Source organism: Camelus ferus, chromosome 14 (assembly GCF_009834535.1).
Source record: "Camelus ferus isolate YT-003-E chromosome 14, BCGSAC_Cfer_1.0, whole genome shotgun sequence".
Taxonomy (NCBI): Eukaryota; Metazoa; Chordata; class Mammalia; order Artiodactyla; family Camelidae; genus Camelus; species Camelus ferus.
In genome coordinates this window covers 24,826,986-24,963,772 of record NC_045709.1, presented here as the reverse complement: position 1 = coordinate 24,963,772, position 136,787 = coordinate 24,826,986, and the positions used below count along the sequence as shown (strand labels likewise).

At 56.0% G+C, this 136,787-nt stretch overlaps 1 protein-coding gene and 4 long non-coding RNA genes across 9 annotated transcripts; 2 read left to right on the top strand and 3 right to left on the bottom strand.

Moving 5' to 3' along the window:
* Positions 1-22,680: 22,680 nt before the first annotated feature.
* On the bottom strand, positions 22,681-27,520 carry LOC116668617. The gene is made up of 2 exons (XR_004325838.1): positions 27,396-27,520; positions 22,681-22,864 (listed from the first exon to the last, which is right to left on the bottom strand). It is a non-coding gene; the product is annotated as an uncharacterized LOC116668617 (long non-coding RNA).
* Positions 27,521-27,916: 396 nt separating this feature from the next.
* Positions 27,917-31,968, top strand: LOC116668616. Its single transcript, XR_004325837.1, has 2 exons — positions 27,917-29,176; positions 30,800-31,968. It is a non-coding gene; the product is annotated as an uncharacterized LOC116668616 (long non-coding RNA).
* Positions 31,969-37,165: 5,197 nt separating this feature from the next.
* LOC116668494 lies at positions 37,166-53,314 on the top strand. The gene is made up of 5 exons (XR_004325597.1): positions 37,166-37,498; positions 37,711-37,781; positions 38,064-38,303; positions 48,174-48,230; positions 52,437-53,314. It is a non-coding gene; the product is annotated as an uncharacterized LOC116668494 (long non-coding RNA).
* A 1,477-nt stretch (positions 53,315-54,791) lies between these two features.
* On the bottom strand, positions 54,792-132,946 carry RASA3 (RAS p21 protein activator 3). Of its 5 annotated transcripts, none has more exons than XM_032496562.1 (24): positions 132,787-132,946; positions 105,952-106,069; positions 95,175-95,278; positions 87,764-87,858; positions 80,698-80,774; positions 77,012-77,092; positions 76,625-76,697; positions 75,648-75,724; positions 73,609-73,713; positions 71,861-72,017; positions 71,317-71,465; positions 70,603-70,717; positions 69,839-69,913; positions 69,017-69,140; positions 67,977-68,083; positions 67,114-67,191; positions 65,328-65,405; positions 64,339-64,412; positions 63,538-63,644; positions 63,073-63,155; positions 59,427-59,635; positions 58,413-58,516; positions 56,646-56,829; positions 54,792-56,132 (listed from the first exon to the last, which is right to left on the bottom strand). In XM_032496562.1, exons 1-24 carry the CDS (start codon positions 132,839-132,841, stop codon positions 55,934-55,936), a joined length of 2,628 nt encoding a protein of 875 aa, XP_032352453.1. In that variant the 5' UTR covers positions 132,842-132,946; the 3' UTR covers positions 54,792-55,933. The 5 variants fall into 5 exon arrangements, with proteins under 5 accessions (XP_032352453.1, XP_032352455.1, XP_032352457.1 ...); XM_032496564.1 differs by having other exon boundaries at positions 54,792-56,043; positions 132,787-132,942; XM_032496566.1 differs by lacking the exon at positions 132,787-132,946 and adding an exon at positions 129,384-129,406.
* Positions 65,412-67,106, bottom strand: LOC116668614. Its single transcript, XR_004325835.1, has 3 exons — positions 66,683-67,106; positions 66,629-66,646; positions 65,412-66,588 (listed from the first exon to the last, which is right to left on the bottom strand). It is a non-coding gene; the product is annotated as an uncharacterized LOC116668614 (long non-coding RNA).
* Positions 132,947-136,787: the final 3,841 nt, after the last annotated feature.

The following is a 136,787-nucleotide window of genomic DNA, read 5'->3' as shown; positions in this document are numbered from 1 at the left end:
TAGAAACGGATTCTTGTTGCTGAGAGTCATTCTCACCATAGGACAGCAGGGATTTAGATGCTCCGAACATCAGCATATGGAGGCTTTTGGCTCTCGGTTCTTACTTCAAACCTGAAAGGGCCTGGAGTCAGAATCCATCATCTCTAATTGGACCTCGGGCTCCAAAAAGGCAAAAATAAGCTTTATCATGACCACCCACAGGCTGGAGGAAGATGAAAGCGGTTCTTCTAAGTTCAGGGACCACAGGCAGAGCCGCCCGGAAGATCTCAGTGTCTCTCCAAGTGCAGGGTCGCCTCCCTCCCACCTCTTTCCTTCTGCTCTCTGCAACCTGGGGGGTCCTTTAGGAAACAAATATATGAACTGTCCTGGAAGCAATAAACAATGAAAATTAGAGCCAAGCTCCCAGGAAGGAGGGAGGACGCTGACACGCCTCCTGCAGAGAGCTGTTTTCATGCGCCATGGAACACGTGGGTTTCTTGATGGTTCCGCTGCACCAGAGTGAGCTTCCCCCACGCCGGGACCTCAGATTTACAGGTCCCCCCACCCCACCCCACGCGCCCAGGAGGCACCTCTTCCAGGATGGACGCCCCCGCCCCCGCGCTCACGCTCGCCGGCCACTCTTGAGTCTTTGCTGCGTGTTTTCCTGCGGCCAGTGTGCTGGCTGCAAACAGCAGGCACTCCACAGAGATGGCGAGTTGTGAGCCTCACAGTGGGCGCTTCTTGAGCATGAATTTCTGCTGATTTAACATTTTTTGCTTTTCAGAGTAGAACAAACTCTTTCCCCAAACTCTCCAACAAACGACCGATGTTTCAGTATTTGAATATGCTTTATGGAATTAAAAGCAGCAACCTGGTGTAAGGCCAGCCAGGTAAGAAACACCGAGAGTCGTGAAGACGCTCACACCCCTGGTTCCAATGCTGTGCCTCTGAGAACTTACCCAAAGGGAAGAATTCAAAACATGGAAAGGTCTCTATCTCTAAAATATTCATTATAGGACAGTGTTATTTGTAATCGTGCAAAATACAAACAGCTCACAAGTCCAAAAGGGAGGTTATTAGGTGGGACGAGAGTGGATTCTCTGATGGATGATGCTTATGAGGAGTTAACGACGTTTGTTCACGTGTCCCTGAGTTACAGTCCAGTGTTCTATGTGATAATGAGGTTATATGTGTGACTGAACTATAATGTAAAAGTTCTCAAAGAAAATGTGGCCAAAAGGGTCACCACGGTGTTCTCCGGGTGGTGGGACTCTAGGCAACTTCTTTTTTGTAAGTTTGTTTTTTCACTTTCTGAATTTCCTGTGATGAGCATTTCACAGTATCAAACCTCCCCCCAACCCAACACTTGGTGTGTATTTTCCGCCGGTGTCTGGGCTGATTTCTGTTGTTCTGGTGCTATTTCCTGCATGCCTTCCCCTCCACACTTGGTAATTCCTCAAGCAATGGCGGATGCCCTGGGGACCCGGAGCCCTAAGGACCCCGGGGCTGCGAGCAGGGGCACCCGGCCAGTGTCTTCAGAGCGGGACAGTGACCCACCTTTGTGCCCCACCCCGTGCAGACAGGGAAGCAGGCAGAGGAGGTGCTCAGCGCCGGAAGAGCTGGCTGTCACCACACCCCACCGAGACCTTGGTCTGCTAATGTCATTCCTGGAAACGCTGTGAATCACTTCCAAGCACCTCCATTGTTTCAGCACATACTTTCCTCATGAGGTTACCGCTGGTGGCCAGGCGATCTGCGCACTCCAGCAGGGTCCTCATACACCCCAACCTCTGCCCCGGGCAGGAGCACGGACATGACTTTGGCCTCACGTCCTTCCCAGAATGCGTCCTGTCAGAGACAAAGGACCTGTCAGTGATTTTGATTATCAGGGTCTTATTGGAGAGCAGGTCACTTTTGTAGCATTTAAGAAGGAAACAGACTTCCAGGAAGATGGCTAAAAGAACAGTTTTCTTGGGCTAAAGACTCGGAAAAGCCAGGATAATACTCAAAATAAAGGACAACCAAAAAGCGTTCAGCATGGAAATTTCCAAAAATAATGAGGAATTTAGAGAAAGAGACCACCCCTCGTTCAATTACCAGTAACCATTCTGGGGGTGGGGAGCGGAGGTGGACAGAGAAGAGAGATGGCAGAGAACACGTGCTGGGTGGGGGCGCCTATGAGCTGGACCTGTGCTCAGCACGTCTGACTTCACACTGTTTCACAGGGAGAGAAGCAAACATCTGTCGAGGCGAGAGGGGTATTCAAACACCACCCTCACTGTAGTGCATGTATTCTGAAAGCCCACATGAAGATGCGGTATGGATGGTGTTCCGAAAGCACTGTTGGCGTCTGTCAGGACGACGTACCAAAGGCACTGCAGAATCACAGTGTCACTTGCGAGCGTGAGGGCAGCCGCGGGGTGGGAGAGCAGGGACAGAAACGACTGTGCCAACCGGCTGTTCGTGGGTGCCCGCCGTCTCGTTTAAACGCACAGCAGCCCCACGGGGCAGGCGCCCTTGTATCGAGTGTACAAATAAGGACACTGAAGCACATGGAGACATCAGATAATTAATAAGCAGGCAGAGCCATGCTGCAACCCAGATACGACTTTCAAGCCCTCATCAGCAACGTGGAAATGAATTTGAAAGTTAATTCCAGAAACTTTCCTGGCTGCAAGTGAATTTGGCATTGACCTTTCAGCAAGCCTTGCCCCAGAGCAATCTGAAAAGGAAGATTCCACTCCCACCTCCAGCCCTAGGCACATACTTGTCAAGTTTTTAGATTTAGAAAAAGGAGAAAGGACCATATAAACATTCATGAAGAAATGAGAGGGGATAGCTGAGTATTTAAGAATTTATCTTCCTCAAAAGACTAGGAGTAGACTTACCATATGACCCAGGAATCCCGCTCCTGGGCTTATATCCAGAAGGAACCCTACTTCAAAAAGACACCTGCACCCCAATGTTCATAGCAGCACTATTTACAATAGCCAAGACATGGAAACAGCCTAAATGTCCATCAACAGATGACTGGATAAAGAAGATGTGGTATATTTATACAATGGAATACTATTCAGCCATAAAAACTGACAACATAACGCCATTTGCAGCAACATGGATGCTCCTGGAGAACGTCATTCTAAGTGAAGTGAGCCAGAAAGAGAAAGAAAAATACCATATGAGATCGCTCATATGTGGAATCTAAAGAAAACAAAAAACAAACAAACAAAAAAACCAAAGCATAAATACAGAACAGAAATAGACTCATAGACATAGAATACAGACTTGTGGTTGCCAAGGGGGTGTGGGGTGGGAAGAGATAGACTGGGAGTTCAAAATTGTAGAACAGATAAACGAGATTATACTGTATAGCACAGGGAAATATATACAAGATCTTGTGGTAGCTCACAGAGAAAGGAATGTGACAATGAATATATGTATGTTCATGTATAACTGAAAAATTGTGCTCTACACTGAAATTTGACACAACATTGTAAAATAATTATAAATCAATTAAAAATGTTAAAAAAAAAAAGAATTTAGCCCTTAGACTTCTGAAAGGAGGCTATGTTGTGGGGAAACACTGAATAAGCAGTTTCACCCTGGGCTGTACCTCCCGGTAGGAGCTTCAAGCACAGCATGTCTGACCTCTGTCCTGGCCCTCCCTGGACACCTGTCCCAGCCCCTTACCTTCTCCTCCTCTCTCCACGGAGCTCCTCTGGCCCCGGTGCCCAGTTCCTCCCAGTCCAATCTCTCCGGACCAGGTAACAGAACATGTACGATCTCGCCAGGAATCTCTGTCTGGAAGCCCCAGTGACCAGAGGAGCAGCCCCTTCGATAGGAAGCCAGCATGAAGCAGTGTCAGCAAGTGGCCCTGGTCACTCAGCCTCGTGGAAACCCCACAACCCGCCCATTTGGGTTCCGTGGGACCCACGCAGGTGGCTGAGGTGGGGTTTTATTCTACTTCAAAACCGTGACAATTAAGAGAAGGTGACTATACCTGGTTCTAGGAAGTAAAGATGCATTTAATAAATTCTATGGAACTTCAGGGTATCGGATTGCAATGACACTGATACCAACTGGGAAAAGAAGGACGAGAAGACCCCACAGCAGAGGGCAGTGAAGGCTGTGCTCCCAAATACAGCAGAAGCGGCGTGTACACAGACAGCACCACGGAAAGGCGCTTACCAGCACTGAAAATGATGCAACGCAGACACAACACACTGTGCTCGTGGCATGAGGGCCGAGTGTAACCTCACACGTCCTGAACTTCAGTCTCTGCCAGTTTCAAAGGTTTGCCACATCTATATCATCTGAAGTGTTATTACTCACTTAATGCATCTTTAATAAATTCAATTTTTAAATTTAAGTACATTTTGTGCCGCCTACGACGATGTCTGTAAAATCGAGGGTTTGTTGTAATTTCCTCCTACGACACCCTGCAATAAATTAGCAACTTTCAAAACAAAGGGTCTCCATCTACGTAGCACAGAAAGCTCTTTGTCCAATCCCTCCACACTCTGGGATGCAAGGCAATGGACGGTTACCCTCGCCTCGCCTCGTGAAGGCTCAGGTGACACTACACACCAAGGGCACAAACGGTGAGTGGTGCCAGCCCAGCAAACCAGAGAAAGCCCCCGCCCCCCCACCAGGAGGGCCCCGACGCACGGACGGACGCCCCGGGGTGACGTCGCTGCGTCGGTGTGACCGCACTCATTTCAGCAGGGAAATCCTCAATCAGACAAGTACAGGCCAGCCTCACTTCAAATACAAGTAATTTCTCGTCTCACGCAAGTTCTCACAATAATAGAGCTTCTGATGGAACAGATCTAATACATGGAAAGGGGGCACCGTAATGTGTGTTAACACTGAAGAATATAAAAACGGCATAAATATCTGAGTAGCTAGCAAGACGGCATTCTAAAATTCAAACAATATTTTTATCATTAAGTTTAATTATAAAAGTAATTCATGTGTATTGCAGACCATTTGAAAAACAACAAAAACACAAATAAGAAAATAAAAATTCATCCAGAGATAACCACTGTTAAGACATTTTCACACATTCTTGATATGTTAAGATATATGTAAATGCATAAATATATGTTACATCAATATAGATACAGTTTCACAAAAATGCATTCCTTTATATATTCTGTCTATAACACATCTTTTCTATTTAGCAATATTATTAGCACTTTACAAGTTTACTAAAAACTCTTCTAAAACATCACTTTGAAGGCTCCATGGTATTTCACGATTGGAAATTATAATCCATCTGGCTAGTGGCTGATCATGGGACTCTCAGCACTGCTCCCACGTTGGCTAGGCACAGGTGCCCCCGCACGGGAGCTAGAGCGGGCGTTCAGTTAAAATGAAACAGTTGAGGTATATTAGCTTTGCACTCCCTGCTTGAACCACGCTTTCCACTTACCTGGCTAAATATTTCAACAAATAAAAGGGCTCTGGTGAGTGTATTCTTCCACCTGCTCACAACCTTTTTAATGCTCCTTAGTGGAGCTTCTGTTTTTTTTGCTGCTTTACAAACGCGTGCATGATGGGGTTTTATGTTTTTTATACGCTTTACATTTTTCATGCACTCAGATCCACCAGCCCTCCCAGCTCTGGTTTCTGCCTTTGATATTATGCTTATATCTCTCCATTTGTGCAAGGGTTTTTTTTTTTTTTTTTTATAGTCCCTTACAAAATTTGTTGTTTCCTCCATACAAATTTTGGACAAATTTCTTGACCTGATTAATCCTACAGATTTAATGGATTGTGTGCTGTTCTGAATGGGCCCTCCATCCTCACCAATGTTGGCTAATTGGTTATTGTCAGCATCTGGAAATGCTCTCAGCTTTGTATATTAATTTTATTATCCATCACTGTAATCCCCCCTTTAGTTTTACTCATTTTGAGTCCATTCTTTGGAGTGTCTGAGGAAGTTCTGTGGCTCAAAACTCCAATTCTGCAATCAAACAGATCTGTGTTCATATTCTAGACACACCATTTGCTAGACCCAAGTCTTGGGCAGGTCATTATATTTTCATTTTTTCCCAGCTTTATTAAGATATAACCGACAAATAACACTGTAAGTTTCAGGTGAACAACTTGATGTGATACGTATTATATTCTGAAATGACCACCACATTTAGGTTAGTTAACACACATATCGCCTCACGTGATGATTGTATTTTTTTGAGTGTGGTGAGCACATCTAAGACCCACTCTCTCAGCAAATTTCAGGTATACTATACATTATTGTTATCTTAGGCCTTCAGAATTTACTCATCTTGTAACTGAAAGTTTGTAGCCTTTGGCCAACATCTACCCGGTTCCCCCACCCCCAGCCCCTGGCAACCTCCATCTACTCTCTATTTCTGTAAGTTGGACATTTTTGATTCCACATACAAGTGAAGCCACACAGTACTTTTCTTTCTCTGTCTGATATAATTCACTTGGGATAATGCCTTCAAGGTTCATCCATGTTCTGCAAAATGGCAGGATTTCCTTTTTTTTTTAATGGCTCAATAATTATCCATTTCATACATACATGCATAATTATTTAATATACGCATGTGTGTACATATGTCTGGTAATTATGGATGAATGGATAAATAAAATGTGATATATATACGGATGGATATATATACATGTGATTCACCTGCTGGCAGATACTTAGAAGTTGTTTCCACACCTCGACTCTTATGAATAACCCTGCAGTGGCCATGGAGAGGCAGATATCTCTTTAAGATAGTGATTTAATTTCCTTTGAATATATACCCAGTAGTGGGATTGCTGGTTCATATGGTAGTTCTATTTTTAATTTTTAAAGGAACCCCCATACTGTTTTCCACAGTGGCTGCACCAGTTTACATTCCCGCCCACAGTACACAAGGGTTCCCTTTTCTCCACACCCCTGCCAGCACTTGCTGTTTCTTGTCCTTTCCATAATAACCATCCTGACAGGTGTGAGGTGGTGTCTCACTGTGGTTTTGACCTGCATGTCCCTGGTGATTAGTGATGTTGAGCACCTTTTCATGTGTCTGTTGGCCGTCTGTATGTTGTCTTTAGAAAAATGTCTATTCAGGTCCTTTGCCCATTTTTAAATTGGATTATTTGTTCTGCTGTTGAGCTGTATGAGCTCCTTACATATTTGGGATATTAACCCTTTACCAGACACATGATTTGCAAGCATCTCCTGCCATGCCGTAGGTCGCCGTTTTGTTTTGTGGACGGCCTCTTCCTGTGCAGAAGCTTTCTTAGTCCGATGCAGTCTCACTTGTTTATTTTCGCTTTCATCACTTGTGCTTCAGGTATCAAACCCAAAGAAATCTTCTCCAGGACCAGCGCCAAGGAGCTCTCCCCGTGTGTTCTTCCAGGAGCCCCACATTTAAGGCTTTAGTCCAGTTTGAGTTAGCTTCTGTGTGTGGTGGACGACAGGAGTCCAGCTCCACTCTCTGCATGTGGATTTTGCTTTTCCAACACCATTCATTATCTTCTGAAAGCCTTGGCTCCTCGTCTGTAGCACGTATGTGACAAGACCTACCTCACAGGACTAGTGTGACAGTGAAGCAAGACTATGTGTACAAAAGGCGCATTATAGGTACCCTTGGGTGAAGACATTCTTAGCCTGCCACGTGTAAACAGCGGTCGTTTCTTTCCTCCCACCCCGCTCACTCCTCCTCCTCCTCCTCCTTCTGGATGCCGGGTCTCTTCTTTATTTCTTATTTTGGTTTCACTGCATTGGGTAGGCTGTCGAGACTGCTGAGCACAGTGGAGACGGGGGGTCCTCTAGCCACGGCACTGAAGAGGCTCTGAAAGCTGGGTGCTTCATCCCCAGGGGTGCTGCTGTCTGCCCCGACATCACACTCCTTGTCCGGAGTTCTTCCAAACACAAACTTCCCAGCCGCCTCCTCTCCTGGACTTGGGGACCCTGAGCTGCTCCCACAACTGACACCACTAGGGCTCAATGCTGCCTGGATCAGATGTTGAGCTGTGAGCACCTTACAGTGGCCTTGCTTGGCACAAGTTCAGTGTGGGCTCTAGGACCAGGTGGGCTCAGGGTCAGGCCCTCTGTGTGGCTCCATTGTTCGAGCCGCCCCTGCTGACACTCTGCCTGAGGGTCTCCACCCCGCCCCTTCTCCCGGCAGACAGATCTGCTCCGGGCAGTTGGCCCAGTAATGCAGTAAGAGTTCCCCCCCCCTCCCCACCTTTTTTCCCTTGCTTATCTCTAAGTCTAAAGAGATGTTGAAATGTGTTGGGCAGAAACCTCTGGGCAGCTTCCACGGTAGAGGCAGGCTTGTCTTCACAGGGAGGATTTACGACTTTGATGTGCCGCCAGGAGAAGAGAATAAAAGCTGGCAAGTAGAACACATTCAAGAGTTTCCCATTACATTAAAAAAGCAGAAACACGTTAAGGATGTTTCCTTCTATTTCTGGTTGTCAATATTTTTTCATCAGATAATGTTGCTAAATGACATCAATGCTTTTTCAGCAGAAGTGAAGAAACCCCAAAGAATATTTCCTTTTGATCTACTTCCTTTTTGTTTCCTTACTGGTGTCTTCCCCACAGCAAAAGTGCTACATTCTTATGAAGTCCAATTTATCGAGCTTCTTTTATGGCTCATGCCTTTTGAACCCTATCTAAGAAAACTTTGCCTACTCCAGAGTCGCATGTTTTTCTCCTGGAAGTCCTTCAGTTTCTTATCTAACACTTAGGGCTGTGATCCGTTTTAGGCTAGTTTTTACGTGTCGGGTGAGCTAAGGTTATCGGCTTTTTCCTCCGTGTGAATGTCCAGTTGTCTCCAGGCGTCACTGGCTGCAAAGACAGTCCTTTCTTGATTGACTTCTCTTTGCGCTTCTGTTGAAAATGAACTGACCGTATGTACGTAGGTGTATTTCTACTGATATTTAAAGACATAGCTGCTTTTGTAATGTTATGCTTGAATTGTGCAACACTGCCAAATTCGTGTATTACTTCTGGTATTTGTTTGATCATGCATAAACAGGTTGATTTTTGTCATTTTTCGGTGTGTGCTCAATTGATATGATCGTGTAATTTTTCTTCTTTGGTCCATTAATATGGCGAATTACACTAAATGATTTTAAAACACTGAAACAGTCTGAATTTCTGGAATAAACTTCACTTGTTCATGACATAATTTTATTTTTGCATCTATATTCATGAGAAATATTGGTCTGTTGTTTTCTTTTTTGTATTGTCTTTATCTAGTCTTACGTGTCTTAAATGAGATCCATAAAATGTTTCCTCCTCTCCTACCTTCTAGAAAAGATGTGTAAAACTGTTAATTCTTTAAAACTTGGTACAATTCTCCAGTGAAACCATCATAAATTACAAATTCAATATCCCTAGTAGTTACAAAGCTATTCAAATTGCGTACTTCCCATTGGGTGAGTTGTGTTTTTCTGGTGACCTGATCCATTTTGTTTTCGTGGCCGTGCTATGCAGGGTGACCTGCAGCGCTCCTTCAGCACCCTCCTGGTGTCCGCAGGGTCTGTGGTGATGGCCCATCACTTTGGACCTCGACAATCTGTCTTCCCTCTTCCCTCTTTCTCAGTCTTGCTAGAGGTTTGTCTATTTTATTGATCTTTCCAAAGAACTAGCTCCTTTTGCTACGTTGCTTTTCTCTTGTTTTTCTGTTTTCAGTCTTATTGATTTCTGTTCTTACCTTTATCGTTTCTTTCCTTCAGCTTGTTTTGGTCTTATTTTGCTCTCCTTTTTCTGGTTCCCTGAGGTGGGAGCTTAGACAACTGATTCAAGACATTTCTTCTCTGCTAACGTATGTGTTTAGGACTACAAGCTTCTTTGTCAGCACTGCTTTAGTTTGTATCTCTCAGATTTTGACATGTTGTATTTTCATTCAGTTTGGCATATTTAAAAAATTTCTCTTGAGGAGGGAGGGTATAGCTCAGTGGTAGAGCACATGCCTAGCATCCACAAGGTCCTGGGTTCATTCCCCAGTATCTCCATTAAATAAATAAATAAATAAAGCTAATTACTTCCCCCTCCATAAAATAAAAAAAAAAATTAAAAAAAAAATTAAAAAAAAAATTCTCTTGAGACTTCCTCTGTGCCCGAGGATTATTCAGAAGTTCTTGTTTAGTTTTCAAGTGTTTAGAGGTTTTCCTGTTGTCTTTCTGTTATTGAATTCCAGTTTGAGTCCATTGTGTCCAAGAACACATGCTGAGTGATTTCAATTCTTTTAAATTTGCTGAGGCTTGTTTTATGGCCCAGAATCCAGCCCACCTGGGTTTCTGTTCCATGGGCTCTTGGAAAGGCCGTGTGCTCTGGCGTCACTGGGTGGGATGTCTGACCAACGTGGAGCAGGTCCGCTGGTGTGGGTTCTTCCCCGTCCGTGCCGGCCTTCTGTCCCATGGCCTCATCAGTCACTGAGATGGGCGTGGCACAGTCTCCAACCGGAGCTGTGGGCCGGCTCTTCTCTCCTGCCAGTCCCATCAGGTTTTACTTCACATGTTTTGCAGCTCTGTTGTCTGACACACATGCACTTAGGGTTCCTACGTCTTTGGGAGACTGACTCACCACTATTCAGCATCCCTTTCCATCTCCCAGTTTTCTTTGTTCTGAAGTCTATTTCATCCAATGCCATGTAGTGTTGATACTGTTTGCAAAGTATCCCTCACTCTGCTCTTTAACTTTCAACCTGCCTGTACTGTTATCTTTGAAGTGAGGCTCTTGTCAGTTTTTAACCTATTTTGCCAGTCTTCGTGCACTCAGTGTGTGTGGGCGTCTATGCTCAGTGTGGTACCGATGTGTCAGGGCCAGCATCTGTGTCTGTCACCTTACTTTTGTTTTGTTTGTTCTTTCTGTTTTTCACTTCTGTCGTCTTTTTCCTGCCTGCCTGTGGATTACTTGGGCAATCTTTAGAATTTTTTTTTGATTTATCTATAAAGTTTTAAAAATCATACTTCTCTGTATGTTTTTTGTGTATTTCTTTTCAGTATTTCTCCAGATGCTACTTTATGTATGAGGAACTTACCACAGTCTACTGGTGTCACCACCCTACAGTTCAGTGAAGACCAGAGCCCTTACATCCTTTACGACTTTCATCTATGATGTAACTGTCTTGTTTCCTCCACATCAGTCTGTGGTAAAATTTTGCTTTGATTGCCAAAAACAACTTAGAAAACTCAGGAGGAGAAAAGCCTGCTGTGTTTACACATTTTTGTTCCCCATGTTCTTTCTTCCTTCCAGATGTCCAAGCCCCTCCCTTGGTCGTTTCCTTTAGGTCCAGGGAAATCCCATCAACCATCCTTTCAGGGTAGGTGCGCTGGAGACAAGTATTAGTTTCCCTTCAGATGAGAACGTCTTGATTTCCCCTTCAACTCTGAAAGCTATTTTTGCTGGAGACAGGCTTAGATGCTGACAGTTCTTTCAGCACCTGAAAGACGCTGGGCTACTTCATTCTGGCTTCCCTGCTTCCAACGAGGTATCTTCCATAATTTGAATTGCTTTTTAATTTCTTTGTGACTTGAAAGGGTAAAATATCGTTTCATTTTGTCTTTAGTTTTCCGAAGTTTAACTATGCTATTTTTTTGGTGCGGATTTCTTTGGATTTATCCTGTTTGGGAATTTTTTTCAGCTTCTAAATTTTGTAGGTTTATGTCTTCCCTGAAATTTTTCATTCTTGGCTTATTTGTTCATTTGTACTTTTCAGCCCCATATTCTCTCTCGTCTCCTCCCAGGACACTGATGACATGAATGTTATAACCCCACAGTCCCTAACATTCTGAGTCCTCCCCCCTCAACAGGTCTATTTTATCTTTATTGTTCAGATTAGGTGGTTTTTATTGTTTAAGCTTTCAGGTCACTGATTCTTTCCTCCATCCCCTCCATTTTTCTGTTGAGACAATCCATTAAGTTATTAAATTTCGGTTCCCCCTTCCAGGAGAGCCACCTGGTATGGCAGGCAGGTGTCGCCTGTCTGGGCACAACCTGGGGCCCCAGAGACTGTCTCTAGTAGCTGGAGCAGGTCACAGGGCCCAGGGTGCGTGGTCAGACACTGGGAGGGTGGGGCTAGAGCCCGGCATGGCTCAGGGCAGGTTGGAGTCTGGCCAGGCCACCTTCAGCTCCAGAATCAGGTGGGTACCCAGATGGAACTGGAGAAATGCAAACCTGAAGAAGACTCTGGTCACCTCTCCTTCTTTCTGGCTCTCAGTCACCAATCGTGGCTGTGGCTTCCCATGTAGTCCTCAGACATATTGTGATGCCCTGGGAGCCCGCCCAGCCCTTGCCCCATCCTCCTCCTGACTGGGCTGCCTCTCAAGATGGAGCCAGGCCACCAGGCCAGCGCTGGGTGTGACTGTCAGGCTCTCTGAGAGTCTGTTCTTGGGCTCACAGGAACACTTTCTCCCCACATTGTTTCATTTCTCAGACACAAGATTTTCCTGTAATGGTTGTAACATGCACAGTGGTGGTGACGCCGCCTGCACATTCTGCTGACACAGTTCCCAGTGTCTTGGATGAGCCAGCTCATATTCCGCCCAAGTGCCCATGGGGTTATTTCCCTCTTCTCTGGGTAAGGAGAGTCACTCACAGGTGTGGTGACGGGTGCCTCACCTGAGGTGAAGTCCTGGCAAGAGCCTGCACAGGAGCCACTTGCAGCCACTCTGACTCTGGGCCTGGAGCTGCGGCTGCTCTGCTCTGATTGGTAGGGGAAGGCCCCGAGGGCCCTGGGTGCAGAGCCCTGCCCGTGGCTCCCACCCCAGTAGGATGGCTAACCTGCCCATAAGGAAGGCCTTCCGGCTGCTGCACATCTACTGGCAGCTTGTAAGCTATGTGGCAGGTTCATCCTTCCTTTCCTGCCAGCATTTGGGCTCTTGGCACACAAAGGGTTAAAGGTACCCACTTTTGCATCGGCAAAGTAAATACAGCATATTTTCTTAATCCTTCTCCCCATGTCTGTACACGGTTTTGTCTGCTGTGTTTAATGGAAGGAGAGCTCATGCTTGGTTCAAATAAATCCTTAAGCTGGAAAAAATGCTCTCCTGTGGTACGATAAGAAGGTAGAGGGAGGCGCAGAGGGTGGGGCAGGGGGCTGGAGGGGCTGGCTGCCACAGGACCCACCAGTGGAGACCTTGGGCCGACCTTCTGTCCTGGTGCTCGGCAGTGCCAGCAGCATCTGGAGTGCGTTACCCAGATGCACTGAGGGCATTTACTTCTTTGCTGGTTGTAAGTCAGTCACTTATTATGGTTGCATTGAAAGAGCCACCTGAGTTCCTCCTTGGTCAGAGGCCCTGGTCCCTTGAAAGTGCAGTTCAGAACATCTCTGGCTCAAAGTGGATTCAGCATGTTCTGATTTCATCTTCAGTCAAGCTGTCCTCTCCTGGCATCAGAACACCCACGATGCTGGTGGCTCAAAGTGACAATTAATGAAGTCCCTTGCCAGTTTTGTCTTTCTCCAACTTTTGGATGGGTGCTGGTTTTTTTGCCCCATGACTTGGTTGTACAAAACTACAAGAGGATTTCAGAAGAGCAGCATGTCCTTGGCAAGCAACTTAGATAATCCTGCTTCATTTCTGTGACTTTCTTCTGTGATTGTGATTCCAAATCGTAGAGAGTTGTTTCCTAGGAAATAAAAACCAAGGAGGTGGAAGACCATGGGGACCTGTCAGCGGGTTGACGTGGGTGGACGGCCAACATCTGGAAGGGTCACAGTGTGTGTTCACACCAGAGTTGTGAAGCCACACTCTGATGCAGTCACTGGAGGGGCTGCGGTACAACACTGCCAACTCTTTCAACATCCTATTTACCATACAGAGAAAGTGCTTGTAAAGTTTGGACACTTCCCAGTAGAGCTTACAAAAGTCTTGGTAATACTCAAAAAAGTCTCTGGTGAGCAGAGCCCAGGCTTCCAGCAGGATTCAATTACCCGATGGAGGACCTGAGGACAGTTACGCCAGAGAGCCGAATGAGCTCAGGGACTACAGACGGAAGTTTCATGCTCAGGCCTCATTCTTCTCTTTCTCTGAACCCAGTAGTTGAAAGTCATCCCAACTACACTTAATGACATGATGGCCTGAGGAACCTGTCATTCCTGAGAGGGGACACACAGGAGGCTGCTGTTTCCCAACTTGAGGGCGGAGGAGAGGGCTCCTCAGTCTGCCACCTCCAGATGCCTTGTGGGTCAGGCTTGGTATTTATTCTGTCTCTCCTCCCCACTGTACAAAGAAATCAGATAGCCTAGTGGAAGCCTCATACTGCAGTAAAGACAACCAGACTGGGGCTGGGGGTGGGGAGAAAGAGAGAAAATGCGGGCACGGGGAGACTGGAGATAGGAAGGACAGCATCCGGGGCCCTAGTCATCCCGCCCCGTGGACGGAGGGTGCACAGCGTCTACAGTAGGGTGTGGTGGTCACACCTGGGAGGTCACAGGGGAGGTGGAAGATTCCTACAGAGGAAGCACCTCGAACCAAAGCAGCAGCTGCCAACCTCAGCAGGCAGACTCCACCTTGGAAGGCACCAAGAATTTAATGACCTGGACAGTTCTGAGGCCAGGACTGGGTTGGGGGAGGACCCTTCCGACGGAGTAAAGCTTGTGGACCATCGGGCAGCCCACACACCCCCTTCCTCCTGCCAGGGGTCTCCAGTTCCCTGGCAGTCAAGGGGCTCCTTCAGCCAGGGTCCCAGCATGCAGCAGCCGTGGAGCGGAGCCCCAGCCGACCCACCACACACACACACGGCGTGTGGTGAGAAAACGTCTGTATTGTTGGAGGCCGCTGGGGTGTTAGGGTTGCTTGTTACTCAGCACAGCACAACTCAGCTTGGGCCGGCTGACTCAGAAGCCAGGGGTCAGGTCCGGGTGTGCGCAGGCCCAGAGCGGCCCCTCGGACCCACAGCACTGCCGCTCTGGGCAGGAGGAACGGCGTGCGTCTGTGCTCGGGGAGCCCAGGCCGGTGGTTCCCAGAAGCTGGGACGGGACTCACCGTGTCTCCGCCTCCGCGCCCCAGGGCTGCATCCGGGAGGGACAGGGGCGCTGGGTTGAGCAGCCGGGGTGCCTCTCCTGCCGGCGCCGAGGGCCCTGCGGCCGGAACGCGCTCTCCTGCAGGCTTCACGTCAGCCAGCCTGCTTCCTCTTCTCTCTTCTGGTTCAGGGAGCCCCTCCAGCTGAGCGGCCCTCCGCTATGCTTCAGGCGGAGCAGAAACCTCTTTCCGGGTGTGCGCCGGAAGTGGGCACACGACCCAGGCCCGGCCAATCAGAGAGCCCCATGATATGTCTACAGTGATTGGCTGAGGGTTGGGCACGTGAGCAGGCTGGGCCAATCAGAGGTCCTCTGGGACCCGAGCGAGACAGCACTGCTAGACTGACGCCTGCCTCCCCTTGATGCAGAAGTCTTCTCGCCATCTGAGCCGCCTTCCTGAGAATGAAACCGGGGCAGAAAAAGGCAGAGGCCGGAGATGAGTGGAGGGGACACGAGATGGCTGCACGATCTCTGCGCTGGCCACGCCTGGAGCGTGGGACGGTCACACTCTGCAGGTGTGTGACACGCCCATCCTGCGCCCCCGCCACCTGTACCCACCCGCGAGTCCTCCTGACCACCACCTCGTGAAAGGTGCTACCGAAATGGTTGGGGCACGTGTGGTCCTGATGGATCCCTTCCCGTCATTCATTTTCATGACACGCAGAAGCTACCAGAGCCCGTGGGAGGCCTGTCTCCCTGCAGTACTGGGAAACAGTCGAGAGCTTCTCCACGCAGACTGTGGAAGCACAGCGTATTTCACTGGTACTGAGGATAGCCCTGCACGGTGCAGGCTTCATAGCACAATTCACGCATGTGCACAACACAATGCACACCATGCAGCTGCTGTACTATACTGTTGGGTCACCTTTGCCATCATCAGCCCCCAGCAGGAGAGCAAAAGGCATGGTGCCCTGGGACTGGCCACAGGATCCCAACTGTGGCTGCCGAACAGCCATTTCAGCCCACGCTTCTTCATGTACCGACACCAGTCCACTCCTAAGGCCAGGTTCCAGGGGAGGAGAACAGATTTAGGAACTGCAGTAATGAGAACTGGTGGTAATATGAGCTAGCTGACCAGAACAGCGGGATTAACAGACATGTCCTGCTTGAAAGCAGCTCTGCAGAGATCCATCCTGGAAAAAATGCGTGCACGTATGGCTCTTGGCACAGAGACTGAAAGAGTGTGGCTTCTACCCAGACTCTGAGGTACGGCTGCCTGCTGGGGCCTCAGCGTGGGGCTGGCAGCGGAGGTGGCATCTGACCTCATCACCAGTCACCTGGACAAGAACTTTCCCCAAAGTGTGAGCCTGGGCGCCAGGGTGCCCAAAGGCTCCTCACTGTGGTCACTGGTATAGGCTATGGTGCACCTTCACTTAAGCCTTGCGGGGACCTTTAAGGAGTGAGCACCTCGAGTGCCCCAGTGTCCATCCCCATACCTGCGCCCATCTCCTTCTCTCCTCCTGGTGGCCCCAAAGGCCACCTTGGTCAGCACCCCACTTCAGCCAGCTGTCACAGCACCTGTGGCCAATACTGCTCCTGCCCCGGCCCTGCTGCAGGCATGTGGCTTGGAGGGTGGGCCTGGGGAGAGGCTGTTGCGCTCCTCTCACCTTCTTCTGATCTGGGTGGCTGGGGGATGTGACTTAACTTCCTGAGCATTGCAGGGTCGCTGGGGGTCCAGCCAAGCAGCGTGTGGAATGTGCTTATTTAGTTGTTGGCACGTAGCAAGTGCTCAATAAATATCATCCCAAATATTTCTATCCCTGTTGAGGCTGAGTGTTTCAAAATGCATCTGGTTCATCTTACAGCGTCTCCAACAAATCCCACCCCTGCCTTGGTTTTAAAATCAGGCCTGAGAGCAGACCCCTGAGGATTCTCCTGTAGCACAAAGTGTGACTCCTTATGCTTCTCCAGTCATAGGTAGAAGCCTCAGGATCTTCTGGCGAAGCTGCGAGTGGCCCAGGAGCCCCCAGCAGACAGTGTCCTGGGGCAGTGGGCAACCAGACAAACCCCACAGCCAGTGAGCGCCCGCAACCCGGACTTGATTAAGGCAATCCCGTGCCAGAAAGCCAGCATGACTGTGTTCTCGGGCCAGGAAAGTCCATTTTAAATACACTGTGTTGCAATATACCCCAGTCCTCCTTTTCTGCCTCCCCTGCTCCCCACTAGCTTCAAGTACATAGTTGTCCGCTCCAGGTTGGAGGCTTGTGCTTTTGTTCATTGTGAAACTGCACCCTCCTGGCAGGGCTCTACCCCATGTATTCCCTCTGCTTCATCAGAATCCCCCTCCTCCAGGCCTTCCCCCATCGCCACTTGCCCCCGAGCTCCATAAGGGCAGAGTTGTGCAGGAAAAGACTATATCAATTCTATATCAATTAAACTTTAAAATAGGGACATGAGAGGTTTCTTTTTTTTTTTTAACATTTTTTATTGATTTATAATCATTTTACAATGTTGTGTCAAATTCCAGTGTTCAGCACAATTTTTCAGTTATTCATGGACATATACACACTCATTGTCACATTTTTTTCTCTGTGAGTTATCATACATTTTGTGTATATTTCCCTGTGCTATATACAGTGTAGTCTATTCTACAATTTTGAAATCCCAGTCTATCCCTTCCCACCCTCCACCCCCCTGGTAACCACAAGTCTGTATTCTCTGTCTATGACTCTATTTCTGTCCTTTATTTACGCTTTGTTTTTGTTTGTTTGTTTTTGTTTTTGTTTTTTAGATTCCACATATGAGCGATCTCATATGGTATTTTTCTTTCTCTTTCTGGCTTACTTCACTTAGAATGACATTCTCCAGGAGCATCCATGTTGCTGCAAATGGCATGAGAGGCTTCTTCTTTTAGTTTTTACTGCTTTTTAAAAAAGCACGCATCATTTTTCCAAATGCAGTGTGAATCTCCCCATTGCCATCCCCACCACCTCCTCCAGGAAGCCCCCTGTCCCTCCCGGAGGATCATCAGCCCTGCCTCCTCTATAGACCCTTGGGGACAGCCCACTATGTGGGCCACTTTGAGTTAAGGTCCCTGTGTGGCCACCTTCATGTGATGACAACCACTCGGGGCACAGCCTTTGGCCAGCCTGTAGAGGGACCTCACCACACAAGGACCAGCCTAGGGTAGAGAACCCACTTGAAATTCTGTGGCTGTCTTTATTCTTGGGTGGATGTGGAATTTAACCCAACAGATCCATATAACTGACTTCTGGGTGGTAGGAAGGCACTGTGTTTATCCCTACTGCAGGGGAGCTGTGAGGCAGTACAGGTGTGGGGCCTGGGGAGATGGGAAGGAGCAGTGTCTGCTGGCTGGAGGCAGCAGCCCTTGTCCACCCCTGTCCACCCCATCCATTCACCTGTCCACCCCCTCCACCCACCTGTCCACCCTGTCCACCCACCTGTGCACCCCTGTCCACCCCATCCACCTATCCGTCCACTCTGCCCATCCTTGTCCACCCTGTCCACCCTATCCATCCCTGTCCACCCACTTGTCCATCCCCTGTCCACACCTCTGTTCTTGGGGTGTGACCCCCCCAAAGGAGGGGCAGAGGAGGGAAGCAGGGCCCATGGTTAGAAGGGGCCCCACATGCAAGCCCCCTACGGAGTTTCTCATTCTCTCCCTCCTCCCCCAAAACCAGACGGTGACACTGTTAAAAGCTTAGTCTTTGCCGCAGGAGGTGACATTTTATGACAATTGTTAGCAGTGGGTGAGGCTTTTATGAGGGAGACAGAAAACTCCAGAGGCAGAAACTTGGTCTCAAACGAGGAGTCTGGAGATGATTGTATTTCCTGTGCTTGGTGAGTCGGGCAGGCGTTGAATTACAACTTGAGTTTTCAGTCTGGCTTATTCACTTGTGGTCTGAGCCACAAGATTCCTCTTCTAAAAAATGGGATTGTTAACTAGATGATGTGAACTGTCAGTTTTAACATTCTACAAGTCAATAAATAAGATAATTTTATTTTATTTTAAAATTTTCATGCCTTTTTTTGCTTACTTTTTTTTTTACCAGCCTTACATATTTTGAGTTCTTGTTTCTTTCACATTCAACCTTATGCATGTGTATATTTATGCAGTTTTAATATCGTTTATACACTATATAGTGTTCTGATTTTTTTCAGAATTAGGCACTTTGTAAGTATTTTTACAGATTTACGTATTACTATTTCAATGATAATAAACCATAGACTAGATATGCCTTGATTTACTAAGGTGCCTAATTGCTAGGCATTTTGGATGGTTTTCTGTTAGCATACAGACAGCTTTTATTTGTCCTATAAATTGGCTCCCTGTGGGTTTAGTGGGTCAGGAGACTTGAATTTTCCATATTCTTTCATCCGTCTTGTAACTCGTTTTCCCAGCAGGAAGAAGATGCACTTTTCCGTCATCTCTTGCTTTGCTTCCTTCATCCGTGAATGAAGTAGAGCTCTCAGTTATTTGTTTTCTTTCTTAGTCTGGCATTTTTGAAAAGTGCTAAGTGAAATTTGCCTGGATGGTCTTACTGGGAACTGCCATCCAGAGGTCTTGAAGCACTGGGTCCTGACCCTGGCGCTCCCTGTGAATTTAGCTTCATCTGATCCCCCTTGTGCTAGGAAGGGGCAGCAACCCCACAGATCCTGGCCCAGGGCCACAGGAGTGTCCCAGTCAGCTCTGGCTGCCCTGATGCGGCACCCCACCCTGAGAGGGGCTGGAAGCAAGCTGCCAACGGATTTGGGTCCCCAGTGAGGGCCGCCTTCCTGGGTCCTCACATGGTGGAGAGAGAACTCTGGTCTCCTCTTCTTAGAAGGACCCCAGTCCCGTCACCAGGGCTCCACCCTCGTGACCTCATCCAATCACCTCCAGGCTCCAGCACATGGTGGGCTAGGACGTCACTGTATGACTCGGTGGGGCACAGCTCGGTCCTTAGCAGCAAGCTTCCAGAAATACTCGTGTGTGTTCTCTGGCTCATTCCTGGAGAAGGTGCTGAGTCCCTTCTCACAGCTGATCTGAGAGGGACTCCCACCCCAGGCCCATTGCCTCTCCCCTACACGAGCGTCACTGCCCATCAACCGTGGGCTTGCACGACTCCCGGCCTGGGGGGAGGTCAGTGAGAACAGATGCAGATCCCTGCAGCCCGGAGGCTCGTGCCCCCAGGCCCTGAGGAGTGTCCTGCTGTGTGTTAGCTGTCAAGTGTCACCACCTGGCCTTTGTCCATGGGTGTTAGGTCCAGCAAATCTCCTTCTAAAGGTCTTAAAGGGGGTTAGAGGTCTTTCTTAAGATTCTTCACAATGTAAGTATGTAATTTCAGCCACTATTCTCCAGCAAGTTCAGAACACCTTATCGAACTTGCTCCGATGTTCTGTTACTGGGTTCTCCAGAGGCAAGTTATTAATCTTTTGGAAACAAATGAATTCTTTCACGGTCTCAGGATGCCCACTCCTGTGTGCAGTGAAAGGGCTAATTCCCCAGATGGATGCTGGTGGGATTAACTCACCTAATTCCTCCAGGGACACTGGGCTCTCTGTTAGGGGAGCTCTGCCTGCAGCCATTAGTCACACCCCCCGACTCCAAGTGGCTTTGTGGCTACAACCTGCTGTTTGCCTGACAGCACACGCTACCCACGTGACATCTATGCTCCCTAACTGTGAGTCCCATGTGGCCAGGACTCAGGGACCCAGCTCTGAAGCAAGGAGATTGGGGAGCCTGGGAAACAGAGAAGCAGTGTCCAAGCAACGGCAGGGAGGAACTCAGACTTGGTGGAGGACCCCCAGAGGACACGGCCAGAGAGAGGACGCCGTCCAAGTGGAACAGTCCTATGCCCACCGGCGGTGCCTGGGTGCCCTGAGTCCTGAGCAGAGAGCCCTGCTCCAGGAGATGCTGCCAGCACCAGGAAGCCTGCAGTCACCTTGAGATGCTTCTGGGGTTTTCTTTCTGTTGCCCTGGGAAAGACTCCAACTCTCTGGGGACCCTGGGAGAGGGCGACGGCTTCAGCAGAGCTTTCTGTGCCAGACCCGCCTCCCTTCAGCTGTGCTGCCTGCGCACCTCACACCTGCCTCCTCACCCAGCGCTGAAACCGCCCAGAAGTCACACAGACCCCTGATCCTCAACTGCGGGCGCTCCTTGGCCCGAATCTGTTGCCCTCAATGGGTGTGAAATGTTTCATCCCCAGGTTCACAGACAGCCCACTCCTGCCTGCCTCCCCCACCTCCCCAAAGTCTCCTTCCTCTCCTCTTCCCCCCGCACCCTGGTGCTGGCCTCCATCCAGTGTCTCCTCCTCCACCCCTCCCACAGGACCACCCATCCCCCCCTGGACAAACTCACTTGCCTCCTGGTGGACTTCGGCTGCCTCATCGGGCCTCCTCTGCAAAGTGCTTCCACGGGCCCTGCTCTAGGAAGAAACTACAGCCCAGCCACCAAAGCTCCTCTTTCCTGCTCCTGAAAGCTTGCCTTCTCTACTCTCCCAGCCCAGGTCCCAGGATCTTTGGTCCAACACTAGCCAACACATGGTCAGCTTTGGTTACATGTCATTTATTGGGCTTCTGGCCTTTGCTTTGTTCTCTCTGCCTAGAATTTGACGTCAACTTTCCCCAGGAAACCCAGAACGTCTCTTTCATCAGAGATTCTTGAAGTCTGCAGTGTTAGTTATCTGCATCTCTCTCATAGCTCTTGCTATACGGTTACTGGTGGACTGGCCGTCTCTGCCTACTGCCCTGAGCAATAGGTCGCCCACTTTTATATTTCCTGCACCATATATTTCAAGCAACAACAGACATTGTTACATAAATGAATCAAAAATTGGTCTCTAAATGTTTAGCATGACTGTATATGCAACTCACTGTGAATTCACTTTCTAGGTTGATAAATGTTTGATGAAATACCTATTGCACCTGTTTGTTAAGTAGATAAAAAAGAGTATTATTCCTTCAATAGACAGAACACTGAAAGAGGGCCCAGAAGGAAACAGAGGACTTGAAAAACACTATAAACCAATTAGACCAAACAGGCATATACAGAACACTCAAAAAACAGCCACAGCACACACTATCTTCTCAAGAGCACAGGAAGTGTTCTTTAGGATAGACCACATGTTAGGCCACAAGACAGTTCTCAATACATTTTAAAAAACTGAAATCATACACACTATCTTCTCTGATCACAATGAAATGAAACTAGAAATCAAAAACAGAAGGAAAACAGGAATATTTGCAAATATGTAGAAATTAAATGACATACTCAAACAGCCAATGTACCAAAGAAGATATCACTAATGAAATTTTAAGAAAAGTCTCTAAGAAAATATTTATAGAAGAAAGAAAATGTAAATACAACATAGCAAAGCTTGTGGGATACAGCAAAAACAGTGCTCAGAGGGAAATTTATGGCTGTGAACACCTACATTTAAAAAAATGAAACTAATTAAAAAGAACCCCCATGTTCATTGCAGCATAATTAAAACAGCCAAGACATGGAAATAAACTAAATGTCCATCAGTAGGTGAATGGGTAAAGAAATGTGGCATACACACACTCACACACACAGATCTTCCTTGATTTACAATGGGGTTATGGCCTGATAAAGTCATTGTGAATTGAAAATATCATAAACCAAAAATACATTCAATGCACCTAACCTACATCATAGCTTAGTCTAGCCTACCTTAAACGTGCTCAGAACACTTACATTAGCCTACTGTTGGACAAAATAATCTAACACAGTCTATTTTATAACATCTCATGTAATTTATTGAATACTGTACTGAGAATCAAAGCCAGAATGGTTATGTGGGTGCATAATGGTTGTAAGCATATCGGTCGTTCACCCTCATGATCACGTGGCTGATGGGGCGTTGCGGCTGCGGCCACTGCTCAGCATCATGAGAGAGTATCTTATCCTGTATCATCAGCTAGGAAAAGATCAAAATTCAAAAACTGAAGTACAGTTTCTGCTGAATGTGCACAGCTTTCACACCATCATAAAGTGGAAAAATTGTTAGTCGAACCATCATTAAGGCAAGAACCATCTATACAATGGGATATTATTCAGCCGTTAAAAGGATAAAAACATACAATTTGCAACAATGTAGGTGGACTGTGAGGCATTATGTCGAGTGAAAGAAGTCAGACAGAAAAAGACAATACCATCCAATTTCACTTATACGTGGAATCTTAAGGAAAAAAACCCTCATAGATACAGAGGCAGGGGGTGGACAAAATGTGTGAAGGGGTCAGAAGTTACGTATTTCCAGCTATGAACTAAGTAATAGGGATGCATGTGCATCATGGTGCCTTCAGTTAACAGCACTGTATTGCATTTTTTAACGTTGCTAAGAGTGAATCTCAAAACTTCTCATTACAAGAAAAAATTTGTGTAACTATGTTTGGTGATGAATGTTCACTAGGCTTGTGGTGGTGGTTCAGCTCATTTCTCAATGTGTACAAATATTAAATCATTATATTATAAATCTGAAACTAATATAATGTTGCATGTCAATTATGCCTCAATAAAATTTTTTTCACCAAAAAAAAAAAACTCAATCAACAACTAAACTGTACACCTTAAGAAGCTAAAGAAAGAAGAGTAAACTAAACCCAAAACTGGCAGAAAGGAGGAAATAATGAAGATTAGAGTGGAGATGAATAAAATGTGTATAAAATGACAGAATCAACAAAACCAAAAGTTGGTTCTTTGAAAAGATCAACAAAGTTGATAAACTCTGACAAATAGTCTGGAAATCAGCTGTATGGACTAAGAAAGCTCACAGAGAGAAGACATAAACAGCTGAAAACAGAGATGAAAGTGGGGACACGACCGCAAACCTTACAGAAGGTCAAAGAATTATAAGAGAATAGTACTAGGAGTAACAGTATGCCAACAAATTTGATAATCTGCATGAAGAGAACAAATTCCAAGAAGCACACAAATTACCAACGTTGACTAAAGAGAAAAATCTCAGCAGATCGATTCTGTAAAGAGACAGAATCAGCAAGGAAAACCCTCCTAGCGGAGAAAAGTCCAGGACCAGATGGCTCTGTGGAAAGGTTTACCAAATATTTAAAGAAGAATTAACATGAGTTCTTCTAAAACTCCTTCAAAATATAAAGGAGGAGCCACTTTCTAACACAATCAGTGAGGCCAGCATTACCCTAATAGCAAAGCTAGACAAAGCTATCACAGGAGAACCACAAACTAATAGTGCTGTGAACACAGAGGCCAAACGCCTCAACAAAAGGCTAGCAAACCAAACCCAGCATAGGAAGCATCATACCCCATGACCAAGAGGAATCTATTCAAGGAACACAAGGGTGATTCAACATAGGAAAACCAAGCCATTGACTCCATGTTAGTGGAATGAAGAGAAGAAAAAACAAAATTAAAAACCCCAGTCATCTTGATGCAAAAAAGGCATTTGACAAAATTCAAAACTCTTTCTTGATGAAAGCACTCAAGAATAGAAGGTGAGAGAGTCTGAAAAAGAAATATGTGTATGTACGTGTGTAACTGAGTCACTGAGCTGTACACCGGGACTAACACAACAGTGTAAATCAGCTACACTTCAATGAAAAAGAAAAATACTCAAAGGGGAAAAAAAAGGATAGAAGGCAAGAGAAAGTTATCTACCCCAGACTCACAGCTAACATTGTACTTAATGGTAAAAGATTGCAAGCTTTCCTTCTAAAATCAGAAACATAGCAAGGATGCCTGCTTCCAACACAGCTATTCAACATTGGACTGGTAATTCTAGCCAGAGAAATTAAGCAAGAAAAACAAATAAAAAGTGTAAAAATTGGAAAGGAAAAATTAAAATTATTTCTATTTTCAGATAGTATGAATCCATGTATAGACAATCCCAAATAATCCACCAAAAAACTACTAAAGCTAATAAACAAATTCAGTAAAATTACAGGGTACTGGATCACCATCAAAACAATGAGTTGTATTTCTATATACCATCAATGAACAATCCAAAAAAAATTTTTAAAATATTATTTGCAGTAGCATCCAAAAGAATAAAATACCTAGGAATAAATTTAACCAAGGAGTTGGAAGATTTGCATGCTGAAAACTACAACACATTGCTGTAAGAAATTTTAAAAGACATTCATGTACATGGATTGGAAGTCAGTGGTGTTAAGATGGAATACTTCCCAAAGTGATTTATAAATTCAATACCATCCCTACCACACACACAAAAATTACAAAAATTATTATGGCATTTTTTTTGTGCAGAAATAGAAAAGCCAGTCCTCAAGCTGACAGGGAATTGTGAGGAACCCAAGTATCCAAAACAGCACTGAGAACAAACAAAGTTGGGAATTCACACTTCCTGACAGCAAAACCTATTACAAAACTATAGTAATCAAAACAGTGTGGTACTGGCATAAGGCTAGACATAGAGAACAACATAATAAGATTGAGAGTCTTGAAATCAACCCAGCTGATTTACAGTGAAGGCGCTATGGCCAGTCAATGGGGGAAAATAGTCTCCTCAACAAACGGCACTGGATAATCACACGTGAATTTGGACCCCTTCTCATTTGATGTGAAAAACTTAACTCAAGTGGATCAATGACCTAAAATTTACAAAACTGTTAGGAAACAAAAGTAAAACTTCATGGCATCTGATTTGTCAATGAGTTCTTGGATTTGACACCAAAAGCACAGACATCAAAAGAAAAACACAGATACATTGGTCTTCATAAAAATTAAAACCCTTTGGGAATCAAAAGGTATCAAGAAAATGAAAGGTCAACCTACAGGATGTCAAAAAATATTTGCAAACCGTATGTCTGATAAGGGTTTAGTACCCGGAAGGTATAAAATACTCTTACAGCTCAGCAACATTAAGACAAACAACTCAGTTTTTGAAATGGGCACAGGGCTTGAATAGATTTTTCTCTGAAAAAGATATGGAAATGGTCAACAAGCACATGAAAAAGATGCTCAATATCGTTAGCCATTAAGGAAATACACATCAAAACCACAGAGGTAACACTACATGCCCATGAGGATGGCTGTAATTTTTTTAGTGACAAAAAGTGAAAATGTAGAGAAATAGGAAAACTTACACATTACTGGTAGGAATGTTAAATGATGCAGCTGCTATGGAAAACAGGTTAGTGGTTCCTCAAAAAGTTATACATGAAATTATCACATAGCCCAGCTCCTAGGTGCATGTCCAAGAGAGATGAAACACATCCACACAGAAACTTGTGCAGGAATGTTCATAGCAGCACTGTTTCCAGCGGCCAAAGGTAGAAACAACCCAAACGTCCATCAGCAGATGATGGATAAACAAAATGCGGTGTAGCCACACCGTGGAATATTATTCCCCCATAAAAAAGAAAGACACCAATGCAGGCTACTACTTGTCTGACCCTCAAAAACATTATGCCCAGTGAAAGAAGTTAGACACAGAAGTTGACCAAGGGTAGGCTTCCTTTCATGTGAAATGCCCAGAGTAGGCAAGTTCTTAGAGACAGATCGCAAATTGGTGGCTGCCTGGGGCTGCGGGGTCTGGGGGAGGAGAGATTACTCAGTGACCTGGGGGTGTTTTTCTAGGGTGTGTATTTTGAGAAGATGTGGAAGTAGACAGAAGTGGTGATACAGACACTGCGTGTGTGCTAAGCGCCTCGGAGTGTGCACTTTATAGCAGCTGTGTGAGTTTCACCTCAACACAACACACGTAAAAAGAGTTTATTAACGAACCGATCTTCACCTCTTGATGGCAGGTCATCGAACTGGTATCAGTTTATAGAGCAAACACTTTGCTCCCTCCTGTTCCTGTTTTGCTGACCTGTCAGGGCCTTCAGGGACCAGATCAGCCCGAGAGGCTGAGGTCATGAGGACATCACCTTCTGAATCTGTCCCCAGAACTCCGAGGAGCATCTGGCCTTCTCAACCTGAATCTCCTCTGTGCCTTCGACCTCGGGGAGAGCTCAGAGCTTGGATCTTGTGTCACACTCACCACCGGCTGCTCAGGGCTCATCCTGTCTGACAAAATGCCATCCCACTTAGCCGGGGGCAAGCGGACCCCCTGAGCCTCACTCAACACGAAGCACATCAGTGCTTGACAGGCCGAAGAGGCAGCTTCAGGCGGCCTGCAGTCCAGGCTGGAGGGCGGAGGGCTCTGGCCAGGGCTCCCAGGATGGAGGGATGGAGTGCTGCTGCCTGGCTGGAGCGGACCCCCGAGGCCATCAGTCCCCTTCCCCACCTGCCTTCACCCCTTCCCTTCCCTAGGTCTGGATTTCTGAAGTCCGGGACCTACGCTCCAGAGACAAGGACTGGGCCTCACCCATTGTCTCACCTCCTCCCCCACCCCCTGCACCCTGCCCCTCACCCACAGTGGCCCTCCTGCAGCAGGACGGTCGTTCACCCTTGGGGGGAGCAGCGTGCCCCGCAGTGGTTCCTGCTCCGGTGGGACCCGCAGTAATTACCGCGATGACTAAGGAAGTTCGGTCCTGTCTGCATTCGCCAGAGTTTCCAGCTCCGAGGCCAAGTCAGCGTCACATGCTGACACCCGCCAAGCAGCCCCGTGGGCGCCGGGGTCTCGGCCCCCGTTCGTTCACTGCAGGCTCTGTTCCACCCGCCTTGGATGCTCAGGCCACTTCCACGTCCAACTCTGTCAGCTTCCCGGAGCATCTCCCCAGAGCACGCGCCCTGGCCGGGCCCCAGGAAGAGAGCGGCCGCTCAGCCAGGTTCACTCAGGCCTGTTTTCCTGGTAAAGGAATGTGGACTCTGCGGGAACCACAAAGCCCCGCGAGGTTCCTGGAACAGGAACCTCCGTGTTCCTCCAGATGTTGTGAAACCTTAGCGCCAAACGTGGCCCAGAGCAGTGAAGAGGGAAGAGGAATTTCTGTTTATCCTTTTAGGGGTGGCTGTGTGTCATGCCCTCCCAGCCAGAGGACCCGCTTAGTGGGAGGGGTCCTGGCCGGACCATGCAGACGGTGATCGCACTCCCGCCCCGCAAGGTGGGGGTCGCCATCAAGGGCTCCTGAAAAGGGCTGAGCCACGGCAGGACGTGCAGCTTGTGCAGATGGCATGGCCTGGGGAACATCCATCTGCAGAGGAGGGACGGGGGTGAGCCGGGCTGGAGGGAGAACGGATTCCTCCCCTCACAGGAACTGAGGCCAGAGGGCCGGAGCTGAGGGACGTCGGCCTGGAGCAGAGTCCGGAGATGAAGGAAGGAAGAGGAGAGAAGGCCAAGTGGGGCTCGGGGGGACCTCTCCTGCTCCCTGGGTTACCGCGCCCCTCTGCTCTGTCCAGGATGGGAGGGGCTGGATGCCAAGGAGAAGGCCTTGTGTTTGGGTCGGGAGAAGTCCAGGGCCCTACCTTGGCGGGCCAGGATTTAGGCCCAGGTCAGAGGAAGCTAAGCCCTGGCCATCTTAGCCTGGGGGGAAGAGCTCCAACCGCCAGATGCTCAGCCAAGTGAGTAGGTGAAGTTTCGCCACAGACCCCAGGCTGGTGGCCTGCTCCTCCCTGCCTCCCCTCTGCTGGCTGCCTGCAGCCCTCTCCGCACCCTCCCTTCCCCTCCAGCCCCAGGATGCATCCCTGCGGAGCCAAGAAGGTGGGAGGCCCTGTGTTCGTCAGCCCCTGGGCCAGGGCAGGCCTGGCAGAGGGCAGCTCACAGCTCTCCAGCCTCCTGGGGCCACACCGAGTGCTCTGGAAGGAGGCGGGGGAAGCGCAGGTTCCGACCTGAACTGCCGGAGGTCCCGCCTGAAGCCGGTCTGGAGCAGCCCAGCCCGCATGGAGGCTGATCCCACCGGCCCGCTGCGTCAGCAAAATGGGTGGATTTACAGGATCAACTATCAGGCCAGAAAGGAACCCTTTGCTGTCCTGAGCCCTGACATGGATGGACTCAAACCGGCTTTCCCTAAACATTAATTACGTCTGTGAGACTCACTGTGAAGAGCCGGTGAAAAATTAATCAGTGGTCTATCTAAGAAAGAGATGGAAAATCGTGCCTGAGCCAACCTGCCGGCTATAACCCAGGAGACGGACTTTCAGAAGCTCTGAGGGCCGTTCCGCCCTTGACGTCAAAGCGAAGCAAGATAAGTGTTTGAGACAAAGGGTCACAAGTGACAGCAACACACTGACGGTTTCCTTAGTCCCACGTGGGGGTGGTGGGCCATCGAGACCCCCTACAGGACTGAGGGAGGAATGTTATCTCTAAGGAGTCACCTGGCTGGTCCTGGAGAAAACTGCTTTTTTTTTTTCGGTGAGTAGGCATTCCTGTGTCTTCCAAGGGGACCTAGTTCACGTGTCACAACGCACACTAGGGAGGGGCAGCGGCTCAGAGGGCAGAGAAAACAGTTACATTGTTTTTCTTGTCCTGCTTAAAAATAGCTTTATTTCACCAGTAGCTACTCTATTGGATAGAATTCCACTGTGGGTGTCACACAGTTCGAGGACCCTTCCTCCAGTGTGTGGACCCAGGCCTGTCCACGGGGAAGGCAGCAGGACCGAGGGGACAGGTGGTCAGGAGGGAGGTGCCGGCCGGCCGTGGGGCTCCTTCAGCTCCTACGGGAGAGTCCTGGGTGAACCACAGGCCTTCTGGAGTGAGAAATCATGGCTGTTCTGTTCTGTCTGTCACTCCCCAGAAGTGTCCCCTCCTGGACCTCTAGTCACATCTGGGTGGGACTCAAGGGTGAGATTGGGTCACTGTCCCCCGAGCCCCGTGGGCTCTGCTGACCTAAATCCCTCTGGTCACCACAGGGCACCACTCGTGGGTTTCTGTCCACTGTCTGGCTTTAGTGAGATACTCTAGACGGACAACAGTCACTTCAGATGCAGTCACCCAGACACACCTGCTGTGGTGTGAGACGGTGGTGGACTGTCCATCACCCCAGGTTCCCGCCTGCCCTGCAGTTCCCCTTGTCCAGGGGAAACGAACCTGTTTGTCACCACGGATTAATTTGCACGTCCTGTGATGGACTCGTACAGGGCTGCCTTGTTCACACAGAGGAAGTGCTTTCTGAGGCGCTGATGACTCCTTCCCTGCCGACGCCGAGCGGCTTTCCCTGCGTGTATGTCACACTCTACACACGCACCTGTTAGTGGACACTGGGGTGGCTTCCACAGTTGGCTATCAATGGACATCCACCAGCCAGTCTTTGCACAGACATACCTAGAAAGGGAATGTCTGGGCCGTATGGTCACATGTTCCATTTTTTAAAGAAAGTGCCAAACTGTTTTCCAAGGTCGTTTTACTGCCTTACACTCCTGCCAGCAGCCTGTGGAGCGCGGTGGCCCCACGTCCTCACCGGTGCTTGGCCGTCAGTCCTCTTAATTTGGGCCACCCTAGTGGGTGCGCAGCGGTGTCTTGTGATGGGTTTGCACTTGCATTTCCCTAATGACTGAACGGTGTTCAGTGTCCTTTTTGTGTGTCTTTGCTGATGTGTTTATTCAGATCTTCTGTCCATTTTAAATTGAATCGTTCGTCCTATTGCTGAGTTGCGAGGCTTCGTTGTATTTTCTAGGTAAAAGCCTTTGGTTGGAAACGTTTTGAAAATATTTTCTCCCACTCTGTTGCTCGCCCTTTCATTTTCTTTGGTGTCTCTTGGGTGAAAGTTTACGATTGGTGGAATTCAACTGAAAAACCTACCAGGATTTTGATTGAGACTGTCGATGCTACGCGTTAATTTCGGGAGACTGGCGTCTTGACGATGCTGACAACACTGACTCTTCCGTCCCACGAACGCAGTGTCTCTTCGCTTACTTAGGTCTTTGGTTGCTTTCAGTGATGGTTCTAAATTCTCACATATGGGTCTTGTGTGTGTCTTTTGTCCAATTTATTTCTAGGTATTTTTATTTCTCACCTTGTGTTTTAAACTAACTGCAGCTTCACAAGAAGTTGGAAAGTAGTACCGGGAGGCCCCACATACCCACCACTCAGCTGACCCACGAGGTGGAACCTGCACGATGACAGGCATCAAAACCAGGAGCTCCGCGCTGGCGCAACAGGTTAGCTGGGCTCCAGAGCTCGCCCGATTGGACTGGGTTTGCAGGTTCACCTTTATTTCGAGTGTGCACTTGTGCAGTGATTCTGTGATGTGTAGACCCCACAGCCACATTCAAGACCCAAAATGTACGGTCCCACAGAGGACTGCCCAACCCCAACTTCTTCTCCATCTCAATAATCTGTCGTTTCAGGGCATCATGCAAATGGAACATTGTACAGCCTCTGAGGCTGGAGTGCACCCAGTGCAGTGCCGTGGTCTGTGTCCCGGTGGTCGCTTCCGAGCAGTGCTCTCTTCCAGGGTGGACTAGGGCTTGTGTGACCACAGAAGGGCAACCAGGGTGTCCCCAGGCTCCAGCTATTGCCACTGAAACTGCTGTGAACATTTGTGTGCGGGTTTAGTATGGATATAAATGTTCGTCTCTCCAGAATAAATGCCCAGGGGTGCAACTGCTGAGTCACGTGCTAGATATATGTTTAACTTTTTAGGAATCTTTGAGACAGACTGGATGGAGATGAGTCAAGTGTGGTGGGAGGAGGCAGGGACAAACTTAGAAGAAACAGTCTTGTGATTTTCCTTTCAAAAATCAGTTTTTAAAAAAGAAACAGACCTGCTACATATGTGGTAAATCAATTTCAACAAAGGCCTCAACACAACTCAATGGGAAAAGGAAGTTTTTCAACAAATAGCATTGGATCCATTGGACATCCTTCTGTAGGGGGAACACTGGCCCTTATCTCGCACAACACACGTACAAATAATTCAAAATGGGTTGTAAGTAAATGTAAATTCTAAACCTGTAAAACGTCTGCAAGGACACGCAGGAGAAAAGTCTGTTCCTTGGGGTAAGCAAAGATCTCTTAGAACAGAAAAAGCATGAAACAATTTTAAAAGCTGATCAATTGGACTTCATTGAAATTAAAAACTTCTGCTCTTCAAAACACACCATTAAGAAAAAGAAAAGACAAATCACAGAAACATATGCTAGTCTACAACCAGCCATCCCACTCCCGGACGTTTACCCAAGAAATAAAAACCGTGTCCACGCCAAGGAGTGTGCATGAAGCTTTATTTGTAATTGTGAAACTGTTAGAGCAGGCAGATGGCTAGATATGAGCAGAGAAAGGCGGACAGAGACCACATGGCAGGAATGGGCAGAAAGGAGGGGCACAGGCCAAATGCAGGACAACAGACATCCTGTGAGCGCCAGGGTCCCTGGGCAGAGAAAGGAAAGCAGAAACCTCTGGGCTGATAAGTGGTCACAAATTTTGGGGTGATGAGTGGCCTGGAGACAGACACAGAAAGGTGAGAAAAGGCAGGAATCTCCAGTGTCTGAATGTAACCTTTTGCTCATTATGCCCTCATTTCAATAAAATTGGCCTTGCAGATCGGAAGTCCCCATCATGCACTGACGCCAGGACACTTCTGATCCAGACTAAACAAGGACAAAAACCCCTCCTCCCTTTGGGAAGGTGGAGTTGGGATGATGATCGGGGAATACAACCCCAGACCCTGCCCTCCCCGGTGAATATTCCACCCATTCGTTTTTACACCCTTTGTAACTAACTTGCCAAAGAAACTCAGGGCAGCCACTCACCTGAGCTGCCCCTCTCCCCTTGAGAGTGTACCATCCATCCTTTAATAAGTCCTCACTTTACTTTTCTTAACCACTGCATCGTGTCTCTGAATTCTTTCTGGGACGGGACAAGAACCTGGAACACCGGTTGCATCCACCGGCAACAGAACCGGGAGTAACCCCCACGTCTGTCACTGGGTGCGTGTGTGCACAGACTGGTGTCAGACACAGGGGACTGTTCCACAACAAAAAGAAGGAACACAATGGCCGGGGGTGAGCCTCAGAGCCCTGACCAGCTCGTGTGTCTGGTTCTGGTCGTGTGACATGCATAACGTGCAAACTAATTTGTTGTGACTGGAGGCGGGTGACCGGTGTCTGGGAGCAGGCTGCTCAGGGAAGTGATGGAAACGGTGATGGTTTTGTCTCAAACACACACTCCAAAACAGTCAGATTATATACTTTAGGCACATGCAGTTTATTGCTCTTTAGTTTTAATTCAATGAAGTTACACCCAAAGAAATATATTTTTAAAAACTTGACCAGATGGCCCAGGGTCAGACTCTCCTGCCCATTTCTCTGGTTCTGTGTGGTCAGTCCAGGAAGGCCAGAGCCCGCCAGAGCCCCCCAGAGCCGGCAGTGCAGGGGGTCCTTGAAGTGCAGTGGGCTCTGCCCTCAGATGTATTCACGGCACCGCCTCCCCACCCAAAAAACTCCTCCCGCTCCAGCTTGGGGTAGAGTTCCTCCTCTCCCGGCGTTCAAGCCCTTTGGAAGCCTGGTGCTAACCCGGCCTTTCAGCCCAGTCTCTGTGTGCTCCCTGGGTGACCCCGAGCACGACCCGTGCGCCTCCCCATGGCCTCGCTGACCCCTCCCTCTTGGGCTGCAATGCTTGGGTCCGAATCCTTCCTGCACTGCTTCTGGGCCCAGGCCTCACAAGACCCTGGCGCTGGGCCTCCCCGCTCCCCTGGTGCCTGACCTCGGGCACCCCGGGGAAACTCAGGGTCCTGACGGGTTCACACATGAACTAACCACTTGCTAGGGGCCTGGTTGAAGGTCCCCTGAAACCAGCCCAGAGGGGATGTACTAGAAGAGAACTCACACCCGAAAATGGGGCGTGGACCACACAGCCCTGAGCAGGGTTGTTGCTGCCACCAGAGTGCGGGCACGGGGTGGCCTGGGCAGCGGATCAGCTGCGGGGAGACACCTTCGAGGCAAGCCCGGCCCCCAGCCCCTCTTCCACCCACTCAGAGAGTACTCTCCCCTCTCCTCCTGACCTTGCAAACCCCTTCTCAGCCCTGCCCGAGTTCCTGGCCACAGAAGGCCTGTCCTCCTCGCCCCCTGGGGTCCCCACTCCCCTCCCTGGTCAGGACCTGGTTCTGCAGGCATGACAGCCTGGTGATGCCTCCACCCCAGGACCTCCAGCTGCTTGGAGGAAAAGTGGAAAGCACTCCCAAAAGCCTTTTTTGGCCCCGGGTCATTGTTTTTTTCTCCTAGCAAACTTGGCCCCCATGTGCTATTTCACCAATAAAAGTTTGGCCGCTGTCCCCTGCTGTGAAGTGGGGCCCTGGCTGAGGCCAGACAGAGCCTCGGGTGGCTGGCCTTCGGGCCGAGCTGCCTCCTGGTTCCACCGCCCTTGCTTTTGTTGGATTCCAAGTTGTCCTCTTAAATAGCTCTCAGAAGACCCAGCTTTTCCTCTTTAGTGAGGACGAGACTTGGTAGCCTGAGTCCCCTATAGCTGTCCCTCCATAGCCAGACTGCGGCTGCCGGCCACGCCGCCGCCTGCTCCTGTTTCTGCAGCAACCATTGTTTGGGGTAAACTGTGCTGGGCTCCAGGGCTCCTGGTCAGGCTGGGAGCCGAGGAGACTGGAGCTGGGCGTTATTTTCACATCTTGTCTCTGCTCCTGGCCCCCCAGCCCCTAGAGACACGCCAGGCATGGAGTGGGTGGCACCAGCGCTTCCTCAGGGTGGAAACAGCCCCGGGCGGCCTCCAAGCCAGCCTTTGCGCCAAATGTTGGCCGCAACCGGCAGCTTCACAGACTGTGATTGCATCTGAGTGGTCCTGTGCTGCGTGGAACGTGCACAAACGGAACGGCATCTTCAGATGCAGAAAGGCTGCGTGCCCCGAGCCGCAGCAAGAGGCGGGATTCCGTCAGGCGTGAAGGGCACCTGTGCAGAAAAGACACTCACACACAACAGGTTTTCATCAAGCTCAGAGGATTTTTCAAGAGCCCGGAGTTAGAAAAGTCAGACACAACTTAAGAGCCAAGAAGTGCAGTCAGTCAGGAATCAGCCTGGGGGCGAGCGCGGCTTCCAGGCGGGAAGAGTCACGAGGGCGACACAGGAGTTCCTGGACCCCTGCTGCCTGCTGTGCCCCAGTGTGTCCAGCTGCGGCCAGACTTAGTCTCCATGCTGGGCAACGCCACTGCCGGGCGGGCTGGACTTTGGTTCCCCGTCGATGGCAGCGCCAGTCCTGGACACCTGCTGCTCAGGCCCCAGACTCAGCACAGTCCCCTCGGAAACAACCGGGGGCCTGGCAGCTGCAGCTCAGCGCCACTGTGGGGGACTCTGGCTTCTCACCACATGACCCCAGGCTCCGCCGACTGACTACCTTCCAGCCCTGAGCCTGGGGTCAGACGTGGCTTCACGGGGCTCCTCCGAGGCCTGGCACCAGGGGCACCTGCCGTCCCTGCTCACAGCCCATCCCTTGTGTCCAAATCCAGCAGCGAGGTGTCTCCCAGCCTCCCTCTGCCTCCACCCCACAGCCTCCCGCTTACAAGGATTGAACGGTTTATGACCGGCCCACCTGGGTACCCAGGGCACTCCGGTCTCAAGGCCCCTAAGTTAATCCCACCCACGAAGTCCTCTTCACCAGTGAGGTGATCTAGCACTATCAGGGGATTAGGACTCGGAGCCTGGGGTGGGCGGGGGTGTCCGCGTTTGCTCCACCACGGTGAGCCAGGTCGGCCACGTCCCCACCTTGAACTTCAAACTCCGGGAAACACCAAGTGCTCTCTTGCCTCCAACCCTTAGCTCAGCCGCCCCCCACTGCTCAGCACCCCTTCCAGACAGCCTTCCCCTGGCTTCCCCTAGTTCCCCTTATAGGGGAAGCCTTCCTGAACCCAGGAGGGCCAGCACCCGCCCTGTGTCCATGGTGCCCACGGTGGGGTGACCTCCCAGGACAGGGGATGGGGACACACCCGAGGGAGTGCTGGACCAGGGTCGCCACAGGCCCTGGGTGAGAAGTCTTGAGGCTGCCTCAGTTTTCCTTGCTGTGAAATGGGCACAAGCACAAGCTCCAGCCCCAGCCGGAAGGCAGTGGTCAGGCCCTGACTGACCACAGGCTGGAGCCCAGGTTGCACTTGGGTGCTGTGTGTCTCTGTGGCCCAGGCTGCCGTCTGCAAAACAGCCCATGATGATACCTGCTTCGGAAGTTTCACGTGAGGGCCAAGTGAGTCACCTGTCTGCAGTGTGTGGAAGTTCTGGGTGTGACTCACTGTGGAAAGAGTTAGCTGGGGCCTCCAGCAGCGGACGTCCGGCAGGAGAGGGTGGGGAGGAGACATGACAGTGAGCAGGTTCTGGTCGCGGTTCTGCTGCAGTGAGCACGGGGCCGTTCCCCAGGACATGCCTGCCCACCTCCCCCTAGAGCCCCAGAACCCCTCTGTGGCTTTCTACCCAGTCAGCACCCCAGCACAGAGCCAGGGCCCCTCCTAAGCCCTCCCCCAGCTCTGCAGGGGAGCCCCCCCCCGGCCACCCTAGGGCAGGGGACCCTCCCACATTCAGCGTCCCCTCAGAAAGCGCTGGCCAGCAAAGCACTCCTGGTGGGGGCTGTTTTTCTGCTCCAGGGGCAGGGCCTCCTCTCAGGCAAGACCACGAGTGGCCGTGCGTTCTGGACTCAAGCCGTGGCCCCTGTGAGCTGGCGGCACTGTAGACTCAGGGGTGCGGGTCTGCTCTGGTCTGCTCCCCAGGACGGAGACGGCGTCTGCACCGGCCCCTGCGGGCTGCCTGCCCCCACCCATCTCCCCCCACCCTCCTGCAGGGGTTGGAGAGGGCGTCTGCAGAGAGAGGTTTGCCCCCGGTCTCCACCACCGAGTCAGTTTTCCTCCTAGGGTTTCCTCCCAGCTTTTTCAGTTAGGACTTTAACCCCCCATCGGAGCTTCCACTTTTGAGTGTGGCCCAGGTCCTTGGAGAAGCGGCTGAGTTTCCACTCTGCTGGGGCAGGGAAAACCCGGGGTGAGCCCGGAACATCTTGTTTGGCCAGAAAGCTGGGAAACGCTCCCAGATTTAATTAATTAGTGAAGTGGGGGCTAGTCACAGACCCAGGGTGCAGCCTGAAGGCACTGCCGGGAGCCGCAGACGGGACCCGAGAGCAGCAGGTACGTGGTGGTGGATTCTCATCCACAGACGCGTGTGAGCCGTGCCGGCCGAAAGGGCTGGTGAGCCAGGACGAGCACAGCTCTTCTCCCAGGAGAACGGCCGTTAACAAATACAGGAAAGTGGAACAGAAAACCAGCCCCAGCGGAGTTGCACCTCACTGCTGCCGACAAGCTCCAGTGGGCATGCAGGTCGAGGGAGTTTGCAGAATCAGGACTTGTGCCCCAAGATGGCTGTTGGCTTCAGCCTGAGACTCAGCAGACGGCCACCCTGACTGTCCCAGCAAGGTCATGTCATGGTGAAGTCCTTTGGGGTCCTCACTTCCTGGCCCTCCAGGACCAGCCACAGGCAGGCCTGCCACACGGAGAGTCATTAACCGGGGGAGGTTACCCATTCTCATGTGGAGGGCAGTCTCACACCAGGTTAAGTCAGTCTCCGGTCTTGACCGCGGCAGCCAGGGAACCTTCTGTGGGCTCGTGGGACACCCCAGGGTAGCTTTCCTGCCTGAATAAAGTCCTTGTTCCCCCCGCTGTTTCCCACAGGACCGCTGCTTCCACACCCAAGTGCCCTCCCTCCAAATGCCCTCTGGACAATCGACATAGTGACTGATGGGTTAAGTCTCACCTGTGCTAACTGTGTACGTACTGGAGCTGGGCTTGCCCCGCCGGGTGTGCAAGGGGACAGTCCTGAAGACAGCAGGCAGGTCGCCCTCTCCCAGACACTGCATGGCCACACCATGGCTCATATGACTTGTGGTCCACTAAAACCACCAAATCTTCTGTGAACTACCGCCAAGTCAAGAGCCCCACGTGGTTTGAACTAAATTGTCTGTGTGATGTTTAATCTTAGGTTTACCCATTTGTCTATTGAGAGGTTTCGAATCTGGAGTCTGCTTTCTACATGTTGATCCTCTCCTTCAGGTTTGTGAAAATTACTGGAAATTGTCAGCCTTATCCAGTCTGTAGACAGGGCAGAACTCAGGGCAGAGCCTAGTGGATGGCCATGGGAGCCACCCTGAGGCCAACATTTGCTGATTGGTCAGTTCTCAGAGGGGCTAATCTGTCCCTCGACCCAGTTCCCTGCAGGCGGCTGGAGGGCAGGCTGGGGGCCCACTACTGTCTGCTCGTCCAGGTCCTTGCAGATATGGTTAACGATGCTCGTGGAACGCAGCCTTCATTTCTGAGACGTGTTTTCCTCTGCAGAAGCTCTGGAGCCTCACTGGGTCCAGCCCCTCCCTGGTGTCTGCCAGCTCTCTGGCCCCTCGGGTGCTGGGTGACCTCACCTCAGAGGAGCCATCTCAGGGGCCCAAGGACAGACGTCTACAGCACCCAGAGATGGAGCTGCACTGGAGCTGCTGCCGGAGCTCCCACAGCTTTGATGGGAAGGAGGGCCTACGGTGGAGGGCTGCCGGGCGGTTCTCCAAGGCGGGGATCCTGAGCACGGTAGGTGCTGGACGACATCTCCGTGTGACAAGCAGAATCCTTGCCCGGGAGCTGCTGGTTAAAGGGGCTGAGCAGGTAGTCAGCTGGGCCAGTAGCAACTGAGTGGGTAGTTCACTGGGTTAAGGAGTTAGCTGGGTTAGGCAGTAGCTAACAAGTGTGGCCAGCTGGGTTAGGTAGGTAGTTGGGTTAAGTCAGGTTAGGTAGTGAGTGGGGTCAGGCAGTCAGCTAGGTTAATTAGCTCCGTGCTCTGAGCTGGGGCCTGAGGCCGTTCCACTCCGTCCTGTCCTATGGGGAGCAGGCTTAACCCCCAGCACCGTTCCTGCAGAAATTCCAGGAGTGGTGGGACCGCTTCAGCAAGGACCACCCCTGGGACGGAAGTGCGTGCCAGCAGCTCGGGGAACGAAGCAGATGTGGCCTCAGTGCCCCATCTCGGCCCGGCTGATTGGTGACCTCAGTGACACCAGGGCTGCCCTGGGACACCCTGATCTATTTTGGTGGAAACAGGGAAGCCAGACCTGCAGTCCCGGCCAGGGGAGGCCCTGGTGCTGGGAGACTCAGGGACACAGCCTCAAGAGCCCCAGCACAGGGCTGCACTCTCGACTGCAAAAGCAGGCGGCAGCGGCAGGTGTGCTTGTGATCCGCGTGCTGGCTGCAGGGTGTCGGGCCCCTTGGAGCCTGCGTCCCCTGCTCGGTGCTCCTCGGTCCTCTCGTCTACTCCCTGCCTCGGTCTCCAGGCTCTGTCAGCATGGGATCACCTCGTGCTGCCCCTGCAGCACCAAGAGTGTGCCCCCCTGCTCCCCCGCGCCCCTAGCTCCCTTATCCACAGCCACGTTCATCAGGACCAGAAAGGGCTCTGCTCACAGATGCCCTGGTCCCGTGTGCCTGACGGGAGCCACCCTTCTCTGTGCACAGCACACCTCTCCGAAGACCTGTCCCAAGTCCATGAGAAGGAGGCATCCTGGGGCAGTCCAGCCGGACCTGACCAGACTTCCTGCCACCCAGCCTGCAGATCTGACTTTAGGATGTAGGGAAGTTGGCACCCAGAGGACCTCCTCGCCCCCCTGGCCAAGCAGGGCTCTCCCTCCACTCCTCCCAGGTGCCCGGTAGACTCCAGCCGTGCTCTGGGAAGGGACAGCTCAGGGGACAGGATGGGGCTTGTCCCCTCTGCACAGTCCGGGCTGGTCCTGATGACTCTCTGTGTGCTGCTGTTGGAGGCCCATGGGTCCTGGTGAGCCTCTCACCTCCCAAGTCCTCAGCAGCCCCTAGTCCCCCCAGCCCACCCCTCAACCCATGCACCAGTCAGGCCGTCCTTTCTCAGCTCCATCCTCCTCCACGGCGGGCCCTCTGTGCCCAGTGTCACTGGAGATGCTAGGGCATCTAGAGAGACTCGAGGCTCCTCATGACATGCACCTGGGGATGCCAGGGCACCTGGGGACATGGACCCTGGTAACATGGGGCATATGGAGAGACACAGGGCACCATGGGAAGATGGAGACATTGGAAGACATTGGGGGGACATGGGGACATGAGGGGGACACTGGGCATAGAGGCCTCAGGGTGTTGCAGTTTCAGTGAGTCCGTGTCTGTGTTTTGTTGTGTGCAGTGTGTCAGGGCATTGTGGGAAGTATCTATTTGGGGGGTGGGTTTCCATTTTAGCCAAGCATCATCCACCCCTGGAGGTGCCCGGACTCTAGATAGGGGTGCAGGGTCTGTCTGTATGTCCCACAGAGCTTGTGGGGTCATGGGTCACGAGATCATGGTGCACTTGACCTCCAGGCTGCAGTAAGCTACAAGCCCTGGACAGGAGGGGCCCAGGGGCTGTGCACACGGGGCCCAGGGGCTGTGCACACAGAGCCCAGTCAAGCCCTACTCCGCCTGCCAGCTGACAGCACCAGCATGTTCACGTTCTGGCTTCTTCTTGGGGAGTAACTAGACGAGAGCTACAATCCCTAACAGTGGTGAGGCATCACTTCACTGCCTCCTCGGTGAAAGGTCTGTATGGTGACTTCCGGGCTGGAAAACAGGCTGTGAGGGCACGGTGCCAGGCTCACCACCAGGGGGCGCGCCCGGCAAGCGCGGCTACTGTTCCCGGCAGGGTTCACAGGGAGTGCCTCCACCGAGAAGTACTCCTTTACATCCATTTCCTTGGAGCAGCAGGAAAAAGACGAGAAATCAGACACGGGGGCCTCAGAGCAGCAGCTGGTGGGGGTGCTTGGCTAGTGACTGGGCCAGTGGCCGGCATCCCCCGGGGGTCCCCACACCCTCCCCCACACTCGGATGCCTGCCATCCTCCAGCAAAACAGGGATGGTAATGGGGCCCACCTTGCAGGTGTTGCAGAATTAGTGACGCAGAACACGCAGACTGGCTCAGGACAGTGTACCTGGCGCAGTGCAAGCACCCGCCCCCGAGGTGTCTGCCACTGGAGCCGCATCACTGCGACCGCTGGCATCTCCCTCCCGGAGCTGGGTCCTGGCGGTCCCAGCATCAGCATTTCACGCTCACCCGCGTGCGCGTTAGCCGGGGCGCACAGCCCCGGGAGCATCGCTTCTCAGAGGAAGCAGCTCATTTTACGGGGCTGCGTGCAGATGAATCGAGATGTGCCGGGTGTCCATCTGTCCGTGGAAGCTGCACGAGGCCTGGGTCCGTTCAGCCATCGCTGTGTCCCCAGCATGTGCAACAGTGCCCGGCTCTGGCTGGCCTCTCAGCAAAAGTTCGTGGACGACCCCGAAAAAGCTTCTGACATGTTGGAAACTTGTAAAAAAAGAAACTGGTGCAGTGATGCCAATTTTGTAAAAAAGCTGTATTTACCCACCTCCACATATAGCTCTGTCTCTGTGTATGTCACACATGCAGGAGAAATGGGTGAACACTCTAACAGTGATGATCTAAAGGTAGTGAGATGACAAGCCAGTGCTTTTTGCCAGTTCTCACGTTGCCCACGAGGACACTGCATATTAGATCCGGGGTGGGGGTGTAGCTCAGTGATGGGGCTCATGCTTAGCGTGCACAGGATACTGGGTTCAATCCCCAGGGCCTCCATTAAAAAAAGACAGTTAAAAAATAAAATAAAAATTTGGGGGAGGATAATAACACTGGGAGGAGGGGCTGAAGGCCTTGCCATGGGGTTGGGGGAAGTCAGAGGAGGAAGTCGGGTCAGGCCTAGGGTCCAGGGCAGCACGGGAACACTCCCGGGACCACTCACGGGACCACTGGCCAAGGCAGTGGTGACCCTGCATTGGTGCCCCACAGGTGGAGTCGGGGGACCCTGAGGCCAGGGGATGGCTCACAGGCAGCCTGGGCATCTTGGCTCTCACCTTCCCTGAATGTGAACATGGCTTGAGAAGATGTCGATGTTGCCTGGGCCCACAGCTGCCCGCTGCACCGCGGCCGAGCTCCAGCGCTGACATGGCAGAAGCAGTTCCGCCGGCCACCTGGGTGCCCAGGTGGGAGGCGGACACTTGGTGCACCAGCAGCGGTTACTGGTTCTCACTGTTCTTGGGTGTACAGAGTTCCAGGTCATCTGCTCTTTTTCAATCTGCAAGGCTGGCTCCCCCACAGGCCCACTAGCCGACATGGGAGGTTCATCTGACTTCAGAGGGTTTACATTCTAAACCAATGAGAGGTCACTACCAAGCCAGCCAGGTTACGCACACGTGTGGCTCCTTCATGGCCAGTGCAGTTAGCACGTGTCTCTGAACCCGGCCAGCCGCATGCGGCAGCAGGGGATGGATGGCAAACGAGCAGGGAGGAAGGCCGACCAGGGGCACGTCACCCTCCTGGCCTGTGGCCGAGCACCGGGCAGAGAGGAACCAGTAAGATGACTCAGGCCAAAGGGGCCTCCTCTGGCTGTTTCACCACAGCTTCTCCTGGTGTCCTTCTCAGTGGCCGGGTAGGGAGACAGGGGCTGCCCATGTGGAGGCTGGGATGGGGGACCCTTGCTGATGCTTCCTTGTCAGGGGACGAGCAGTGGTCCCAGCCGCTCGGGGGCTGCAGGGTCAGTTGAGCGCAGCTCCTCTAAGGACCCTGGGAGCAGCTGGCAGAGCGGCCTTCCTGTGGCCGGCGGGTCCGACAGCCAGGCCGCGGCGCCACGGCCCTACCCAGGACAGCCTGTTTCCGGGCTGCTTGTTGCTGTCTCCCGTGTGTCTCTCAGCCTCCTTGCTCTCCCACTCACACAGCAGGGGCCCTTGGTGGAGAGCTGAGGTGATGAACACGGTGGCCCTTGAGGGTGTCACCTGTCTCCTCTGACCTCTGGCCTCAGAGATGATGCTCGCCACCTTCCCACGGCCTCCTACATGCTGCATGCTCATGTGTGCAGGCGTGCAAGCCTGTGCATGTGCACGTGTGTGCGTTGTGTGTGCACATGTGTGTGCATGTGAGGGTGAGTGAGCGTGCCTGCTGGGTGGGGAATGGGGTGTGTCTTCAGGAGGAGGCATGGTCTTGGGTTGAACCCCAAGATGGTCTGTGGCAGTCAGTTTGCCAAGACCCGGCTGGCTGCACTCAGGACGCCCCGTTGGGTCCCTGCTGTGGCCCTACTCTTGCCAGCTGTCGCCGCAAGCAGCATCTCTCGTGTGGCATTCCTGGCTCCCAGGCCCAGCTGCCAGGATGCCTGGCCTCCTAGGTCCTCAGAGAACAACGCCCAACCTGCCTGGGGTCCTGCTGTGCTCTGGCAGCGGTGGCTCTCCTTGGGGCTGACCCTTGCCTCCTGTAGATGTGGGGCCGAGTGCTGGGCCCCTGCCCACTACAGGGCGCGTGTGGAACCTGACTCGTTCTGGGTCTAACTGGACCTGAAGTGTGGGGCTGCAGGACCGTGTGACCTGGGAGGCTCAGCCACCATGTCTCTGAGCACCTCCCTAATTTGCATTCCTGGGACAAGATGCGTGGAAGGAAGGGATGGCCCTAGAGAGGGACGGGAGAGGGGGACACATCTTCCGTTCACTCTTTATTGTGTAATTTTAAAGATGGTGTCACCACTTCCCAGTGGTCAGGGAGTCACAGCACCTCTGAACAGGTGAGGGGGTGGTCACGGCACCTCTGAAACAGGTGTGGCGTCTCTCAGGGCCGCTGTCTGCCTCCCTGGTCCCTCCCAGGTCTGGGTGAGCCCATGACACAGAAGTGCAGACACCGGGGTGCCGGCCAGAGGGGCCAGGTCTCGGGCGGACCCTGGAGGCTGGGAGGAGGTCAGCTGTAGCCTGGCCCCCTTCCCCTTCCTGTCCCCACGTGTCCCGCGCAGCCCGGCCCCGAGGGAGCATTACCTTCTCCAGCATCTACGAGCTCTCCTTCCCCTTTCTTCTGCTGACATATGGGAGGCAGCACACCCAGCTGGTCCTGGTCCTGGGGACCGAGGCGGGTGGTGAGGTGCCTCAGCCAGGGAGGCACAGGAGCACCCCGCTCTACCCCCATGCTGTCAAGCGGGGTGGGGGGGGCCCAGGGCTTGCCAGCCGGAGGGGCTCCTCCCGGCTGCCCCAGCTCTTCAGCCACCCCAGGATGTCTCTTGTATTCTGCATCAGAGGGGATGCCTTGAACACAGGAGACCTTAAAGGCAAGCTGGGCCGAGCCCCTCCCCCCTACTCAGCCTGGCCATTGAGAGGCGCCCCTGTTGGACAGCTGGCCATGCCCAGTGCCGCCGTTTTCCAGAACATCGCAGTCTGTGCTTATTCCCCTGGACGGTGGTCTCTGGGGCTGCCTCTGGAGTGAGGCGGTGGACCCCTCCCCCATTCAGGGACCACCAGGGCCTGGTGCCAGAGCACCCACCAGGCAGCTAATGGGCTGCTAGTGCCTAAGTGCCCGAGGGGGCTGGCCGAACAGAGAAGGCTTAGCCCCGAGGGGTTGCAGCTGAGCAGGGCAGACAGGTGCCCCCAACCCCGGCCAGTGTCCAGGCCAGGACCGTAGCGGGGGCCCATCTCCGATCCCGTCCTGCCAACCGAGCAGTCTCCAGCAGCCAGGCTTGGTTCTTGGGCCTGGCTCTGTCCCACAGGTTCTCTGGGGCCCCTGAGTATTGGGGGCCAGCAGTCGAGACCAAGAGACCAAGAGGGTGGGGCTGGGACCACCTGGCCTGGGGCAGAAGGTGGGGCTGCCAGGCTGCGTCCAGTGTGGGCCATTACCATGCCCATTAAGAAATGTGAGAGAAGTGGGCATGTGCTCAGGAAAGACCGTCCTGTCTCCAGGGTGGACTGGGAGTGGGCCGGGGCAAGCCGACGTGGCCGGCTGCGCGAGTGGAGGTCAGAGGGGACGTGAGGACAAAGCTCCTCACAGGAACTCTCCCCCAGCACACAGACCTGGGGAGAGGCAGCAGCAGGCGCCAAGTAAGCAAGGGCTATGGAGCTGTGACCGCTCAGAGCTGGACACCCAGGGAAACGGCGCCGGGAAGGCCCAGGCGCCTGAGCTCACCAGCCTGTGTGCCCGCGGGTCCTGACTCTGTTCCCAGTCCTACTTCAGAGCCACGTGCTCCTGCAGGGAACCTGCTGTTTCCAAGAGGCGGCACTCGGGCCTTTAAAACATTTCCTCTGTGTTGCTCTGTTTCACACTGTTTTGCTTATTTTAAATGACCGTGTATCAGTTTTACAAAGTAGGTAGAGAAGTATTTCTTTTTAAATGTGCAAGCAAATTAGCTGAGATCTTAATACGGTTGTTCATTCTGAGCGGTGGCAGGTGGGTAAATTGCTATTTTCTCCTCTGTGTTTCTCTGTTGTCTAAAACACAACAGCCCCACGGCCTGTGGGCAAACATCTCCCAGTACTTCCCGTGGTGAGGGGGCAGTCAGGCTACTCTGCCTCCCACCCGGCCCCCAGGCCTGGCCCGCTTTGCCCAGACAGCAGGCGCAGGGATGTCCTCCGAAGCTTGCAGGACCAAGGTCTGTGCCCTTGGCGGCCAGGCATGCCCCTGCCCTGCCCTCACTTTCTCCTCTTCCTCCCACCCTCCCCTCCCTCCCCTCTGGCCCTCTTGTTGGCTGATTGATCGGGGGAGAGGTCTGGATATGGGGTGCGGTAAGACTCAAGGTGATGCCACCTCAGCTTCTCCAGCCTCAGTAGATGCCTGGGTCTCTGCGTGTGCCCAGGAGGCAGAAAGCATGTGGACTGGGTCTACCCACCAGCAAGTGTGATGGAGAAAAAGCCCCCACCTTCCCGAGTGTGAACCCATCACTCACTCGTCCTCCGACAAATCCAAATCCCCCATGTCCATCTGGGACCGCTTCTCTTCTTTCATGGTGCAGGGGACCACCTGTGGGCAGTGGGAGGAGCAGTCTAGGGGATGGGGGAGGGTGCCATCCGGGGAAACTTCCAATTAGGGGACCCCCTGATGTGAGCCACCATGACCTCTGGACTGTAGGCCAGAAGACCTGGGCCCTTAGTTCCAACTCTGCCCCTGTTGGGTCCTTAGGGCCCATGTTGCTCTGATGACAGCCTTGTGGTTGGGGGCAATAACCAGCCCTCTTTACCCCTCAGCTTGTTCTGAGGGCAAAGAGACGGAAGGTGCAGCTTGGAAAAGAACAACCCTAGAGAGGAGTTTACATTTGCCAAGAAAGAACAAAAAACTTCAAAAAGGCTGACTGCTCCCTATAGCAAAGTAATGGAGAAGGACATCCTAGAATAATTGTGTTGGAAAGGCCTAATCAGGCCACTGGGTCAACCACTTCTTTTTGCAGAAAATGATGATGATGTGACAAGGTGATGATGGTGTTATCATGGTGATTTTGATGGTGATGATGAGGATGTGATAACAATCGTGATGATGGTGGTGATGATGAGTGATGATGATGGTGATGATGCTACTGGTGGTGACAGTGATGCTGGTGGTGACAGTGATGATGGTGGCGGAGATGAAAGTAGTGATGATTGTGGTGGTGGTGAAGATGATGGTGAGGATGATTGCACTGTAGGTGTGATGATGGTGATGAATACAGTGATGATAACCATGCTGGTGGTGATGGTGGTGGTGATTATGGTGGTCGTGGTGGTGATGGTGATGGTCGTGGTGGTGATGGTGGTGATGGTGGTCGTGGTGGTGATGGTGGTGATGGTGGTCGTGGTGGTGATGGTGGTGATGGTCATGGTGGTGATGGTCATGGTAGTGGTGATGATGGTGGTGATGGTGGTGGTGGTGGTCGTGGTGGTGGTTGTCGTGGTGGTGATGGTGGTGATGGTCATGGTGGTGATGGTCATGGTAGTGGTGATGATGGTGGTGATGGTGGTGGTGGTGGCGGTGGTCGTGGTGGTGGTTGTCGTGGTGGTGGCGGTGGTGAAGATGATGGCGATGATGACTGCACTGTAGGTGTGGTGACAGTGATGAACACAACGATGATAACCATGCTGGCAATGATGGTGGTGGTGGTGGTGATGATGTAACAGTACCTACACTCCAGCGTTGTTCTGTAAAGCCCTCAGAACAGTGCCCGGTACTCAGAAAGCCTCAGTGTTAGGTATCATCTGCACCACCAGAGTGCCACCATCATCACTACCGTGTGCATCCACAGGAGAGCTGGTTGTAGCAGCTAGGCCTCTTGATTCCTGAGCCTGTGCCCTCCCACCACCCCAGCATGATTCCACAGAGCTTCTCAGGGTCCAGGGGCACCTCAAGGGTTGACCCAGGCCCTAGAGTCTCTGGTGGTGCAGAAATGTGTCCAGCTTGCGAGGGGAATGAGGAAGAGGTGAGGTGCCCTCTGGGCCCCTGGTCAGTCCTCAAACCCCGGGGCTCTGCTGGCACTGCTGACCAGCACACATGTGCCTGGGAAAGTTTTCTGGAAACTGCCTGCTGGCCCTGAGAAGCCATCTTCTGGTGGGTGGTTTGGCTTTGTTGTCTGCGGGTTTTTTACCTCCTCAACATGGTCTCCCAGATCGATCTCCACAAACACAGATGGTTTCTGTCGATGAAACCAAAGAGGTGTGGGTGCCGGGCTTCAGCGGGCTGTGGGGAGCACAGGTTCCCAGGAAGGGGAGTGGGTTCCCAGCCCTGTGGCAGCTAGGACCTGGGCAATTACACTGGGACCACCAGATACTCACTGTGCTCGCTGGGGCCCTGAGAGACGGGCGGGGGCTGCTGGCAGTGTGGGTCCCCAGGCATCCGTGGCAGCTCTGGTAGAGAGGGAGCAGGCTATGGCCTCCCACCCTCTCTGCTCACCTCTCTCAGGTCCTCGAGGACCCAGAGGGTTGCCCCCCTGACCTTTGCCCTGAGCACCAGGGCCACTGGATAAGGTGATGTCCACAGGGGAGGTCTCTCCACACCCACTGCAGACCTGACCACCTGGGCAGCACCTGAACTCTGCCCCCACAAACCCACCTGCCTTCTTCCCGAGCCATAGAGACGTGAGGACCCAGAAGGTTCAGGGCTGCCCCAGGTCTCTAACCAGGCACCTTGGCTCGGCCCAGAAGGTGCTGCCAGTGTAGCATTTTAGTCAACGCCAAGAGAAGTACCTTGGGGAGTGGAGGATGTCCCCGAACCCCTGGACGTGGGCCAAGAGCCATCAGTTGTAAACCCTGGTGGGGTGCCCCTGGCCCTCTCCATCCAGACATGAGATCAGGCAGGAAAAAGCACTTCCCTCAGAAAGTGTCCCATGAGGACCGCTCCCCCAGGGCTGCACAGGCAAGGGGCTGGGGGTCCCCTGGCCAAGGTTAGGCTGAGGTCACCTCTCTCCCGGCCCCTGCTCCATTAGCAACTGCACTGTTTTGCAGGCTGGGGTTAGGGCCTGCGGTGCCCTCATGGTTACCCGGCATTGGGCCAAGAGCACAAAGCTGGATGCTGAAGGCTCCCTGGGGCTCAGGCAGGGCTCGGTCGAGGTGACCCTGGGCCCAGGCGTCCACAGCAGGACCAGCCCTGACAAGTATCCCCATATGACTTCTGTCACTAAACTGAAAAGCTCTTGCCTCTTTTTCCAGAAGGTCACCCAGCTTTACGGACTCTGGCTCCTGTTCCTGTAAGAAGACACTGAACAGGTAAATAGAGGCAGGATTCGGCCCGAGGGTGGCCGGGCACGAGTGTCAGAAGTGTCAGAGGACAGTGGCCTGACCTCAGCCCCCAGGGCGCGCTTGTCCTCGCTCTCCCCTCTGTCCTGCTGCTCCTGGCTGCTGGCCTCCAGGATGCTTTCCTTGGCCTTGAGCAGCACTGGCTCCCCCGCGTCATCCACCTTGGCTGGGGCGTCTGGGCGCTCCTCCCGCTTGTCCTCCTCTGGGCTGGCCTGGCTGCGGCAGGGCCAGGGGAGGGGCTTGGATCGAGGCTCATGGGCCGGCAGCCCTGGGAGCAGCTCCAGCCCAGCGAGCGGGGCCCCTGCGTCAGCAGAGAGGGCGGGACCGAAGGGATTCCTGCCTCCTGGGGCCGGAGGGCGGGTGGTGGTAGAGGCCGCTTGGGGCAGAGGGTGACCGGCGGTGGGGGAGGGGGGAGTGCTCAGCAGGGCTGCTCACCCGGACCTGCCCCAGCAGGTGGGACTTCCTGCAGGCCCAGCCAGCTCTCAGATAAGACGCCTCCTTTCTGGAGACTCGAGTGGGAATGTTTTCGGACACAGGGCCAGCTCCAAGTCGCCAGGGCCAGGGTGCGGCTGGCTGGAGGGGCCCCCAGGGGGACAAGGAGGGGCTGTTTCCCTGAGAGCCTTGGGTCACCCGCCTACAGGCCTCCCATCTGAGCCATAGGCCTTCTCTGGATGCCCTGAGCTCCTTGGGGCCTCCATCTCCACCTCGGTGTGCCCACTCCTGCCCCTAGGCCTCCTGTGTCCTCCTCACATCTCTATAAAGCTGTTTCGGTGGACAAAGGCCACTCACCAGCTGGCATCTTCTGCGTTGCTTCTGACGTCCTTGTCCTCGTCATTGGACTCTGAGGAGGAAGCATCAGTGTTTGTCGCTAGCCTGTGTCGAGGTGGGTGGGCCACCCGCGGGGCGCTGGGTGCTGCCTCTCTGCAGCTCCGGGCTCAGCAGTCCACCGATGACTAGTGACTATGACCGAAGCGAGTCTGCATTTTCACCCCGATACGTCCCCCCGGGACCCCCAGGCCCCAGGACGCCTCCCTGTAATCCCTTCCTTCAGCACTTTGCGTGATGGGAGCTGGAGCCCTGAAGGCTCACAGCCGGGGCCAGTTCCCCACCCCACACAGGTCACCGAGGGGCCTCTGCCCTCTCTCAGTGGAACTCGGGGTGAGGCATAAGGCATTGCCTTTCCAATAAATGTGTGAGATCCAGGAGGCATCTTGAAGTCCTTCTGGTTGCAGAGCGTGGGGCTGGAAGTGATAGGTGGGGTCCTCTGCTGCTGGCCATTCCCCTGGGCTCCTCTCCACCAACCAGCGGGGGAGGGCATGACACAGCCCCAGGAGGTGGGATCTGAGCCACACTCTGCTGGTCCAGGACACCCTCCTGGCTCCTCTCAGGCGCACTGTGCCTGGCTAGGAGGGCTCTTTGGTGAGGCGAGCAGGGCACCCAGATCACAGAACCTGCCTGACATGAGGGAGCAGCTCTTCCAGCCGCCTCTGCAGAGCGCTTGTCCATAGACCTTAAGGGAAAGCTGTATTTTGGCGACCTTAGCGGGAGAGAGTGTGAGCCTCGTGAACTGAGCTCAGAGCGGGAGGCCATCGCTTCCTGGTGAACCCAGACTTCTCGCTCCTGGGAGCGTGCAGACCCCGAGGGTGTTCCTGCCCCCATGGGGATCTAAGAGGAAGCCTCCGGGGGCCTCAAGGTCGCTGACATTCCAGGTCCCATTACTGTGCAGGTATGTGTGAGTCCAAGATGGTTGAGACCTGGGGTCCCTGGAGCTGCTCCATACTGTCCCCAAGCACCTGACACACACCCAGGGCCCCGATGCAAACACAGCCCCCTGGCAGGGCCTCTGAGCAGCTGGTCTCCTGGAGGACTTCCTACAGAGTTTGGTGGTCCGACCGGCCAGTCAGTGTCCTTTCATCACAGGCCTCAGGGCCGGGGCACCTGCCGGGCAGAGGAGGTGACTGCCTGGCTCCTGGGAGTTGCCTGCATCCCAGCCTTGCTGGTCCTCCCACTCCCACACACTGCCCACCCTGACCCCAGAGCAGGTCCCTGGCCCTGCTGCCCTCCAGCGCCAGCCTTCACGGGCTCCTGGCCCCATCTGTATTAAGCGACCTTCCTGGAGGGCGTGTCTCCCCACACCTGGCCTCCCTGGCACCCACGCGTGTCCCTCAGTCTCTGGGCCCAGCTCCCTGAACATGGGAACTAGGTGTGGTGCGCCCTTCTCTGTTCACAGTGCCAACACAGGCCCAGAGCGCTGCTGACCTGTGGCTGTGCCGTCCCCAGGCAGGCCCTGGCCACCCAGAAACAAAACCCTGAAGGCAAAGGGGGGTGTGTGAGAGTGCGGTGGGTGGCTGCAGGTCTTCAGAGAATATCTCAGGACTTGGCAGCTCTCAGCGAGAAAAGCTCAGAATCAATGGTTTCCTGGCAGGAATTTAATGAGGACTTCTTTGGGAAAATCTTCAGCAGCCCCCAGGCCATGTGGACACATACGCGTGTGTTCATGTGTCCATGCGTGTGCACGTGGGCCAGTGTGTGAATGTTTCCAAAGACATGGTCTGTCCCAGACAGATCTTCAAACGTGCTCCTTCCTAGAACGTGTGGCAAGAAGGGAAGAATGGTGAAACGAGAGGGTGGTTTTTCTTTGCTCCGAAGCACTTGTGGGGCTGGAAAACACCTGCCTGCCCCCGAGCCTTCTCCTAAAGTAAAAATATGAACGTAGGTTCCCTGCTTTGTCCCTTTTCTAAGGAAGATCTTGTTTATCTGGGTCCTGGGCACACCTGCTGGGCTCAGCCAACAGGCCTCCGGGCAGCAGAGGGCGTGGGCGCGGTTCCCACTGGGCCTCAGGCGGGCCTCCCAGAGGGGGCAGCCGTCAGAAGCTTTGCTCTGGGATGTGGAGAGAGCGCTTGCTTTGCTGCCTCTCTTCAGCTGGGCTTTAAACGCTCATCAAACCACGTGCAGACTGTGTTTTCCAATGTGAGATGCCCCCTGTAAGTCTGGGTTCGGCTGGGGTGTGAGCGGAGGGCAGGGCAGGCATGGGCCGGGCAAGGGTCCTGGACCCTCCGCATGACCAGACTAGACCGGAACTCTGATGAGCGCGCTCCCTTACCCGCTCTGCAGCACGAGGCCATGTCCAACTTGTGGAAGTTCTCAGCGGGTCCTGTTCCAGCAGAGGGGCCTGAGGCCTGGAGCCCACCCTTGGGAATGGAACAGCCCCTCCTCGCCTCTGGACAGGGCCTCCCTGGAGCAGAAGCAGGCCTGGTGAGGGCGACAGCCTGGGCAGATTCTGTGCAGCCAGAGGTCAGGATGTGGGGTCCATGCGAGCACTTAAAGCTCTCGCTCAGGAGCACAGCGATGGCCTCTCGCGGGTCCTCTGCCAGCCGGCTCCTCCAGGGCCCAGCTGGATGCGCATCCCACAGGCTCCCTCTGGCCCTGCCCCGGCCCAGCCCACCAAGCCAGCTGTCTGGGGCCACATCCTATACCTGTGTCACCTTGGTACCTGGGGCTCCCTATGTGCGTGACCGTCAAGTCCTGGTCAGCTTGGGGACTCAGCGAGGCTGCTCCTCTTCCCATTTTACCGAATGGATGGTGAGGCCTAGGGCAGCCTTCCCTGGTATGTGCAGGTGAGGCCTCCTGCTCTGCCTCCTGCAGGTTCTGGACCTCCAAGGGCTCGGCCCCTACAATACGGTCTGGGAGCCCCACCAGGCCGGGGGCCTCAGGGGCGGGTGTGCAGGGGGCACGACAATGCAGCACTTGGGAAGGTGCCTTCCATCCAGTTTTGCAGACCCAGGGTTGGGGTGAGAAGGTCCAGAAACGGCCAGAACCGAGCCTTCCCTCCAGTCCTCACTGAGTCCCACTAGTGGCTGGCCCGTGGCCTGTGTTGTTTGGAATATGCCCTCCGTGGCTTCTTGGAATATTTCCTGAGCAGGTTACAGTGGATCTCCTCTGTGTTAGGGACCCTGCCCCTCTTGAGGGAGCCTGAGAAGAGAGGCCCGGGGGGACGGTAACAGACGAGGGGGCAGAGACCCCATCCAGCATCTCCTCCTCCTGAAACAGCGCACCTTTGGATTTTCATGTGGAGAGAACAAGGATTTTCCACCAGGACTTCTGCAAGTCACTCCTAGGGTTTGAACAAGCAAACTGTATTTCCTGCTTACTGCTCTGTTCCTTGGTCTCCGACAGTCTCAGAAAAGGGCACCTGCTGGCTTGAACTTCCTGGGAGAACAGAACTTCGGTGGCCCCGCAGACACCTGGGTGAGTCCCCCCCTCTCTCAGACAACACAACGCAGGGTCTTGCGGCCCTGGGACAGCTGATGTTCGAGGGCAGCGCTGCACTAGGATCTGGTGTTCGGGGCCACGACCTATTTCGGCCACCCCACGACCCCACCTGGCACGTTTAGAAATACGCCGGAGTGGGAAACACGGCGTGGTGTAAGGCATAAACACACCAGTGGCACCAGCCCTGTGTTCACCGCTGCCCCCGCGGTGAGGACCGGTTCGCTGCAGCAGGAGCAGGGCTCAGCCCAGGGCCTTGTTATAAACCCGGGACACTTCCTGCGCCGGCCCCCATGTGACAACCGTCTTTCAATGTAGCTGATGCCCTCACAGGCCCGGGGGTCCAGGTCTCTGTCTGTCCTCATCCTTCCTCCCGCCCTCAGCAAAGCTTCCAGCCAGCCCCCAGCCCCAGGCTGCTCCCCTCAAGCCCCAGGCACTGCCCCAACCCCAGGTGGCCCTGCCTGCAGACCTTAGCGCCCAACGCCCTCCACCTTGGCCTTAGGATCTTAAGCAGGGGCAGTGGGCCTGGGAGGAGGCCCCCACCGGCCCTAGGTGAGCCACCCGCCCCGTGCCGTCCGCCCAGCCCCGCCACCCCACCTGGCTCCTTGCACAGCTTCTCGATGCAGCTGGGAGGGTGGCCCTTCTGGTGCAGGCCACCCACACTCCTGCTCCTCTGGAGCTCAGCCATGTCGCTGGCTGCCTTGAGGTGTCCGGGGCCCACGGTGGAGGGAGGGGCTCCGGGGCCCAGCCGGTGCCTCCTGTGTGCGGCCGCGGTGTCCTTCTCCATCCTCCACTGCCTCCAGGTCTCGAGAAAGAAGAGGGATGCCTGCCAGGTCTTGTGCAGCCCTCAGACAGAGAGCATGGCTTCTGACCCCCCACGAGCCCCGAGTGCACCCTGGGCCGTTGCTAGGTGGCCCCTGTGACATCAGCACAAAGTCAGAGGCCAGAGGTCAGCCCAGCAGCCCTTCATGCAGGCATGGGCTCCTTCCAGGGCCTCTGCCTCTCCCCAGAGACGGCAGCGGGGCCAGACAGCGGGCGCCTTTGCACGCCTCCGCGGGCACTTCTGGTGCTGGGTCTGCGCAAGCCTTCAGTGGAATCTTTTGTTTCCTTTTGGGGACGAAGGACGCAGGGGTGGTGGCTGTGGCTCCACTTGGAGTCCTGGGACCTCGGTGGCATCTTGCATCCTCCCCCTGCCAGACGGGGGTTCTCCATGTGGACTTGGCTCAGGGCCACACCTTTGAACACGCTCGGCATTTCCAGTCTGAACTGGGTGGCTGGCACTGCCTCAGCAGGTGCTGGTGGCAGGGCCCCCACAGCAGAGGTCCGCTTTCTGGCTCTGAGGCCTCGAGGTCCAATGTTGGGTGTGGGCAGGGCTGGTTATCCTGGGGCCTCTCTCCTCGGCCTGCAGCAGCAGTCTCCTCCCAGTGTCCTCACGTGGCCATCCTCCACGTGTGTCTGTGTCCTGATGGCTCAGGGCTACCCTAGTGATCTCGTGTAACTTTAATCACCTCTTTATGCCTTGAAATGCAGCCACATTCTGGGGTCCTGGGAGTGAGGACACCACACGAGTGTTCGGGGGACAGGCTTCGGCCCCTAACACAGCCTCACAGACAATTTCTCCCACCCTGCTCAGCAGTTCTCTCCTCCCTACCCGAGACCACAGGCACAAGTCACAGCAGGTGCTTCCCCCAGCACCCAGCTGACAGCCCTTAAATGTTCAGAATGAAGCAAAAGTGACTAATTCCCTTTTTCCACATGCACATCCTCCCCTGAACAAGGCCACCCAGCCGGGTGGCTGGTGCAGGTCCCGCCATGGTGCCCAGGGACAGGGATGTGGCTCAGAGGCTCTGCTCCTGGTGTTAGGGTGACAGACGCAGCCAGGCTGGTGGGAGGCCGGGACAGCTCCTCTTCGGGTAACAGGTTTCTGGAGACAGAGCCAGTGGACACAGATTGGGCCCCAAAAGCCCACCCTCCTCAAGCTGGACGCATCTCCATCCACACTGGAGGTTTCCAGTAGGACACCTTCCCACGGCCCTGACATGCCAGCTCCACACCTTCCATCCAAGAAAACATCGTGATTTCCAGCTCAGCCCAAAGCCCTACAGCTGGACCTCCCCTGTCATCAAGGGACCTCACCTGCCATCGGGGGGACCCCACCTGTCGTCAGGGCACATCACGTAGCAGCCCACCTACCCCTCCACCACACACCCCGTCTCCCACGTGTGCATGACCAGCGGGCATGCCTGTGAAACCAAGCCAGTCTCAGAAAGAATAAAACATCTGTTTTAATTGACCAGTAAAATACATTGCAGATCATTAGTATCTTACAAACAGAAACATTAAGTTATAAATCCATGTTAAAAATTGCAGTTTTGTGCAGCCTAATAGCTATGTGTCCCAAGTTTCTTTTTTGCAACATTTTCCACCATTTTTTGTGAGAACAGGTAACGCCACTGTGAGTCCGAACACAGTACCTGCAAAAGGCAGACAGAGGGCACAGGCCCCTGGTCCTCCATGTCTGAACAGGGCTCGCCAAAAGCCGTGAGGGCTGCTGGGGGGAAGGCAGCAACAGCTGGGGGCTGACGGCCGCATCCCGAGGCAGGACCCCGACTCCAGTGCAAAGCAGCGCTGGCAGCCTGCAGGGCTTCAGAGAGACGTGCTCCCGGCCCAGGTGTCTGCACCCCGCGGGCCCAGGGCTCCACCCCTCCCTCTGCTTTCTCTGAGGATCTTTGCTTGGCTGCCGTGAGACACCCCTGTTCCCTTCTTCGTCCTCTGGGGGTATCCCCAACCCCCTGAAAGGAGCAGGTTTGGATGTTCCGAGTTACTTGATGTCAAAGAGCTAATTAAAAAGTCCTTTAAAAACGTTAAGAAAACCAGCTTGAAAATAATGTGCATTCTATGTGTACAGTCTCCCCAGATGTCCACTGGGGCAGCGAATGTGGGTTCTACTTTCAGCCCCACTGGCAGCAAACACCACCAGTCTGCTTGGTGTGGGGGCTGGGTGGACACCCAGCTCAGCCTGTCACCGGCTCCCGTGGCTGCTGGGGTAGGAGGCTCATAGGACAAGAGTGACGCTAACAGTGTCCAGCTGAGTCGAGGCCGAGCGCTAGAGAGTGCGGCCCCCCAGAGACCAGCAGGGGCGAGAGTGCACAGGATGCAGGAACACGTGCTCTGCAGAGGACGTGCAGTCCCCAGCACCTGTTCCAGAGAGGCCAGCTCAGGTCCCCTGCCTGGGTGGAATCAGGTGCACAGCTACTCCGGCAACGGCCCAGGACTCCTGGAAATTCACGAACTCAACGCCTGCCGTCTTGTGAGCGGCTGGAGTGCGGACCCCTCACCCGCTCCCGCCACTCCCGGGGAGATTCTCCCTCCTCCTTCCCAAGCATGGGCCTCCCTGGTGCGGCTCAGGGGCGTCCTGGGCTGGGCGTCCTGCAGGCTTCACATGGTATGGGTGGGGATCTCAGACTGCTGCCTGATGTAGCTCTGGAAGCTCTTGTCTCCAATGGGGTGCTCCCTGCGGGGAAGCGGGGAGGAGAGGGTGAAGACGGGTCACGGTGTGCGCACGCGTGGAGCAGGGGAGTCTTGTCTCCAATGGGATGCTCCCTGTGGGGGAGCAGGGAAGAGAGGGTGAGGGCGGGTCACAGTGTGCCCACACGTGGAGCGGGGGAGTGGGAGTGGACGGCGCTCAGGCACAGTGGTGCCCACGGGAAGTGTTCAGCATGGTGGCTCTGCCACGTTTAAGAAAAGGCAGCATTTCTAGAAGGTCGACATGGGTTCTCTCCATAGAGGGTGTTAAGGGGCCTGGAATGTGATGTGAACGTTTGTGGAGCTGGGAGCAGAGATGGGGTAGTGTCCCTGGGGCCTCTCAGCATCCTGGGCAGCCTGGCCAGAGTTGGGGTCTCTTCCAGAGTCCTCACTTCCCTTCCCTGCCAGACCAAACCCAGGTCTCCCTGGAAGGAAGGAGGAGGGAGGGAGGTGGGAGGGAGGAGGGAGGCAGAGGGTCTGGAGGGGCCGCACCGGGACACTGAGCGGCAGGCCTGGAGGTTGAAGTGAGACCCTGCTCTGAAGCAGGCAGGGGTCCGAGGCAGCCGCTCCCTGGCTCCCGGACATACTCACTGGCTCCCATACTTGGTCTTCTTGAACTTGTCCCGTTTGTACTGCGCGTGCTCCTGCTCCAAGGCCCCGACCCCGGCGATGACCTGCCTCAGGGTCTTGTAGGTCTCCTGGGGGTCGTCGATGATGAATGTGGAGTACTCCTCCTGCTCCGGCCCGGCATACACGGACCTGCTCCCACAGGCCTCTGCACGTCAGGGAGAGGCGGAGGTCAGCGCTGGGAGCCCAGGCAGGCGGCCCCGGAGCTGCATGGGGTGGGCTGACCGCTCGTGCACATGCACACAAAGCAGAAGCCACTCCAGGAGCTGGCTCATGCTGAACCCCAGAGTCCCTGAGGGTCCGACGTCCTGAGCGCCAGGGCCAGCCCTTCTCCAGGTGACCTGGCTCTGTCCACGCCCACCGGCTCCCCAAGCCAGAACAGGCAGACATCTGTCTGCTCCTGGGCCCAGGGTCAGTCTGGGGAGATGAACTTGAGGAAAGGGGTGCCGAGCTCCACCCAACAGTCGTGAGGACGCGCCACGGCTGGACAAGCGGGGCACACAGTGGACAAGGAGCCGTCCTTGTGGGGCCACCTCTCAGCCAGTCTGCACCAGCAGCTCCCTAGGACCTCTGTCACCCCACCTCTCAGCAGGTAAGTCTCTCATCAGATCACCTCACTCCTGCCAAAGACCACACGGTGGCCTCTGGGCGCCCACCTGTCTGCTAGCCCCTGAGCTGAGTCCTGCACTCTGGGGCCTCGGTGAGCCAGCATCAGGCCCCCCACCCTCGTCTGCAGCGTGTGCTAGTTCATCGTCACAGAGCGCTTCGCTGTCTTTAAATCCAGCTCGGGGCAAAGCTCTTCTCACTGGAAAACCTCAAGTTTGCGCAAAGGGAAACCGGGAAGATTCAAAACTTCAAAGGAAAGGGGGCTCCTCCCATGAGGAGTAAAGGAGTGGCGACCCGGGGCAACCGGGGCGAGTGAGCCGCACAGGGTGAGGTCCCGGAGCCCCACTGGTTGTGATGACCAGGCCCCGGCAAGGCCCTCAAGCTCCAGAGCCTCAGGGATCCCTCTGGGAAGTGGGGGCCACTGAGAGACAGGACAGGAGTCACCGAAGGACCGAGACCCCAAGGGGGGGCGGGACGGGGTGCCAGCTGCAAGACCCCAGTCGACTCAGCTCTGGGCGCTGTGCAGACCGCTTCACAGGGCTGTGTTATGAAACCCTTGGATCAGCCCGGCCAGGTGGGTGTGGTGCGGCCCGCTCCTCAGGGAGGAGGTCAGGGCTCCCCAGTGTCGATGTGCCGTAGGTCTCGTAGCAGGTGCCAGGCTGGCTCTGAAGGAGACCCGTGAGTCCTGGTGAGGCCCGTCCCAGGGCACCAAGGAGCGTGGACGGGGGAGGGGTGCTGGGAGAGGCCCCGGATTAGTGGGAGGGAGCAGTTTCTAATTTTGCAAACATGAAGAAGGGAGGACCCAGGGCCAGCGTCAGAGGAAGGCTCGCGACCGGACCGCTGAACAGACTGCGAGCATGATGAGGACCAGACGGCACAAGCACACCCACTTCCTCTTCACGGCTTCCTGAAACTAAGGCTGGGAACCACTGGAGAGCGTGCGCTCACGCCAGCTTGGCCAGCAGCCTGTGACTGAGGAGCACACCTTAATGAGGTGGCAACGCGGCACCAAGACCTTCACCGCCCAGATGGGTCTATGTCCTGTCATCTCTGCAGAAGCCCCACGTGTCCCAGGGCCCGGCCTGCGCCCCAAGAGCTGCCGTGACTCAGGACGCTGGCCCTCACCTTGCATCTTCTCCAGTCTGCTCATGTACAAGCTGAAGAGGGAGGAGATGCGCTCCGTCTCCCGGTCCCCGTCGATGTCCAGCTGGATGTTGGCCGGGAGGCCGCTGCCCGAGCACCCCAAGAACATACGAGGGAAGTGTGAGTCATCACGATACGGACTATTTAAAGGTCATTCAAGACGGTAGAGGGACCTGGTGCTGCTCTCGTCCCGGACCAGGGCTGGGGCATTGGTCACGAGCATTTGGAAGTGACCACCCACAGCCTTGGAGGTACCCACAGACCTGCCCAGACCTTTCTGCCACAAATAGTACAGACGCCCCTGGTTGTGCGCCCTGAAGGGCGGTGGGCTGCCCAGGAGGGGTCAGTCCCTGTCCCCGCAGAGGCTGTGTGGGCCTCTGCTCCTGCCCACCCACCCCCCCCCGTGCAGCCTCTAGGGGCGGCGGGACCCAACAGACGTTTATCCCGCGTCTCAGCTTCAGTGAAGCCGCATCCCCTGTTCCCACCTCAAGGCTGTGGGGGGTCTGTCACTGTTCTCACAAGTCACACGGGGCTCGGGCGCCCAGGCCTCCCCCCCAGGACTGGCAGAGACGAACCCTCAGGAGGCCCAGCCTGCCTCCATTTCTGAAGGAGGGAGGGGGGTGCGCAGATGTTGGTGGGGAACCGAAGGCAGTGTGAGCAGGACGGTGGAAACTTCTAGACTCTTCTTGGAAGAAACAAGGCAGCACCCTGTCTGGGCCTTCTCCCTGCACGGAGACCCTCCTCCACTGCCCATCCCCTCCTCGAGGACGGCCTGGACCCCTGGCAGAGCGCCCGAGGTCTGCGTGGAGCCTTTGCGGGCAGAGTCTCCTGATCGTGGGGAGAGCTGCCTCGGAGGCTCGGCCTCGCATGCAGCTGCCCAGTGGGCGGGGCTGCGTTTTAGCCCCAGTGCCGGCCCTTGGCCAAGCCTCCCAGTACAGTGCCCAAGCTGGACAACCGTGCCAGGCTGCACCGGGCACCTGAGAGGCACCGACCTACCCAGTGCAGGGGGTGCAGCCGGTGGCCGTATCCGAGGAGGCCCTGCAGCACAGCCAGTGGCCGTTGAGGTAGGCGGACGGGTGGTAGACTGTGAGCCGCTTCTGGTTGCGCTGGCTCACTTTGGTGAGGACGTCAATCCAGGCCTTGGCCTCCACGCAGTTGTTGGCCTGGATGTACAATGCCCGCTCAGGCTGGATGACCTGGAACATCTGCGGGGAGACGGGGGCTCAGGGGCCGCACAGCAAACCCTCCCGCCCCCCTCGCCCACTCCAGGCAGGTGTTACCTCCCCGTGAGGCTTCTCAGAGTCTCCACTGCCTTTTGTATTTCTTACTCATTCAACAAACATTCCTGGGTAACTCGCACTGTCCTGGGGACATAGTGGTCCAAACATCCTGCCCTTGTCAGCTTGCAGCCAGCAAGAAGGACAATAGTGAACACAAAGTGTGGGGACTGTGTGAGGGTGAAGACCTAATGGGGGGGTGGGCAGAGCCCTCTAAATAAATGATCCCCCAGCTGAGATCAGAAGGACGGCCCAGGGTTCATTAAGCTGAATGGGGAAAGCAGGGGTGTAAAGCCAGCAGCATGGGCAGTAGGTGCAAAGGCCCTGGGGCCAGAAGGGTTGGGCACTCCCAGCAGAAGCTGGCCAGGCTGCACACAGAGATGAGGCTGAGCAAGGGGGCTGGCAAGCCAGTGCCCTGGGAGGGCTGTGGGGGCTGGACTTGCCAGGAGTCAGGACAGCAAAGTCCATGGTGGCCTTCTGCAAGGGGGGTGGTGTGCACCCAGAGGAGAACAGGATTGGGGGGACTCCAGGAGGAGTTTGAGTCCAAGTTCCCAAGTGAATAGCCAGGACTCATTCAGAGATCGGAGGCTCCGCCCCCTACCGCACCCACACATGCACTGTTGCACAGGCCGTGTGAGGTTGCAATCCCCAAAGGAGGGCAAGACTCTAGAGGGAAGCATTTTGTTCTGACTGTCCTCACAGGCTGGCCCCTCTGACAGGGCTTGGCACACAGCAGGCCTTGGAAAATGACTCTCAAATGGAAGAGGAGGTTGTCCTGGTAGTCAGCGTCGTGGAAGGCTGCCTCTGAGGTAGGCAGCAGAAGAAACAGGCTGACGAGGAAGTGCTCAGATTAGGGGGTTATTCTCAACCCGATGGAATGAAGCCACTCACGCTGCTTCTAGAGTGCTCCCCACACTGGGTCCTTCTGCGGACGTTGGGGCCGCAGCCCGCAGAGCCCCCATGCGGGGTTGGGTGAGTGATATCAGGCCCAGGAACGCCCGAGGTGAGGTGCAGGAACAACAAGCTGCTCCTGGAGCAGGTGCTAGGGAGTTAACCTCCCTGAGGTCCAGAAAAACGCCCCACCCTAGCCACACGGTTGTCAGCTGGCCCAAGAAATCGCCCAGAAGCCAAGGTATGAAGCCAGTGCAGAGCGCGTGGAGCTGCCGTCTGTGGGCTGCGCTGGCCAGTGTGGGGCTCCCTCCAACAGTCCAGCAAGCACTGCCCTCCGTGGACCGTGGGGCCAAGACCAGCCCCGGCCAGACAAGCAGATCCCTGGTGGCCACAGGCACCTACTGAACACCAGACCACCTGGGGGTACCCATGAGCACAAGCCAGATGGACACCAGGACACTGAAGAAGGTGAGTGGTCAGCTGCTGGGGGCTGGGGGCCTGTGGCTGCTGGAGTGCGTGGCTCTGGGGGAAAGCTGTCCCCCCAGTGAGCGGTCGCTGGGGGCTCCTGGGGCAGGAGAAGTTTCGAGGGCAGCACAGAGCTGCCTGACACTGTTCTCACCAGGAAGAACACGTCGTGGGGCCGCCCCTCTGCCCACTACAGCCCTCGGCACAGGAGGAGTGGTCCTCCAGCCTGGGACCACTCAGGAGGTGCTCTCTCCCATGATGCCCGGCGGGCGGAGACCACACGGCCAGAAAACCCTCAGCCCCGGTCACAGTCACGGTTTCTTTAAAGCTGGGAGACCAGGGATGATCGGCAGGATTCCAAGTCTGGACTATTATTTATTATTTCTTACTTATAGCCCCACGGTGCTTCAAAGAAGACTGCACGTGACTTACGTAAAATATAGCTAATGAAATTGAAAAACATAAAAAACACAGAAAACTAGGAAGAGAGAAGCAGAAATGGAGAGAGACTGGGAAGAAGGAAGAGCTAAGATTGCAGATTTTCCGACGGAAACAGAGCCCAGAAAAGCCCCTGGATCAGGCTCCGCACTGAGTGCCGCAGGGAGGTGCTCCCAGTTACCGCACCAGCCTGAGGCTGAGGCTGCTGGGAAATTCCGTCCCCCTACAGAGACCAGGCCTGCGCCCACAGAGCAAGGTCGTCCCCACCAGGGGTGAAGCCTGTGCTCTCCCTTGGAGCCTCGTGGAGGGGCAGGAGAGGATGCAGCGGCCTGTTTCCTCCCTGACAGCCTCTGGAGGTGCTCGGTGGTCAGGAAATGCAGACACCGCCCACCGGGTCCCCACAACACTGGGGAAGCAAGCACACAGCTGGGGATCCCAAAGCTGTGGGTGTGTGAATGGCCAGAAGTGGGCCTGATGTGAGGGCTCTCCCACAGCCTCGGTCCAAAGTCTGACTTTGAAAAGACTGAAATAACCAGCAGGCACACACTCTTGCCGGGTCAGGCCACATGTGGGTCCCCACAGACGTGGACCAGGCTCACACTTCAGTGGGGCCCAACCGTGTGTCTGGGGTGTGCCCGGATGGGGGAGCTATTCCCACGGCCAGTCTCGGCCACGTGAGCATCTACGTGGTAACATCTGTGAGAGACTCAGCCCCCGAGAGTGAAATGGAGACCTGGGGGCCTCACGGCCCAACCAACACATGGGTAGACCTCCACGGGGGAAGAGAGCTCCCGCGGGAGGCAGCCGGCAGACGCAGCGAAGGGGTGAAGGAGTCAGGAGCCGTGTGGATGGGCAAGGGCGGAGCTGACTCAGTGCAGCGTGTCCCCGAGAGCGCCTGCCCAACCGAGGGACCACGGGCCCCCGATACGAGTCACCAGCACGTGTGCCACCTTGTGAACCTCTCGATAAAACACATCACCAGAACCTGCTGCCGCTGACTGACCTGACACCCAAACTGAGGGCTGCCCCCAAACTCTGGCCTATCTGCTTGTGGCTGAGGCCGCGAAACACAGAGAAGAGCTGAGGAGTGTTCCAGATTAAGGAGATGGCAGAGAACTAAGTACTTCCCAGCTGCTGACCTGGGAAAACAGCGGCTCAAAGGCCGTGACTGGATGTGGACTAGGGATAATGCAACATCAGCGCGGGGCGTCCTGATTCTGGGGACTACAGGGTCACGGAAAAGGACATCCTCACTTGTAGGATGTGGTTCAGGGAAAACACACACATTCTACGCAGAGAGAGACGAGGAGGGCAGGACACAACTCGGCAGGTGGACAAATGCAAACAACCAGCCTTACTCTATTCTCAGAACTTTCCCATAAATTGAAAACTAGATCTAAATGAACAGCAGGCCCCGGCTGACCCTGGTGGGGGGTGGGGGCTGCTTGCTCCAAGGTTCGGATGTGGAACCACACGGCGCCTGGTGGACACCCAGGGACTGCACATCCTGAGAGAGGACGTGGGAGGCAGGGCGGTGGTGGGAGGCACAGGGCAGGGAGGTGGTGACTCACGTTCTTCATCTTGAAGGACTCCTCCTCCAGCGTCTCCACCGCCAGGATGTTCTCGATGGGGATGCTGCAGAGGGGCGGGTCTCCTGTGCATGGGGCGGGGGGCTGCCTGTGAGCAGGCTAGTCTCCCTCTCAGGGTCTCACACCCGCCCCCGACAGGACCTGTGTCCACAGGGCCGCCCTGGCTCCGGGAACCATGTCCGCACGCTTTTGTGGGGAGAGAGCACCTCCTTGGGGTCCCACGATCTAGGTCTGAGACCTTGATTCCCATATGTGGCCCCGGAGGGCGACAGCCTCGGCCCACATCTGCCAAGGCCACGCTGGCAGAGCCCCCACCTCCCCCATAAGGAGCCGCTCAACCCGGATGCAGGTGGTGACCCAGTAGAGACTGAGACAATAAAATATGTAAATTTTATTCCTCAGAATAAAATACGTGAAAACAAGTGAAAAGCAAACTTTTCTTGTTACCTTTGTTTTTCTGGTAGGTAAATTCATGGTTTGTCAAGCGGAACCATCTTTTCTTAAAATTCTTCATCCCGAAGCGTTTTCGACCCTGTGCCCTCTTAATCATGAACCTGTTGGGAGGAGGACACGCCGGTGGGGCACGTCCCCAACGCCCGCCCTCCCCAGCAGCCCAGAGTCACGTAGGCAAAGCAACTCTCCACTTCCGTACCTGGGAGACTCCATGCAGACCGCAGGGTTTCAGTACCTTATAATTTTGTTTCCAAGTGACAGGATTTAAAAATCAAAAGGCAAATGCCACTACTTTTGAAAAGTTTAGCCCCTACGCTGGTGTCAGGTTCAAGTCACAAGCCGGTGATGCCAGTGGTCTCCCAGCACTCCACTGACGTGGCCTCCGCCCACCCCCACCCTGAAACATGGGCAAGAGTTGCTCCCAAGGAAAGTGCGGGCAGCAGGCCCACAGCCGTGGCAGGCTGTTCCCAAAGCAGAGACTGGCGACTGGGTCTCTGGGCTCTGTGCCCTGACGGAAGCCCCTCCAGAGGGAGGGGCTGATGGGAGCAGACGGGCCCTTGGACTTGGGTGGGTGTGGGGCAGCCCGGCAGGAGCACCTGACAGTCCCTCTCCCCACCCCCTTGCTCCCGGGAGAGCATCTCTCCATCCGCAGGATCGGCAGAGAACAGGCCCAGGGGAGTGACAGCTGTGTCTCAGACAAGCTCTGGGGCAGGCTTGGTGCGATTCAGAGATGGGTCTGGGTGGCCTCTGACTGGACAGACTGAGAACCCCGCCCTGCCTCTCCCGCTGGCCTACCCTTCCTTAAGCAGGATGGGTTGCTGCACACTCTTGGGGTCTCTTCTCCCAGAGGATGAGATCAAATCTAAGAACTAAATGTGGGAAAGAAATCAGATCGTTAGAAGGGGAACCGGCACTGCCTGAATATATCCGCTCCTGGGCAGCATGGCTCTAGGGGTGCTTTGTGTCTCTTTCTGGCCCCAGAGAAGAGAGCGCTCTGGGGTGTGGTGCCAGGGTAGGGGTCCCCCTGTGCAAACCAGGGGTCCCACCCTGGTCTCCACTAGGGCTGAGTAGCTTCTGGCCCCCACCTGAGTGCACCTGCAGCTGGTACCGCACCTGGAAGGCTGCCGGGCTTCAGGCGACACCGGGAGGTCCACCAGCATTTGGCAGGTGACTCCCGAGTGCACTTCTAGTGGAGCTGGAAGCAGCCCTGCTCCACGCAGCCCTACCCCGGGTTCTGCTCAGCTCACGTCCCACGACCGGTCTGGGTTCCTTCCACCTACTTAGCTGCCTCAGCTCCTCCCCTGGACACAGTTTTTATGATTTGAGAGCTAAATATGTGAGACTGCTTCTAAACAGGAGAAAAAAGGAAAGCTCTAGGACCCAGAGAGATACTCTGGGAGGGCTGAGTCCCTAACTCTGGGTCTGGGGTCCTGGGTGCTCAGGGCAGGGGCACCAGGAGCACACAGCCAGGACGGGGCAGGATGTGGCATCCCAGAGCAACTGGGCAATAATCACGCGGGTGTGACGTGCAGGCACCGAGGGCAAAGGAAGCCCCGACCTCGACCCCAGAGAGGTGCCTCCAGCAGCCCCGGGCGGCGAGAGCCCCGGACTCAGCGGTCCCGAGACGCTGCGAGCCCACCAAACAGGGTGAAACAGTGTGAAAGGGTAATGGTCAACTTCATGTTATTTGGATTGTAACTCAATTTTTAAACAAGCAGCTCTGCTTCCGGGGAACAGCGTGACTATGGGGCAGTGAGACTGCATGACTTGAGTCCAATACTCACGTTTTTCACTGCGTCAGCGTATTTCTGCTCGTTGAAGAATTCATAAAATGCAGCCATGTAGGACTCCTTAAAACTGGCCTAAAATGAAACAGGTCACTTAACGATGTCTACAGGTCTCCTGGCCAAATGTGGAAACACTGGAGGCACAGGTGAGGACCAGCCTCAGCTGCGGTGACTGAGCGGAAGACGCCGGGTGGCCCTGGGGGGCGCTGCCCTGGGGGTGAGCCCCCTCAAGCTGCGTCTCACCAGGCTGCCTCCACCGGGCCCTTGTGAGGTCTTGTGACGAGTGACTCAGCACCCGTCTCTGGGGTCACTTGTTCCCAGATGCAGGCACTGGGGTCTCTTCTGTGAGCCGGGGGTAGGGAGGGGCTTCCTAAAGTGGGGAGTCAGGGCTCCAGCAGGAACCCGGGGAGGGGTCTCCAGCAGCTGCCCCCACGCTGCACCCATGTCCACTGTGTCCATATGAGGGCATTTCGCTCCCCCAGGTGTGAAAATGAGGTGGGTTCTGTGCTGATCTCAGCCCCGCTGGGAGCTTCCAGCCACCAAAAACTAGGACTGCCTGCCGGGGAGAGAGGCTGGAGCTCGCGAGCCACCCTACCTCTTTATTTTACCCAGATTCACAGAAAGCTGAGCGTTTGCTCGAAGAGCTTGTCTACAGGGATTGGACCTGGCCCCTCATGGCCCTGCACAGAGCAGGAGGAGGAGTTCTGGGCTGGGGGCTTCTATGGTCTTGGCTCAGCCCTTTGTAGACGGAGCCCAGCGGGCCCCTCCATGCAGGAGCCAGGTGCAGGCTCCATCCCCGAGGACGTCCCCACCTGGCCCTTGCACCACTGCCTGTCATGAGGTGCCCTCTCAGGCCTTGCACCATGTCAGTCTCGAGTGACAGGGCAGGGGAGATGCAGATTTGTTATCGAAGGGGTAAAATGTGCTTGGGGCCCAGGGAGGGCAGGGGCTGCCCCTGGCTGCGTGTGGATGAGCCATCGGTCACCTCCACTGATGTTCAAGCCCCACTTGGGCCACCAAGGGCTGAGGAGACAAGGTCTGGGAATCCACACCCGGCAGTGGAAGTATTAGCCACCTATAGTGACGTCACCACCTACAGGTGACACCATCACATACAGTGACACCACCTCCTACAGTGACTCCACTTCCTACAGTGACTCCACCTCCTAGAGTGATACCACCACCTTCAGGTGATGTCACCACCTACAGGTGACATCATCACATACAGTGACATCACCTCCTACAGTGACACCAGCACCTACAGGTGACGTCATCACGTACAGTGATGTCCCCACCACCTACAGTGACGTCATCACCTACAGTGACGCTACCGCCTACAGTGACACCAGCACCTACAGTGACGTCACCACCTACAGGTGACGTCATCACGTACAGTGATGTCCCCACCACCTACAGTGACGTCATCACCTACAGTGACGCTACCGCCTACAGTGACACCAGCACCTACAGTGACGTCATCACCTACAGTGATGTCCCCACCACCTATAGTGACGTCATCACCTACAGTGACGCCATCGCCTGCAGCGACATCACCGCCTACAGTGACGTCATCACATATAGTGACGTCACCGCCTACAGGTGGCGTCATCACGTACAGTGATGTCCCCATCCCTTGCTGTCGTCCTTTTCCTCCTAAAGAGCAGTTTCACAGCCTCGCATGGAAGGTGCTTGAGCTGGTGGGGAAGTTACGCTCCTGGTCATGTAACTCCTCCCTGTCGCCCCCCACCATGTGCTGAAAAGAGAACTAAAGTCAGTGACTCACAGACTTGGACTTGGACAGGCTGCCAAGGGTCTGGATGGTCTTCGAGACGAGAGTCAGCGTCCTGGATGTCTGCGGGTCCTGCCAGAGACGGGGCCGGGGACAGTCTTACAGACAAGGTGTGACCCAAAGGGCTGACAAAACGAAGGCTATCCCCTAAAAGCTGCCCCAGCATGAGCGTCGTCTGCGAGTGAGCAGATAAACACACAGACACTAGATCTGGAGGTGCCTCCAGACCGTCCCCTAAAGGTGCAGCCCCCAGGCCCCAGACCCCGCGTCTCCTCACACACAGCAGTGTGACAAGAGCTGCTCAGGCCGGTGCAGGGCGGATCCTGCCGGCCACCTCCCCTGTCGGGTCTCCCGCGTGACCTGCCTGGGGCCTCCGTCACCCTGCGTGCAGTTCGCGGACTTATTTCAAACCCACAAAAGCAGGAGTGGGCCCATTCCCCTCGAATCCCTCAGCCTAGGCTTTCCGCTTGGCGCTTTCTGTGAAAGCTCGGAGCCCGGCTCAAGGTGGGGGGCCGGCTCAAGAAATATCTGCTGACTGACTGGAGGGACGGCTGGATACCCAGGAGGCTGCAGATCCCCCATCCTCCCAGGAGGCAGGATTAGTCACAGTAACAGCCACAGTGACACTCCGGTCACCCCTTAACAGTTTTACCGACACATCGTAGATTAAAAAGTCTTGAAACCTTCTTGAGACTAAGGAGTTCAGGGCAGGCGGCACGTCCACAACCCAGTCACCACGTGGTGCTGCCTCTGCCCTCACACGGCTCCACAGACCCTGCCCAAGCCGCCTGCTGGGTCAGGAGGGCTGGATGGTCCAGGCCTGGCCGACCAGTTCCCAAGGCCGGATGCTGACGTACCGTGTGGTGGGGCGTGAGCTGGAAGAGGTTGGGGGACAGGATGGCTGGAGCGAAGAACCTCAGGAAGATGAAGCTGCTGACGGCCGTGTACCTCACGTCCAGGTCGTCTGCGGCCAGGACAGGAGAGGACAGCAGTGGGCCTTGGGCGGGGCGCCTGTGACCAGAGCCCCACTCCTCTGAGGGCCTCCCGGAGGCGAGCGCCAGCCTGCAGCCCATGCCCCGCTCTGTCTCTGTCTCTGCTGCTAAAAGCTCAGCTCTGTCCAGCAGCTGGGCTGCGAGACAGGACCGCTCACCAGCCCTGGTGCTGCGATGCCGAGATGGCTGGGTGGGTGGTTTGCAGCTGGGCAGGAGGGTATGACTTGCTCACCCCCTCTCAAAGGGGTCTGGGGCTTAGGTGTGCTGGGTAACTGCCCTCCCAGTCCCGGACGGAGCCTCACTCCCTGAAAGCAGGGGTCCTGTCCGTGGAGGGCCCAGCCCAGGCCCCACTGCTGGAGAGGACGTGGTGCCCAGCAGGCGTGGGGCCTTCTGTCTGGCCTGTGGGGACCACCCTGGGGGCTGCGGCACCACACACTGCGCTGACTCACGGCTCCCTGGGGACGGGTGGGCAGGGTTGGGACGGGGCCTCTTGGACCAGGCAGGGCACCAAATGGCACTGCCCTCTCCTCGGCCTGGGAAACCTGGCCCGGGCTGTGCTGGCACCCCACGTGCAGGCCCTCAGGTAATCTGACGCCCGCCTCCGGGGCAGGACCCTGCTTTGCCCCCGCAGAGGTCTGCACAGGGTGGCTCCTGGCATCCCCCTGAGGAACCAGCATAACTGAAAAGGGGACTCTCCTTTGGGTTCCCTCCCGGCCCACTGACAAAGGGCTCATCCTGTCCTTCTGGAAAATGCAGCAAAGCAGAGTCCAAGGACACTGGGTGCCGAGCTGGAAGGTAGCTTCTCTTGCTGCAAAGGCCCGAATGAAACACTGCGACACAGCGCGGCCCCAGCTCACACAGGGGTGAGTGCAGACGGGGGAGCCCTGGCAGCCCAGGGCACTTACCTTGGAAGCGCTTGGCGGCTGCCTCTCGCAGGGAGAAGAAAATGTCACACATGACAGTGGGGCAGCTCACCCCCGACTTGGTAATGACGTTGAAGATGCGGTCAACATACTGCCGCAGGTTCTCCTGTAATGGGGGGCGGGGTGCTGAGCGCTGCCTGCTCCCGGCCCTCCCTCTCCCTCGGCTGACCCGCTGGCTGCTCAGAGCCCCCCACCACTGCGGAGAGGTAAGGGCAGAAGAAGGGAGGGGACAGGGGAGGGGGTTGAGGGCAGGGGAGTGGGGGAGGGGACAAGGGAGGAGAGAGGGCAGGAGAGGGGAGGAGGCAGGGGAGCAGGAGAGGTCAGGGGAGGGGAGAGGGAGGGGAGGGGAGGGGGAGGAGACAGGAGAGGGAGAGGGGTCAGGGGAGAGGGCAGGGGAGGGGGAGGGCTGACTCCCGGTCACAGGTAAGGACCAGGGTGCTGACCAGTCACAGTGACTCATGGAAACAACTAGAGATGGGGGGGCATGTTGTGTTTCCTCTGCCCCGCCACATCATCGGCCTTCATGAAGAAACCACATGGGAAGATTAAACAGGGATTCTGCTCTTTTAAAAAACAGGTCAGAGCTCTGGGAGCAGCAGGAGGCGGCCAGGTGGGGGCCCAGCTTGCTGAGGTGAGGAGCGGCCCCACCCCGCAGGGGAGCTCCCGGCTCTTTGGGGAGCACGGGGGTGCAGAGCGGGTTAGCAGCAAAGTGAAGGCAGATGAGGCAGCAGCTGGGCGGTGAGGCTGTCCCTGAACACCTGCCCTCACCCGCCCTCCTGCTGGGCCCCATCCCTCCGGCCTCACCATGTTGCTCTCCAGGCTTTCATGTTCCTTCAGCCGCACGGGGTCGATCTCACAGGACTTGTGACTCTGGCAAATCTGCAAAGAGCATTCACAACCCAGAGAGTGTGAGCCCACTACAGAGCGCGAGCGGGTGGACGGCCCCGCGGACATCGCAGCGGGTCCAGAACAGCCACCGCGTGACGGACGCCACAAGGAGCACGTGGGGTCGTGGCCAGGACACTGAGGGGTGCGAGGCCTCGGGCCCTGGGGGAACAGCCTTTCCCAAGACAGTTCTGCATGAGATCAGGTTCACCAAGTTTAGTAATGTTTTCACTTTAAAGTTCTGCCCGGATTTGGCACAGAGGTCAAACCAGAACAGTATCCTCAATGGTCTCTCATTGCTTTTGCGACACTTCTGGGGATGCGTTGCCTATACTGGCGTCCCCGGCGGGAGGTGTGAGAGAAGCTGTCCTCTGGAGGGGAGGCCAGTCACTCCTCCCTGGTTGTCTGACCACCGGTGGGAGACAGCAGAGGCCATCTCCGCCCACCTGGCGAACTTGGGCGGGGGGTGTCCTCTGAAGGACGGGTTTTCTCTCCCATGTCCTTCTATCTTAGCGGAAACATGAGCTTTCTTAAGTGTTTGTCTAATTTGAGAAAACGTGGAAGGATCTGGGACTCACTGGCAGGTCCCCAGGGGTGGCCGGGGAGAAGCTGATGGGGAAGTAGGGTCTGCGGGCTCTGGGCCCTGTCCCGCCCCCTTGCCCTCCATGGCCCCTTGGCCTCACCTCCTCAATGGTGGGCTTGAGGGTGTCGTGCAGGTACTGCATCCCTGCCAGCTTCATCGTCTCGTCGATGCACTTGGATGTCAGCGAGTTTCCTCGGAAAATGGTGTTGGGGTCCCTGCACAACAGTGACCAGTAGCGAGGCATCCCAGGCAGAGGCTGCCCTGACCGACGCCTCACGGCTGGGAGTCCTGAGCTGGGCCCTGCCTGCCTGTGCAACGAACCCATCCACCGCCAAAGGCCAACACACGCACGGCTGCCACCAACAGGTGCCTCCTCGTTCTGCGCTTTGAGGGCCCTTCTGCTCCTCTGGGTCTGGGTCAGCACAGGAGGTCACAGGGCAGGGACCACCCTCCACCGGGGCACACTCCACATCCTTCTGTTCTGACGGTCCCGGGGCGCCCCGCCCCAGCAGAATCCGCCTCCCTGGAATGGCCACAGGCCCTGGAGCCAAGGCGGCCCAGCCTCTGCCGTGGGCTTGAGATGGGCTTAAGACGGACTCGCAGCTCCCACCTCAGGCACTGAGCCCCTCGGGGCAACGGGTGTTCCTCACCCCTTCCTGCCTTGAGGCCTGGGGTTTCCAGAGAAAAAGCACATCTTTGAAATGGGGAGTGGGGAGTGTATCTCTGGAGGAAACCTGTCCCTGGGAATCCTCCAGCGCCTGGCCCCTGGCCCTGCCCCTCACCGGACTCAGGCCTGACCCGGGGCCACACTCACTGGGTCCGCCGGACCTCGGCGCTGGCGATAGCGCAGATGAAAGGCACCACCCGGCCATAGTGCAGGAGGAGCCTCACGAGAGGGACTGCCGCCTCCTGCTTCTCCCTGCACACCTCGCCCAGGATGTGGGCTGCAGACGCCGAGACGGGCTGGGGAGACAGCGGGCGAAGGAGGGTGAAGGAGCCCAGACCCGCGCAGCCCACTAGCTCGGTGGTCCCTCCCATCACAGTGAATGTGCTCTTAGTTGAGGCAGAAAAACACATCTTTCATGAAAACCCCCATCAAAACCTCCAATCTGCACACATGCTCCGGGTGGGCCTGCTGGGCCTGGGCCTCCCCTGCCCCCCCACGTCCAGCACCAGGGCCGGCGAGCAGAGGACTCATAACCTTGGGGTCACGGTCAAACTAAGGGTAAGTCGCCAGCCACACTGGGCTACCCCCAGCTCTGGACGCAGTGGGTGTGAGGGCTCCCAGCCCTGCAAAGGGGGCACAGCTGGTCCTGAGCATGGGGGCAGGGCCCTGGGGCGTGCCGCACACGCAGTACCTCCACGTCCGCCGACCTCAACAGCAGGTCCCGCAGCGGGCCGTAGTAGTCGGAGGAGAAGACGTGGTCTTCTGTGTAGACCACGTTCAGCCGCAGAGACCCCAGGTCCCCCGGCTTTAGGCTCTTACTGCCATTGTCTCGGGGCTGAAGGAAGTACCTGGCACAGGACAAGGGGACGAGGCAGCGTGAGGCAGCCACACCCTCCAGGGGCTAGTTCCCTCCAGGGTCAGTCCACACCGTGCTCCATGTGGTCCTCCCGCCTCCGGAGGTGTAGATTCTGAGGAGAGGGGCTCTGGGAGATTCTGCAGGACACTCCCTGCAGGGTCTGTGCACCTGGGGGGTCTCCCACCTGACACCCCCCTGCTGGGTCCATGCACCTGGGGGGTCTCCCACCTGACAGCCTCCTGCAGGGTCCGTGCACCTGGGGGGGTCTCCCACCTGACACCCCCCTGCAGGGTCCGTGCACCTGGGGGGGGTCTCCCACCTGACACCCCCCTGCAGGGTCCGTGCACCTGGGGGGGGTCTCCCACCTGACACTCCCTGCAGGGTCTGTGCAGGCAGCCTGCACGGGATGTTTGTTATCCGGCTGACCACAGAGCCTCAGACTCAGGTGGAGGTGGGAAAGTGGAACAGTGGCAGGGACAGGCAGCATGAGAGGGGTGAGCCATGAACAGCTTAGGAGAACGCCGGGGTAATTTACTTGTGAAGGTGAACACCCAACAGCTGCCCGCGACGAGCAGAGCCTGGATGAAATGACTCTCACAAACATGTGGTAGAGCTCCTGACGTCAGAGGGGACGGTGAGCTTGTGCTGCTGGCTGGGCAGAGCCCGGGCATGTAGTCACCTCGCTGTGCTCCTGACCAGACACCCTTTCTCTTCTGTTCACCTGGGAGGCCCTGCAGGCACCCCGTCTACTCTGAGCACACGGCCAGGTGGCCTGAGGTGCAATGTGGGCAGTGTGTCTGGCTGAGGCACCGACCTCCTGGGACTCAGGTCACATCTCTGTCTTGAGGCCATGGCCATCAGCCCAGCAGGGCCTCCTATGGTCCAGACCTGCTGGGCCCCGGGCTAACGTCTGCACAGAACTGAAACACCAGTTCCGGTTCCTGGTAGCGGGACACCCCTTGGGGCACAAGCAAACCGGTATCACATAGATAGCCTGCAGGTATGCAGGGCTCCGAAGTGTGCTGTGCCGTGTGTGTGCCATGTGTGTGCTGTGTGAGTGCCGTGAGGCATGTGTGTGACGTGTGGTGTGTGCGCCGTGTATGTGTGACGTGTGTGGCGTGTGACCCGCACCTCCTCCCACCTGAGTCTGTTAAAGGAGATGTGGGAAATGAGGCCGTGGCGACCAAGGTGTCTGAGGCGCCTCGCACTGGTGTTTCCTCCCTGTGATGCCATGTGACCTATGAACTACTGTCACAGGAAGCCAAGGTGCCACAGGGACAAGAAGGGACACAGGGAGCAGAAACCTGTCTCCCGGGACGCGTGGGGTGGCCGAGACCCCAGTCGGGCATAAGTGGACATTCGTCTGAAACCGGCAGGCCTGCGCCCTGCGCAGGGGCACCTCCAGAGATGGAGGGTCCAGAGTGCAGTGGGAGGGGCGGGGGGCAGAGCAGGTGCGGCCCCCTCGGTGACCCGCCCGGGGACTCTGCCTGAGGCTCAGCCACCACCCTTCAGACGCTTGCTCAGTGTGGCCCCATCCTCTGAGCCCCGTGCGGACGGGAGGGGGAGGCCCCCCGTGCCCTCACCAGGCCTCGTAGGGGCTGCACTGCCGCAGCACTTTGAGTGGGATCCGCAGCTCTCCCAGAAACTCGTCCCCGAACTTCAAGTTGCTGGCGTTCCAGAGGTCCACCCTGGAAAACACCAGTCACACGGGCCTCTTAGTGGGAGGCCGGAAGGGGCAGGGGGTCCCTGCACCCCTGCTCTCTCTGCAGAGAACGCAGAGCCTTTGGTCCCCCACTGGGGCACAGCCGGCGTGTGAGGTCCCCCCGCCCTCGTGTCAGGCGGGGCAGGAGGGGCTGCAGGGTGCTGAGGCCATCAGCGTCCGTGTCCTGCACCCGGGAGGCCTGCTGGAGCAGGACCATGGCCCCGGGGGGCACGGTGCCCTCGGCCTGCGGGGCTCGACGCAGGGTGAACAAGGACTGGCTCCTCTGGGCACCTGCAGGGAAAGGCGCCTCCAGGGATGGGCCAGGCTGCCCACCTCACAGCCAGGACGCCCCACGTCCATCATAGGAGGACATGTGGTGTCCCTGACGCCTCTCCCTCCACCTGCACTTGGTCCCTGCACCTGCCAACCTCGTGATCCGCCTGTGTGATCGCGGCTGGGAGGCTGACGGGGCGGCCACGTCTCGGTTGCCCCGTGTGGAGAGCCCATGCCCTCCTGCTGAGTGTCCTGACCCTCACTCAGCCTTTTCCCTCAGACAGAATGCTCACTGCTCCCTTCAGTTTGGGGCCTGTATGTGCATGACAGACGGGCGGCATTCCCGTGTTAACATTGCGCACACCCCACAGGCTGTAATTTAACCCATGGTCACTCAGGACTGAAGACCTGAGACCAGCTCGACCACACTGGTGCGTCATGGGGGAATTCCAGGAGATGATACCGCCCTTCTTCCCTGCCAGGCTGAGCGCAGCAGCAGCCTGGGCGAGGGGGACATAGGGGATGCATGTCCCACATCACAGCACTTTCCAAACAAATAAAGCAGAGACTGACCCTCCAGGTGGCATTTCAGTGATAAGACAAACCAGCCACCAGGCTGCCTCGTTTCCTTTTTAAAAAGAGAAGCACTTCAGACATTCTCAGTTCATGTGCTCACAGACACACCTAGGACGCCCCTTGAATTCAGAGCCCAGTCCTTCATAAACACTCCTTTCTCTGAGCGAAGGGCAGAGCTGGTGTCCAGGGAGCAGCTGGTGCACAGCCATGCTTAGAACGAGGCCTGAGGCCTGGACTTGCCTGGACACTGCACTTAGGGTCACTCTGCTTCTGGTTTGCATTTTGAAATGGAAGACTTAAACTGACTGGAAACACTCAGAATGGGGCTCAAACCGAGACGTGTGTACAAAGGCCCGTGGAGGTGGAGGGACCCGCAAAGAGGAGGGAAGAGCCTCGGCCGACCCTGCACCTGCCAGTCACCCCCCGCGCCCAGAGCCCCACTCCAGGGCCTGGTCACTGCTCAGAGCCAGGTTTTTGGGAGGAACCCAGAGTCTGCCCCCAACTGAATGCCCATGGTGCTTCCAGGGAAACTCAGGTGCCTCAGGAAAGCAATTTTCAACCACGTCAAGACTGGAGAGTCCCTCCGGTTCTTGGGGACGGGGCCGGTTAGGCTTCACTGTGGCCAGCCCCCCGCTGTGACTCGGGTCTCCCACCCTAGTGGGGGCTACTACTCAGAGCTGGTGGGAAGAGGGCTGCGTGGCCCTCAAGTGGACGCTGCGACCCTCAACCTCGAGGGTGATGTGTGCAGGCTGCACACCGACCTCCCTGCGAGGCTAGAGCGGCAGGACCCCGTGCCAGGCCAGGCCATGCCCGCCTGAGGGGCAGGAAGCCTTGGCCCCCAAAGGTGCCACGGAGCAGACCATAAAGCCCAGTCTGCCCTTCCAGCCGCCTCCCAGCGACCTGGGGAGCCCCGGCTCTAACGTCGGCCACATCCAACACTCCAGCGTTAAAATAACAGAGAAAGAGGAGCCCCTCTCTGCACCCCCGATGTCAGAACAAAACAAAGGCAGGCGGGAGGTGCGATGGGCGGGGCGCAGCCGCCAGCAGGGACCCGCCCGCACACGCGCTCACCGGATCTCAAGCTTGTCCACGTCCTCCTCCTCGAAGTCGAAGTGGGACTTGCGGCTGTAGCTGCAGGGTCGGGTCACCTGGGGGCGGGGGGACAGCGCTGGGCCTGCCGCCCACTCACACCCACACTCTGTCCTGCACGCACACCCTGCCTCTGGGGACCCACTCGGCTGGAGTCTTGTGGCCCGGCTGCGAGGGGACCGTCCAGGGACAGAGGCGGCTCTTCACCTCAGCCTCGGGTCCTCCCTCCACACCCTCTCCAGGGCTACCAGACGGGGAGATCGCAGCCCCCGCACCTGAGAGACGTGGGGGCCAAGGACAGTGGGGAAAGGCCCAGGTCCTCTGCTGGCCCTAACGCACCCTCCATCTCATTTCCCAAAACTCCGCCTTCCGGCCCCAGCCTCACTACACCTAGACAGACCCCGCAGCCTGGTGCTCCACATGCCCGCTGGGCCTGCGGACTCCCGGGGAAGCCCTGCCCACGGCCTGCTGCCCGCCTGGGACAGGGCGCCTGGGACAGGGCGCCTGGGACAAGCTTGGGGCCTCTGGACCTTCTTCCTGCTGTCCTGCCCTGGGCGCGCCGTCCTACCTGTCCAGGGGACCCGTATTCTGAGAGCTCCAGGGGTGTCTTGTCTGCCTGCAGCTGCTCTTTTGCATCAAGACCTCACTATTTCTGGGGAAACAAGCCTCCCTCCCCTGCTCAGGGAAGAGGCAGAAGACACAAAACCCCAACCAAACAAACGGTAAACCCCCAAAGTCTCAGTAATTTGCAAAGTATTAATTTGTCAGCATTCAACTGAAAACTGGGTTCTGCTGGAAGCAACAAGTGGCCTTTCTTCCAAGGAAACTGGAGCCGCAGGCTGGAGGGGGTCTCCCGTGTGCCAGATGGAACTCTTGGAAGGACGTGCTAAGGGCCTTCGGACCCAGACTCTGCCAGATTCTGGGGGTGGGTTCAATCACACTGGCCCCCAAACACCAACCTCAAAGTAAAACACTTCGTCGAACTGGGGGTTGTTGGTCTTCTTTTTCACTTTTGTCTTCTTTGCTTCCGACCTGCAGTCGTGGGAGGAAGGATTAGGGTGGAAACAGCATGGCTGACACCAAACCTGCCAGCCTGAGGTGAGCCACCAAGTGAGTGAGCAACGCATCTCCGAAGGTTCCTGTTTGTCTCCGAGCCCAGATGGTATGCAAACCAGGAACCTCTACTGAGCCAAAAATACGCGCTGTGAAGAACACAAGGTTTCTTTCTCGGGAAGCAACTTCGGGGCAACAAAGGACACAAAATCCTCCATGTCTGGGCTCCCCATGCCCCCACTGAACGACCCTCACCGCCTCCCGTGCCCACGCCCTCCCCCGGCCACACTTGCCTGTATGGTCCTGCCAGTGTCACCGTGGCGTAGGGGTCACACTGCCCGTTCACGATGGGGAGGCCCTGGCACTCAAGGATCCTGAGGAGAGAGGTGGGAAGGGTCAGCAGGGGACAGGAGGCCCACAGCCACCTCCCAAGACTGCCCCAGGGTCTGAGCTGTCAACTGTCTCAGCAGCTTTGTGCCAAGAGCCACGCGTGGGCAAAGAGCTGACCGTCACTGCCCGGGACCGTCTGGGGGAAGGAGAAAGTGTGTGTGCATTCCCAGGAAGGGCAGAGTGGCCTTGGCTGAGCAGGACGTGGTTCTGGTGACTTCTGCAGTGATGCTCCAGCTCCACTTCTGAGGAGTGGCTGGAGAGTTTTGTCTCCCGCAGTCCTGCCAGGTGGGGTCTGGGGCTATGTCTGAGTTACTGGTGGGGACCATGGGCCCTGTAGGCAAGGGCACGACAGCTGCAGCCTGAGGGTTGCCTCCTTCACACCCCTCGCAGCGGGAGACCTGTGTCAGGCTTCCCTCCCCTGACCCCACTGCGGGCTGGGGCTCCCTTTGGTCCTAGATGGCAGTCACACCCGCCCTGGTTACTACCCCATCACCTATCACCCTGGTCTGTTGCTGGACTGTTCCTGCTCCTGCTTCTGGCTGGCCTGTGTTGAGCAGACGTGGGACCTTGTGAACGTCATGTTGTGGGTGCCCAGATCCTGGGGTCATCTGGCCCTCGTGCTATCTGAGGTCAGGGGTCTCTTGTTTGAGGAGCAATTCTTGTCAGGGAGGTGCCAGCAGCCTTGCCCCACTGCCTGGTGTGACCCCTGAAGTCCATGCTGAGTGTCCGAGTGAGAACAGGGCCTTCCACCGGGCGGGTGGAGATTCGAATGACCCCAGGCCTGAGGTGCCCCACCTTGGGCGTCCACGCAGGTCCAGGGAGCACCAAGTCCCCCCTCCAGAACGCACTCACAGTGGCCTTGACCCACAGCTCCAGTCTGTCTCCTCACCCACCTCAGGCTTTGCCTGGGAGACCCCGCTGCCCATGCCTGGTTGCACCCCCAGGACAAGAGCCAGCCCCTGGCTCACCTTGTCTGCCCCAACTCGGGGCCGACCACCCACCATCTGGACAGCTCACTTGACGGCGTCCAGCCCCACTGACTGCCTGGCAGGAGGCAGAAGCCCTAACCCCACACTAGGGCGTTGAGGGTCTGGCTGCGCCATTCTCCCTCATGTCTGAAGTTGGGAGACCACGGGTCCCTTGCACCTGGGGAAGCCAGGTGGCCTGGGCAGCTTCCACCTTCCTGGGAAGCCTTGAGGTGCTGACCCATCACCGGACGCTCCTGACCAGGCAAGGCCTCTGTCTCCCGGTTCCTCCTCCACGCGGCGCAGGCCTGTCCTGAGCTGGGAGTGGTCTGATGGACCCCTCTCTCCATTTCTCTGGCACTTTGTCTGGAGCCCCTGTGAGACAGGCTGGGTCTCGTGAGGGCCCACGGTTTCCACCAGCCTTAGCCCGTGTTCCCAGCCCTCTCTCTTTACTCTTTCTGGAGCATTTCTGCTTCTCCCCCACTGCTGACCCTGTCCTGGTCACCTCCTCTCTCCAGGAACTACCTCATCTCTAAACAAGTATTTTCTGAGCTCTCGCCACATCTCGGACACATGTCCAGGGACGGGCATGGAGCCGTGAGCACAGACGCTCTGGGGGTGGGGGGGGGAGGAGCCTCCAGCGCAGGAAGGCCAGACGCCTTTGTTCCCACTTTCTGGACAAAGGAAGTAAAGCTTCCCGCTAAGCTGGCTGCCTGTCCTCTTCCTCCAGCTGGACACACAGTGGGGTGCAGGGCCAACAGACCTCCTCACTGGGGTGGGTGATGGACATCCCATCTCCCTCAAAGCGGCAGTGAAGACCCTTCAAGACCCCTCAGGGATGAGAAGAGCAGGTGCTTCCAAGGTTACAAGCCACCCTGACCCAAAAGAACGGGCTGGACACAGAAGGCAGGTGTCTCTAAATGGCAGGGGCTGGGATTCGCCATCTGGGGCCCGTGCTTCCTGGAGCTGAGGGGGTCCAAGGATGAGAGGGTCCCCACAAGCTGAGTGAGACCAGACCCCCGAGTCCCCAGTGGCCACGGGTGGGGTTCTGCAAGGTCAGCTCGGGGCTTGGTGGGGTGGGGAGACAGCAAGGACAGCGGGGCAGGCAGCTGTGGTGTCGCTGGGGAGGCTCCTCACTGCAGCGCCCATCCTCCTGCTCTGGGCGCTGCACCTGTGGTCACCCGCTCAGGACTGCTCTTCCCAGACAGACGGTTCACTTCCACCCTCCGCCCTCAGAGGCGGGGCCACCCTCAGGACAGGTCCTGGCCCACACCCCCTGCGCTCACCCTCCTGCTCTCCACCCGCCTGTCCCTCCGTCTCCCCACCACTGACACAGCTGCATTGCTCTGTGTGAGGCTCACGTCAAGTCTTTTTTCAACATGGGATAAACTACAAGCAAGGAAACAGGCAGCTCTCTCCTCACGGCCACTGGACCCGAGGGCACAGCAACTATTTCAAGAAGAAAAGGGAAAATGAAGGAGATCACCGAGCTCATCTCCGCCACTCCAGACGAGAGCCCTCACCACATCCCACGCGTGCCCTACATGTGTCCACACCGTGCCCTCCTGCGGGTGCTATGGGGACAACCCTGCAGCCTGACCTGACCGGGGCCGTCTTCAGCCATCAGACGATGAATGTGAGCAGACTATGCTGTGGGCAGCTGGGGCAGGACCTCCTTGGACAACAGACAACGGGGGACCCTGCTCCCCCCTCCCCCAGGCCTGCTGGTGGCCAGAGACAGTGGAAACCTAAAGCTGAACTTGGAGGCTTTGCCAGCATTTCCTAAGCCCAAGAAAAGGGTGTCACCAAATCTGCTGAAGCCCTCGCTGGCCGGGAGCAGGTAAAGGATGCAGCCGGGAACAGGTGCCCTCAAAGACAGGACGGCTGGGTGTCTCTGGCGGGCCCCCCACACCAGAGGGTCACGTCCCCTCCCACAGGGCAGGCAGGCCCCTTCCCTCTGCAGGAGCCACCTAACTCTGCAGTATCTGTGGGGCGTTTGCGGGAGGGGCGGTGCACAACTCCTGACCGCTGCCCACTGACCCTGGAAGACTGGCCAGTGTGTTTGGTAAAGACACTGCGAGGCCCGCGGGGCAGGCAGTGAGAGCAGATTGTCCACGGGGAGCGCACCAAAGCCCTTGCTGTGGTCAGAGGGCCCGTGGGGAGTCCTGCGTGTGTCCAGCCTTCCTGAGGCCAGCTTCCTCCAGACCACCCGAGGCTCTGAGGCCCTAGAGGTCAAGAGTCCACCACAAACTCAGTGTGGAGACCACCTTCAGATACATGCACAGAGGTGCACACACACACGTGCACACTCACTAAGCATTTGGGAGTAGGAGGGGCCTTGGATTTGGGGTTGGGGTCAGAGGTCAGGCATGGGCACCCCACCTTGCCATTTCCTTGTGTGTGATGCCAGGGCTGTGACCCCAACCTCTTTGCCTAGAGTTGCACTGAGTGACTTTGTCACCTCTGGGATGGGCATTCGTGTTATGAAGATGTTAAGAACACCGTCGGGGGAGTCCCCAAGGCTCGGAATCCTGACTCACTTGTTGAAAAACCCACCCACCCCACTCCCTGGGGGTTAGACTTACTCCCAGCAGACGGGCCACGGTGGCCGCCCCGTCTCTTACCGCGTGGCTAGCTTGTGGCAGACGATGCCCGAGTCAGTGATGACCTCACTCAGCCTCAGCTCCAGGTGGACCTTGCCCTGAAAGACACAAGGACACAGGGTCACGGGGCAGCCTTGTGCAGCAGGGAGCTTGGGTCTGCAGTCACAGATGCATGGGGTCTGCCGCATGTCCACCCGCCAAATTTGGATCCCTGAGAGTTAAAGGCTCCAGCTCCGCTGACAGCTGGTCAAACAGCACAAAGAGCAGGCGCTCCGGGAGCAGCAGGCGCTCCAGGAGCAGCAGCTCAGAGTGTGGCTGTCGCTTTGGGCTGTGTTCACTCCGCTGCCCCCGCAGCCTTGGGGAGGTGGCGCAGCTCTGCCCCATGACCCGATGCTTCTGTGCCCACCCGAGGTCGGACCAGAGGCCAGGAACCCGAGTCCTGCTCTTCAGGAGGGAAGTCAAGGATCCTGGGTGCATCCGGAAAGAGGGCAGATTGGCGAGTCACAGGGCAGGATGGGCTGTTTCCGCCCACAGCGAGTGGGGCCACGAAGACAGAAGCAGACAGGCCAGCTCCCAAAAGTCCAGCCAGAGGAGGCAGAACACAAGTGTTTCCGGGTGAGAATCAGACATGGAACTCAACAGGATCTATCGTCCTGAAGCGCCTTCTGACTAAACTCCGGGCTCGGCAGCTTGGGGAGCCAGTGATGGCCGCCTCGTCTCAGGAGGACCAGGGACATGGTGGGATGCCGGCTGCCGGGGGCACAGGGGTGGGGGGGCAGGATGCCTCCTGTCACTGCTCTACAATTCCCCTCGGCAGAGGCAGAGATACCCCTCCCCGGCCCTGAGCAGCCTCTCCCCTCCTTTCCGAGCGACTGGCCACCTGGCGCTCTGTCCACTCCTGCCCAGCCCAGGGCGTCTGCCCAGAGAACGTGCTGGCCTCTCCAGAAGAAACCCCAGTTCCGGGCTTGGCCTGGCCAGCAGCATAGGGTCTGGACCAGCTGCTGTCCCAGGACAAGGGGCTCCTCTGCCCCAGAAAAGGCAGCTCCCACGGTGAGGTCTAAACGGTACCAGAGTCGTCCTGCCGCTGTTTCTGGGCTTGGGGTGAGCCACCAGAAAAGTGTTTCGAGAAAATGCCAGCAGCACTGATTATGAGGAGGGGCCCACCAGGGGGGTGGAGGGGTGCAGGGAGCACCCTAGCTAGAGCCACGCCTCCAGACCAGAGGCTCCGGGATCCACTGGCTCAGAAAACAAAAAAGGAACGAGGATCCGGTGGTGACATGGGTCAGGGTGACACCTCTGTCGCCCCAGCCCCATCTCAGCCCCTCAGGCCCCCACTGGGGGCTGACACAAGCCCCCACGAAAGCCGTTCTCACTCGGGAATAAACCAGCCCGTCCCTCCAATGGCCTCTGGGATCGTAAGCTTGGAAGCAAGCAGATGCCCAAGGCCAGAGCTCGGCCACAGGAGCCTGGGGGACAGGCTGACCTCACAGACAGACACCACGCCCATGACACTGACGTGGGCTGAGATGTGGGTGGCTAGCCCAGGCTCCCTGATGACACGGATGCCAGAGCTGGCCTCCTCCGGGGCAGACTGGGCGCTCAGGACAGCAGACTCCTGGGCACCCTGGCTGCGGGCACGGCAGCATGCTATCCTTCCTGGCTGTCCCCTCACCCATGGCAGAGTGGCTGCAGGGAGGGCGGGAGTGATGGGCAGGTGAAACGGCCAGTGATGAGTCCCGCAATCTCAGACCAGCCGCCGGCATCATAGCGCGTGGCCCCAAGTGACAGCAGTGTCCTGTCTGCATCTGTGAAGGGTTGATCTGGGTGGTGCCGCCCACCACGGGCATGTGCTTGGCTGGGGCAGTGGCCTCCCAGCGAACTGACCAGATCTTCCCACACTCCTGTCAGGTGTGCGGACGCAGGGTCCACGACGCAGCACCGCCCTCCTGGCGGACCTCACCTGGCCCTGACCCCAGCCCAGAGCAAATCCTCAGGCTGGTAACTGGGAGTGGGAGGCAGGGGTGGAGAAGACAAGTCCCCAGAGAAAGAGCCACAGCACGCTGCCCAATACCCGCGTGGGCGGGCCGGGACTTCCCAGTCACCCCGAGGCTCGGCACCGCCCTCCAGGGGCACTGCGGTCCCTACAGAGAAAGGAGACACGGATGCTGACAGCTCGGACATGAAACTCAGCAGGAATCTCCGTGAGAGGACAGAGTCCTGGTCAGGCTCGCGTCCCTCACCCACCCCAAGGTGCGCCGGGCGCCCTCAGACGGACACGTCCCCAAACGATGCTTGACCCGCTTCCAAGAAGCGAAGCTTGTGTCCGGTGAGGTGCGCCCTGACCGCTGGTGCCCGGTGCTGGGCTGAGGGGCCGCTGGCCACCCTGCTTCCTGTTTTCCCAGAGGAGTTTGGGCAGCTCCACGCCAGCAGGTCCTGTGACCCCGCGCGTTTCCTCTCTTAGGGCAGCCCTCCCTCCGCAGGGGCAGACCCGTCAGCTGTTTCGTTTCGCTGCAGTGCGGGTGATTTGGGGAGGAAGGCACGAGGGAAACAGAACACAGACCGTACATCATGGAGCGGACCCCCCAGAATCACCCCGGGTCTGCAGCTCAGACGCTTACCTCAGTCCTCACCCAGCCCACCTTCCGCACAAACAACCTGGGGCAACGCCCAGGGGACCGGGGCACACCCTCGGAGGGGCAGGCAGGAAGTGCGGTTTCCAGGCTCGGTCTCTGCACCAAGCGTTCTCGGGATGAGCAGGGGTGTCTGCGCTCCAGCTGCTCAGCTACAGACACAACTGCCCCCACGGGCAGATGGGTGGGGGAGGCACAAACTAGGAGGACGTGCTGCACACACGGGGCAGAGCTTGCACTCTGTAGTAACTGTAACCTTTAGAAATGCATACAATAATAATTATAGATAAAAAATTTAAAAACTAACTGCTCCCCAACTTGTTTTGACCCCAACAGGAGCGCTTTCCAGGGAGGCAGCCACAGGTCCAGTGCTCAGCTGAGGGCGACCAGAGCCCAGGTGGCCGGTCTGGGCCTCCAGACCAGGCAAGAGGCACTGAGGCTCAGAGGAGAATCCTCGCATTTATGTTGGTCTGCGAGAAGAAAAAACTCAGGACAGAGCATTAAAAATTTAGACGTCACCACCTTCCCGGGTCTTGTTTGAGGAGAACAATGATAAGAAGCCTTAAAGAGCAACCAGGACTGAACAGTGTCACCAACCCACGCAGGATGCCCACCCGTTCAGAGCCCCCGGGCCTGGACACACGTCTAGAAACATGAAAATCATCTCACGGCCACCCTCAGACCCCAGTGGAAATTAAACTAGAAATCAGTGACAGAAAGAAAGCTCGAAAATCCCAAAATACGAGATCAAACATCACACTTTCAAATAACAAAAGGCCAGACGTCTCAAGAGAAACTGAAAAATACTTGGAACTCATTTCTTTTCACAAGTCAAAACGAAAATAAAACAGCAAACTTTGTGAGATGCAGCAAAAGCAATGCTCAGAGGGAAACTTACGGCAGTCACTGCGCATCCTGGAGAAGAAGACAGACCTGAAAATCAGTAACCTAAGCCTCCACCTTAGGAAACCAGAAAAACAGCAAATCACACCCAAAGTGGGCAGAAGAAAAGACACAATAACTGGAGAAGAAATCAGCGAAACTGAAAACAGGAAATCAACAGAGAAAATAAACAAACCAAAGTCGGGTTTTGAAAAGATAAATAAAACGGATAAGCTTTTAGCCAAGCAAACGAAGGGAAAAGAAGGCACGAATGACTAAAACTAGAATCACTCCTGACCCCATGGAACTCCCTGTGGTTCTGCCGGTGGATCCGGACGGTACCACCTGTCCCCCAGCAGAACCCGCAGCAGGAGGCCTGACCCCCACCATGGGCCTGGACTTCAGCGAACACCGGTGCGTCAGTGTCGCAAGTGCACCGCCAGACGCCGACACCGGGCGGCGGGGGCGGGGAGACATGGAGCTCCTTGCACTTTCTGCCCAAAAACTGCTAGAAAAATAAAGTTTATTAATTAAGAGAGAAAAGGCACCAGTGGTTCCAGTCCTTTTTCCTCAGGAAGGCATCGACCCCTGGCCTGGGGAGGGGACGCCGTGGCTGTGGGCAGACGTGGGCACAGCAGCAGGTGCGTCCTGCCGGCTGATCCTTGTCTATGGGGCCTGAGAGGCCAGACTGGAGCCCTGCACCCTCCGCCGGGGCCAAGACTGTTGAGGGGGGCAGAGGCGGGGAGGGCAGACCCCAGAGAAGCAGGACCTCCGTCCAGGGGAAAGGGGCTGCACCCTCCTCCCACAGAGAGACCTCCGGGTCCTTGTAATGGAAGACTGCAGACCCTGGTTGTCGGGGAGTCCTTAAAAAAGGACGTGTGACGCAGAGTGTCACTGTGAGGATTGAGAACCAGCCGGCAGGACCGTGGCTTTGCTGGGGCAGCTCCTCCGTGTCTCCCTTGGGGGCCAAATCTGACAGAAGTGGTGCTAGGCAGAGATAGTGGCGGCCGTGCGTCCTTGGAGGAGTTGGGAGGGGCCCTTCTGGACAGGAGGGTGGTGCCAGAGTTCTAGCTGCTGTGCCCACAGCCCAGCAGGGACCGCAGGAGGGGCTGTCCCGTCCCTGCCGACAGCCTCGCCCTGAAGCTGCCCAGCCCAGGCCAGGGAAGGAGCAGAGGGGCTGGTGTTGTGAACCAAGCAGGTTACTGGAGACCTATAAAATGTCGGCTCCAGGGCAAGTCAGAATCTTTAAAAAAATTTTTTTGCAGTGTAGTTGATTTACAATGTTTAAGGCGTGCAGCAAAGTGATTTAAGTTATATGTGTATATATAGACAGACAGATGTACATACATATATTCTTCCTCAGATTCTTTTCTGTTACGGGTTATTACAAGCTATTGAATGCAGTCCCCGGTGCTGTACTGCAGGACCTTGCTGTTCATCTGTTTCGATATGGCAGTGTGAATCTGTTAATCCTGAACTCCTAATTTAACCCCTTCCCCCTCTTCCCCTCCCTGGTAACCACACGTCCTTGAGTCTCTTTCTGTTTTGTAAATAAATTCCTATGGGCCATTTTTTTAGATTCCACATATAAATGACATCATATGGTATTTTACTTTCCTTTTCTGGCTTACTTCACTTAGAATGACAATCTCTAGGCCCAACTATGTTGCTGCACATGGCATTATTTCATCTTTTTTATGGCTGAGTAGTATTCCACTGCACAAATATACCACAGTTTCTTTAAGTCACCTTTCCCCCCCGTTTTGTCTGTGACTCACTGGTCTCCCATTGACCCTAGTTGTATGACACTTCCTTTCTGACACCTTTAACTGTGAGTCACTGAGCAGATGGCTCGAGACACTGTGCTGTCCTTGGTCCTTCTGAAATGGTGATGGGGACATTTTGGGATGAAGTGTGGCTGCAGGAAGGTGCATCACTGCACCTTGAAAGGCCGCTGCCTGGGCAGCCTGACAACCAAGTCCCTGCGGGAAGCACTCACTCAGCGCCTGGAATGCGGTGTCACCATCTGTGATCCGCAGGGTGCCAGCACTGCACCACAGTCGGAGGAGCCACTCGCCAGGACCGGGTCAATCACCCTCTGGCTGCATAACTCACATGGGCGGCAGTGACCCAGCGGGTCTGGACTGTGGAGGTCGTTATATAGTCACACATGTGGGACACTGCAGAGGATTCACGTGTGCTTGCAGCCGCACACATGGGACTGATGAGACGACCGAGGTCGCCAGTTACTCGAATGTCACCTCGGGGCACCCAGCAAAGGGACACACCTTTCTTTTATTTTCAGTCTTCACATGTGAACAGGCAAGCCACAGCCTTTTACATGTAAAGACTAATCACTGTTGCCCATGTGGTATTTTCTGAGCCTTTCTATGAATCTGTAATCATTTCAAAATTAAGTTTAAAAAAAAAATCAAGAAAAAGGAAAAGCTATGCTCAGCAATAAAAGTGAACTTGAATCTGGGGACTAAACGCGGGGAGAGCACGTGGGTCGCTGCTCTCCACGTGGCCCCGCGAGCCTCCAGTGCGGGAGCATCCGCACCGAGAGCAAGTCCAGTCCCAACAGGTGCTCCTGCTCCGGGAGCCGCCTTCTGAAGGCGCAGTTTCTGGGGTACCTGAGCAGAGTGGGTGCCACTGACCTTCTGTGTCAGGGTCCCCCAAGCTGTCAGGTGGGCACCGTCATCGGTTCTGCAGGGATTCTGGCGTCCCCCAGTTTCTGCAGCGGGCGTGGGCCCCTGGTCAGAACTGATCAGGTGTGAGGCACCCTCACGACGGCTGATTGGCTCAGCTCCTCAGTAAGTCCTTCTGGGTGCAAGTTTGGGGATGACCCCCGTGACTGCCAGGGGCCTGTGCACCCCAGGCATTTTGTCCGTGACACAGCCTGCTTTACAGAAGACCAGCACCTGAAGCCTCCCTGAGCTCAGTGCCGGCCCGGTCCCAAGACTCCAGGCTCTGGCCTGGGCTCCGGGCAGCTCTGGCCTGGGCTCCGGGCAGCTCTGGCTGGAAACCACACAAGCCAGGTGGCAAGAGCAGAGAAGGTGCAGGTGAACTCCCGCTGGGCATCTCCTGCACGCTGAGCGTGGGGGGGTCCAACCCAGGAAGGGCCCTGCGGGGGAGAAACTCCCAGCTCTGGGGAGCGCCCCCCCGGTCAAGGGAAGCCGGGTGAGCCCAGGGACGCCCAGACCACGGGGGCTTCGTTACTCCCTCATTTCTTCCAGCTCCAACCCTGCTCTGCTGAGTGTGAGCGGCTCAGTAACCCACGGGTGCCCCCCTCCAGCCAACCAGGCTCAGCTTTGTTGTGTATTCCCCACGTTTTCTGTTCACTTTCAGTTATGTGTTAGGCCTTCCGTATTTTACTTTTTTAAGCTGCATGACTAAGTCTGACGATAATCAGCAGGGCAGACAAAATTAACATGCCAACACTCACTACGTGGAGGGCATAGCTTGCCAGCCGTCATCTCGGTGGCGGCCAGAACCCCATACCCCTTTCTTCACCCACAACCAGAGTCTCTTCCACCCCGAGGCTCCCGTGCCCCGCGGCTCGGCGAGGGCCTCACCTGCACCTCGGAGTCCGCGTCCACGTGCTGCAGCTGGAACCAGGTGTCCCTATTGTGGTACTTCGGCAGGTCCTCCTTCCGAATGGCCACCTTTCCTGGAACATCAGCAGGGAAACGTGGTCACGAGAGGGAACAAGCCCCCCACAACAAGGCTGTGAGCAAAAGCGCTCCAGGATCATGGCCAACTGTCTCACACGGTAAAGTCCAGAACACGTAACCGGGCAGAGTGACAAGGCCACATCCTCCTCCGTAAGATCAGCACATGCCTGTTTCATCCTGAAGGTGCCACGTCTGCCCCAGCAGAGCATGGCCCCCGGCTCGGCAACACCCGCGCAGCAGAGCCGAGCGGGGCGGCGGCAGCGGGAGGCTCTGCTGGGGACTCCGTGGAAATGTGCAGTGCTTGTGCGAGCTACAGTGCAGCGCTCACTGTCCACTTGGCGTCTCGGCATCTTTGCCTTGGCTCGTCTGCTCACCTCCCACACCGGCACGCAGCCAGGGGAAGGCCAGGGCCTGTTAGCTGAAGGCCAGTCCTCCCGTCCACTTGCAGAGGGAACGCAGCACACCTGGCACTTCAAGTCAACACCAGCACTCAGCTCTAGCCACGCAGGGCCGCCCAGAGCCGAATCCTGCCCAGCCACGGACCTCACAGGGGTTGAGGCCACGGCACATGGAGTCAGCGGGCGGGAGCGATGGAAGGGGGAGGCAGCGGGCAGAAAATACAGCAGGCATGGGCTGTGGAGAGGGCGCACCACAGAAATTCAGAGACGTCTGTTACAGGTCTGCGGGGCCCTGCCAATCAGCGTCCAGTTTTGAGGGCAGGACGGCTCCCTGGGGCCCACCGCAGGCTCCCCCACCACCTCCAACCCCCCTCCTCCTCGCCGTGGGGGTGTCCTGCCCGGCCCTGATGTGGGCCCCGCCACCTCAGACCACCCCCAGTGCACCCTGTCACGAGGTAAAGCCCCCCCAGAGAAGACGTGTCCCTCTCCGCTTGGCTCCTGCAAACCCCACCCTTTTTCCCAATGGGATATGATTTTGAATCTTGCAGGAACAAAGCCACAAGAATCAGAAGTTTCCTGGAACTGAATTGGGTAATATGTTTCAGTGAAAAAGGATAAAGAAACCCTCAGACTCCATGGACTTCAGCTAGACGGGAGGATTCCATTTGAAGTCTGAAATTTTAAGTAACTGCAATGATTTTATGAGCTTTAACTGGGACAGGGAGCAGCCGCGTAGTTAATGCTCAAACGACTCCAACAACCTGTACATCGTTCCTACCCCTTATTTCTGGAAGTACTTAATTTAACTTAAGTAGGTAGTACAGGAACACAGTACAAAGTCTGAGGCATTCAAAAGGATGTAAGACGCAGCCAGGAATAAGTCTCTCTCTGCCACATGGTTCCCTGGGGGGTCACCTGTCAGCAGCTTCCAGTCCCTCCTTCTAGAGACTCGTCACGTCCAAGAATGCACGAGGGTGTATCAGTGTCTCTGCCGCGTTCTGGGCAGTGCCTGATCTGCGTCCGCTTAAGTGTCTCTGATGTGTCGTAACCTTCAGACTTGTCCTGATGGACCTGAGTGACACCAGACGGCCTCACTTTCCCACGTGGACAGAGTGGTGCTGCCGGCCTTCCCACCGGTAAAACCTCGCGTGTTACTTCCCCTGATGGTGCCGCACCGGTCAGGTGGCTCACGGGGTGTGTGACGTAGGGAGCCAGGCACAGCAGCATCAGAGGATGTGGGGACGGCCGGTACCCAGGGGTGAAAACTGCAGGACGGTGACCAAGGCCAGACTTAAGGAGGGACCGCAGGCCACTCTCGAGACAGCGCCGGTTGCAGAGACGCTGTTCCCATCACTCCTGTGCAACCTGGTGTCCTGACAGGTGAGGGAGAAACAAGGGCCCACAGACAGAGAAGAAGAAACAAAAGTCTTTGTTCACAGAATCGACAAGAAATACACAAGGAAAGCTAGCAGACTAGGTGTGTTTAGCGAGACCAGAGAATACAAAGTTAATACATAAAAACCGACTGTATTTGTACTTACGAGTGATGACAGTGAAAACTGAAATTGAAAAGATACCAACAGCACATTCACAAAATGATGCTTTTATGGCTTGAGCTTTTGGTGCATGACCTAAGAAATCTTTGTCTACTCCACCAAAGACATAAAATATATGGATAAATTTAAAATATATACATACATATATACGTATGTGCAAGACGTGCATGCTGAAAACATCACGAAACACTGACGAGAGAAATTAAAGACCCAAGTATGTGGAGAGACACCCCATGAAGGTCTGAAGACTCAGTATTGTTAAGATGTTAACTCCCCCCAAATTCATCTGTAGACCAATGCAATCTTGGTTATTTCGGAAATTGAGAAGCTGATTGAAAATGTAAATGATAATTCAAAGGACCTAGAATAGCAAAACAAGTCTGGGAAAGAACAAAGTTGCAGAGCTCACACTGCTGGTTTAACACTTGCCATGAAGATACGGGAATCCAGACAGTGGAAGGAGCACAGCTGTGTCAGTGCAACAGCACGGAGGAGCCAGAGGAGACCCCCACCCCCAACACACACACAGTCACTTGGTTTTCAAAAGGCGCTGAGGGAACTCAGCAGCACGTCCGTGAGGGAAGATATGAACCCTGACTTCCTCCTGTCACTCGAAATAAACTTAAATGTAAGAGCTAGAACCAAAAGCCTTCTAGAAGAAAAGACAAGATCTTCAAAACCCTGGGGCAGGCAAAGATTTCTTAGGCATGACACCAAAAATACAGACCATAAAAGAAAGAAATTTGATAAACTGGACTTCACCAAAATTAAGAGCTTCTCTCTTCAAAAGACACTGGTAAGAAAATGAGAAAACAAGCCACAAACTAGAAGAAGATACCTGCGAAACACGCCTGGTAAAGGGCTGCGTCCGGCACGCGCTGAAAAGAGCTGTGACCTCAGTGAGGGCACAGCCCAGCTGGAAGGGCAAAAGGCGTGAACCACTCCCCACAGACGAGAGAGGCGGTAGGCCAGCGTATGAGAGGGCGCCCGACACCATGCTTCATCACAAACGACGCTGCACACACTAGGACGGCAAGGGAATTAAAAACAGAAGCGGGCGACACTAAGCGCTAGAGAGAATCCAGAACGGTGCGGCCAGAAAGGCAGTCCGGTGGTTCCCTGCAGAGGCAAACACACACCCCCGGGGAGGAAAAGCCGTTCCCTTCTGCCCTTCTAGGTTCTCCGGGAACAAGGAAGGTTGACAGGAGAAAAGCAAACGGAAGTTTATCCACGTGTGAATCTCAGATGTGCCTGTGGGAACTCGGTGATGAGCAACTCAAAGAGGTGGCTGCACCTTGCAGCAACCTAACCTGAAACAACCACCACCAATTTTCAGAGACACAACGAGAAACAGGAAAAGGACTGGAGTTTCCAGGAAGGTGACTGCACATGGGAACTGATGCTCTGGAGAGCGGGTCAGCAAGGTCTGGGTGCGGGTTCCTCGGCGGCCCCTTGGGGCTGACAGGGTCTAGGGCGGCCTCGTCAGCTTCTGCCCGAGTGTGTGCTCCGCTGACCTTAGGACGGAGGGATTCCCCTGCGTCTGCTCCTTCTCAAATGCCTTGGTGCAAACAAACCCTCAGGCAAAGCGGTCAATTCAGGGACGGCAGGGGTGCCCTGCAGCCCGACTCCTGGGTGTTTTTTAAGAGAATGGAAACACAAAGACCTGGGCAAGAATGTTAACAGTGGACACAACCCTAGCGCTCATCAGGTGATGACTGGATGGACGCGGCAGGTCTGCGCGACGGACACGCAGAGAGGACGGTGTTGGGCGGGGCAGCTGGTGCCATGGCCACATTCCGTGGTTTCATGCATGTGGACAAGAAATAGATACCAGGTCGCGGTTGCCATGGGCAGGCATGCGAGGAGGAAGCCAACTCCCGGGGCCACGGGAGTTTCTGGGGAGGGAGAGTCTCCCTAATCGTGGTGCTGTTACAGCCCGGTGCACACTGGGGGACACCACAAACTCTACCCCTGACAAGAGTGAATTCGCCATCTATAAACGATACCTCAATAAACCTTGCTTAGGAACAAAGGAATAAAGGTCTCACTTCACTCCCCTCCCCTCCGAAGAGAGAAACTGCAGATGCCCCTCCGGCTCTGGGGCTGGAGGGACAGAGGGGCTGGTGGTACGAGCCAGTCCCCTGGGAGAGGAGGCCGGCAGAGCGGGGGAGGGACGGGGGGCCCTGTCTTCTCCCCCTACTTAAGTCCCACCAGCCCTCACCCCCTCGAAGCCGGTACAGCCTCACCTCCACGCCTGCGTCTCCAGCACCCTCACTGGGACCCCTGCCCTGAGCCCACGGCCAGGCACACGTGCGGCCGCATCAGGGAACCTGAAGTGGGGCAGGCGGTGCTGGGGGCCCCACGGCAGACACTGCTTGTTTCCATGACACAAATTTATACCCTAGAACTTGGTTTCTCATCCCAGTAACAACATGATTACTAGTCATAACTTTAAATTACCCCTGGAGGTCCCGACAGCCTCTTACTTCTGCAGCTGTGAGAGTGACAGTGAAAGCATCTGGATCTGGCTGCGTGGGACACACCCTCAATTTAAAGCCACCAGGAATTGATAAACCATGATTTTGCTGGTTATCTTTAAAAATAGCAATGCCTTCAACAGAACGATTAATAACCAACTTGATTATTTTGAGGGGACATAACTGCAGAACCAATTCGAGCAAGCTCTCTGATTAAAATTAAGATACTTTAAAATTTCTTTTCCTCAGGATTGCCACTCAGAAAAAGCTCACACAGGCTCCAAGGATTAATCAAACTCTTCATTCTGGTAAAATCTGAGCCAGCTTCATCCAGCAGAATGTCAACTTCAGCTGAGTGCTCGGGCCCTTCCCTTTCCCCTTGGGACAAACCTCGGCGCACCCGCTGGACAGCAGGAGGTGAGTCCGGGCAGGAAATAAGCCACCATGACCCAGGAAGGACCACGGTCCTAAAAAGGGAGCCTGGTGACAGAGCCTGGGGTCAGGGCGGGTGGAGGGGGGCCCCTGGAGGGAGCAGGTGAGGGGGATGTGTCTGTCACCCTGCCAGCCCCGTCTCTGCCGCAGACATGGCGGATCTGGTGCCGCTGCTCCCTGCCCTGCGGTCAGACAGGGCCACTCAGGCTCAGGAGAGCTTTTGCTCCACATGGCCGGTGCCCAGAGTCTCGGGAAAGCACAAATCTGAAGGCTTGATTAAACACGAAATATTTAGACAAACCCTGTGAAGCTGCCTTCCACACATTGGTGGGATGAAACCAGCGGGAGCGAGTTCTGAGGTGATGGCAGGGGAGGCCACCACAGGGGCCTCACGGAACGACCAGGTCAGTGTGGACATAACCCTCTGCTCCCACGTCTCTGCCGACCTTCCTCCCACATCTCTGCGTAGGACAGATGTTGGGTCACTGACTGTGCACCTTTAGGCAAGTGTCTAATCCTCTCTGAGCCTCAGCAAGTAGGGGTGATACCTCCCTCCTGGGGTGACTGAAAGGCTCATGCAGCATGGGGCCTGGCTACAGAAGGACTCAGCACGTGCTGTTTCCTTTTGACTGTAAGAGCCACCTGAGGAACTGGGTGGAATTCCAGGTTCAGCCCCTGGCAACCTGGGTCCACTGCACGGATGGGGCCTGGGAACTTGGACTTTATACACTGCTCGGCTGCAGAGAACACGTGGCTACATCTGAGCTCATCCCTACAGGACTAGTGAGATTCAGAAGACTGAGATGCAGTAAAAAGGCTACCAGTGTCACTAGGGTGTGACAGGCAGATGGTGTAGGTCAAGGCCGTGCAGGTGTTGGTTCTACGTGTGTTTATGGTGAGAGACGTATAGTGGTAGAGTGGACGTGGGGAAGTTAAGCCCAGAGAACAATCTGGGTCAGATTATCAAAGGTCTTAAATGCACACTAGGGAGTATGGACTTCCTTCTCCAGGACACACCATGCAGTGTGGCCTCAAATTTGGCCATTTCTCTCTGTTTTTGTGTAAATCAGGCTCTAACTCCAGAAAAGGGTTTCTTTAGATGGGAAACTATCTATAAAACACACTGAATTTCTAAAATGGGATAAATATAATGTACAGAGGCATCTTCAAAAGTTGTCCATTCTCTGGACAAACATTCAGTGACTGCTGACCGGCTGCTGCCAGGTGTGGCAGAGAAATGATGGTCATTTCTGGGCCCTGACCCTCTTTGGAGCTTTCTCTTCGTGCCGTGGGAGCCAGTGGTCAGCTTTAAACTGGGAGGAGATGCTGACAGTCAGGCAGAGAACACACAGCTCTGGTATGGGAGAGGGGAGCGGCTGGAGGGGCGAGGGCCAAGCCGGAAGAGCTGGCTGCCACGGGGATAGGGAGAAGGGTGGCTCCCATTGTGGACCTGGCGGGTCAGCGGGGGTGGGGGGGGCAGGTGCGGGTTTACCAGGCAGTGATGAACCTTTAGTGGCCACCATGAGACCAGCATGCCAGACACAACCCTGGGGCCTGCGGGGCCTGAGAGCTTAGGAAAAACCACCCACGAGGGCGGTGCGAGGTAGGGCTGGGGACAGACAGAGCTGCAGGGAGTGGCCACCTGTCTTGAGTGCTGCTGGCCTGGATGCAAACACGCCTGACCAGCCACGTGTGGGTGGCGAGGAGCTGGTGGGACGCCCCAGGAGTGGGGGACATGGTGACACAGAGTCTGCAGGGTCAGGTGCACGTCAGACTCCATTGCTCTGCCCAGGAGGTGAGCACCCAGATGCCTCCTGCCAGGAGTGGCCAGGCCACCAGCAGTCAGCTCGGGTCCCACGGCCACAGCTAGGCCCACGCGGGGCTGCTCTGGTCTAACTCTGGTGCCTCGGGGGACAGACAGGGTTTTCCTGGGACAGAGCTGTACTTGCCAGACTGGCGGCTCTTGGCTCCTCCACATTCAAGGTGGGCTCACCCTCTCTAGGACGCTAGTGCCCCGAGAGCACCCCAACATGTCCGAGAGCACCCTAGTACATCTGAGTGTACCCCAACAGGTCTGAGAGCACCCCAATACCACCCAACCCTCCATGGAGAGGTGCTGAGGGTCAGGAACCTGCAAGGCCTGGGGACAGGGGGAGGGTCACCTGGCACACTGGCCCCTTCAAGAAGCCCTTGGAAGTCGTTCGGGGGCGCCCACCTTTGCCTCGAAGGATAGCCTCAAAACTTCTGCTGGCATGTCCCAGTGTCCCCACTTATGGGCTGTCACCCTGCATAGGCTGGCAGGCGGGGTCTGGAACAGCCAGCAAGGGCAGGTGGAAAATGCAGGCATGACTAGCTCAGAACGGGGTGTCCAAAAGAGGCGCCCCGATCCCGCCAGGACAAGACTGTTTGGAGGAGGCGGGGAGAACAAGGAAAGCCTGTCTGCACCTACCTATGATGGAGTCCCTCCGGAACACGTCTCTGTCGAAAACGTAGAAGGACAGGTGGCGGAAGCTCCGCGGGATCTCGCAGTAGAAGTCTTCTCCGTAGAAGGGGCTGGACAGAGACAGCAGGGCGGTTACTGCGGCCAGGCTGCTCGCCACCTGGGGCCCACCCGGCACTGCACCCGGGTTCCCGTGGGAGGCGGGAACTGCAGCTCCTCAGCTGGGTGAAAATGAACCAGTGCCAACAGGTGCGGACACCCTCCCCACAGCGGCCCCAGCGTTGCCCCTTCCCCTGAGACGAGTGAGCAGTGGGCTCAGCGCGTGCAGCCCCCGGGAAGGCCCGCTGTCCGTGTTAGAAGCACAGCTCCAAGGCCCTGCGTCAGACAGCACCCCCTTTTCTAGAACTCACGGCGATAACCGCATACCTCTCGCCTCCCTAGCAGGCCCTGCATGCAGAGCTGGAGTGAGGAGCCCCGGGTCGCGGGATCACGGGGTCACGGAGTCACGGAGTCACGGGGTGAGAAGCGGGGGAGGACTGCGCATCAGTGGGGAGGGGAGAAGGGCCGCGGGCGGTTGGATGAGACCAGTCCAGAAGGGCCCACGGCTGGTGCTGCCCACATGGGACCCACGGCCGAATCAGGGGGCAGGAGGAGGGGCTGACCGGGCCGAGATTGGTGAGAACCCAGAAACCAGCCCTTCCAGCGTGAAAGGCCCCAGGATGGAGGTCATGCCTGAGAGAGCACTGAGGGCGGGCTTGCAGGCCGCGTGGTCCTGGTAGACAGAGACCGCCTCCCGCCACGCACAGGAGCCGACTCAGAGCACCGCACACCTGAGCGCGAGGCCAATCTGAGACACGCGGACGAAAACATAGGAATAATTCTTTGTGACCGGAGTTAGGTAATGATTTCTCAGATACAACAACAAAAGCACAACAGCTAAAAGAAAAAACCTGATAAGCCAGACTTCATCAAGATTAAAAATACTAAACATTTTTGCGTTTTAAAAGACACTGTTGAGGAAGTTAAAAGGCTGCCCCTCAGCCCGCGAGTCCACCTGGATGGAGCAGGGGCACAGCCTGGGCCTGAGCCGAGCCTGTAACCAGAGGCCAGGAGACCCCTTGCTGGGGTTAACCTCCAGAGCCAGTCACAGGCCATGTCGCCCAGCAATGGGGCTGCCCTCAGGCGGGGGGCACAGAGCCTGCGGGTGCAGGTTTGCCAGGAAGCTGTGATGGTCAGAGCCACCCATGACCTCAGAAGATGGGGAAGCCGCAGGGCTGGACCCCCGGGGCTGGAGAGGGGAGGTGCAGCAGTGGGAACAGGGCTAGCGCAGAGGCCCCGGGCGGAAGGAACAGGCAGTCCAGGCAGCGGGGATGCGGGGGGCGGCCCTGGGGGCTGGGGACCTGGAGTCTGGGTTCCGGGTTCATTTTAATGGGAAGCACCAGATGATTTGAAGGAGTTAGATTTAAACTCCTAATGTGTAGTTCATCCAACCTTTGTTTACCAGGGGCTGTGGCCCTGCTGGGGCACAGCCCCTGCCCGCCCTGCGGCCATGGTCAGCAGCCAAGTGAAACCTTGGTGTTTGAGATGCAGTGGGTGCTACAGAGCCGGGTCATGTCCTGATGGGTGAACATATGAGCACGTGAACAGGGAAGGACCACGGGGAGACAGGGAAGAGGTTCCAGGTAGCCGAAACTGCGTGTGCAAAGGCCCTGGGGCTGCAGGACTCAAGGGTGAGGAGGCTGGTGTGGCCAGGACGAGAGAGAGGGGCCGGAAGCTGGGACCTAAGGCCAGACCAGGCAGGGGGGTGAGTAGGTGGTCTGGCTCACAAAATACGGAAGGTGGGGCTGACGGACAGACAGTGCTGCGAGTGCCTGCTCCCTCGGGTCATGGAGGGTCAGGGGAGAGGGCAGGAGTGGTGGGCCAGTAAGGCAGCTATCAGCAGGGAGGATGTGACCGTGGACAGTGCCCAGGGGACAGGACAGGATGGTCCTGTACCCGGAAGGCGCTCCCCGCAGACCACAGCCGCTGTCCAGGCCAGGAGGGAGGGCGCGGCCACGGACAGCGTGGCAGCCCCCAGACCAGCAGCGACTCGACGGCCTGGGGACCGCTCATCTGCAGACACCGTTGCCCAAGTGACTGTACCCAATCCTTGCCCAAACTGAGCACACGTATCCCAGGAAGATGCCACTCTTCACAGAAAGCTGATTCATAAGTAGACTTGTATGTACATTTTTCCTGCATTTTCCTGTGTTCTCAACTCCTTTGTGACCTGGATTCTGTTTGCTTTAAAAGGGACACGCCCGTGAAAAGGACCACCCCTTTCACCTTAACTGAAGAGAAAAAGCTGCTTTTTCTTTTCAAGAATAAAAATCTATTGAGGATTTAAAACCAAAATTAGAGCCACTAAGAGGCCAGAATCAAAGACAGAGAGTAACAAATGTCAGGGAGGACGCAGAGGAGCCTGAACTGTCATCCCCTGCTTAAAGGAACAGAAGATGGGGTAAACCCGGAGCAACCTCTGTGGCCCAGCAACCTGCCCCAGGCCAATGCCCCGGAGCAGTGAACACACAGCCGCACAGAAACTGGGACCTGCAGGTCTGCAGAAGAAACGACGACAGGCGCTCGGGAGGGGCCCTGACCCACCGGAGCCCCAGCCCCATAAAGCTCCAGCACCCGCGACAACCAGGACGCACCTGTCAGACACAATGCCCCACGCGGGAAACAGACTCCCACGGGCAAGCGGTGTGTGGCTCCTACGCGATGTGCCCTACCAGGCCTGTCCACGACACAGAGCGGACTCGAGGTAGTCAGGGGCGGGGAGCAGCTAAAGGGAATGGGTTTCTTTTTAGGGAGATGAAAATGTTCTAAACGTGATTGTGGTGATGGCCACACAACTCTGAATATACTAAACACCAGAATTGTACATTTTCAATGGGCAAATTACACGGTGCGTGAACTGTATCTCGAAAGCTATCTTTCAAAAACCAAAATTTTAAAAATACATAAAGATGTCAGAAAGTGAAAAACAGAATTACATTCTTGGGTTAATATATACTGTCCTAGTTTTTTTCTCTAAAGATAAATGGATATAGACTAAAAGTAAAAATAAACAAAGACACATTTTTAAAATAAAAGTGGAATTACCTCATTTACCCTGACCCACAGTCAGCTTCTACCATTAGCATCAGGCTACGGACCACTGCCCAAATAAGTAAATAAAACGTTAGTGGGCAGACAGCTCCTGAGGTCTGAGTGACCACAGCTGCAGGACACCCCTCTCACACGATGGGCAGCAAGTCCTCCGACTTCACTCCAAAGGTGGCAGTAGCCCGGTGTCGGCCCCTCAGAACAGATCCTGGTGGCTCCACAGCAGGAGGAGGGCTACTCGCCGTGCTGGACCCCAAGGAAGTGGGACCCCGCCAGCACGGAGTCTGATCAACACTCACAAACTCGGCTAAACTGGTGACCATGACAACCTCCAGCTTTCATCGAAAAGTTTAAATTATTGGTAAGGGTGCATGTCTATCAAAAGTGTGGGACCATTTTTTGTTTCATTTTGGGTTGAAGTGCCTTTGGCCCATTTTCCATTAAATGTCCATCTTTTCATATTTCTTTCATGTTCAGGACACTAATCCACTGATAACTTTCAAATCTGTGTTTTAAGTTAAAAGACACAATGCTCATGCCCAACATACAAGGAATGCATTTGTTCATGACACCTGTCAGTAACAGGCAGGCAGGCGGCCTGGCCACTTCCGAAAATGCCCCACTGGAACCTCCAGGGGGTCCCTGCACAAAGGCCACCTCGGCCCAGACAGCAGCACCTCTCAGGGTAGGGGCAGGAGCGCCAGCACCTCCCACCTCGAGCAGGCCCACGGGATGAGACGGTGCCCCCGGCGCCAGCACACGCCGGGCCACTGTCGAGGCCACCACTCTCGCTGGACAGGAGAGCCCGCACATGTCCCTGCAGGGCTGCAGAGGAGGAAGCATATCATGGACCACGGGCCAGGGTGGGACGCCCCCACATGCCTGCGAGTGGGTCTTTCCCTGCTGGGGGACACCAGGGGCCATGCAGCCCGAGTCCCGCCCGTTGGCACCTCCACCCGGTGTCTCTCGCACAGGTCAGCATGGCGGGTGTGGCCTTTATACCCATGCACAGTTGCAGGCTTTTCCAAATAAAGGACAAGTGGGCCCAGAGGGCTTGGCCCCTTAAGTGCCGCTGTCTGACAGGGGAAGTTAATCCACGCAGTGTCGTCTGCGAGGTGGCCAGAGTGATAGGCGGGGTGACTGCTGGGACAAGTGCAGAATGCGGGAGCAAGCTTGGAAGGAAATGAGGAGAAGCTCTGACACAGGGCGGGGTGGGGGGGCGCCCCCTTTCCTCCTCCCTGAGCCCAGCTGTGCAGCAGCAGACGGTGGCGGGGGGGGGGGGGGGGGGGGGGGGCGGGGCGGACGGCAGAGTCACTTCCCAGCATCAGCGTGAGGCCGGCCCCGCCCACCCTACTCCGCGGCCAGACAGCAGCTTTGCTCCTGAGGCAAGCGCCTGGTTTCCCCGTTTCATGCTGTGTCGCCAACACCAGCGCCCGTTTCCGGTGTGGGGAGCTGGCTTTCCTCTGGGCAGGGGGGCCGCATGCACCCCGCATCCGGTCCCTGGTGAGAGGCCACTTGTGCCTTGGTGTGCCACAGAGCAGGGGGCCTGCGATGCCCCAACGGCCCCATGGCCCACGCCCTGGCCCAGCGAGACCTGGGAGCCAGGCAGGCAGGGCCAGTTTTCCACAAAGGGCGCCAGCCTGGCTCTCAGCCGCTCAGTGTTCGACGAACAAACGCGCAGGTGGCTAAACCGTTAACTAAAACCTGGATCAAAATTCATTAAACCAAATACTAAGTGCAAATTGGGTTAGAGTTGGAGAGGTGGGGAGGGTGCAGCCTGTGCCCCACACGGGCTCTTGGGGCCCCAGGGGTCCCAGCACCCGCGCCCAGCCCTGGGAAGGCACCTCAGATACAAGACTCCTACAGCTCTTAGAGGCAGGAGAAGACCCGTCCCTGTTCCTTCTAAGCCCACCTCCCACTTCCTTTAAACAGTGACTTTAAACTCCTGTAAAGTCCCCACGCAGCCTGGCCCCTCGGCCTCTGAGCTCTCGTCGTGAAAGCTTTCCTCTGAGGCTCCAGTAAGACCCTACGTCTTACTCCAACCTCAGGGGTCACTGCAGGCAGCAACCCCACGGGGAGGGGCAGCTCCCAGGGGAGATCGCTGCTCTGTCACCACGAAGGACAGGGTGAAGAAATGAGGGCCTGTCCCACAGTGCCGTGAAGATCTGAAACGGGGACCAGAGGCTGTAGCTCCCCTCAACCGGAAGAACACGCTGCGGTCAGATCACAGTTTCTGTCCAAACACTGGAGAGAAGTGTCCTGCCTGGACCCCACCTGGGCCATTCCACTGTGGCCTCATGGGACACAGGGGCAATGTGGGGACATGAGGGCGCTGGCTGGCAGGCAGCCTGGGGCAGGTGGACGGGGCTGCTGATGGCCTACCAGAAGCACCGGGACCCCAGCTGGACGTCTGTGCCTCAGCCCGAGCCACGGTAGGCGACCCACCACCCATCTTCCTGGCCTGACCCAGTGCAAGGCGGACGGCCACGTGGTCCCAGCACATTACTCTCTGCTCTGAGACTCCGTATCTCCCTCCCTCCGCAGAAACCCTGCTCACATGGGGTCCACCAGACCCTGCTCGGCTTACCACCGACACGGGGCTCCCACATGCAGACCCTCCTCTCACCCCCACGACCCCGAGAAATCACATATCCTTACCAACAAATTACAAACCACCACACTGATCTGTTAGGGCCCAGCCATGCTTCTTAAAGTACTTGAAACAAGGATTCCTAGGGAAAGCCAGCAGGACTCCAAAATCTTCAGAAAGGCCCTGGCAGGGAGGAAATCGGGGAGGGGGCCCCGGGGCCGTGAGCTTGTGCGGAGTCAAGAGCAAAGCCATTAACCACAGCGTCCTGACAGCCAGGCACTGCCTGGCCCACTGATCCGCAAGGACTGACCAGGGAGGGCGGACAGGGCAGACTCAGCTCCTCCCCGCTTGGGACATCCTGCACGCAGACCCACAGCCTTCCCTGCAGGGTGGTCTCTTCCCGCAGGGGTCCAGCCACACCTGGGCCTGGGCACCGCGGTCAGCTGGGCATCTGGGAAGCTCTGAGAAAAGCTCTACACCCTGTGATTTAGGGCCTGAGGGAGGATGGGAGCCAGATGCTGGCGGTGGGGGGATGCTCTGAGCTGAAGGCCCGCCCCTCAGGGAGCTCCCCAGGACCGTGGGGCAGGACCTACCTCCTCCAGATGATGTGGAATGTCTGGGCCTGAGGCCTATGTTTATGTCAGAAAGATTTTAAGCTTTAACTTGAGAAATTAGAGAGAAGAGAAATGTCAGGGAAGATGACACTATTTGTAGAGTCTCAGTTTCAAAGTTGGTGTTTTCAAGTCAGCAACTTGGTTTTCATTAAAAACATCTGATAAAGTGAAGTCTTTCCTCCCAAACCACAGGCTTCCTCCCGTCCCTGTCAGATGCTTCTCCCTCCCGGAGCCTGCGGACGCCGTCCTCGGTTTGGTCACCTCCCCGGACAGCAGCCCTGCTCCTGAGCAGTGTGCCTCGCTTCAGGAAGGCTCTCGCTGCGAACACGGGATGGGAGACCCTGGAACCACTTCCAAGCGGACAAGCAAGGCGGGGAAACGGTTCTCTTACGAACCTCCACCTTCACGTGAAAAAAGGAAAAACACAAACAAAAGAACAAAGTACCCCCGCCATCCCACTACCCAGAAAAAGCAGCCACATTGACGTTCCTGTCCACGCACTCCAGGCCGCTTTTGGCGTCATCCCAAGTCCATGAACAAAAAGGAATCTTACTGCAAACACAACCTTGGAACTTGCCTTCACTGCTCAGCAGACATGCAAGCATGGTTCCCACCACAGCAGAGGGGCCGTGAGGGCTCTGCCTGCGGGAAGGAGGAGCCCCCCAGGCCCTGAGAGGAAGCAGGAGGGAGGGGCTCCTGGGCTGGATGGGGTGGGTGCAGGCTGGGCTGGGGGCGGGGGCTCAGCCTCAGTCAGAGCTGGGAGTGGTCCGGGGAGGTCTGCGACCTCAGGCAGCTCCGCACGGAGCCAGGAGCCGTCTTCCTATGTGTCGTGGGGACTTTGTGGGGAAAGATAGCCGATATCACCCCCAAAATAACCTCTTAAATGGACAAAAGGAAATGAAAAACTGCTATTTCACGGAATGTTCCAGTAAACAGTCGGACCATCCTGGCACTTAAAAGCTCTTATTCTTAACTATTTATTTTTTTGCCTGTAATATCAACATGTTCCTTTTACTGGATAAAATGGTGAGTCCTCCAGGTGCAGCCTTTACCCCCCAGCCCTCCCCATTCTAGAGGCAGGAAGTGGCCCTCCGGGGACCCCAGGGTGCTCTCAACAGATGCACTGAGGCAGGCAGCTGGGTCCTAGCCCTGGCCCTGACAACCCAATTTCACACATCCTTTTAGTTTAAATAAACAGTAAAATAATGGCTTGCCTTCTAAATGATTAAAAATCACAGCTCTAGAGAGTTAAATGTGAGCTAAGGCACTTGCAGCATCAGGAAGATTTTGTTCCCCCAAATCACTCTCCAGGGAAAGGGACGGCCCGGGACAAAGGGCGTGTTCTCCCCGACACATCGGACCCAGGAAGTTTCCAGCAGGAAATCTGCAGCAGAGCCCCCTCTCCACCTCCACACTCTGAGTCAGAGACACAGGGAGAGGAAGACGGAAGCCAGCAGTGCCCGCTCACTGGTGAGCAGCACCCCATCCCCGGGTCCCCTCCCCTTTCTCACGCAACACCAGCACTTCATGCGGATAGAGGACAAGCCTCTCTGGGCAGTGCTGACCGGTGCCAGGCCTGCCGGCTCTTCTGAGTCCAGGTCGGCAATGGTGCCAAATAAATGACCAGACCTGACAGGTCATGCTGAGCTGGAGGGCGACTCGGGAAGTTGGGGCCACAAAACAGCCGGGGGAGCAGCCACCTCCTCGGGACAACCCTGAACCCGGACGATGGCCGCGCTGGTGGCAGGTCCAGGAGGTGATGCCCTCCCGTCTCCCGGGTGGGTCCCCTCCTTCCACCCTCGCAGCTGCCAGCAGAGTCTGTGCCTCCATCTTCTCCCTCTGGACACGGCCCCTCGGGAAGGTGAGCTGCATCGAACCACCACCTCTCGTCCTCACAAGAGGCCTCTCGCCTTTGAGCTCCCTCGAGGCGTGATGACGCTTCCCTCTGCCTGCCGGCTCTCCACCCCTCTCTCACACTTTCTGTTCTTTGAGTCTCCTGGGTGTATTTCAAATCCATTTCCTGGTTTACCAATTTTCCCTTCAGCTAAGTCTAGCCAGCTATTTAACTCATCCACTGAGTTTTTCATTTACATTCTGTTGAACTTCACTTCTGGAATTCTATTCATTTCTTTCTCATCATGGTTCAGGCATTCTCCATTGTTTCTTCTCCTGCTTTCTCCTGTTTTCAGTCTTGTCTCTCATTGCTTTAAGTTCTCCACGCCCTGTTCCTGACGCCTGCAGGTCTGATTCTGCGGTCTATAGTTTCTCTTGGCAAATGCAAGTGGCACTATCTCCTGTGTCCTTGGTGCATTTTCTCCTCTGAGCTCAAGTTCCCCGGAACACTATCCCGGAAAATCCCAAGACCTGGATTGAAGGAGAGGACTGGATTTGCTTTCAACGGACCTACTGACCCTCCGTGGGCGTTACCAACCACGCATCTAGGACTGCACTAATGTATGTGGTGGAGTGGGGCTTTTGGACCACAGGCATGGTGTGGATTCAGGCACATACTCACAAGAGCCAGTTTTTGGTTTCAAGTATTTGGCTCCAAGTGGAGGCACAAGAGTGCGTGCTAACTTCTTCCACGAAGCAGGCTTACCTGCTTTTGCCCTTACACACCGCAGCGTCGAGCTCTGGGGTAGCCAGCCTGCCCTCTGCAGCGTGAGTAGGCTTTTGCCTCAATCATAAACAGCCATGAACATCCATGTTTTTTAAGCTCTTGTAACTGTTTTGTGTAGGTTTGTCTCTTTCTCTGCTGTCAGTTTTAACTTTCTGCTTAACAGTACCCTCTTCTTATCTGGCATATGAGATAAGCACTCAATAAATATTAATTGAGCTAATAAATTAACTTTTAAAAAAACTAAGCTTATTGAAGCTGTCTGTAAGGGAAGCACGAAGGGCTCAGATGCTCTGCCGAGCTGGGAGAGTCACCTCACACACTCACTTACGACAGTGTTTGGGGGCTGCCCCTGCTTCTGGCTGATTTCCCAGAAGAGACAGCATTACGGCGTCATTATGGTTTCACTCTCAGTCTCTCTCTCCTGGGCCACCAAAACCAGAAACTATGATTTCTGTTTCTAAACTTGTATGAAACATTTTGAGGAATGGTCCCCATTTCTCAGTGTCACCCAAAACAGAGGCTCCCAAATAGATTCCCTGCCCAGAGATCCTCACCCAGCAGGTCCCCCAAGAGACTGGCCTCACAGACACCAGCAGCAGTCCTGGGTTTAAGGGTTTCTGGCCCTTAAATACAGGAAGGATTTTCCTCCACTGAGCAAATGGAAAGGGCCCTTGAAGTTACAGCAGCGCCTTCACCATCAGCCCCAAAGCCACACTCAGCTCCTGACAAACTTCTCAGTCTTTTGTTTTTTCTTTGACAAGTTACTTCAGGGAGGTTGCAGTGTGCATGGAAATAACACAGACAACTTAGTGGTGGGCCCCAGGCAGCCCTGCCAGCATCGCAGTGAGGTGCAGAGGGAGCAGGGCAGTGAGTGTCTCCATGTGTCAGGGGCAGGAGATCCCTGACAGGCTCTAAAAGTTAAGTTGACTCAGTTGTCAGAATGTGCTATTTGCTCCCACTTAGAATTCATCTGCTTAAAATGTTCTCAGACTCAAAATAGCTCTCTGGAGGGACCCGCACAACCCACAGCTCCAAGCCACAGGGCGGGGCCGCCGTCTGCACCTGCCGCACGGTCAGACACACACTGGCTGAGACCCCACCCGCTTCCTGCGCTTCACCCCGACTCGAACCACCCTCCCACTCACCTGCCAACGCTGCAGAGAGGCCTGCCCCTCACGCCGGGCAGAGCGCTATGACTGTCGGGTGCCCTCAATTCCTACCCCAGGGTGCGGTCCAGGGCCAGCAGGCCTGCGAGCTTGAGGGAAATGCAAATTATGGCCCCACCCGAGACTCCCGGGCCAGCGTCTGCGCTGCAGGGCACTGTTTGAGTGAGTCTCCCACAGGCTGAAGTTGAGAAGCACTGACATTTCTTACGCAGCAAACTTCTCAATCTTAAGACCTACTAAATGTGGCTCTTCCTCACTGACCCCCTTCCTCAAATCCCATCAACAGACGCTTCCTTCATCTCTTACCTCTGGGAATAGCTGCCTCCAGGATGGAAAGAAGCTTCCCAGATACTCCCCCTCCCGAAACCCTTGGCTGTGCTCTCTGGTCGCACCCTCTCCAGCTCCTCTCAGGTTGGAAAGCCCTTGCCCACACCTCCGCAGACAAATACGCGCACGTGAGCTCAGTTCCCGTTTCGGACAGAGAGCATCTCCTGCCGCACCAGTAAACAGAGGATGCTGCCGCCACCAAGCCCGAGCACTGGGCTGGAACTGCCCGACGCGCCCCCTCCCTCAAACCGAGCGACCAGCCTGTCGGGGACACTGTCCACTCAGAGAGCTTCGTATCAAATAGAGCAATAGCAGACATTACCAGAGCGATTTCTCCACGATTTTGGTCCTGAAAACCTCCTCTTGGTCCAGGTTCACAGTGCAGTAACAGTCTCGCATCTTGTTTGGCCCCGGGTAAGTGGGAAGGTTTTTGGCTTCACCTGAAAAGCAAATGTGAATACATCATCAATCTAGCATAGATTTATTTAGTCTCCTTGCTAATCACTGACACATCTTCAAATAATGGATTTATTTCATAACAATGCCCCTGTTTTATTTCTGAACACTCATCAGCTCTTTATAAGGCCTTGGTTTTCTTGCCACCACAAGTCAGTGTCGACGAGAAATGCTTCGTACAGTTAAAATGCACCTTAACCCCTAAAACAAACTGGTAAAGGCAGGGATCCACTGGCCTAGGAACTGAGGATTACTTGTTTTGTTTTACCCACACTAGTCCCTCTGAGATTTGTAATATTTAAATTACGGCAAGATACACGTAAGTTAAAATGTATCGTTTAACCACCTTCAAGTGCACCGTCCTGCCGCACTCAGGGAAGCACGCCTGCTGCTCCACAGCCAGTCCCCAGCGTTCCCCTTGCAGAACTGGAATCCCGCACCCACGACACGGCAACCCCCGCTCCCTCCCCCCAGCCCCTCACTTCTAGTTTGTCTCTAGAATCTGGCGACTCTCGAAACCTCACATACAGGGATCACATGTGTTTGTCCTGCGACAATGTCCTCAAGGTTCATCCGTGTTCCAGCCCGAGTCAGGAGTCCCTTCCTTTCAAGGCTAACATTTTGCTTATCTATTCATCCCCAGGTCCCTTTTTATTCTGCATTGAATTTGACACTATTAGGTCAAGATTATGGCAGTAATTAAGGAGGACTCTTTTTCATTGATGAGTAAACTACAAACTCCAGCTGCTTTAAACACAGAAGGACTAGCCAGTGAGGACAAGCCAGTAAGAGGAGCCCTGCGGGCCGCACCTTCCCTCCACCCCGAAGCCCGAGGGCCTGGCCGCAGGGAGACCTTTATCACAGCCACACGCAGCCAGAACCAGCGGAGCCTACAGGTCCCAGCCGCCGCTACGCTTGTGGATTAAGCAGGGGAGGGGCTTTCAACCCGGAGGAGAAGCCCCCCTGGAAGCAATGCCTCAAAGGAGCTCGCCCCCAGCCCCAGCCCCCGCACTAGGACGGGACAGCGTAGGGGTCTGAGCACCCAGCACCGCCAGAGCCACCCAGGCGAACTGACCGTACCTGTTAGCGCCACTCAAGGCCAGAAGACCTGCTCTGGTTGACAGAGAAGGAAAAACAGCAACAGGAACCAAAGCAGAACCGAGCTCAGCACCAGAGCTGGGTGCCCAGCACAGCCACCCCACTGGCCCCAGCGAGCACACGCTGCTTGTTTGCAGCCATGCCATGACCTCCGCACAGAGGGCGGAGGTGAACTCGGTTTGCTTGAAGCCTTTCTTTCTAACTTTTCATTAATGTTATCACTTGAGATGCAGAGTAGGACAGTGAGTTAACAGAAGTCGCTCGATAACAGGGCCTGTGGGGGCAGTGTTTTCAGATGCACCAAAGTGTTCTAGGATGACCTGCACCTGTGGCCGTCTCCTGCACCGGCTGGGACACAGACCTGCCTCCCTGGCCTCTGTCTCCCCAGCTGGAAAAGCAGGAGAACACACTGTCTCCAAGGTTCCTCCAGCTCTGGGGGGACCTTTGAATGTTCTAATTCAAAGGGCTCTGGGACGTTTTCTTTGGGGAATCATCAAGGGATCATCAAAGCCTCTCAGCTGGTGAAGGAGCAAGAAACAGATGCATGTTTTCGTACACGCACGATTATCCCTAGAACACTGTGACGCTGCGTGCGATGCGCCTGAACATGCCATGAACATGCCATGAACACGCCACTGCACGGGAGTTGAGCACATGAGAACACAGCCAGTCTGAGAAGACACGTGTGATCCAAGCCAGGCTTCAAGTCCGCTATTACGTGTCCAGAGACATTTTCTGAAGGCTTCTGGCAGGTGTGAGAGGTCATGTGTGCACACACATGTGCATGCAGGGAGCGTGACGAACCCCAAAGCACAACAGTGGGGGAGTGGCCGGTGGGCTTCTCCAGAGATGGCAGGGTTGGGGGGGTTGACATGAGCGGCAGGCAGGTCCCCGTGTGGTCTCTGAGCTGACCCCGGGCAGCCACAGCACACAGGCCACGTCTGAAGGGGCTCTCAGCTCCCCGCCAACTTTTGGAACTGATCTGCAGGCTCCCAAATCTTCCACCTCAAACCAGCCTGACTTTGCCGACCGACCTCCCAGATGACACCCTCATGATGTGAATGAGGGCTTACCAGACTTCCTACTGGAATTTTTCTTTGCAACGAATGAAATATTTAGCTGCAAGTTCCTGTGTTTCTTAAAAGTAGGGCAAAAATCTTTTTTGAAAGTCTTACTGGAAATGGTCATTGGTGGAAAACACAGAACTGGGATTTTTTTCCTGTTTATTCTCCAAAGAACCTGAGAACACAAGCAGTAGTGGCTGACACTTCTCTGGGACAGGAGAAGCAGCTGGGACGCTGACCTGCCCTGTGCTGCTGTGGGAGCTCCGTGCCCCCGCCACGGCCCCACCCAGATGGTCACAGAAACATCCTGGTTGCCACGATGATGTGTCAGCAGAGAGCCAGCAGTGGACCTGAGCCAACGTCAACAAGCCACTCAGGCCAGGAGGGCTGGGAGCAGGGCCGGCAGCCCGCCCTGGCCACGCTGTCCGCCGGGCCCTGCGGCCGGGGGCCCCGCCATGGCTGAGCCGGGGCGCTATTCCAGCTCTTGGGCTGGTCCTGGCCCAACAACACTCAAACAGACGTGTCCTTCATGTGGGTCACTTATGCCAAAGGCTGGGGCTGTTCCCCCCGACTGCTCCTTTTCGTCTCAGAACAGGAGAGAGACGCGTTCTCTTCCCTTGTGTGTGGAGATGTTTTCCTAAGAAGGTAAAGTCACGCCTGGTATACAGCAGGTGCTGATTCTTTGCTGAATGGATGGATGGATAAGTGCCTGGAAAAAGAAAAGTAAACTCTGGTTTCATTCGAAGAGCCAAATAGTTAACATTTTTCTGTGACTCCCTCCTGTTAACCACATCTCCAAAACGCAGACCCTGTACTCACTATGACTGTCGGCTGGTAGACTGGATAAAGACAGCAAACCTGGTGCCGGCTCATCTCTGAACACAGAACTTACTAACAGAAGGAAGAGGCAGCACTTAAAAAATGTGATAAAACAGCCCGGAAGCAGCAAAGCTGGTTCCTAACCACAGGAATCAGGCCACCGTCTCGAGCCACCCTGGTCACAATGTCCGTGCGCTCTGGGTGAGCACTGCCAGGAGACCCAGACCTGAAGGCGGCCGGGAAGAGCCACGTGTGGACCCCTGCCTCTGGGAGGGGCTGTGGGTAGTCTCAGTGCCACCGCTGGGTTCAGCCCCAGTGAGGAAGCCCACTGCCCTTGGCGTGGGGAGCAGCACGGCCATCTGTGCCCCAGGAGGGCTGTTGGAGATCCAGCTGGCCTGGCTGCCCCGTGTCAGTGGGGTCACCTCCGGGCGAGGGCTCCCAACGCCTCAGGGAAGAGGAGGCAGGAGGAAGGAATGAGGATGCCTGAGGGGCAGGGCAGGCTCAGGGCTCTGACCCCCAGACCCAGACTGGGGGCCTCCACCAACAGAAACACTCTGCCATCCACAGTTTGGGAACTTTGTTGTTTCTTACTTAAATGTGGTGGTTTTCAACTCAACTGCAGGTCAGTCCCTCTAAATGACACCTAAACAGGTGTGTGAGCCCAGGACACCTGTCCACTGGTCATCTCAGCAGTGAGGGGACAGCCTGGGCTCTGGCAGGACCGTTGACAGCTGGGTGGTGAGTGCAGCTTGGGGGTGGGACCACACATCGTCCACCAGTCATCTCAGCAGCGAGGGCAGCACAGCCCCCAGAGGGTCCCTCCTGCCCAACCTCCCGCCACCGGACTCACACTTACGCCTAGAAAAGGCCTCAGGACATGATTTCTACCTGTCAGGAATCTTCTGAGCCTGTTCTTGGAAGTTGCTTTCCCACTGTCTCCCAGCACAAATCCCTGACCCGGTCTGCTGGTCCCTTGGGGGTGGTGACCGCTGTGTCCTGGGCTGGGAGCTGACCCTCCGGCGTCAGCCAGGAGCCGTCAGCACGAGGCACTGCTCTCCTTACACAGCGATGTTTAAGTTCTGAATTACTGGTGCCCTTTAAAAACAGGGACTTCACATTTTTCTAACCCAGAGCTCCCCTACTCCTCCTGAAAACTCAGAAGACCCGATCACACTGGGCCACATCCCCTCTCAGGGCACCTGCCTGCCCCCACGTGTGTTGTGACTGCCAGTCTAACCTCTGGGCAAGAAACGCCACTGCCCAAAAGACCTCGTGGAAACTTCAGCGTATACAGACAGGAGCCCCAGCCCCCAGGCCTGCCCCACCCCATCTGGCCCTGCTCCCGGAAGCTGCCATCTCCCCCTACATCCCAAGCAGCGGGAATTTCTGGCGGGATGGGCCCTGAGGCAGGCTGCAGAGGGTGGGGGGTAATTCAGGGCACAGATCTGCGCACCCCAGCAATGAGAGAACTCAGGCCGACACCACCCCCGGGCCTGTGCTCCCACACCTGTGGGAGCTGTGGTCTCCACCCAGACGCCCCAGGCTTCCGAGCAGGCTGAAACTTGGGGTCGCTCCTCCTCCACCCGGTGCCCCTCCTGCACCGTGCCCCTCGGCGCAGACACTGCTCCAAGAGCCCTGCAGCCCCGGAGCCAAGCTGGCCTCACCACCGGCAGGGCTGCCGGGTGGAACGGGGGGCCTGGGGACCTAAGGATCTATGACTGCCTGACGGAAAGCCACACATGTCTCCATTTTCAGACAGACATCAGCCCCACCTAGAATGACTGCATCTTCCGTCTGAATGGAATCCAACCCCTTCAGCACCTAAAACGCTCAGTATTAGCTAACTTTGCTTTCACTGAGACTCTGTTCTCTCCACAGGGGAAAACCATGCTCCATTCTCTGCTTTTCCAGTCCAGCTAGAAATGCAAATGGTGTCTTTGGACAGTAACTCAGTCCTGAAATAAAAGCTGTAAAATTAAGTCAAGAAAAGGGGAAAAGAAATCATTTTTTTCCTTTTATTTTTAGAATGTTGTTGTGTTGAATGAGTATTTCTGATTCTTTGGAAACTGAAATTTTGTGTCCCTGTTTACGAAGCATTTTCCCACCGAATGCTGCATTTCTAAGGGCTGCTGAGGCCAGAAAAGTAAGTGGCATTTACTGCTGCCACCTTAAGCCTGGGGACATAGGTGAGTGACCGGGTGAGGGCCTGAGGAGGTGGTGGAAAGGCCGTCTGTGAGGACCACAGCCGAACCTACCCTCTGCGCACCAGTCTCCCCAGACCTGCTCCCCCGCAGGGCCCTGTCCAGGGCTCTCTCCCTCGGGTCACTCTGCTCTGGGTGAGGAGGGCACCACTCTGCCTGCCCGAGGGTGCTGACTGTCAGACACAGTGTGGGGTCAGGGCTCCAGTCGCCCCTCCCTCTCTCCCTGGAGGGCCCGCTCCAGCTGTAAGGGCTCTTCAGGTGCAGTTAAGTGGTCCAGATTTCTGTCCCATCCTCAGCCTCCTTCACAGGCTGCAACGCGGTAGTTCTGTTCCTCCCGGACACACGGGGTGAACACGAGCTAACAAATCACAGTCTGGCCACTGCCTTTCAAGCTTGGCACCGCGTGAGGACACCTGGCCCTGGCCCTGGAGGAGCCCATCAGCGCCTCTTCCACTGGGCTTTCCTGGCTCCCACTGGGCAGGGGGGCGTGCGCCGATGGACAAAACGGGTGCACTGTCCGCGGTTGCCACGGGGTCCGGGGTGAGACGTGATCACTTGAAGGGTACACAGGGTCCCTCTGGGCAATTCAAAAGCTCTGGAAGTAGGGAGGGGCTGGTGAGACCACATAGAAACGCACTAAGTGCCACTGGGTTGTACACTTTGAAGTGGCCAAATTGCTGAATTTTATGTTGTGTGCATTTTTGCCACAATTTAACCAAAACAAAGAAAAGGTGGTCTCAGGGCATCGACCTGGGCCAGGGCTGTTCAATGGGACCCCGTTCCCTAGCTGCCACACGCCGTCCACGTCCTCTTCTAGAGCAAGTAGATGCTTGTGTAAGTAGATACCTTTTTTGGATTTCATGTTTGATTTCATTACTTTTTACCTGTAACCTCTTGGGGTAGAACGTACACTCGGCAAGCACAACTCCACCAACTTCACCCGCAGTGCGGTCGGCACCCACCAAGACGGAGCACTTTCAGCACTCAGTGCTGTCTCACGCCCTCCGGGTCAGTAACCACCCCCCAGCCTGGCTCTGTTCAGGACTCTAAAACACCTGTCAGTTTTGCCAACTCGGTGCCTTGGAATGATGGAGCCAGAGCCGCTAATTCAGTAGGGGTTGCAAAATGGTGACAGTCTCTGATTTTAGTTTCTAAACCGAAGTAATTTTGTAAGGAGATCCTGCCTTTAGTGCCCCACTGGTGAGGCCCACATGGGAAATCGGGATAAACTGCTCATTATTCCCTCTTATTTACCAGATTTTCAAATAACGGATTGGCTTCCTATTCCCCTCAGAAAGTCAGTAATTTCAAGTTTTTGTAAATTTTTTGCAATTACTGTTTTTTATTCAGATATATAATTTACACATCATAAAATTCAACTTTTTAAAATGTACAATTCAGTGGATTTCAGTGCAGAGTTGTACAACCATTACCCCTAATTCCAAACAACGCCATTGCCCCCGAAGCACTCCCGCCCCAGCCACTGGCGCACATGAATCCATGTCCGTCCCTGCTAATCTGCCTCTCTGGGGCGTTTTGTATCACGGAATTGTGTGGCCTTGGGTCGCATATTCAAGGCTCACCCACGTGTGATCTCACTCGGGACAGCAGGTTCTAAGGTTACCCGGGGCACGTGGCCAGCCTCTCTAGGCCTCACAGTCCCCGTCTGTAAGCCGGGCGGCTGCTCATCAGGACAAGCAGCTCCCTGTTCGTCCACCCGGTGGTTCTCAGAGTCTGGGGCCCAGACCAGCAGCAGCAGCACCTGGTTAAAAAGGCAGATTCCAGCCCTCCGGCCCCGCTGTCTCAGGACAGAGCTCGCCCACTTTGAGAACCACTTACTGTCCAGCAGCCTGCATCTCCCCCGCCCGCGACCCTCTCAGGCATGAGGGAGCCAGTATTCCAGAACATTTCACCGGCTTTCACGCTGTCTGGTGAAATGCCCTTCTCCCCGACACGATGCTCAGGGCCCTGCGTCATCCAGGCACCTCCCCTGCACTGCCCTTGGTGACTCACGTGGGGGCCCTCACCTCCGGATTCTCCTTCCCGCCCCACCCTCCAGAGCAGTACACTCCTTGAAACAAGCGCAGCCCTCAGCCGGGCCCCCAGACCCCTAAGCTCTTGCCCACCACACACCAAGCTGGTCTTCACCCGTGTGGCTCGCACTCGAGTCTAGACCCCTGCACCCCACTGTGGCAGCACCCCCCGCCGCACCTGTGCCTCCTCCTGCCCTGCACGAGGGCTGGGTGCTGGGACCCCATTCGCATCACTGGCCGGTCTGAACAGGAATGTGCTCGCAGCCAATGGGCACCACCCAGAGCCTGGGTTTGCAGGGTGACCTGGGGCTCCCCGCCTGCGTTTCCTCAGCTGAGCAATCACCGCGCTGCAGGCCACACACATGCAGCGCCGCGTAGACGAGTCAGGGGAAGTGGAAAGTGCCACAGTTGTCCCGTGACCCCACCAGGGCCACTGGACTGTCACCGCGGGCCTCACTGCCACCAGTGAGCACCCACGGCCCGTGGGGGCCAGAAGGGCAGGTGCCTGCAGCCAGGGAGCCTGGGGCCCGGGGGCTGGAACGGACGCTCAGCCAGCACAGGACAGTGGGCAGGAGGCTGGAGGTTGGGGTGACTCTGCTGCTGGCGACAAGGCAGACGCTGGCTTCCTCATGCCTGAGGCCGGGGGGTGGGGGGTGGGGCGGGGGAGGCGGCACTTGGGAGGGGTTTAAGGGACTAAGTAAGCAAAGCTTTGCGATTGTTTCTAAAGGGCAGTGGGCTGTCCTCAGCTGTGACTCACCCGCTGAGCAGGTCTCTGGGCAGGAGGGCAGAAGCTGGGATCCCAGACGCCACATCTGGGATGCGTGTACCCGCAGGGCTCACTCCTCAGACCGCTGCGGCAGCCCCTCGACCCCAGAGGCCCAACAAGGCTCCCCAGAACCTGCCACCGCAGAGCCAGCCCCAACCGGCCCCGCGGCTCCAGCATCTCACTCTGCTTTGCGCAACAGCTGTTCAAAACTCCAAAATCACTTCTGACATTAAGACTGGTCTAAGGAAGCAAGACACTGCCCAGTTTACCATCAGCTGCCCTGGGCATACCTTGTACCACGCACCGGGCTCGGGAGGGAGGCTGCATCACTGGTTAGACAGCCCACAACAGCTGCTGGAGGCCCTGCTGGAGGCGGAGAGCTCCAACCACCGGCCCCTCAGAGTCAGGAGGCAGTGCGGCCGCGGTGGGAGCCTCTGGCCCCACTTCAATGAACCAGCCACAGAGATGGTCTCTAATCTGCTATCCCTACAGCGAGCCACAAACTGAGAGCCCGCGCTGGCCGCTGGGTCTGAGTCCCAGGGCAATTTTAGAGCAGGAGAAAACTGCAAATTTAAGACTCTGGTTTTCCTTCCTCATTCATTACTTGAAACACAGGCCGAGAGTGAGGTCGAGTTCCCAGTCCAAGACACAGTTGTGTTTTTGTCCCTTCGCCTGATGGCACCACCCTGGCAAACTGGCAGCTCACACAAATGCATGCAGGTGGTCGGGCACTCCCCTCCCCAGAGAACTCAGCATGACAAGCCCTGGCCTATCCTGGACCCGATGGGGTGGGCCTCCCACCCTCCAGAGCAGGCTGCCAGAACAGAGCAGCAAAGAGAAGGTGGGGCCCGTGCTGGGCGGGTAGCCGCCCCACACCCCGAGGGCTTCCCCAGGCCACCAGCCATGGGCTGTCTGAGCCTCGAGGGTCAGGTTTACAGCAGAAGCTCTTGGAGTGCAGAGGACAGGTGCTGGTGGGGCAGGACGCCTATCGCCTGCTCTGAGGATCTTTATCCCCAAATCTGTCGAGTAGCCCGGCTGAGGTCAGGCAGCGCCCAGGGTGAGGGGCTGTGGGGAAAGCGGCTCTGGATCCCCAGCCAAGGGCCGAGCAGCCCTGGCCACCCCCCACCCCTTCAAGGCCACAGTCACATCCAGGGGCCATTGCCAATGAAAGAGAAACCCCCTCACATTTTCACTGGCAGCAGCTTGACAGCAGCTCCCCCTAAGTCCAGGGGCAGGACAGAGGTTTATGAATGGCGAATGTTTATTGTAACAATGTTTGTGTTGTCAGGAAAAGGAACTGGTTCTGACACTGGACAGAGCGCAGCCCGATCCCCGGCCTCCAGAGCCCCGTGTGCAGGAGAGGCAAGGGCCCGGAGGGCCAGGCGGGCACACTGAGGACACACGGGAGGTCACACGCAGAGGTGGGTCTGATGAAGGGCTCTCTGAAACACACAGAAAGGTCCGAAGTGAACATGCAAAGGATACAGTTGCGTATCTGATATCTAGTAAGTGCATGTGTACACAGTGTATCTTCAGCAACAATGGAGAGGAAAGGACTGAACAGAAGGACCAAAACGTTACAGCGGCAAACCTTTCAGTGAGGAAGTGACTCACTGTTTTCTCATTCTTGAAAATTTAGAACTAGTTTTTGCAAAATTTCTATAGAATATGCATTATGTTTATAATTAAACAGAAATGCTTATAAATTTAATAGCATCTGAGATTTACTGTAAATTAAAATTTTAGATCTAATCTTTTTTGCAAACAACTCCTTCCTTTTGCACAAAACACCGACATAGTCAATTTATTATGTGTAACAATGAAGGCCATTTGTCATGACCAAGTTTAACTGCAAAATGAAGCAGGATAATTCAGAGCTTTGTGAGTAAATACCCACTTTACCCTAAGTCAGAAACTCACTCACAAACCCCACTGGGGACGAGTTCCACCCTCAGAGGCTGAGTCCCGGCAAACGGAGATTTAATGACTTTGTGAAGTTGTTTTCTGTTTCACTCTAGAGCCAGCCCGGCCCAAAATATGGCACACGTAGGAAGCCGCCTGCTGCGTCGGGCCCACGGTGGGCACCCCACGCACACACTGGGAGCAGGTGCAGGCCCGTCCTGAAGGCTCGATGCTTAAAATAAAGAGTGTTACAAAAAAACCTTTTTATTTATCTATTTTAAACATTTTCACTACAAAAGAAATACATGTTCACATAACCAGTAATGCTACGTAAGAACACACAGGAAGTCCCTCACCACCCTCCCTAACCAGCGCCCCCCCAGGCTATAACCAGCACTGTCTGGTCCGATTACATCCAGACCTTGCTCGTGACCCCACAGCCCATCTGCGTGTGGGGGGGTCCTTACGTTGGTCCCCAAAACTGGACCACACTGCGTGACTCTGCCAGAAGCTTTTCTCTCCTTGCCACCTGATACACTGGCTCTGCCAGTGGATTTAGGAATGCCGCGTTCCCCAGGAGGGCCGCCGTAGGACGTGCCCAGTGCACCGGGCCCTCCAGGCTGCCCAGGCCCTCCAGGCCCTGGGGTCAGACCAGCACAGCACCAGAGGAATGCGGCTGTGGTTCCCCTGGGACTGGAGGAGCTCATGCACGGGGCCTGGGGGCTCCCAGCACAGACCCGGGGGTGGTCCGCCCACCGGGGGGCGGGGGCTGCAGGTGGGCGTCTGTGCCACACGTCCAGTCCTGCGCCTGCTCCCGTTGGGCCTGTCTCAGGGTATGAGGGCCCGGCCACCGTGAGCCAGCAGGTGGGACGCCTGCTTCAGGCTGTCACTTGGACAGGAATCGTCCTTCTCATGGAATCAGATCTGTCATCTTTTTAGCTGGCTGACGACGTACAAGTTCCCCCGGGTTCCAGAGAGCATTCACAATATTCTCCAAAATGCTCCCGGTATTTTTGTCTTATTTTTTCACTTTGTAATCTTTAATCCATATGGAATTGGTTTTATATGGTGTGAGTTAGAATGTGACTCTTTTCAAGACAGACGGCCAATGAAGGCAATTCCACTCACTGAGAACCACACTTTCCCCAGGGACGAAGGCGCCGGCTCTGCTACCAGCTAGGTTCCCTCATGTGTGCTGGCCTGCTCTATAGCCTCTACATTTTTTGCCTGTTGGGGACCTAAGAATATCGACAGCGTTGTAAAGAGTTGACCACGTCCATCTTCTGCAAGACCACACACGTGCAAAGCAACAATCTGTCACCGGCTAGTCTCCAGCTTACAACCACACTTCCACACTAATCGACCCACAAAGCAGCCCCCCAGCCCTACACCGTCCGAACAACTTCTTCTGGTTTAAAGTCTAGTGACACTAACAAACCAACTCTGGACATTCCACATTGATTCTTTAATTTGTTGTAATCTGAATTTATACCATCCACCCCCCACCCCTCCGCTTAATCACCGCTGCCTGATTAAAGCTCATTTTACGGAAGCCTCTCTGGCCGCAGTCGGCTGTGCGGAGTCTGGGCCTGTCCGCCCCACCACTTCTATTTTTAGCTCCCAGAATCTGAGCCTCTGGCTGGCCTAGACCGTCTGCTTTTTTCAACCAAGGGCCAATTCACAATTCTCTATGAATTAAATTGAACCCACAGAAAAGCCCCGACCCTCATATCCACCCTGACTTCTAAGAAGTGAAAAGTGCTTTGGGCCACAAAGGCACTCGAGGCAGTGGGCACCTTCTCCTTTGTCCCTTTGGCGTCCCTAACTCACTTAGTCACAACGTTGCATTTGGTTCTCCCCACTGACCCAAGCACCCAGAGCTGGTTCACGGCCACCTCTCTCCAGCATCCGTTCGGGAGCTCAGCCCCCATCCACACCCAGGTCACGGCTACTGAATCCCAAACCAACGGCGGCTCAAGAACCCAGAGATGGTAGTCCACCCGGCTTGGGCCCCTGGCTCGCCCATGCAGGCGGGTCAGCTGCGCGGACACAGGCTGAGGAGCGGAGTCACGTTCTCTCACGGCTGAGACTCCTAATATGGCAGCGAGGTCGAGCACATCCACACAAGAAACTATGGTCCTGGGGTCTCTGAATGCCGTCTGCAGGCTCCAGCTTCCGAAGGTCCCAGATGCCAAGGAGGGGTGCCCTCTGACACAGGGGGCTCCCAGTCTGAGGGGTCCCAACAGCTTTGAACTCCATGGGACGTCGGCAGGCGGGGCATCAGTGTGCACTGTGACTCAGCAGCCCGTCCAGCCACGCCCACATGCACATGGCACCGACGTGGAGTTACAACTTTCCGGATTCTCTCTCTGCTTTTCCACATTTGCCAAACCTTCTCCAGTGAAGTTGCACGTGCCCCACTACACACGCGCACACACACACATGCACACAGCACCCAGAAGACAGTCGGTGCAACCTCGGGGTGAGTGAGGAGCATGTGGGCTGAGACCTTGAAACAGAAACCAAGGGGACAGGGGACGTGATGCAGCAGAAGACACCCCGCCCATCGCACCTCTCACGCCGTCCTCCTCTGCCTGCGACTCCTGGGCTCCGGAAGTGCGAGTGCCCCAGCCTGGCTGGGGAACCAGACACTGGTGTTGTAAAGCTCTCTAGGGTGGCGATGTGCGGCCAGCTTGGGGGCTGCTGCTGGACTCCCCCTGCCCCCTGCCGTGGGCTTCTCCTCCCAGTCACGGGACACAGAGGGGGCACGGGCCCCGTGGGCGTCTCCAGGGGCACACGTCTGCAGTGACCCCCGCACAGCGGGCCTGAGTGTGCGTCTTCTGCAGCACCAGGTGCCAGTCGGACCGCGAGGCTGCAGCAGCTGTCTGGGCTCCACACGGTGTGTGACGCACACACTCGGGCTCTGGCCTCCACGCACCTGGGAGGCCTGGACAGGGCCTCACTGCACACCCCTCTGAGCACTAACAAGCTGACCCCTGGGCCAGGCCTGTGGGGGGCACGAGAACCCACCCTAGAGGTGGGAGGGCCAGCGGTACTCTTCTGAGGCCCTGGCCGGGCCTGCACTGAGGGAGGCCCGCAGAAGGTGTGGGGCTACCCATCACCACTCGGGCTGGAAGGGTGATAACTGCAACATGGAGCAGAAATTGATGCCGTAAACAAGCTGAGACAAAATCCCAGAGCTGGTGTCCTTGGGGAAGAAGCACCACCTCCCACACCGCAGCTCGCACACAGAACCAGCCTCTCAGCAACACCCAGGAAAAGCTCAGTATTTCAACTACCTTTGTGACAATCCTTTCCAAAATAGCCTCTCACCGCACGAGCTGCTCAAAGCCCCTCACAAGTAACAGCAGAGGCTGTCAAACCTCCATCCAAGGCCAGCAGTCAGGGCCTCCCTGACGCAGTTTCAGCAGAACCGGTCCCTCTGAGGGCTCGTCACACCCGGGCCCTGGCCGGCTCACAGTGCACAGCAGCAGTGACTCCAAACAGAACAGACCGACTTAAACCCACTCGACCCTCAGCCCACCCTCCCTTTAATTCCAGAGAATGGGGTGGTGGGGTGGGGGTTGCAGTAGAAGCAGCAGAGGCCGAAAGCACCCAGCTCCGTGTGGGGGCGTGGGTCTTCACGGTGGATGGGGAAAAACCCGAGGGGGGCAGAGGGCTGCAACTGCTGCCGGCTGCAGGGCCCTCCTCTGCCACCTCCAGGGGGCCCGGCAGCCTCCTTCCTAGGGGGAAGCAGAGGGGACGGCCCTCAGTGCGGAGAGTGTCAAAGGAGAACCTAAGCAGGAGGAAGACCCTGTCCTCGGAGGGACACAGGATGGGGGGGCGGGGGGCACCACGGCTGAGAGGGGGACACCTGGGAAGGCTGTCCTGACTCAGGGAGGGCTTAGGGTGGTCCCAGGCAGGCAGAATCAGCACTGGGCCACGAGCCACACCAGCTCCAGCCACACCACACCAGAGGCCGGTCCTTTCCAAGTCTGCATTCACAGTGGGGGTTGTTCAAGGTAAGGCCTTCCTAAGAGTCTCTCCCAGCAGGGCCCCTCCCCTGCACACCCTACCTTAACCCAGCAGCTGTGGCTTGGGGTGTTCCCACAAGGCCCCTGCATCCTCCACTGCAGCCGGTGACAGGAACCAAAGGAACGTCCGAGAAACATACTGAAGGGCGCTGACGACCAGGGCCCCGCTACCTGAGGGGCCCTGCTACCCCGAGGGAACAACCCCATGGCTTTTGACAAACTTCTGAAAAGAGAAAAGTGCCAGTGAGAAAACCAGATTGGTAGCCTTTGTTATCCAAAGTTCAGGATGGTGACAGTTCACTGGAGATCTCTGGGCTTGCAGGATATTCCTTAATTCACCAACGATGTGCCAGGCAGATGCCCAGGGCGCTGGGCCCTGAAGGACCTGACGTTGGCTGCGTTATTAGAAAGCCAAACCACGGTTTATCTGCGGAGCTTAAAATGACTTTCCTCTCGTCACGTGCTAACGTCTATTTTGGATTTCCTGGGGTTTCCTTTACTAGACTTGAGTCCAAAACTATCTTGGAAAGGACTCTGGGTCATCTCAGCCTTGCACATGTGACAGGAGGGCCCAGACAGTTTATCAGCAGAGGAGCCACAGAAGGGGGCAGGTCCTCGCTCTGGGACGCTCGAGGAACGACCACAAAACCTGCTCAATCCTGCAAAATGGGCCAGGACCTCACCCCACCTCTGAAAAATGCCTCATTCTTGGCTGGCCTTTAAACTGCACAGGCCAAGATGAGTGGAACATGGTTATGTATTTGATTTTACTTATAAAAGCAACTTGTTTTTCTTCATTCTCCACTAATCTTTCTTTTTACTCTTGTATTTAGGCAAGTTTTTAGAACAAACCTGAGAGTGGGTTAGACACCTCCCTCCAACCTGCCTGGTGGTGGTTTCTCAGCAGCTGTACCTCCACGTGTGGGAGGAGCAGACTCTGAATCATAGACGCAGTGACCCTGAGGAGGGCAGGGGACCCTGGGGTGCTGTGACTCTCCTCCTCGGCTCGTGTCTGCACAGAGAGCACCCCCAGCCCCCGGGGAGGTCAGTGCTGCTGGGGGCACAGCGTGGGCCACTTGGGAATAAATGCTGCCAGCCCACAGAGGGCTCTCCGGGCTGGTGGGTCACCTGCAACTCAAAGCTGCATCCAGCAGCCCCGTAGTCACACCTCTGTCCCACGGGAGAGCAGGAGCAGCACCTTCGGGCAACGTCAGTGCAGGAATGGCGGCTGGGGGTCCCGCACACACCTCCCCCCTCAGCCTGGGCAAGGCCTGCTTGGCAGCTCCTGTGTCCCAGGGGCTGGATGGTCCAGGTGCAGGAACCACAAGACAGCGTCCAAGAGCCTATAGACATTTCATTGATCATCAATGCCCACTTCCTGTCATAAGAACATTGGGTCACAGAGATAAAACCATAGAATGACTTACATCTATAATTTTTTAAAAGTTACAGGATTCAAAACATGCTAGAATTGTCAACTGTCACCTCAAGTCCACAGTGTCAAACGGGGTGCTTGCTCTCCTTCCAGTTTCCTCGAAAACAAACACAACCTTGTAAGAACGTTCTCAGCCACACGAGGTGCTCTGCGACCGGCCCGGAAGCTGGAGCCCTCCGCCCGACTTCCCGCTCTCACTGCTCCCCAGGGAAGCTCGGCCACCTAACACGCTGCTGCAGATGGACGTGTTCCTGCAAGGTGACGCCAAGTCAGAGGCCACACTTCCTGGCTAACACTCAACTTTCAAGTCATAACCAGCTGCCTCAAGCCGTACCAGCACTCCGAGGACGCCCGGACCAGGGAGGAGTGGAACCCTGGGGTCCCCCGTGGGGGCGGGTGACGGCACAGAACACACGGCTAGGCCACAAGCTCACACCCGCCCAGCCCAGCCCTTCCACGCGCAGCCACATCCTCCCCAGGAATCCGCCAGCCCAGGTGTGCTCTTGACTGCTCACGAAAACACCCTCGGCTCACAGACCCAACCCTGTGACCCCGAGCAGGTCTCAGAGCTCTTCTGAGCCTGCTCTCCTCCTGCGTGACATGAGTGAGCTGGAAAGACGGTGACAGTACACTCAACGCTCTTACAGTCCTGTCAGTAGCCTCATTTTACAGACACTAAAGCTAAGGCTCAGAGAGGTTAAGTGACTTGCCATAGGTCACACAGCAGGCAGGCTGTAGAGTGTCACCAGCAGCCTGGCCACAGTGCCCCCACCCCAGGCTCCTGCCCTCCTCGTCCACACCTAAAGAAGCACGCAGCGTCTGCCTGGTCCACATTGCCGGCATCTTTCCACCAGGGAAGTGCCAGGTCTAGCTGCTCCCAGCACCAGTGCCCCTCCTCCCAGTGCTGCCACTATGCCCAGTGCGCTATCAGCTGCTGAGCTGTGGGGCGGTCTCCACCCACTAGGTCACCCTCCCCTCTCCCAAGTGTGACAAACAGAAAAGGCCCCAAGCGTGGCCAACCATCCCCTGGGGGGCAGTGCCCTGGTTTAAAACCTGGGCACTGAAGTTAAGTTGTGGTCCAGCCACACTGGCTCCCTGGTGCCCGCGGCTGCAGTGAGCCCAGCACGGGTGTCATCGGCCAAGCGGATGGGAGACTCGCCGGCCCTGCAGGTGGAGTCTACTCTCAAGGAAGAAGCAGGGTTCGCCAGTCACCAGGAACCAGCACGCCTAAGAGAACTCCCAGCTCCACTGGTTTTCTGCTCTGCTTCACGGGATGACGCCTGAGGAGTTAAGTGAGCCCAGCAAGCTGGGGTGCTGGCGGCCCCCGAGAGGCCAATGTGTACGGGGGGCCACCTGGCTCCATAGCACGCAAGGGGCCTGGCTGGCCTCTGCCAGCCCTCTCTTCTGAAGTCAGCAGATACTCCCACTCAGCCAGCACCCTTACCTCCACAAAACGGCTGGGTCCAAGCGCACAGCTTCCAAAAGGAAAGCCTTTCGGGCAGGAGGGGCAGGGTGGCTGGTTGTTGGAGAGGAAACACAAAACCACATCGCTACTAATTCCAGTGATTAGTGAGCTGGTGGAAAGACAGAAAAGAGTCTAATTCAGCGGCCGGGCTCTGCCTGCCCCCTCTTCCTTCCTGACCACCCCTCGCTCCTGACCGAAAGAACACAGGCCAAGGGGAAGGCTTCTCCACGGAGGACGCTGGAATACATGAAACAGAATACACAGACAGTCAACATACTGAGCAAAACCATAATGACCAGGGGTTCTCTCTCCATGACAGGCACTACTTCTGGTCAGGACATGCAGGAACGTATTCTTGGGTCCAAACACTGAGACACTCACCCCCACAACAGGCGGAGCAGAGAGGGGCAGGAGCTGGTGAACAGAGAAAGGGGTGCCACCGACTCCGCGGGGGCGGCGGGGGCACGGGGACTCGGGAAGGAAGTGCAGCACCTCCCACCGTCACTCGGGGGCTGCCCCTGGGGCCGGCAGCTGACCTCGCCCCCTCCCCTGCCGAGGCTCACGCAGCCCCAGCTGCAGTGTTCCCTCGTCAGGTTAATGTCCTCTCACCTCTCACTGTCCTCAGCACAGCCAGCCTGGGGCCCCCAGAGCTGGCTGAAGACGGGGAACACACACCTGAGCGCGGCCAGGAGGGAGACAGCCCAGGAACAAATAGGAGAAACAGCCACAGGGAAAACCCAGGCTTGGGCCTAAGAAGTGAAATGTTTCTGATACAAATACAAAATATTTAAAACATCAGAAACAACTGCAGAAAAGATGCTCAAGTCATAGAAAGTGGAAAGGCAGGTGTCCCAAAGCAGGCGGCGGGGACAGGGCAAAGCCACCCTCCGGGTCCTCAGACCGCAGGCGCCCTCAACACACGCCCGCAGGCCCCTGAGGATCAGGCCCACGAGAGCCACGTGGCACCTGCAGTGTGCCTGCAGCCTCTGCCACGTCGGGCAGAAGGAAGATTAAGAATTGCTTAAGAAACAGGAGCCATCTTTAAACTCCACACACCCAGCTCCAGCAGGCAAGGCCAGCTCGCTGATGCCATGGAGCTCGGCCAGCAGGAAAGAGTCAACGGGAGCTGCTGTGAGCCTCCTAGGCCTCTTCCCCCACAGTAACATGCCCGTGTGCATGTGTGTGCACGTGTGCCTGCGTAGGCATGCCTGCGTGTGCACGTGAGCCTTGTGTGCATGCTGTGTGCACTTCTGCATGTCTATGTGGGTGGAGCCTTGCGTGTACTGTGTGTGTTTGTGTGCATGCCCGTGTGCGCGCACAGCGTGTGATGACAAGAGGAGGCCTCGTAAGAAGGTAAAGACAAATGACGCCCTCCCTCAACTAAAGCCTCCTCCTGGGGACAGCCCCAGGAAACCACCCCCCACTTCTGCATGCTCCGCGCACCAGGAGGGGTGTGCTCTCCCTGTGAACATCACATAGGTGGTTTTCCGCCTCACCCCTACAAAGAAGATAAAATACCCGGCTATATGATGGCCACCGCCCAGGACAGGCCAGCAGGGCCACCTGAGAAGGCTGAGCCTTCCAGCTGCAGCCCCGAACAGTCTGGAATTCCCCACCCTGGCCCTCACCCCACGGCCGTGGGAAACCAGCCCCGTCCCGGCACCCCACTGCAGACCTCGACACAAGAAGCCAGCCTGGCCAGGTCCCCTGGGGTCCACACACTGACGGGATTTCTGGAACCACATCAGGTTCCTGGATCTCTGCTAACAGCTCTGCATCACAGTCTGATTCCAGCCCTGGAAAGCCCCCATTTAGCCAGGCCAAAATCAGCAGATGCCCAGAGGCTTGGGGACCTGGGGCTGAGCCACCTCCTTCCCAAATGTCCGAGGTGAACTGCCCACTCCACCCCTCCTATCTGTTGCCTGCCCAGCCCAGGGGGCTTTCCACGCATAAGGCCACATCTGGACCTGGAGGTGAGAGGGGTTCCACCCCAGCAGGAGGAGGAGATGGTCAGAAGCTGGAGAGCAGGCATTAGGAGGAAACACTGGTCCCTCACCACCAACAGGGCCTGCAGGCTGTCCACATGGCCCCCAGCCCCCATCTGAAGCTCATGCTTGGGTGAAGCTGCCTGGGTGCTCCGGCAGCTCAGGACCCCCGGCTGGGAGGTGTGTCAGCGGGCTCTGAGCTCCGAGCTGCTCTGGCCTCTCAGGATCACAGGCTTGTGTGAAGGTTTTGCTCTGCTGAATCCCATAAACTGCTCATTAAAGATTCTCTAGAAGGAGAAGGCCTGGTGGGAAGTCAGCCATCTACTGAGGAAGTGATTTGGTAACACGCCCAAGAAGGCTGTTCCCCACTGACCATGAAAGTGCCAGGGCCGTGGCAATCACAGGGTGATGGAGGCAGTCACAGATTCTCTTGCTGTGTGACTTTGGAGAAGTGAGCTGGCTCCTCTGAGCCTCAGAGGAGAGGCCAGGTATTAACTCTGCCTGCACACTGCACTCTGACACGATCGCGTCCTGCAGGGTGTCCACTTCTCCCCCAGGTGTCCACGGTTCGCTAAGCAAAGACCTACCAGCAGCGTGAAAGCAGTGTCCAGAAAATCAGACAAACTGGCCATTCCAGTACCTCCCATGAGAACTAAAAAGGAAAATGAAATCTTTTTTCTCAGAAGAAAAAACACAAATCAGAGCTGGAGAAGATCCCAGGTGCGTGCAGCTGTCCTCAACCAGCGGTGGGCTCAGCCAGATAGGCCCCAGGGGCTGCTCTGTGTGGCCCCTTACCAGGGACAGGGAACAGGCCTCACCCCACACACAGAACACCCTGACAGGCCCGCAATGGAGTTCAAAACGAAGCTCCAAGAAAGACACGAGTCATCAGTGCCGCCCTCGGGCACACCCCTGAGGCCCAGGAGCCCGGCCCGTCCTGGATCCTGTCAGCCCCAGAGGGCGGCCGGGGAACCTGGAGACCAGCACACACCCGCGGGCACCGGCCGCTGCCACGCAGAGCACAGGGCCGTTTCCAGGGCAGGGACGGGGTCGGCCCTTCCAGGGAAGCAGTGGGCGACTGAGCCTCCAGGCTCTGAGTCTCTCCGAGTCCAAGAGAGACGGTGACGCTGCTTATCTTGGGGTTCTATCCCGCTGGCCAAGGGGCCACGTAGAATCCTTGTTTACACTTGGGACACTACTCAGATACAGGACAGAAGCGGTGTGAAGAGGGGAAAACAGGGCTGCGGGTCACTCCTGGACTGACTGTGGAGAGAAGGGCAGGGCGCACTGCCCTAACCCTGAGTGCAGTCCAGCCTCCTCCCGGCCCCCAGTGGGTCTCAGGGGTCCACAGGCAGCGCTCGCCAATGGGGCTGTCACTGGGAAGCTGACATCCCTGCTGCCCACTTCCAGCTCACTCGAAACTGAAAGTAACACCGCCAGATTTCGGGACAGAGTGAGCCCGGCCGGGATCCCACCCTGCAGAAGCACGCCAAAGGAAACAGACACTCACAGAACTGGGGTTCTTCTGTGATCTCACAGTCACCTTACTGACCCACTGGTTCCAGCTAAGATAAAGTACACACTCACACCAGTGGCTCCCCAGACACTGGTGCCGAGGGGGGCGAGCCCCACCCGGTACGGAGCCACCCCTGGGTTCCGGCCCTCGGAGCTGCCATGCCAGAATCCGGAGACACTCATCTGCTTTCTTCTAAGGATGTTCACAGGATGTGCGTGCATACCAGTGTCCGCGCGTGTTAACTTAATTTTGGAAGCTGCCTCACACTTGGAGAAGCACGTCACCGGTGTGGATGGTGCGACTCTCATCTGTGTCAGAGCTTCCTGAACACCACTACAGCCCAACCTGCCTGCGGTCTGAGCTGGCTCCAGGCCTAGCCCTGAGCAGCCCCAGTGCCCAGCCCATCACTCACTCACTCAGTCCGGACCCCACGCTTTTCCTGCACAGGGTGAGCCTTGTGCAATTTGGGAAAGGAAAGCTGTTTCATCTTTCTGGGCCTTGGCAGCTTCTGCAGAATGTTGCTCTTTCCATTTCTTAAGAGTTTGTGACCGTCACCTCTCCATGTACCTGTCTACCTCTGTAACTCCACACGCACGCACCGTGCTGACGGTCCTGCTTTTTCAAGCAGACTTATTTTTAACCTGCTTCCTTCCCTCTTCTGACAGCTTTTCCACACCCTAGCTCGGGGTCCAAGCGGCAGGTGTAGTCTTCCCTTCCCATCAGCAGATGTGTCTGTGCCCCCCACCCTCCCAGGGGTCTGACAGCCTCTCTGCTTTCTCTCCAGTCGGCCCCACGAACTTCCTGGCCTGGCTAGGCTCCAGCTCTCTCCGAAAGCAGCACTGTACTCCAGGCTCTGGAAGCTCCATAGCATAATCACCCTTCAAGTGGCATTTACTTTGTTTCCAATTTTTGCTCTTTGAACATTCCTGTACATCAGGACAGCCAGACACAGACCCCTACTCCGTCTGACACTGGGACCCCCGCAGAGGCCACACGAGGCTCTCCTGACTTGCTCAGCTGGGTCTCATTTGTTACAAGATTAACAGAGCAAGTAGCTTCAAACTGTACCTGTGGTAACACCTCCATGTGCCTTTGCTCACTCGAGTCCCCTGAGCTGCACAAAAACAGTCTTACTCTCCTCTTTGACAAATGAAGAAACAGAGGCAGAGTGGGCTTAGGACGTCTGTCTGGAGTTGAAGAGTTGGCGAGGAAAGTGGCTGGACTCAGTCTTAGGTCCCAACCTCCTCTGTGGAGTGGGCTCCCAGGGGCTCGTCCTCCCAGGGGCTCATCCTCCCAGGGGCTCGTCCTCCCAGAGGCTCACCCGTGTCCGCGGCCTGGACAGGCCTGGACCCACTCCCAGCGCCCTCACTTTCAAGTGTGACCCGCACACCTCAGGCCCCAGTGTTAGCTGCTACCACTGTCAGCAGACACGTCCACCTCCCTCCTAAGCCCGTGCACTGGGGCTGAAGCATGAGGCGCTGATGCTCTGACCCCCAGACGCCTTCAGGAGGGGTGAGTGTTTACACATGAAAATCCAAACATCTTTTGCCAAATGCTGTTTCCAGCAAAATGACCCGGCTACAAGGCCCGGCTCTGCTCACCTACCTGATGCCTTTTCCTGACAAGCCCAGGGCCGTGGGGCTTGCAGGTGGCCCTGCTCAGAGAATTGGCTCTGGACGTCTGTGTCCTGCTCAAGACCACATCTTCGCGAGTCCTGTCCTCTCCAGCTTCTGCCTCAGGACCCATGGTCAGTGACGGCCCTGTCGCAGATGCTCCCTGCCGCCCACCCACAGCAGCCAGCAGCCAGGTCCCCCCACCCACACTAGTGACCGCCTCCTGTCCAAGCTCACGGAGAAAGGAGGACGGACAGTCCGAAGTGGTGAGGAGGCCCTGCACAACGCGGGGGAGTGTCCAGCTCCCTTACGGGCGGACACTGCCACACCAGGACCCTCGCTTCCCCAACATCAGTGCTGTGCACTTGTGAGAATTCAGCCGAAACGACGTGACACAGGCGCACCAGAGTGTAAGATCTGCCCCCAAGGTCAGCACACCCCCTCCCAGGTGACACCTGGAGTGACTGGCTGGAGTCAGCCTGGGCCCGAGCCTGCTGCACAGCAGGCCTTGGGGTTAAAAATAGCACCGTGAGCTGAGTTCCGTTAACAGAATATCCAGGGTAATTTTAGCATCAGAGAGCCCAGGAGAACACAAAACCCCCGAAGCCAAGATCCATGTGTGGCCAGCACGGCCCCCCTCACACCATCTCACACACACATGTGCACACGCATGTGGACACGTGGACACACACGCACATGCACACGCAGACACGCCCCTGTCACTGCTGTCACCCTCCTGTTCACAGAGCGTGGCCTCCATGAACCCTAAGAAGCCCTGTTACCAACAACTATTTCAACTTATTAGGTGGGACCACCACATCACCTGAGCCTCACAGACCCTGCGATGGGCAGGCAAATGCTTCCCACGCAGAAAACTGGGGTAAAAACCACACTTGCAGCAGCGTGGACCCAGAACCCTGAGCTCCCACCCCAGTGGTCTGGGGCCTCTTCACCAGGCTGATCAGCCAAAGGAGTGTAGACTAGCAACCCCTGGCCACCACCAGCTCCACCTGCCCCAGGGACCTCCTGCCCTGGGGGGTGACACCTGTAGTGAGGTGCAGGGCGGGCACGGGGTCCCGCCTGGGCACCAGCAGGCTGCAGCGGCTCATCTGCCTGAACGTACGCACGGGCTGGATCAAAATGGGCATCACCGTCTCGGGGGGCGAGCTCTAATCTCACAGAGGAGGCACACAGGAGCGTGTGCCGAGCCTCGTGGAGCCTGGGGGCCGCTGCACTGGGCCCAGGGAGGCAGGTCGGCATCAGGGAACCAGCAAGCTCGCCTCACACGGCGGCACCGAGCAGGCCCACCCTGCCCTCAAACCCAACTATGAGACCCACACGCAGACCAGGGAGGGGGCTTTTCTCACCTTGAGGGCAAAGCCAGGATTTTCTTTTTTCTTTTCTAGCTTGAGAAAAACACCCTTGCGTATTGCTCTTAACACGTTTACCCAGATGACACTTTCAAAAACAAGTCGTAAGGGCCGTGGAGAAAGGAACACCACTGGGAAGCCAAGCCACGTCACAGGGCCCACAGCAGCGCCAGGCCCAAAACGACCCCGAGCAGCAGCGCCCCCACCACGGGGTCTTCACCGTCGCCACGACAAACCCTCAAGTGGCTGCGCCCCCAGGGCTGAAGCCCTGACTCATGGAAAGTCGGAGGAGCACACTTCCTCAATCAGCCCAGAGGAAGCATGCTCAGTCTTACAGGGCGTGAGACACCGCTGTTACCAAAGATAGACCTCGGCGAGGATTCTCGGGTGTGCAGAGCCGTCCAACATAACGGCACAATTTAAGTGCGGGAAGACACAGGCTCTTCAGGACAAGGACTCAGAACAGTTGCAATAAGAAAATCTTATTTCATTTGGCACTTTCTTCTGTATTATCTCATTTGCAAAAGGTGGCAGGGAAAAGAAAGGGAAAGAGGGAAAAGGAAGAGATTCTCCCCATTCTCCCGTTAGCTCTCAGCAAACAAGCACCATCTTATGTCCTAAACCATTTAAGGACTGAGGCCAAGGCCCCCACTCCTGAAAAACTCTCCAGCACCCCGAGAACGACCCCCCAGAATGCTCTGCGTTTTCCCTCAGCAACAAACACAGCGGCATCGCTGACTGTTCTCACTTTAGGGGGAATTTTTCTCTTTGTCTTTTTCTGAAAGTGAGGGGGCGGGCGCTAAGTAAGCCTGAACAGCACTGTCTCGTGAGCTCCCAGCTCCCACCGGATGCCGCAGACAATAACTGCCGGCATTTTGCAAATGGAAAAATGAGGCCATGAAAGGGGAGGACGCTGGCCCTGGGTCACCCGGCCAGCAGCCCAGCAGCAGCGACAGGGCACGCAGCCAGCAAGCCTGGAGACGAGGCTCAGAGATGAATGGGCGGCCAGGCCGGGGTCTCTGGGGCAAGGGGAGCGAGGGCGCCTGTGATTCCTGCACATCTGCCCCTCCTCCTCTTCGCCATGCCTTCAAGGCCAGGGCACTCAGGCAAGTCAGGGCTGACACTGGCCATAGCAGAGGACTAAGGAAAGAAATGGAGAGCTCAAGGCACCCCCACCATGCCGGGGACCCCCATCATCTCTTTGTACTAACCATAGAACAAGACTAAGCCCCAAGCCAGCCCCTACAATTCACATCTGGGTCTCCAGCCCAGGCTCTAAGTCAGCATCACAGCCTTGACCGTTTCTTTGCTCAGACACAGGACGATGCCCAGCCTGTGCTGTGGGTAAGCCCTTGCTGCCTGTGCGCCCTGGATGCAGAGGTTGCATGCAAATGTCTCCCTCCTGCAGCCCAGCACTGCCAGTGAAGACCCTCAGAGAGCAGGGAAAACGGGCTTCTCAGAGCTGGAACCACGTCCAGGGACTTGGACCATTGGTGCACAGGCTTTTCTGCCCGTCCTCACCGCTACAGCCCCCAAACGGCGGGGGCGGGGGGTGCTCTGAGGTTCTAATAATACCCAGTTTCCACATGGGGTAAGACACAGCAGATGTTCGGTCACTGCACTAATCCTCAGCTGAGCTGGGTGTTCCTCTCACTTGTTTAAAGTGAAGCACAAAAGAGAGAACGTCTAACCAAGCAGCATCTTCAAACCCCTTCCTTCCACACCTGACCCGTCAGTGCACAGTCCAGAACCCTCCCTGAATTGAGTTTGAGGCTGGCCGTGGAGAGCCCGAATCCCAAGGGCCGCAGACCCATTCCTGCCAGCTGCACCCAGGAGCCTGGCTGTCCCCACCCCTTCCTGCCCCATGACTGAGGAAGCACCTCAGATCCTCTGGGTGACATTCCCCCCGTGGTCAGTGGGCCCTGACATTGAGAGGCACTTTCCCTGCCACCACTCCAGGTGGGGTGCAATGCTGAACCTCTCAGTATGAAAGTGACAGCAGATGTCAAGCAAGTAAACAAGAGAACCCTCTCCAGGCAGGCTCCTCCGGCCGCTGCTGCCACATCCTATCTGCAGTGCTTCTGGGCCAAATATCAACAGCGTCTCAGCGATGATCCACAAACCAAAATAAAGCAGACAGGAAACAACATGCTGATTTGGGGTGGCTGGAATTCCTCAAGCAGCATCAGATGTCATCGACAACTGACACTTCAGCAGTCACTGGGTGCCTGGCTCTGTTTCTGGCCGCCCCTCTCCACACGGGGACAGATGCGAGTGTGAGGCACCCAGGGGGGACAGGGAGATAAGCAGACAGCACTCGGGGTCCTCAGGAGCCCTCTCCCACCAGCACATTTATGGCATCAATGTGTGACAGTCACTCCAGGCACTCATCTGTTTTGGGGGGAAAAACTTGCACATCACCCTCCCAAGACAAAACAGAACTGGGAAGAAGCAAGTCTCTTCAGATAAACCCAGGAAGTCTAGATATAGCCTTCCAGCCCACTCCAGAGTCTGCACTTCCCTCCCCCAGCTCTTGGGTCCAGTGAGAAAGGCAAACTGCTCTGGGGACATGACCTGAATGGCAGGCCCTGGTGGCCAAAACTCCTGCAGCCAGTTCTCAATGGAAGGGGGAGGGGTGGCTCTGGCCCTGAGGGAGCCCTGGGCCAGAGCGCTCCACGTACTCCCCTGCAGACATATACACACAAACACAAGAACACAGATATGCACACACATCCACATACACAGTCGTGTGCACACACAGGCACCAGTCAGCGTCCAGTTTTGGCCCCTCGCACCTGGGAACATGTCAAAGAGCTTAAACGGTCCCAGGAAAGGAAGTTTCTGGGTGCCACGCTAATTCAAGGTGCAGAATCCCGAGGTTGGTGTTTTGGGCACCCGAAATGCACACGTCGGGAGAGTCCCGGCACGTGGTCGTGCACACGCAGATACGCACTCCCAGCGGGGACGGGACCCGCGTCCTACACCGCACCTCCCCTTGGTGCAGGCGACCCCACCTCCGCGGGCCTGCGGCCACTAGTGGCGCAGAGGCAATGCTGGAAGCTGCGTCCCCCAGAGTCGCCGGCCCGGCCCGACCCAGCCCGTCCTGAGGGTAGGTGGGGAGGGGGCCCTGGCCGGGCATCTCCCTGGAGGTAAGGAGGGGGCCGTAGCCGGGCATCTCCCAAGAGGTGGGGAGGGGGCCGCGGTTGGTCGTCCCCGGGAGGTGGGGAGGGGGCCGCGTTTGGCCGTCCACGGGAGGTGGGCAGGGGGCCGCGGCCCGAGAGCGCGTATCGCCAGAAGGCCCCTGGGCCGGAGCCCCCAGCAAAGGGGTCTGGGACCTGGGGTCGCCAGCCACGAGCCCCGGATAAGACCCCGCTGCCCTAACCGGCTCCCGGGAGCTCACCGATTTTGATCTTCACGCTCTGGAAGACACGGAGCCCCTCTTCCTCCACCGCCATGCTGGGTCGGCCGGGAATTCGCGCGCCGAGCCCCGCGGAGCAGCCGGAGCCCGAGCGGCGGCGCAGTCCCGGCGCTCGGCGCCCAGCTCCGCGCCCGCCCGTCCGCGGCGCCTCCGCCCCGGCCCCGCCCACGCGCCCGCCCATTGGTCAAAGCGCTGGCGGGGGGGGCGGGGAGGCTCCGCCCACGCCCCTGCCCTGCTCCCGCTGCCCGAGGCCCGCAGAGGGGCGGGGACGTGGTGGGTCCGCCCATAGCGCGACCCCAACTGCGCATTGGCTGAGGGCGAGGACGGGGAGCGAGAAGGCTCTGCCCGCATCCCAACCCCAGATTCCCATTGGCCGAGGCCCGCAGAGGGGCAAGGTCTGTCTCAGACGTGGGATAAAGGGACCCCGCCAGGATGGCTCGCCCGCTGGGATGATCCGGCGAGGCGGGCTGGGGGTCCTGGGCGAGGCTTGTGACCGCGTGGAGGGCGCCAGGAGGGGACCAGGTGGGGGTAGCTGGGGAAAGACCAGGCTGGGGTGAGGGGGAGGTGGCGGGGAGTGAACGGGATGAGGGGTGATGAAGGGACCAGGCGGGAGCCCAACACCAGGGCGGGGGTGCGGGACAAGAGAGGCATGCACATGATTTTAAGAAATTCAAATCTAAAGGCATCAAAAGAAAAGAATTCCCTGGCCCAACTCAGCCCCCTCAGACTAGGTCTGCAGCTGACCAACTGCAGGGGTGACCTGGGGTCTGGAGGAGAGCGGGGCCGGTGAGACCCTGATTAGGCTCCACAGCTCCCCATCCCTGCCACCCCCCTCCTGCCCTCTGCTGTCCCCTGGCCTCGGGCCACTCTGGCTTCGCAACCTCGCACAAGCCAAGTGCACTCCTGTCTGCCCTTGCGACCCCCAGGCCACCCTCCTCACCTCATTTTCTGTGTCTCCTGACTTCCTGTCCACTTCCCTCTCCTCTGTCTTCACAGCGCACGACACCACACCTGCATAGACCAGAACACACGCTTCTTAAACAGCGAGGCCTTTTTTGGTCCCTGCTTTCCCTCACTTCCTAAAAGAGTGCTTAAGTGCACGCTGAAAAAGCTGGATGACCATTCTTTACCCTGACTGCTTGAGCCTCCTTTCAGGTCCACAATCACCTGCTTGAGTTTCTCTTTTCAAGATCTTCATACTAGGCGTTTGCCAGTGGTTCAACACGGAGGTTAGGAAAGCAGTTTCCCCATGGCCCACCCCCAGTGTGGCTGCCTCTGACTGCCAACCTCAGAGACTCCTGAAGGGAGTGCCAATTGTCCTCCAGAGCCAACCCTCCTTACGCCCAAGGCTGTGCTTGCATCAGGACAACTGAACAGCAGCCCCAGCTCCTGAGCTTCTTGGAGCACTGGCTGGAGCCCCAGTAGCAGCTGCACTGTTGTCAGGCTGCTTCTCTGCCCAACCCGTCCCCTCACCTGTGCACTGATTTTCCTTCTGAGAGTACATGCAATAAACTCCCACACACAGATTGCAGCTCCAGAATCTGTTTCCAGAGAGATCCTGCATAAGACAGGAGGGGCCAGGTGATCGGGGAGCTGCCTCTGGGGTGGGGTTTGAGAGCTGGCTGCCAAATGGTGGCGCAGCAGCCCCTCCCGGCTGAGCAGTGCTGAGCTGGAGCAGAACTGGTAGGTAGAGGGCAGGAAACAGAGTGAGGGGCCGTGTGTCAGACACTGGAGCAGTTGGGAAAAGCACGAATTATCTGGACTATGGAATCAGGTGGCTCTTGCTGAGGGCAAGGCAAAGAAAAGATCACCATTTAAAGCAAAGTGTGACAATAAGGAGGTCTCCTTGGCACCTGCAGCTAGAGAGCCAACAACATCTACAGGTCAGAGTGAGACCTAATCCTGAGACAGCGCTGCGCCAGACCGGCTGGACACTCAGGTAAATAAGTGACCCTGTAGGAGCCAGGTGACATAGCTCTCGTGACCTGGTAGGAGAATCCAGAGAAAGGAGTAGTGACACCCTTGAATAATCTCTCTCCGGTGTTCATTGTTTGGGTCACATCGAGGAGAAAAGCGGAAGAGAGGGGCATCTGCGCTGAGGTTTGCTGGATGCTCGAAGCCCGGCTGTTCTGTGCTGCTGGAGAAAGGAGGTCCCAGCTCAAGCCAGTGAGCTTCAGGGGTCGCTGCCCCAGCCCAAGCCTGGCCTCCGTTCGCTGGTAGAAACCCTTAACGGTTTGTCTGCTGTTTGTTGATATCAATACATCTGTCAGTTTGAGTTAATAGTTGAATATAACCTCAGACATATGGTGGATGTACTGTTAGGTAGATTTGTGATGCCTCGATTGCTTATTGTGAAGCATGTTCACCCAAAATGTCTATGTTTTTGTCATGATAAAGTTTAACTTGTTGTTTGTGACCATGATTAGCCAAGTATCAAGGAGCTTTTTGAAGACACTTCTGAAACCAGCAATTAACTGGGCTCCAGATCCAGTCTTCTTAGCCGTGGCCAGATGACATGTGCTTTTCTTCTAAAATCTCCATCAAAGCATCCCAGAGGAGTCAACAGGAGGGGCACCTGATTCATCATTTGGGATGGGGATTTGCTGTCAGTGCACCCTCACAGCAGAACCACAACACAGGCTCCAGAGGAGAAAACCCAGGACTCAGGAAACTTGGCCTTTGACCACAGATGCTTCCTGTGCAGGGAGCTGGGCTCTGGAGACCCAGTGATGAATGCAGCGACTGTCCCAAACTGCTCTTCAAATCGTTCAAACCAAGCCAAACAGATTTTATCAAGGGCCAGTAGGAGCTGCTGCTTTTGTGAAACAGTAGTTCGAGAGAAGCAACGTAATAGTGAAGAAACTTGAAAGGGGCAAAAATGATACCAGAGTGCCCACCACTATATTGTATTTCCTTCAAGATTTTCTTAGTATTTACAGATGGTCTTACACAGTGGCACTAGGGTTTGTTTGAGTATTTACTCTGTTTGGGAATTCATTTTCTTAGCACGACCTTTACTGAGCACCTGGCCTGCATCCACCGTGGGAAGATGGGACCCTTGGGGCTGGTGCACCTCCTAGGATGCCACGCTGAGGACCTCCGCAGCTCCTCCACCCACAGTTCACCTTGGAATGGACAAGGAGAAAGCCCTGGAAGTGGACTCGGTCTTGAAGGTCTAGACACAGTGGCAGCACTGAAGAGAACCTGAAAGCCTGAGGTTGTGCTGGGCCTGGGAGTCGAGGAGCCACCTTGGGACACCTGGCCAGGCCAGCACCACCTCGCCCCTTCACGACGATCGCGTTGCTCTGACTCCTAGCAGGTGGGTGGCACCGAAGGGAGCGGGTGGTGGCAGCTGGCAGAGGAGGAAACCTGCCAGACTGTGCTGCAGGGAGGCCCGGTGACCCCAGGGCGGCAGAGAGACCAGGTCGGGCTCAGGAGCAGCACAGTGTCTGTGGCCTGCACACACACTGATTAACTGTGAGTGTGAAAATGACTGGCTTTTATTACCTGTCTGGCCTCTGACACATGGCTTATTACTTTCTATTCCTTCCAGATGGTTTGGTGTGAACATAACTCTTCTCCCCAGATTAAGTCTAGATTTCTCTGTCTGCGAAACAGGAAAACAGCAGTGCCTGCCCACTGGGTGTTGTGGGGCCCAGAATTGGTGTGTTGTGTTCAGCAATCAGGCTCATTAGGCAAATTAAGAACAGTCAGTTCCCGGTGGTTTCTTGACTCCCCAGGGCAAGGGTGGGGCCCTTTCCTCTCACCCGCAGCACCCGGTAGATGCCGGCTCTCCAGCAACACCAGCACCAGGGCTGGGGGAGTCAGTGAAGCCAGGCACCACTCTGGCCCTGGGATCTCAGGGTACAGTCCCTGCCGCTCCCTCCAGGCCTCCACCCCTCCCAAGCGCTCTGCGAGTCTATCCTCCCCTGTGGGGTGAGCTTGCAGCAGTGCAGAAGGGGCTTCTGGTCATCCGAGGTGAC

Bases quoted from the DNA above. Each gene is read 5' to 3' on its own strand.
- RASA3 (XM_032496563.1), bottom strand. From the start codon at position 108,371: ATGACCATTTCCAGTAAGACTTTCAAAAAAGATTTTTGCCCTACTTTT. The intron at 106,070-108,256 runs GTAAGCCCTCAT...TTTGCTTTTCAG, and splicing joins AAATTCCAGTAGGAAGTCTG to GTGAAGCCAAAAACCTTCCC. The intron at 63,645-64,338 runs GTAGGCCAGCGG...TCCTCCCAACAG, and splicing joins CCCATCCTGCTTAAGGAAGG to GTTCATGATTAAGAGGGCAC.